The sequence below is a fragment of the Topomyia yanbarensis genome, chromosome 1 (genome assembly GCF_030247195.1).
Source record: "Topomyia yanbarensis strain Yona2022 chromosome 1, ASM3024719v1, whole genome shotgun sequence".
Lineage (NCBI taxonomy): Eukaryota > Metazoa > Arthropoda > Insecta > Diptera > Culicidae > Topomyia > Topomyia yanbarensis.
This window is the reverse complement of record NC_080670.1, coordinates 81,459,650-81,581,545: the sequence shown is the minus strand read 5'-3', so window position 1 is coordinate 81,581,545 and position 121,896 is coordinate 81,459,650. Positions and strand designations below refer to the sequence as shown.

Here is a 121,896-nt window from a genome sequence, read left to right as displayed (position 1 = left end):
AATTAAAGCTCTGCAAATGCTTCATATAAAAAATTAAGAAGCACAGTCGTGCAGCAAATCAACGAAAACTGTCACGTTAACAATATCATCCCCGTATATACAGGCAAGGGTTCTAGGGAGACGTGCTTACACGAACTATCTCCACACGTCCCTGACATCGTGATTAACAAATTTATGTCATGATACGGAGAAGTGGCTTCCATAAGAGTTGTAACTTCGCATTTTTCCCGGGTTTTTGTGATGAGAATGCTCCCGTAAAAACCAACTTTTTCATACGTAACCAATTTATGCGGATCAACCGAAAATGGGACATTTCATCAGACAACAATCACGCCCAGTGTCTCCAAGCCAACAACCGGCACCACCAGCAAAGAAGCGAACGTAGAAGAGGACGGATGCATTTGTCCGTGCGCACTATTGCTTTCTTCGAAAATACTTTGAATTGGTTTCTCAATATTTTGTAGTGTATTTCGTCGATTGAAGCAATAAAACTCGTTTTTTAAACTTGTACACAAAGTAGACAACTCACTTAAGAACGTTTGTTTTAACAAATGTGAACTATCAAATAAAGTTTTCATTTTTTGCGCTTTCCTCATATAACAATTTAATAAGGTTCCAAAGAAATCACTATTGCTTTTTTATTGGTCTTCTATGATTACCGGATGTGTTCGCTTACCTTTCGGGTAAAAACACGGGCCCCCAAATACGACCCGGGCCCCAGGGCAATTGCCCTGGCTGCCTCCCCCTCTAATCGGGCCTGAACAGCACATTCAAACACAGTAGCAGCAGCATACTATACTGTACCATGCGGTGTGCAGGACTTTTTTATTCAGTTGGTGCGGCAAGGTGAGACATTTTTATTACCTTTTTTATTTCGAAAGGATCAGTACCGTGTTTAGTACATTGTAATGTAATACCCTATTCTTCTTTAAAAAGCTCGAGTTCACTCATTTACGGATATTTTTTTATTATGATTTTTTTCAGATCGAACACCAACAACATAATATCATGGTAATCACCCAGCAAGAAAACGCAGTGATAATGGGCCAACAGAAAACACAACATCAAGATGCTCGGAAAGGACTTTCTCTTTCGGTATGTATTTACCAGTAGCATCCCTCCTCCAAACATTCCTTTGTATATCTAAATGTCCTTATCAATTCACAGAACAAACATAATGGCACGTCATCTTCAATCGGCTAACCGTTTGGAATAAGCGCTCATCATCGGTTTCATGGCAGGGAAGTGAGCAGGCAAAAGAAGGCATCGTTTTTTCCGCAAGGTCGCTCTGGTCAAAATTTCAGCGAATTGCAAGGAATAAACCACCCGAGGGACAGTACCCGTGCTGATTCAGGACGATTTCCCATACTTTGTACCTTGCTATTGAATTTTAATACCCGATCGAAACGATGGCAAGCGCTGCCGATAACTGGGTCAAAAAGACGACGGATCAAGAAATTTCTGCACTCGGTAAGTGTTTTTTTTTTGTTATAACCTATTTTTGAAGCGATCATTGGGATGGGATTTGAATTTTTCTTTTCAATACAAATAGGTTAGCGAACTGATTACATATCATCAAGGATAAGGATTCAGAGCCGGCGGCTGGCAGTCCAGAGAAAGAGAATGCGGAAAAACCTAGTCCACCGGCAGTAGAACCAAAGCTGCACCTGATGTTTGGAGTTCGGTAGCTACAGAAGTTCTGACTCTAGCAGCTCCTGAAGAAAAACAAGCTGCAAGAGAAAATGGAGAAACACCTTCCTCCGCGGAAGATGCAGAGGCATTCAAGTAAGTCGAAATCTGCAGAAAATTTTGATTAGGACATAAGGAACATTGACAGCCTCTCTTTGTTTACTTTCTCTTTCGATTATGACGTCACTATAACACTTTGCACTAATTTTCCAGTACATAGCCGATGGTTTTTACTAAAATATTAGGCAAAGAGTTGAGTACTAAATATTGAAACGACCGAGTAACAAACAGAAGAGAAAGACCCCAAAGAGAATCTCATTGTTGCTTACGTCTTATTCTAAATTTTCTCCCGAAATATTTAGTATCAGCTTTAAAATTATCCGTGACTAATCTTTTAGCCCGGCGGATGCAAGTTTGCTAATGAAAGATGTTCACTAAGGTCTAGTAGAATCAAAGCTGGATCTGAAGGTGCAGCGAAAGGATTCTTCTTCGCCGGTTGGTTGGTTAAAACTTTCGAAGTTTTGCACGTGAAGCCGGGATTACTTCAGGGAGTCTATACGATGGGTTTCAACGCCCTTCCAAGATTCAGGAGATGGCTCTGTTGGCCGGTCCGCCACGGAATATAATCGCCCAGAGTCAGTCGGGAACAGGAAAAAACCGCTGCCTTTGTGCTGGCAATGCACAGTTGAGTCCATCAGTTAAAAAACTATCTGCAGGTGATTTGCCTTTCCCCCACGTATGAGCTGGCAATTCAGAAGGGGGAAGTAGCTGCCAAAATGGCAAAGTTTTGTCCGGAAATCAAACTTCTATACGCCGTTCGTGGTGAGGAGACCGTCAAAGGGGCGAAGCTGACTAATCATATCATCATCGGAACACCCGGCAAGCTAATTGACTGGGGTATAAAGTTCAGGACGTACGACCTAGTTTTTCCTTTTTGTACTGGACGAGGCGGGTGTTATGGTCGGTGTTCTTCTTGGCCACGTACGAGCGCGAGGTAATGGACTTTGCCGAGTACATCGTACCCAATCCGATCGTCATTCGGCAGGCGCGGGAGCAAGAATCACTCGATAACATCAAACAGTACTACGTCAAGTTCCGCAACCAGGACGAGAAATTGTGTGATTACCGTCGGACAAGCGATCATTTTCTGTCATATGATGTATAGGACAGTTGTAAACGTCCAAGTGAACTTATTTTCAGAACTGTTAATCGATCGAAACAGGTACGAAAAACGACCGGTTGGTTGACCTGCAGGATGTCCCAGGATGGTCACTCGGTAGCGGTACTGTCCGGTAATCTAACGGTGGAGCAACGGTTGGAACGAACGTTTTGTCCAGGGGTAAGTTCCACCACTTGATTCTGGCTACAGCACCAGGTTACGGAGAGATTCTTTCGTCTTAGGTATCGACGTCGAACAGGTGACCATTGTCGTCAACTTCGACCTGCCGATGGATTAGCAGGGACGAGCCGATTGCGAAACGTATCTACATCGAATTAGACGCACCGGTAGATTCGGTAAGTGTGACTCATTCTTGTGATCCTATAGATTGTATTTCTTCCCACTTCTTTAACAGAACGGAATCACCATCAACCTAGTGGGCAGTGATCGAAACATGATGATTTGCAGATCAATCAAAAAACACTTCCGGAAAAAGATTCAGTTGCGCGGAGAACTCGGACGAAATTGAAAAGATCGCACCGTAAAGTGTTTTCGACCAGCTACTGGTCATACTTGTTTTGATTCTGAATTTATAATTTTATATTTTTTTAATTTACAAATGTAACCAACAGGGTATCGCAAGCTAATAAATTTACAATTACAATTACAATCTACCCAGTTCTATCCAAACATTTGAAAAGGGCCTAACCACAAAATGTAACAAATTGAAATTTCATGTTTTCCATCAACAAATATCTACCCGAGCACGTACATAACGCAACATTTGATTATGAAGAATTTTGATAGCGATTTTACAACAATTTATAAAAGGGCCTAATTGATTTTTATGACCGAACTGATTATGAAAAGACCTAACTAATTGAAAAGTGCCTAACTAGCAATACACTCGTTTTAAATGGATTATAACGTATTATTGGATTATGTCTGATTGTAAAAGGCTTATAACATCTTTTCCATAATTTACATACAGGGTCAATTTGACCATCAAATTAGAATTCAGTTAATTCGTCTAACTTTCGGTGTAATATCAGACTTGAACAGCATTTTTTGTGTGAGGTATTCTGCCGCTAGAAGCAAAACTGTCCCATGTTCTATGGGAATCCCTATACACATGGGACAATTATGCTTCTGGCGGTAGTAATACAAGTAGTAGCAATATGCGCAATTCCTTAGTGTTTCATGCAATAAGAATTACCACGAATTACTTATGGCAATAAATTTCAATTACGATTCTCACAATTGTTATACCAAAAATAGGTTTGTATCCGTACTGATTATTGGTAGCATTCCTTGAGACTTCCGGAACCTTTAGTAGTAGCCATTGTTATCATAATCGATTTTTAACGTAGTTTAAAGCCTAGGGTTTGGTTCGACCTGAAACCGGTTGAGTCGGAGTCGGTTGTTATATTTGCGTTATATTTCCGGATTCCGAAACGTGTTTCGAAAGGTAGTTTCCCCGAGACTTGTGAAAGCGGTAAAGGCGGCCAAGGCAATCAGATTTGCTTCTTAATGGTCAAACGCCGATTTAGACTTACGATTCGGACAATTACAATAGATTTGGTTTGAGCGAATTTCGATCATTTCTCTGGGTCTTCTAGAACCGGTAGAAGCAGCCAATTTAGATAGAAATTGGCCAGCCAATGATTTAAATTTCCGATTGCAGGAATTGTGCTGTCTAAATTGGTCAGACTGAACTTCCCCGAGACATCCGGAACCGTCACAAATAAGCATTATGATTAATCATTCTCGAAATATGATTCACGCTGAGTACGTCACTTCCCTGAGAGCTTCATGAATGGCAAATAGGTTTACAATTGTTACCGATTTCATACACATCCGTGATGAATTAATAAAATACATCATTTAAAACATTTAAATGACAACAGAAATATAAAAAAGAAATAAACAAACAACAGCTGATGTCGTTTTCCAGTTATCAAAAGCGACATCTAACAGCAAACACACAGACTAGTTTTCGCGAGCAAATGTCAAAATTCCGCACGGAAGAAGGAAAAATATTTCGCGACCTCATTTCGCAAGAGGTGCATACTAAGCTTAACGAATTTGATTCGCTAGTTGGACCGACTGACAAATGTCAAAAACTCTCCAAAGGAGATGTTGGCAGTGTAAATGCATCTGTTCTTATCTCTAAATATTGTCAGATTGATTGTCAAAGTAAATTTGGCAAGAGATTTTGACGTTCAGATGCTTTTTAGTTGGACAATGGTCCAAATAGCGGAGGTCCAACCAAAAAGCGGTCCAGTTAAAAAGTGTCCAACCAGCGAATCAGGACTGTACACCACAACACAATATTATCCCTCGAAAATATGATGAACCACCGGATGAAATGAGATGGTGATGATGTAACAGGTGTGATCTGTGTCCTGCCATGCGTACCTATTAGCAATTAAATCCAGCGTTTTTGAACTAAGCGCTGCAGAGTATGTGATAAACCATTATCGTTGTGATCTTCTTTTTACTACTGGTCCTGAATTAAAAACTTTGCGCGAGAAAAATACACGCATTTTCTTTCTTCTCGAATCTTAGTTTCCACAGTCCCCACAATCATCACCATTTGTTCGCAGCGATTTTCGATTTTCGTTGGACACTATCATTAGCTTTCGTATTGGCCTCCACATATACAAATTTTTGGGCTTTTACAAGCTTCAAAGCCAATGAAATTTCGCTTCTTGCTAGCATCCCATCAATCGGATCCTGGGACACATCATGCCCAGCTTGACATAATGCTACATCTTCCAGTTCAATCCAAGCTGCTTAGATGCACTAATTTTTACTTCCACGCAGAAAACATACAGCATAATCAAAACTGTGGGTAATTGAATACAAACAAATACTGTTCATTGTATCAAACGACAAAATAATTGGTGTGAATCGAGGTTTGAAAGTATATTTTCATTAAAGTTACAATAAACTTTTAATTTCAATAATTGTTTTAATTTCTGTAAACTTTAAAAAAATGTTATTGATCTCAATCAAATAATTTATTGTCTCACAACCGATAGTTTTATTTATTGAGCTCAATCCATAATTTTATTTAAAATAAAAATCTTTCACGAGTCGAATCAAAATTCACGCAGAACACTTCTGCATAACATTTATCGCGAGATCCTATTTTTTACATTTTCCTTTGTTTTGCCTCCTTTCTGCGAATAGCAACGTCGGTTGGAAGAAGTTACCAAATATAGACACTCGCTGTAAACCGAAACGATAAGTTTCCATTTCCCAACCTGTTTGCCAACCGCCGGTGCGGTGTCGTGTTATGATGACGGTTAGTAAATAGCTTATACCCACGCCCGGTGCTGATAGTCTAAACAGTTCTATTGAAGCAGGGTACCTTTTAATGAAATCGTAGCCTTATCCACAATACGAAAAACAGCGGGGTTTCTAGAAAAAACACGGAAGGTAACTACGGCCCCACGATTGCTGTCACTAAAAACATTTTAACCCATTATGTCCTAGCGTATGAAATTTCATACGCAAAAACAACACATTTCTGGATCATACTTGTTATACAATAAAGCCGTTTTCAAACTTCTGGTCTTCTGTGAATGTTAACTAATACCCTATAGTTTATAATGTGTATGCTCAATAATCATTTTTTATTAAATTCCATTGTGTTTTCGAATGTCAAAGTTGGATAATTTTTTTTTTTTTTTATCCCTTTATGGGCAGCTAGGGCCGAGGGTGGTGGCTAGCGGGTTTCATACATCCTTGACCTGACGGACAAAGCTATGGTGCCTTGAACACAGGCAACGCAGATCCAAGGCCATCATTGAAATGATAAGTTCTGCGTTTGAAATGTACTTCCCCCGGTTGCCAGACAAATACCTGTAATTATTACTTGTTGCTTTGTATGTATGAATCTAATGTTCAGTCCTGGGTGGTGTATGCGTGGAAGGTGTGGTTTTTAGCGTTCGAGTCCAGGAGTGCATATCTGTCTGGGTTAGCGGGGGCGTTTACCAATTGTGCAACAGTGCGATCGCCAAAGGCTCGAGCACCTGAATGCTAGCGCGTCTCCAACCCCGCGCGCACAGATTCGATCTTAGATTCGTGTGGCCACACGAATCTAAAATCGAATCCACGCACGCAAAGTCAGAGACACGCCAGCACTCAAACGCTCGAGCCCCCGGCGACCACACCACCACACAACTAGTAAACGCATATTCACGTGTATTCTTGAACGATCGCGCGCGGACCGTGAATATGATAATTAATTTTTAGTGTATGGTAGAGGAACGTGTTGTCTGGCGAATATGAGCATCATTCTTGATTGGTCCAACTGAAGGCATGAGTCGAGAGTAGAGAATTCCGAACGTAGCCGGTCTATGATCGCGCGAGTGGTGGGTTAATGCTTGCGACCGCGGTTGTAAAGTTATAGGTGCTGAAAAGTTCACTTAAGTAAGGGGGTGTTTTAATGTTGGCGAAATTGCGAGCGTAGGTGTGTGTGGATGATTGAAATTGTAATGTAAGTTCGCGTTTTGACCAGGTTTGTGTTATCGCGAAAGTTAGGGGCGTTTGTGCGTTTTGGATGTGAGTGTATATGAGAGAATATGCACTTGATTGTGTTAGTGAGTATGAGTATGAACCTAACTTAAGATATAGTAATAAAAGGAAAAATAACATGCCGAATGTTTCTTTTTTAGGTCACTAACCGTGCAATGCAGAATGCCCAAAAACTCTGAACTAGGCCTCGTCGAGTCCAATCTGTCCGTCTCGTCCTGTCGTGTCTGGGGTTTCCAGGTTACATGCATTCACCAGATGAGACTAGCTTATGTCAGTTTACTTGTGCACTGGTTTCGTGGAATCGAGGCGATCATCGAAATGATAGATCCTACGAGTGAATGCACTTGGCCCAGTCACCTGTCAAGCATTTGTGTATTTGTTTGTGTTGAGGTATATGTGGAGCCTGTAAATAATATTTTAATACCAATATTATTGTATTTGTTAAAATAAGAAACGTGTACTACTTGCAGTTTGTTGATCGTTCCTACTTATCTGATTCCATCGAGTATGAGAATACATCTCCATTGTTCTAAAACCTGGCGACGTCTGATGGCAGAGAAGAATCATTGTTGGCAGCAATGTTGCTCTTCTTGGATGTATGAGCTCGAAAAGGTCATCACAAGAATATAACGCATGAGACCGAAAATAAATAAAAATAAAATAAAAAGAAGAGTTAGTATTGTTATTGAGTATTAATAATGCGCCGATTTTTTTCGAGAGTTGTCTTACTGGAGCTGTAGAGCTAATTGATTCAATTAAGGCATGGACCTAGACTTCTGGAATCGAGGATAGAGACTTCAGGACGTGAACGACTCATAAATGCGCGAGAGCGGGGGACTGTAGGTTCACGCTTAAGACTGCATTTGAGTGATTACAAGTGCTGAGACGTTCATATTATCACCGAGATGTTATAATGTCTGGAAGAGCGCGAGTATAGGTTGCGTGGATGGTCGCGAAGGGCTCAAGCATTTTTATATTTGTTTGTCGCGTGTATGTGACTTTGTGTGTATACATTCGATTTTTATGTAGTTTAGTGAATATGAGCATTATATTTTTGATTGGTCGACCTGACGGCATTGGACTTATGCTACTAGGGCCTAGAATAGGGGATTCCGGACGAAACCGATGCATGATCGCGCGAAAACGGGCATTTGGAGGTTCACTCTCGAGACCGGGATTGTTAATTTAAAAGTGCTAAACCATTCACTTAGTCACCGGGGTGTTATACTTTTTACGAGATCGTGAGTGTGGTCGCGCGTGGATGATCGCGAAGGACTCGAGCGTTTGTATGTGGACGTTTTTGTCGCGTGTGCTAGTATGTAACTTCGCGTGGACACATTATTTTTGTAAGCGTGTGGCCATTCGCATGTTCGCGTATTCTTCAATGACCGCGCGTGGACGTCTTATCTAGTTTTTATTTCTATTGGTCCAACTAACGGCATGAATTTGGGCTGCTAGGATCAAGGGCGGAGACTTCCGGACGTGACCGATTCATGATTACGCGAGCTTAGGTTCTTAGGTTCCAACGTTCACCTAATCAATCGGGATGTTTGAATATTGGCGAGAACGCGGGCGTTCGTATTTGTGACCAGGTTTGTGTTATCGTGTAGGCCACGTTTGTACATTTCGAATGAGAGATTGATAGTGTATATGAGAGAATAAGAAATTTGCTTGCAGAGAGAATTGGGCCCTAAACCCACATTGTATATTATTTGACCATGGCAGTGGATAATAAAGGTCGCCAAGTTAAGTACTAAAATTGATCACAATGTAGCTTAACTAAAAAGAAAATATTCGTATCCCAAGTTTCTGTGATATAATCACTGTAATACTGCTTTGGTGGAAAAGCCCCCGGACCACATCAAGGTACAGTATCATGCCGAGGGAATAATCATTTTTTATTAAATTCCATTGTGTTTTCGAATGTCAAAGTTGGATAAAATTCAAACCAAAATGTGAACAATACATATTATTAATTTTCTCTTCTAAATCACTAATTCTTGTTTCGGATTGTGAACGAATGGCCATAAGAGATGTGAAAGATGTGGCTCAGTGCGAAAAAATGGAAGAAATTGGTGAAACAATTGCAAACATTCTGCTGGTAGTTCAACGTATGACATTTCATACGCTAGGCTGAACCGATATCTTTTTTCCCAAGGCAAAATTATTTCCTCTTTAGGATTAGGAGGAGATTTACAACTTTCACGCTGATTTTAAAGTTGAATCAGTACATTCAAGGCTAACAAATGCTTAATACGTAGCAAATCATACCTGGTTCTACCCGGAATATTTTTTATGTAAATTCTCGTAAGAAAATGTTCTTTTTCTTAAAATAATTACTAAGTTTGAGGGAAAGATGGTTTGATGCAACGAACCAATCATGAGACGAAACGGCACGAGAGAGGAGAGTAGTGTTAAAATCATTCAAAAAAGCTGCTAAATGAATGATCTCGCAAGGTTGAAGATATTATTCGATTTTATGCTGAGTATAAAGATTTTAGCCGAATTTTCTCTGTAATGATTTTTTGATACCCTATCAGCCCAGCGTATGAAATTTCATACGTTAGTTTTTTTCGCAACGAAACGGTCCAAAGTGGTTATTTTATTTTTCCCATACTTAATTCGACATAATATGAGAGCTCACGAAGTATTTTATAAATTACCAAAAGTTTTAACATAGCTGGGTTATAATGGGTTAAAAGTCCTTCCCTCAATTGCCCATTCTCCAATCGCTCGGTCGACTCCTTACCGTCTGGGATCTAGATGGAATTGTAGAAGTCCCACAATGGATTGGCTCATAAAAATACACTGAAATCCGGAGACACACCTCAAAAAGTAATCGCAATATGTAACGAAACCCTGAACACGAAGTACAAGGAACGCAAGGTAATTTACGCAGACGGATTCAAATGCGAAACGGCCGTAGGGATAGGCATTATATGTAACAACATGGGGACTTGCCATAAATTATCTAGCACCTACTCCATCTGTCTGCTAAATGCTGAGGCGGCAGCCATTCATGGATATTCGTATTTCGAGGAGAGAGCAGCAAATCTCCCGGCTACAGACCAGGCACACGATGCTGACCCACAAGGGCCTATATCAGGGAAGCATTCGCACAAATTGCCACATATGTAACGTACCACTCACTGTTGAGCACCTCATCACCAGATGTCCTGAATACAGTGAGCTTAGAGAACTACTTCAGATCGGGGAACCCGTAAAGGAAGAACAGCTGATTTGTTCTCTAAAAGATGCACAACTGTACATCCAAATCTAAAATAGCATAACAAAATTAGAATTACTGAAATGTAGCTTACCATTCAATAGTGACGAATGAACTTGGTTTAAAATTACTCCCTAATAAACACAATAATCAATCAATCAATAAAATAAAAATATTAAAATCTGATATACTTTGATTAACCCTATTGAAGGTAGTTTTCCTTTTACCATTACAAAAATCACAACTCCTTGCTACGGTGTTAACAGAGAAGATTCTATTTTATCACCCACACGTTAAAGTTAAATTGAAATCCCACAGCAAAACTTACCATTAATTCGGTCCACATGTGGAGATATTCAATAGTTGCATCGTAGAATTGGCACAGTGGTTTTAAATGATCTCCTAAGTTACTCAGCCTCGAAATCTTTTCTTCCATTTTACTCAACTGAAGCTTGTTCTGTGGCAGCTTCAGCTGTTTTCCAAATTCTCTGAAACTGTGCATCATCATGGTTTCCACAGTAACCAGTTCAACCCTCAACAGATACAAAATCATTGCGTAGGTCAGCCTAAACTGAGATTCTAATCTCATTGGTTTACCTAGGATCATATTCCTCAACTCACTTTCTTCTGGTATACCCATTTTGCATAATATTATAACTGTACCGTTTTGGTCCAATCCACGGCGTCCAGCACGACCAGCCATTTGGGTGTATTCAGCTGGGCGCAACATACGGGACGTTTGCCCATCAAATTTTGTTGTCGAATCGAAAACTACCGTCCTAGCAGGCATATTAACACCCACTGCAAATGTTTCTGTCGCAAACAATATTTTGACTAAACCACGAGCGAATAGCATTTCGACAATTTCTTTCAAAATTGGTAGTATGCCGCTGTGATGAATACCAATTCCTCGCTGCAGACAATTCTGGACCTGGATAACCTGGGGAAGAATTCGATCCGGAGGTTTTAGCTTCTGCAAACATTGCTGGAAAAACGATGTGATGAAGTATTTTTCTCGTGCAGTTGTAAGGTCGCATGGCATCAGTGCATTAGCATTATTATCACAGCGATTACGGGAGAGCGTGAATGCCACCACTGGTAATTTATCATTTTTCTGTAGATGATCAATCAGTCCTACCCAGAGAGTTTGCTCTTGCTTTTGATTAAACATGACTTGGCGTCCGCTATTTTTATTATTTTTGGAAAGTTTCAGAGAAGTAGCTTCTTTCGCTTTTCTGTAGCCTTCCATCAAGAAAATGTTTTGTTCGTCTACAATTAGGAAAATGTCATCCTTGGACTTGCCTCCACAACCTGTTTAAATGTGATAATAGATTAGTATGTTATTACATTCATCACACGTACCATACCGGTGTAAAGATAATGTTTAAGAGGCACCGGTCTTTTTGGAGAACTGACGACGTACACGCGCTTCTTTTTAGTCTTACCAACCCAATTAGCAAACTCAAGCGTGTTAGGTACTGTTGCGCTTAACATCACTATACAGACATGGTCTGGTAATAATATGAGAACTTCCTCCCACACGTGGCCACGATCGGCGTCCGTTATATAATGAACCTCATCGAAAATGACATACTCTAAATCACGTGTTATGTCGCTACCACAATACAGCATCGACCGGAGAATCTCCGTTGTCATAATCAAACAAGATGCAGTAGGATCGATTTGGATATCACCAGTAATGAGACCAACGTCCTCGAAAGTGGTTTTGAAATCTCGATATTTTTGGTTCGATAACGCTTTTATCGGCGACGTATATATAGTTTTGGTCATATGTTTTTTAGATAATGCGATAGCATATTCCGCAACAACCGTTTTACCCGCTGATGTATGAGCTGCTACAAAGACGTGATTATGCTCTTCCAATTTAATAATTGCTTGTTTCTGAAATATGTCTAATTCAAAGCGGTATTTATGTGCCATATCAGTAATCTTATTGTAGAAATCGGATACCGGACTAGATACATCTAAAAGTTCGGCCCATTCTACCGATGTAACCGAATGTGTATTAACATTCGCAATATGTAGCACTTGTTTTGCTTGAGCTGCTGTTTCCAGCAAGGAATCGTCTATAGTTTCATCGAAGGTAGCAGTTTTTAGGGTCGAATAATCTATTTTTGTTTCGCCATAATCTGAATTCCACATGGTAAAACTTTCAAGGTCATTTTCAATTACCGATAGCAGGTCTATAATGTCACTTTTGGAGCTCTTCAGTTCTTCAAAGCTCAATCCATTGGTAAACCCTGGAGGACAAGTTTTCATGTTTTCTTCAAAAACCGTGTTGTTAATGCTTATCATTTGAAAAGTTTTCTCTGGTTCATCGAAACCACCAGGCCAAAATGGAATGTTTGATGCTGATGCCCCAGTAGAGCTTTCACTCGGACATGGTTCTCTTTGTAAAGACATCGAGTTTCGTGCATTACAACCAGCATTCACAGTATGAACTTCAACGAAATCGATTATATCTCCAGTTTCCTGATTTCGTTCCGGAACTACGCGCGTGCTTAGCGGTGCTAATAGTATGTCATATAACGATTCGATTGATGGCAGTCGTGGACAAAAATGGGGTAAAAGCTCATTTAAAGGAATTGCTGGCTCCAGAACAAACTGCCGAAGCACATCGTCGGTATCCTTAACGATAGACGGCGGCCTTTTCCACCAGGAATACTGAAAGATCCAATGTTTAATACTTTGAGCTGGGTTAGTATTCTTCGCTTACATCAATAGATACCATTACAGAACGTACTACAGACACTTTATACACAGACTGCTCTGAAATTTTATTTGCTCTAATCCACAGTTTATAAAGAACAGTTGCGCAAAGGCTGAAGCAAATCTACCTATCGAACACTCAAAATGTCTACCTATCGAACACGAAGAATAACAATGCTCGAATGCGTGGGGAGTATCGTTATTATGTGATCATAATTATAAGAAAAAATTCAATGATGTAATATTAACATTATTTCAAACCAGGAATATTTCGCTTAAAGATATAATTATTAAAAAAAATATATGCACTGATATTTAAATTTCGTACTATTTAAAACACCGGAACAGCTCTGGGTAGTGTTAATAATGTTCCACTGACAGTGGAAATATGAAAGTATTCCTCATAGTTAAAGTGCAACTAAAATTTTGACAAATTTGTGTATGCATTCCACTTATGTACTTATTCAAATTTATCTTACGCTGCAAATTCGACTGTTTTTGTCACTCCCCAATCAGACGGCAAGCGGCAAAAATCAATACATTTCGTTCTTAGTAGCGGATCAGTTGGAAACCAGAAAAGCTTAAATTCTTTATACGATGTTATCGTACTAATTTTCACAAAATAAAACTAAACACTTAATTTTAAATTTTAAAATGCGCAAAATTAACTTCTAACTGAAGCGTTCGGATGAAGTCATTTGAAATTTAACTAAAAATAAAAGGTTGCCAAAATTTAAAAAAGATCAATGATTGATCCAATGTTGCCAATCCTCTTTACGCAACTCTACCCAGTTAAGCTCAGCCGGAAATGAACCGGAATTCCGGCTGGATCCAGTTCGCATTCCGGCTCCAGTGACACAACCGATTCTAGTTAGAATCGGTTGTGTCACTGGAGCCGGAATGCGAACTGGAACCAGCCGGAATTCCAGTTCATTTCCGGCTGAACTTTACTGGGTACCATTAAAAACTCTGCTCTAATCAAGTAAAGCTAGTACACCCAGTAAAGTTCAGCCGGAAATGAACTGGAATTCTGGCTGGTTCCAGTTCGTATTCCGGCTCCAGTGCAACAACCGATTCTAACTAGAATCGGTTGTGTCACTGGAGCCGGAATACGAACTGGAACCAGCCAGAATTCCGGTTCATTTCCGGCTGAGCTTTACTGGGCACTGTTTGTCATAACGTGAAATCAAGCATGGTTTTTGAAAACACCGTAACTAACAAATGTAAACAAACTGAGATTATCACTCCCCCGCATTCTACGCATCTTAATGTACATGCTGACAAACATTCGTTTCATTATTCGGTAATGCAGCTGAAAAATGCGCAATCGAAATAATGACGAACAAACAACTGACACGTCAACTGTGCATAAATACAGTTTCGTCATGTTAGTTACGTTAGGTTTGGTACTGCTGTAACACTTACGTTATTTTAATTTAATCGGTTTTTGTAACTAAATCATTAAAATTTACTACAATCTTTCTACTAAAATGCTCAATATAGGTAATGTTTCCATAAGGGGAACAAGAGCACGCAGTTCCTTAATTCTAGCCAATATTTTAGAGAAAAAGAATACAAGTAATGTTATTCTAAGCACCACTAATGCACATTCAGCACATTTTTATTTTTGATTATCTAAATCTATCCTACAGTAGATCAAATCTAAATACTTGTGACAATGCGAGCAAAAATGAGACACTAAAATCGACTAATTGAAAAATGTCGAAAGTGTAAGAGTGATGCTCAGAATAACGTAACCTTTATTTGTCTTCAACACACTGCTCAAAAGTGACAAACTACAAATGTTGGTTGTCCTCATTGGCATACTGCCTCGGCGGAACAGTTAAGTTATAGAATTGATTAAAAAATGATAAGATTAGTCACCACAATTGACGAAACTGAAATAACGTAAGTGCAACAAAGATACCAAACGGGGGTAGGCGTAGCGTATTGGTAAATCGATTGCCTTGTACGCAACGCACCTGGGATCGAGTCCTGACCCCGCACATAGGGTTAGAAATTTTTCATAAGAGATTTTTCTAACCCGAAGAGGCGAATGACCTTATGGTTAAAACCTCTATAATCGAAATAAAAAAAAAAAAAGATACCAAACCAACGAAAGTAAAACGACGAAACTGTGAGCGTGATACAAATAACATCGTAACTTTAATTTTTCTTTAATCCGCTCTTTTAAATGTCTTGATCGCGAATGTTCGTTCCATTCGCGTACGGCGTATTTTGCTGTCCTAAATCTAAGAGAAGAGACGACAACAGGCTTCTTGCTCTTCTTAATTTTATCTACCAGGCCCTGTCGTAATTCCAAAGACAACAAGCATCCATCGTTGCCAAATTCCATTTGCAAGTTTTTCACAATTGCTGAAAATAATTGTACCTCAAATATCAAGCTCTGTCAAAAATTCACAATACTAGCTGCATTTAAAAATTGAATTTTATGTTTATTCGTGTCTCTCTTAACTTTACACGTAGTTATACCCAGTAAAGTTCAGCCGGAAATGAACTGGAATTCTGGCTGGTTCCAGTTCGTATTCCGGCTCCAGTGCAACAACCGATTCTAACTAGAATCGGTTGTGTCACTGGAGCCGGAATACGAACTGGAACCAGCCAGAATTCCGGTTCATTTCCGGCTGAGCTTAACTGGGTATCGTCATTCAGGGTATTTATTCAATTTGCATAAAATGTTCATGGGTATGAAAAGTAGCCAAAATAAATTCAGCAGCACTGTTTTTCATCCCGTTTGAAAATATTATGAACGCTCTTGGCTGGCAAAACGACCAATCAGAAGCTGGTTCAATATTGAGGTTAGGATTGGATCAAATTGGCTACGCGATTGTCTTCTCTTCTCTTAGTCCTAAATGAGCAAAGCATGTTTGTCAGACTTCTCCATCGACAAGTTTGCCAAACTTCTCCATCGACAAGTTTGACAAACTTCTCTATCAACAAGTTTGACAAACTGCAGCGTTGCGAGATGGATCAACTATGGTCTTAGCCTGTCAGAAAGACAAATCCAATGAAAAAAAAACTGCAGCGTTACGCTGTTTGAAGTTTTGACAAACTGGTCAGTACACTGTTTGACAAATCGACAAATAATCGCCTTGACAAACACGAATAAAAAGTTTGGCAAACTGTGTTTGATCAAATATTTGAAGAGCCAGTACACAGCAGTTCAAATTTATTTCACGAAAGTTGTCAAATATTTCACGTTATGACAAATAGTGCACTGGTAGCTTTACGCTCTATCAAGCAGCGTTGCCAATGTTCCAGATTTATCTGGAATCTTCCAGATTTTTCCCAACTGAACAGACATTCGTTCAAGCCAGACATTTTACCAGATTTTTTAAATTTTGCCAGATTTTTCCAGATATTCTGAATTCTACGTTTCAACCCAGCGGGGATACCATTATGCCAGATTTTTTTAAAGTTTCTAGCAAAAAGTCAAATCTCTTATTCTATCAGATTTTTTAAACTATAGAAGTAGTATCACACAAATTTTGGAAATCTGGGTCTTATTCGATAAATTCACTTCTATGGAGATCAAAATGTATACCAAATTTCGATGACTTTGAGGTCACTGTCAAGTGACAGATTTTGCCAGACATTTTTAGTTGAACTGCCAGATTTTCTTCGAAAATAGTGGCAACCCTGCTATCAAGTCACCATTTGCCAATTTTATTACATCCTTAATTTCCTCTTCACTTAATACCAATGGACTGTAGGGAAACACAAAGCCGGTTCCGTATTTTCATGATCACTGTTACACCAAATTTTCCTGTATGATTTCCAATTTGACTTCAAACGAATTCTCCGACATTTTGTCACTGAAATCCGCTACAAGAAATCGATGATGACTTTTATGTTTTCCGAGGTGTTAAATTACACTCTGCATCAAGAAGCTTTTATCACAGAGAACAGACATCCATGATCGAACAAAAATATTTAAAAAACGTGTGTAAACATTTGAATTAATATACGAAAAACACTAGCGCCTCCACACCAACCTATCCCAACTATCCGTCAAATCGATTCCGGAACCGGTTCGAAATCCTGGATGGATTCAGCATGGAATCTAGCTCAAAGAAAACAACCGATTCCGACTCTATCGGTTGACGTATTTGAGCTGGAATTCATCCTGGAAGTCCGAATCGGTTCCGGACTAGTTTGACTGGGTAGAGGAATAACTGCTGTCAATTCTGTCGCACTCAGCCACAAAAAAACATGACGACAGTAGCGCACCTGGTTTAGATATCCAAACTACCTTCGAAACCGTTAGAGATTTTACACAAGTTGAATGCTGAAGATGGACGTCTGTTCTCTGTGCTTTTATTCTCAGGTGGTACGATTATCTAAAACGCCGATCAGCCATGCTGGTTTTAAAAACGACAGCTAACAATATTGTTTACTAGTTACTACCCACTGAGACGTCCAAAAAATTGTTTCAAAACCGTTCAACACAGGTCCAACGATGGACGTTCGTTGAACGGTTATTTGGACGATGTCCAAATTGGTCCAACGAACGTCCCTCATTGGACGATTTTGAAACCAACCGTTCTTAGAGGGTAGTGATGAAAAAATCATCTCGATATATGATTGCTTGGATTTCAGTTTGCACACAAAGTTGTTTGCTGTCAGTTTTCACCCCCGCAGCCGGTTGCACGCTTACCACGCTTCGCACCTAGTTACTGTCAAAGAGGAATCAACATAGAACTCTAAACACCTTGTTCTGCATAATCACGAACAAAGGAGGACGATACAGTTGCTTTGACAATTCCAGTTTTTTTTATAAAAATAAAACAAATTTTCTGAAAAATCATTTGGCATCCCTGCGCTAACACAAATATTTCGACTAGAACATTTCAAATGGGCCGATAAACAAAACGTAAACAATTCCGGTTAATACTTCAAATGGACACTAACAAAGCTTTATACATACCTTAAACAAGCCGATTCTGAAGCCTGGCTGTTGGCGAAATAATTGATTATCGAAAAGGCACATAAGCAAAATAACTTGTTTTGCTTATTTTCCTTTTCACTTCCCCTCAAAAATTAACGGTTCATATACACCAAAAAACAAAACGGAAAAAAATTGTTTATGGGCCCTTTTCTTAATGAAAAAGACTATACTTGAAAAGGGAACAAAAACATCGCAACACCAAGAAAGGGATCAAAATAAACGTCACATAATCAGTTGCTGTAAACAAAAGGGCTCACCCGCACGCACTATAAGCTAACGTCTCGCCGAAAAGGGATTATGGGAGAGGGCACAAAACCAGTGCGATGTTTCAAAATGGACCAAAACATTTATCTGCAAAAATCGTTCAAAATACATTTTTTTTAATAAATCTGGTATATTATTCGGAAAAAATGGTTAATTTAACACGACATTGAGTTGTTTGGTCCTTAAATCAAGCTCCTGTTAATAAATGGGAATATAAAGTACGAGGTAATTTTTCAGACGCCATTTTCTCAACATGAGCATATCTATCTATCTATCTATCTATCTATATATATAAAAGTCAAAGTTTGTATGTATATTATTTATAGACTCCCAAGCGGCTTAACCGATTTCCGTAAAAATTTGCACACAGTAGGTATTTGGTATGGGGCGTGTTTGTGTGCTATTAGTTGGAGATTATCTGCCCGCCAGATGGCGCTTTGGAACAAATTGTGTTTTCCTCCTATTTCGCAGAGTGTCGCAGCAACGCGCGATGGGTATTAGCTAGTTGTATATAATGCCTTATGAAATGTTGACGTCGATTTCATGTGTTTGCACTCTTGAAAATTCATGAAGTTCAAACAGCACAAAATTTTTTTCACATGGCGATTTATTTGACGTACATGCCAGTTTGACTACATTTGACCAGAGTGTATGTAAAGAGAGTGAAGACAACTGCCATGATTGACCGTCAGTGATATTCCAAACGACCTGTCAAAATACATGAATTTGACTCGTTTGGAATGACACTGACAAATTATAATTGTTCCAATTTTGACAGTGTCGTCACTCTCCTTATATGCACTCAGCATTTGACAAACAGTGTACTGATCCATCAAACTTGTTTTATTATTGCGCACTTCCCACCAACCTGGACTCCGCACTTTGAAAGTGCGAGTGATCTCAAAACTGCCCAGTTAAACTCATTCCGGAACCGGTTCGGATTTCTGAATGGAGTCATTATGGATTCCAAATCAAATGCAACAACCGATTCCGACTCAGAATCGGTTGTTGTATTTGATTTGGAATCCATAATGACTCCATTCAGGATTCCGAATCAAATTCCGAATGGTTGGACCGGGTGCGAGCTGTCAAAAAACATGTATTTCAAGTGATAGAGATGGTACTTTCATAGACAGACCAGTCGAACTAACTGGTCTATGAGAAGAATTTAATGGAAGAATGGTAAGTGCGCAGTGCGGTTAGAATCCAGTTTTTTGTGCCACAAGCAATATGTTTGTCAAACAATATTAGGCGTACACAGAAAACTTCCATTACCTAGCAGTACACGCTCATTCATAAAAACTCAAACTTGAGTGTCCAGCCACTCAATTTCATAAAAAGTGCACGTAGTCAAAAAATGAGTTTGCTTCGTTTACTCAGTTTTGAGTTTGGGATGAAAATGTCAACTTTGAGTAGATTTTACTCAAAAAGCAAATGCAAAAAATAATCAATTCGTATTTTTAATATAGCAACAAAAAATCTCACCGCCACTTCAAATATCATTTACCTGAACCTCCAGGCGCTAACGATGCCTGGAAATTTAATCCGAGAATGTTTCTACTCCTATTTCATGTAAATCAGCGCCTCGTTGTAATGGCAGAAACTACAAAAAACAGGAAAGGGTAATTGATTTGAATAGAAGCAAAATTCAGATAAACTTACCTTTTAACTTTGTGAATGATCCGAATCAACTCTACAACTGCTATGTAAGCGACTTGGTCTTTTATCCAAGTTTTAATTAACGTCGAAGTTCATTAACTTTTTCTTGTCCATAAGTGCTTTTTTCACTCGAAATTTCGAAAATTGGATGGTTACTCACTAGTTGAGTTAATTTTACTCAAATAAAAACTCATTTTTTGACATATTGCTCCCATTTTTGAAATAGAGTGTTGTGTACTCAAATTTTGAGTAGTTTTGAATGAGCGTGTAGGTAATTTTAAATCTGTGCATCCTACTTCCTCCAACAAAAAACGAAAGAGAGGGAGTCCAAATTTACCCAAAAATAATGAGATATTCCCCAAAGCCGACTAAACTTCATCCCATTAATTTTCCCTCTCGCATGTTTTCCGGCAGTGTAATAAGGACACTCAAAAAAATTATCACTTATCAATCACATGCAAAAACATATAAATATTTTCCATAATACTTTTCACGTAAATATTACATTTTACACACATAGAAAATTGTGTTGTCAATCTAATTAAAATCAGTGTCCACTGCATGTATATGTCAAGTGAAGTTCATTTATTTTTCATCGGAATGTCACATACTTTCTAGATAAATCCATATAAATTTTTATGTGAATTTCACGTGATTATTAGTTGCATTTAAAATAACATTCATATGCATTTCTTATGTGATCAAAAAGAGTGGAAGACGGACAATGAATATGTAGGCATTGAATTTTATTGTAATGCATATTATATTTACATGATTTGCTTAATCGAATAATTATCTCCCAATATGTATAGCGGTTTCTTCTACCAAACATCCTTTGAGTTGATAGTGTTAAGAAAATCAGCAAACTTTGTTACAGTTTTCGTTGGTTCATATAATGCTTAGTTTGTTTCCATTTTCGCATTCTGAAAAGTGATTTCATTTTATAAGTATTGCTCTTCTTGTATATAATCGATTGAATTTACGTTTAAATACCTGCAATAAACTGTACGAGTATCTCCGGTCGTAATTAATTCGCCTTGTGCTTTTTAGTACGTGAAACCATATTGAAATTGTAAACTTTTTTCACATCGTATATTCATGTAATATTCATGTTCTTTGCACATAACACTTAAGTATGTGACAATCATATAGAATGTATGTATGGTATACCTGAAAGGCATTGGTATGGTATTTGAAATTCATAAATGTAGGTATGAATTTTAATTGCTGCACATGAATCTAATGTGATTGGTAATTTTTAATTTTTAATATTTACGTGCTTTTTCACTTAAAAATTATATGATTTTTTGGCTCAGTGGACAGCAAATTAAAATTACCTACTGCCCCGCTTGGAAGAAAAACGGGCAGCCAGCAAAAATCCGTCAGGATTCCGGCAGCTGTCAAAATTATCAAAATGGCGCTGCCAGAATTCAGCTATACCCCGCTTGGAAGAAAAACGGGCAGCCAGCAAAAATCCGTCAGGATTCCGGCAGCTGTCAAAATTATCAAAATGGCGCTGCCAGAATTCAGCTATACTCCTTCCAGTTATGGCAGGCAGATTCGCCTCACCGGTTCGGTTTTGTTTATTGTTGTTTCATTTTCGCCATATTTAAATTTTTCCAAGAAGGATAGTTTTGGCAGATGAAAAAATAGGAAGAAACAAAGATTTTGGTTTCAAACAAGGTAAGTAATATGGATTTCATGTCTCCAGACATGTTTTTATTATAAATTTACATAAAAAAAAATTAAGAAAAAATACAAGCAAAACCTGAAGCGATCTAAAACCGGTCCTGCCAGTGCGTGCCTGGCAGAAATCCGGCAGAAAAAACCGTTAATTACCGTAAGGCGAAAAATTCTGCCAGAAACGGTTGTTGCATTTGAGCCGGCCGGCTGGGCAGCGCTCTGCCAGCCAGACCCCCAGAAATTCTGCCAGAGTTTTTATTTCGCTGCCGGCTATCTGGGGGAAATCCTGCCAGGCACGTCCGAGCGGGTGGTAGGTAATGGATTTTAAGCGTGTAACGTCCGGTAACGCATCAATTCAAATCAATAATTCGTCAAAAGGGCGAAACTGTTTTTTGTAAACAAACTTGTTTCGCTCATTAGTCTGCTGCAGAGTGGAATTTCATGAAAAATATGCGTTAATGTAAATTTTTACCGTTCGTAGAAGTAATTTCAATTGTTTTCTGCTTTGAAATTATAGTGAATTAAGAGAAATCATCAAAATAAAAGTTTGTTTACAAATCTTATTCGCCCTTTTGCAAATTTAATATGGAAATATTTGATGAAAAAAGTTTAACAGTTGATCTCGTGTACTGGTCTTGTCAAATTTGTTTGTCTACGTACAAGGCAATCGATTTACCAATACGCTACGCCTACCCCCGTTTGGTATCTTTGTTGCACTTACGTTATTTCAGTTTCGTCAATTGTGCTGACTAATCCTATCATTTTTTAATCAATTCTATAACTTAACTGTTCCGCCGAGGCAGTATGCCAATGAGGACAACCAACATTTGTAGTTTGTCACTTTTGAGCAGTGTGTTGAAGACAAATAAAGGTTACGTTATTCTGAGCATCACTCTTACACTTTCGACATTTTTCAATTAGTCGATTTTAGTGTCTAATTTTTGCTCGCATTGTCACAAGTATTTAGATTTGATCTACTGTAGGATAGATTTAGATAATCAAAAATAAAAATGTGCTGAATGTGCATTAGTGGTGCTTAGAATAACATTACTTGTATTCTTTTTCTCTAAAATATTGGCTAGAATTAAGGAACTGCGTGCTCTTGTTCCCCTTATGGAAACATTACCTATATTGAGCATTTTAGTAGAAAGATTGTAGTAAATTTTAATGATTTAGTTACAAAAACCGATTAAATTAAAATAACGTAAGTGTTACAGCAGTACCAAACCTAACGTAACTAACATGACGAAACTGTATTTATGCACTGTTGACGTGTCAGTTGTTTGTTCGTCATTATTTCGATTGCGCATTTTTCAGCTGCATTACCGAATAATGAAACGAATGTTTGTCAGCATGTACATTAAGATGCGTAGAATGCGGGGGAGTGATAATCTCAGTTTGTTTACATTTGTTAGTGACGGTGTTTTCAAAAACCATGCTTGATTTGTATTGACAGAATTTGTTGTCAAAACGAAAAAAAGTTAAGGATTAAAACTCGGCGCTATTTTGCACTCAACCAAAATATCACTTACATTTCGTATGCAAAGACATGTAAATATTTTCCATAATACTTTTCACATGAATGTTATTATTTTCACACATAATCTGTTCTCTCTTCCGCCCTATAAAAACTAGTATTGATTACAGATATATCTTACGTGAAGTTCAGTTACTTGCTATCGGAATGCCACATATTTTCTATTTGAAACTTATATACCTTTTATATGATTTTCAGATGATTGTTAACTGAATGTATAATAGCAATCATGTTACGTGAAGTGGGTTTATCTGATATTCATGTGATTGTTAGTTGCTTGTATAATAGTATTCAAATGTTTTGTTAGGTAATGTAGCTTGGTTGAATAAATGTGCGGATAATCCTAGTAAAGTCCAGCTGGAAATTGAGCCGGTACTCTGACTGGCTCTAGTTAATAACCGATTCCAGTTACAAAACAATCACTGGAACCAGCTACTAACTAGAGCCAGCCAGAACTTTGGCACATTTTCCGGCTGGACTTACAGGTCTGTGTTGATCATTGATTTGTAATGCATTCTATACCATCTTGGAATCTTCAATCTGGAGCAGTTATAGCGGATATATATGTATTTCTAACGTCTTCACGTTTAATTAGAAAAATCACAAGTCCAGGAGCAATGTATTCGCCGCCGTACTGTTCCTTGACGCCATGTTGAATGTGTATGATTTTTTTCACATTATATATTCCCGTAATAATAATGTGTTTTACACATAAACCTAGAAGAATGTGAAGACACATAACATGTATGTGGGCCACGCTTGAAAGTTATTCATTTTGTATTTGAAATTCATCGGTGACTGTATAAGTTTTATTTGATGCATATGAATTTGATGTGCATAATCGTTTTTAAAATTTAGGTGTTTTTTCACATGAAACGTATGTGATTTTTTGGCTCAGTGTGATATTGTTGGTATTTCAGGAGGAACATGTGAAAAGGGCATAAGTCAAAATGTCATGTTTTGAGATAATCGCTGTTGAATATTAGAAAGACATTTTTAAATCCTATTTAAAAAAAAGATCATTGTTTTTGTCATTAAATCGCTCAGGCTGATTCCAAAATCCAAGCCACACCTATTCGTATATGTCTAACGCGAAAATTTGATTATTTTGTCACGGAAATCGCAAAATAATGCGATGTGCCCATTTCATATTGATGTCCACGATATGCCGTTTACTGGCGCCCCTGCTCAATTGACAGCTGTCGATATGTCTCGTTCGCATGTCTCTTATTGGAATTAGATTTACGTTATGCCCAATGTTTTTAGTATAATACGCTTGTCAGCAATCAGTCAAATCGCATAGATAAACAGTATTTTTAGTAATAAAATAAACGAGTTAATGGTGATAATGTGTATTCATTAAATTATTGTGGAAAATATGTGGAAATCTATTTATTTAAAAATTATCTTCCTCTTCCGGTGGATCTAAGTCGTCCTCAAAATGATTCGGTTGTTGATTTTTTTTCTTCCTGCTACGTTTTGGAGCTACCAGGTTCTTCAGCAATGTTTGATAGTATTGCTTGTTGCTGATAAATGGCATCAGATTTTTTAAATCAGTTAACTTTTCCTGCGCCAATGATATTGGTTCATTATCAATAGGATCGGGTACCGGTAACGAAAGGTTCTTGTTCAGTATCACCTCCATATTACCCATAGCAAAAACTTTATATTCGTCGGATTGTACATCTGTTTTGTAAAACACATGCCCTGGTGCAGAACTTCAATATTCGAATAGAAAAATTTGTTTGAACTTCAAAGGGTCGCCATTAATGTTATGCTGTGGTCGGCGGTAACGTTGTTAAAGCGTTTTTAATTCCAGGAACTGTGACTGTTGGAGTTCTACTACGTCGAAGGGAACTTTCCGCTTGACTTGTGAGATGAAAATTGCCCAATCTCTAGGAGTTTCGATGTCCATCGTATTCTTTTTCTTTGCTCTCTCTATCGCGGCATGAACGGAATCGACTTCCATGTGTGAGTGGCCAGAAACCATAAATTTGTGACGAATGATCATCGCGACCTGAACGGTGGAATTGTTCAATCAGGAATGTGAATGCCATACAGACTACAAAATTATGGTTTTGACCACTACACCTATCGGAATAAAAATTTATCTCCCTTGTTGGAGGATCAACTTTCTCTTCCAGTTCTTTTTCAAAAAAAAAAGTTGAATATCGTAAATAAGGCAAGAACCTATCTCCTGCGATCCTCTGCGTGCAATGGATTCATTCCAAAGGTACACGCAGCGAAATTTCAAACGCTTAAACCAACAAAATTCATTTTTGATTTAAATCACCACTATATCATTGATTCAAAACCCATTGACTGTTGAGTATACATTGTTTTATTATTGAACTAACATTATTATTTTTACTTCAACCAAATTTCATTTTATGCTGGTCTTGCATAGTAGCAAATAAGCGTGTATTGTGCATATTTGGTGTGTATCATTTTTTTCCTCAGCATACATGTAAGTATAAGAAAACAAACTTAAAACGGCGGTATCTATTAGATTTTTTTGCTAAATGTGAACTTTTTGTTTCGACAGGCTTTGCTGCCCAGTCACAACATACTGGACAATAGTGTTACAACCTTATTGACGTCAAGGATACTCTCTGGGTAAGTGCCAATATTTAAAAAAAGTATATTTAAGGTAACATTATCTTTCTAACTTTCAGGACATTGCTAGAATTATGAAAAAAAAAATTTACTGGCCAAAGAACCATATATGTAATAAAAAATATATGAACCAAACATTTTTTTTTAATTTTCATTGAAAACAAAGCAAACATTTCAATAATAATCGTCTACTATATAATTTGTTGCTTCAACAACAGTATGTTGTTGAATTAATCGTACTCACGACGTTTGATCAATAAGATAGTGTCGATCGTTTCAACAATCATTTTGTTGATTCAACCGGTAGTGTGATTCAAATATAGAAACGTCAAAACCAAAATTTATTGTATAAATAACAATATTATGAATTGAATCAATTCTTGAATATTATTAGCCGTGAGATAATAATAATTATTATTGAGTTTGAACCAGAATATTGTTATGTCTACAATATATTTTTCTGTGTGTAGCATGTTGCCTTATTTTTCCCACGAGATTTGGTAAATAAAGTAAGGTTTAGAGTGTACAGCTGGCGGGAATAAAATGCCTGTCCACACAATAAGAAAGGTGTGGGGAGGCACTTCTGCAGGTCGAACGAGATTGTTCGGATTGAGTGATCCGATTTGGCCGCTGCCACGTCTGTCTGTTTGCAGTTGTACATGAACTTTGCTCTGTCTTGATGCGCTTCCTTTGCAGACTGCACTTCCAGTTGTTTGGATGCATTCTCGGCAGTTTTGAATAATACCGTGAACTTGTCGCACTCTCCGCAAGTATCGCTCTTTGGTTTCCGAAAACTTAGGTTAAACTTGTTGAAAATAATCCTGTACGTGGGGCCCTATTCTCACCGTCACCTCACCTAGTTGGGTGAGGTGAGAGCGAAAAAAGCGATCACCACAGTCACCTAGGTGACTATAGTCACCCAAAGTGACAGAAGTCACCTGGCAGAGCGATTCCCAGAGTCATTTTGAGTGACGACGGTCACCGTGAGAAGGAAAAAAAGTGACTAAATTCTCACCTAAAAAAATTAGGTGACTAGAACCAAGAAGTGTTGCGTTTATTTTTAGATTTTTTTTAGAATTTTCGGTTAACTTTTTCTTTTGGCCAATGGCAGCTGGGAAGTTTTTGAATGGCGAAAATTGACGATTGGCGCCATTTTGAAATCCAAGATGGCGGCTTTCGGTTACCATAAAACACTTAAAACCACCATCAATATGGGTGTCATTTGAAAGGTATTGATTAGTAAAATGCAAAAATTGACGATTAACGCCATTTTGAAATCCAAGATGGCGGCTTCCGGTTACCATAAAACATTTAAAACCACCATCACTATGGGTGTCATTTGAAAGGTATTGACGATTAGCGCCATTTTGAAATCCAAGATGGCGGCTTTCGGTTACCATAAAACACTTAAAACCACCATCAATATTGGTGTCATTTGAAAGGTATTGATTAGTAAAATGCAAAAATTGACGATTAACGCCATTTTGAAATCCAAGATGGCGGCTTCCGGTTACCATAAAACACTCAAAACCACCATCAATATGGGTGTCATTTGAAAGGTATTGATTAGTAAAATGCAAAAATTGACGATTAACGCTATTTTGAAATCCAAGATGGCGGCTTCCGGTTACCATAAAACATTTAAAACCACCATCACTATGGGTGTCATTTGAAAGGTATTGATTAGTAGAATGCAAAAATTGACGTCGAAAATCACCATCGCATACAGGTTCGCATGCGTGAGTGACCATTGTATCCAAGTTTGCATACAAGTCCCGTATAGCGATTGTTGGCCGATCGAAGTGCCAGCCAGTGGCAAGTTGCTACTTGCTGTAGTCATTTCAAAGCGACAGTTTTATTTCTTACACAAGTTGAAAATTTTACTTGTATGTCAGTTCTCAGTGCTTGAAATAATTCTTAAGGATTTTTCACTCATTGTTAAGATCAATATACCCGTTGACATTACCTCATCGAGTAGTTGTGAAATGGATAAAAAGTATCCATTGTTAGAAACAAAAAATACGCATTTTTTGACAGCTCGAATAACTTCCGAAAATGGGCAATTTGTATACATCGGTGAGGCGGCGGTGCATACACCTCTACAGTAAACGGCAAGTTCCCAGTCACTAGATTTCTGTCAGTCTTGGTTCGGCTGCCCTGCCAGATTTCTGCGCGTATCTTGACGGGTTAGTTGAGCTAAGGCGAATTCGGGTTCGCTCGCGTTTTCTAGCAAATTTTGACATGAACCGAGCAAAACCCTGGCATAACTCGGACATAAACTGTGCAAAGATCCTGGCAATTCCTACCTGGTAGAATTTAGCACGAATCGAGCAAAACATCTGACAAAGATGTGGCAGGAAGCGTACAGAGATCTTGGTCGTACATTCCTGGCTGGATTCTGGATAAAAGTGAGCATCATCGGTTGGTTTAACCGCTTCTGCCAGAAACGGTTGTTGCATTTGAGCGAATTCTTTGCCAGAACTCTCGCACAAATCGCGCAAAATGCTCGCAGAAACTCTGCCAGCAACAATTTCGCTTTGCTCAACTTTTGCTAACTTTCTGCTTGCCATGGTGACTGGGTTATGGCGGGTAGCCAAGAACAAAGTTTCAATAGCCTACCGATCGCCAGCATCTAGTTTAATCCACCGAGCCGCCATTTTGTTTTCTGGGTATGGCAAACAAACAGGGATGCCAGCGTTGTTTCACAGATTTTCAATATTCTGCACAGATTTCTAAAATTGCACAGTTTTAGGTTTTAATGCGCAGATTCCCAGTTTTCTGTTTAAATGCACAGACTAGCACAGATTTCTCAATTTTTGATCTCGTGCTCAATTTTTGAGTAGCGCGATAAACAAAAAAAGGTCGCCACTACATGTTTTGAGACAAATTTGTATGTTTTCCTTAAGGTTCAACTGAGAAAGCCTAGAAAAGCGGCCATTTTGGAAAATGCAAAAAGGATTTTTTTTCCATACTGTTGGAAAAATCTTCATGAAAATCAATCAGTAATAGTCCATCAATACCCCGAATACATTCATTCATTTTCATGAAGATTTTCCCAACGGTGAGGGAAAAAACTGCCTTTTTCGTTTTCCCAGATGGCTGATTGTCGAGGCGTTCTCAGTTGAACTTAAACGCAGATTTGTACAGATTTTTGCACAGGCTGCGCACAGATTTCACAAAATATTACCTGGCATCCCTGTAAACAAAAGATTCATTCGTTATTCAGAGATTCAGCGTCTCATTCAATTAGCGTGTCTGTGTAGAAAAATAGAACATTTAGCATCCACTTGTATTTTTTGGTAGTTTCTTTGCAAAAAATGAAAGTCACAACGCGAAAACAGTTTGATAAACTCGTCTTTTACATGCAAAAAAACAAACAAGTTGCCGAAGGCGCAAAATTTGCTTCTTCTAAACAAAATTACAAAGATACATGGGATAAAATAGCGTCGAAACTAAACAGCCTGGGTCCGCCAATAAGAAGCACGAAGGAATGGCAAAAGGTAAATAATTGTCTGCTGATGCAAATGTCACAAATGTTCCTCGAATTAACAAAATAAATTATATAGTGATTCCCAATATAATGTATTTGATAAAGATTCAACTGAGAAAGCTACGAAAAGCGGCCATCTTGGAAAACGGAAAAAGTTTTTTCTCACACCATTGGAAAAACAAATTCATGAAAATTGATCAGTAATACTCTAGCAGTGCCCCGCATACATTGGTTCATTTTCATGAAGAATTTCTCAACGGTGCGAGAAAAAACTGCTTTTTTCGTTTTCCAAGATGGCCGCTTATTGAGGCGTTCTCAAGAATTATTCTCAAGATACATGAGGAACATGAACAGCGTGTGATACTACTAGCAGCTGATTGATTTTATTGCTATTTGCTATAATGTTGAATAAACAAATTCAAGATGTGTGAATCTAATTTTAGGTTTGGACAGATTTGAAGTTGGGTACAAAAAAGAAACTGGCCCATAATAAAAAAGAAGCCCGTGCCACAGGTGGTGGTCCCAATAAAATGCTCCACCTTTCACCCCTGGAATAATCTGTTTCGGAGATGCTATCGTTAAGGCGAACTGTAGACCACACAGGTAACGTTAAAACTTAGAATCGGAAGCTCAACGCTTGGTAACGTGAACACCGTCGACGGTGTGCTTCTGAGACAAAAATACTTTACATTGTACCTATCCCAAGAGATAAAACCTCCACTTTCTATTTGTAAATCTTTTTCTACTATGTTCAAAATTATGAAAAGGCATTGCTTGATACTAATAGCAGCATAATATTTTTCTCTTCATAGGTCCAGTCTTTGGAATGCCAGAAATAGACGAAGAAAAGAAATCCGATGAAGAAAACGAAGAAACCGAGCCGGTTGAGCCTTTGCAGAACGAATCTGATATTGACGATTATTTGGAGCAAAATTACCCGACAGACTTTGAAAATCCAGTTGACGAGATAGAGGCAGTTGAAAATGTAGTTGACGAGGCCGAATTACTTAGAGATAAACATTGTAAGCGCAAAACACAAAAGCGTACTACAGACGATTATCGAAAAAATCTTTTGAATGAACAAACTATGTATTTAAAAGAAATCGTAGAAAATGTTAAAGATTGCGCACGCTATGCCAGAAAGTCGAATTACATAAAAGAAAAGATGCTAAAGCTAGAAGAAAGAAAATTGAAACTGAAGGAAGACAATTACAAAGAAATGCAAAGATCTAAAATCCAAGAATTGGAAATTAAGCTTAAGCTCGTGGAATTGAAACGCCAAAAACTTGAATTCGAAACGAATACTAACTGATTTTTTTAATTTTTTTTTGTTATACTTATATTTATTATTTTTTTATATATGAATGAAATGAAATTAAACGCCATTTAGAAATGTTAAATCATTTTCATGTATTTGTATCACCCCGTCAGTTCAATCTTTCGAAACTATTTGACTCTTACATAAATGAGTTCAGTAGGTCATCTCTAATTCGGTTAGCGTTTCTATCATCATCATTGTAAGTAGATGGGATCTCTGATGAGTTATCTGTTTCAATGTCAACTGCCTCGTCCAAGTTAATATTAAACTTGATTCGTAAGTTGTGTAATGCACATACAACATTTACAATCTGAGAAGCTTTTTCTGGTCCATAGTGCAGCTCTCGTGCACCCAATGTGCATCTAAAAGTTGCCTTTAAAACACCGATTGATCTCTCTACAGTAATCCGAGTCCGAGAGTGTTTTTCGTTGAATCTAAGTTTTTCAATTTCATCGTTTGCTCCGGTCCGATATGGTGTTATCAGAAATGGTTTAAGAGGGTACCCCGCATCACCTGCTGAAATTTTTTTTATTAGTATGCTTGATTAATTTTATTCAGTTTATATTTACCTAGCAACCAGGTATTTCTTTCACCCCGTTCGTATCTAGTGTTTAGGTAACTACTTAATGAACTGGCATTAAACACAAACGAATCGTGAGATGACCCTGGATGATTAGCATCAACGTAGCGAATCATTAATGTATGATCGCATACCTGAAAAACAAATAAGATTATTTTTTTAACTTCACAACAAATTAAACTATCATATTAGAGTACACTGTACACCATTCTGAAAAAAGTGATAAAAGTGTACATGTGCATCTAATCGTCTGAGTGCCTAGAGTGCACTTGTTCCTTGGGTTAGATGATGCGACGTGTACTTGCACTTTTACCACCCTTTTAAGAAGTGTGCACACTTAGGCCGATGACAAGCTGAAGTGAAAAGCGAAGCGCTTGCGGACGCGTCTGAACACCTTACATATGGGATTTTCGATTGATGTGCACCGGTGTAGTGGAGTGCACTAGTTTTGCACTTTCTAGCAGAAGTGTCAATGGAACACCATGTTTTCTGCATTTCTGCTAGAAAGTGCAAAAATGGTGCAGTTCCAGTGCACTCCACTACACCGGTGTCAATCAATCGAAAATCCCAATAGTGTTTTGCCGCGTTCGCCAACGCTTCACCCCGTACGCGTTCTACATGCGCACTCCATAGAGATAGTTAAAACGCATTCGCTTCGCTTAGCGCTACCGCATTGCAAAGCACACCTTCGGCCTTAGTCCAAATTGGTGTCAAACGCGCAATAATGAAATTAGAAACAGATGTTCCCCGTCAAATCAGCCGGATTCCCTACCGGTTTCTGCCGGAATTTCAGCATAATTACCACAGCCTTACGGTTGTTTCATTTGAGCCGAAATTTCTGCGAAAACCAGTCAATTCCGATTACAATTTTGGTTTGAGCTTATTTACCAACATCACATTAATGCTATAGAATCCTTTCCTGTTATAAAACAGGTGTTTGTCCTTTGAAGGTGCTACAATTTTGATATGGGTGCCGTCAATGCACCCAATCACACCGGGAAACCCAGTTTTTTGGAAGAATGCATGTTTTATACTGCTCTTCTCGCTATCTCCTGATGGAAATTTGATGACTTGTGGACAAACAACTGATTCAAATATATCCAGTACCTCACTTAGCCCCTTTGAAACGGTTGGTTGCGCCATTCCAACAAACAAATCGTTGCCAGCTCCTCTCTGATATCCCCCTTCTGCAAAAAATCTAAGGGCAACGGATAGTTTAAAAATTGGTAGAATGGCTTGTGACCCAACTGGTGGATTGATCTTAGCTTCCAATATGTTTAGCAGGTACAAAAATAGGTCTTTGGACACACGGAAGTACTGTACAAAGCTGTGAATGAGAAGTTATATATTTTATATGTTAGACATATACAATGATTGTGTGAAGTTGGAGTACTTACGTTTCATCTGGCAAATCCAATGGATTGGATGCATCGCGAATCCTTCTTCTTCGAATAGCTAAATCACTAGCCTTCTCTTCTTCGCAATCGCTAAACCAAGCTTCGATGGAACTCATTTTCAATCGTTTTGTTGATTCTGGAGCACTTTCCTTTTGTAAATACTGCTACGCAGATGATTAATACAAAACGTCTGTCTTCAATAAGACGTAAAAGTTGTACGGGCAGATTGAGCTGGAATGTTGGAAAGATCTTGACCTTCTTGAAACTAGCAAAATGGAAATTATGCAGCAATGATTAGGCGGACAATGAGACGTTTCTGATTATTTATGTTTTTGTGTACTCATGATGTTTCTCGGGTGCGTTTGACATCCGACAAAATCGTTGATTCGGTTCAACATCAAACGAGGTTGATCAGCAAAAGACGCTATTCGGGGGAGTTCTTCTGCTTGCGCGTAGAAGGATCCACCAGTACATTGTCAAATAACTTCTCATCGAATGACTAACAGGGTGATGAGCCCATTATGGCTGTTTCTATTATCACGCTACCCATTTGAAGCCGTTGGTTAGAGCAGTGTCTGTCATCTTTGTTTAATGCATTGGGTCAAATGGTAGCGCAACAATAGGGGCACTCGATTCGTGTTTTCGTTGCGCTCAAACACGATAATTTCACTGTTTTCAGCGCATGTATGTTATTATCTTGGTACTTAACAACGAAGCAAAGCTGTTGATGCCAATTTGTACGCATTCCATTGTTTGTAGGCCGAGTAATTAATGAATCAGTGAGGCGCCCTCCTTAGTATGGTGAAAATAGGCACTTCACCCTACCTGGTATTGACTAGATAACAAATTTGCTGCTTTTTTAAATTAAAAAAGCTAATTTTTTATTGATCTCTTCTGGCGTTTCACGGTCAAATCACGAGATCAACTCACGTGGAACACCATTTGATTGTAGTATATAAGTTTAGGAATACCGTCGATTATGATGATTGGAGACATTTTGGATTCCTGGATGGTTACTCTGATTTGCGATTCAAATCATTTTGAATCAAATATTGCGACATCCGGTTAATACAATACGATTATAATGGGTAATTGTTTACTTTATGTACTTCTTTCTTTGTACACGGAAAACATGTTTTTCTTGTATGCTAGTTTAGTGTTGTAGTTTCATCAAATTCATCAAAGGGCTTAAAAATTAGTTGTATCTACTAACCTTACTCGTAGGGTTATTGTGCTACCTAAAACAAGCTTTTGGGCGAAGCTAGCTTAAACTAAGGATAGCCCCTATGTTTGAGTATACCGGGCAAACGAGTGGATCACAGGTTTGCTTGCGTTTACGATGACGAGTACGCGGCCACCTCGTCTTGCGGATCCTCAGCAGCTTTGTGCCTCTTCGGATGCTTGGACTCGGCTATGTGGCGTTACATCAACTTCCTCCAGAACCTCACTTTCTGCAGCACAATATCACTGCAAGTTGGGTTAGTCGGTACAACTTATTTATGAAGTTCATGAATAAACTTTAGAAATGTCGTCCTTCCACCTTCTTTTTATGACTTTAGAATACAAATGTAGCATATTCACGAAAGAAAAATATGTTTTCCACTTACAGGGGAAAAAGTACCTAAAGTAAATAATTACCCGATAATGTACAATTAAATGTGGGTCACATAGACGGTTAAAAATGTCGTTCGAAGGCCCTTTGAAAATCTGTGCATTTTGATGGATAATACTTAGACAGGTAAAGCAGCCGCGGAAGCATAACCTAGACAAACAAATTTTGAAAACTCACACTTGAGATCGATGTGACTTGATGAGCAGCAAATCGTGTAAGGGCGGGTCCCTTCAAGTCCTGTAACCGTCGATCAGCCAGCTAGCTTGTCCACCGAACCCAAACTATTTGCTATAACATTCCTGTTCTGACAAGTGTTAAATGAAAAATGAATAGATCATGAAAATCAAGGCCTACCTTGATCGTTAAATATTGAAACTAGGGGCAGATCACTTGTGATGCATTTTGAAAATCAGCGAAATTAAATGCATTTCTTTCCATCAAAATAGAAATTCAAAATGTATTTTTCGTTGCGTGCAATGAATTTTGCGTTGCGTGTTAGCCGTCAAAACCCTACAAAAAACTAGCCCTATATTCAACACAACGTCGAACAAAGTGGATCAGCGTAGGACGATTGTTAAACAAACTTTTGTGCGAGGGAGTGCAAAGTTGATGAAAAAATGGAAATTAAATGCATTTTTTCTAATTTGATGCAAATTTGTTATACATTCCTAGAGTGATCTGCCCCTAGGATTGAAACCATTTAACTAGAGCATGAAATTTGACGTATTTCTATTGTGAATGCCATGTTTTCTTCTTCCTCCGCCACAATTTTTACCTGAAATACGTATTTGACTTAGTCACTTACCATAAAACACTTTTAAGTGTTTTATGGTAACCGGAAGCCGCCATCTTGGATTTCAAAATGGCGCCAATCGTCAATTTTCGCATTCTACTAATCAATACCTTTCAAATGACACCCATATTGATGGTGGTTTTAAGTGTTTTTTGGTTCCCGGAAGCCGCCATCTTGGATTTCAAAATGGCGTCAATCGTAAATTTTCGCATTCTACTAATCAATACCTTTCAAATGACACCCATATTGATGGTGGTTTTAAGTATTTTTTGGTTCCCGGAAGCCGCCATCTTGGATTTCAAAATGGCACCAATCGTCAACTTTCGCATTCTACCAATCAATACCTTTCAAATGACACCCATATTGATGGTGGTTTTAAGTGTTTTATGGTTCCCGGAAGCCGCCATCTTGGATTTCAAAATGGCGCCAATCGTCAATTTTCGCATTCTACTAATCAATACCTTTAAAATGACACCCATATTGATGGTGGTTTTAAGTGTTTTTTGGTTCCCGGAAGCCGCCATCTTGGATTTCAAAATGGCGCCAATCGTCAATTTTCGCATTCTACCAATCAATACCTTTCAAATGACACCCATATTGATGGCGGTTTTAAGTATTTTATGGTTCCCGGAAGCCGCCATCTTGGATTTCAAAATGGCGCCAATCGTCAATTTTCGCATTCTACTAATCAATACCTTTCAAATGACACCCATATTGATAGCGGTTTTAAGTGTTTTATGGTAATCGGAAGCCGCCATCTTGGATTTCAAAATGGCGCCATCTTGGATTTCAAAATGCCAACCAATCAATCAATCGATACAATGCACTTTCGAAATATCCGGGTCAGTGATTGAGTGATCCTAGCAGTCATTTTACAATTTCCGTGAGGTGACTTAAAAATTGCGATTTTGAGTCACCTGGGTGACGACGGTCACCCAACAGTCACCTCACCTAAAGTGAGTCTTGGAATACCTCTTCGTGGGTGAGGTGACTGGTAAGTGAGGTGACGGTGACTCAAGTGAGGTGAGGTGAGGTGACGGTGAGAATAGAGCCCGTGTTGTAATGGACGGATTCTACTTGTTCAGTTCTACACTTCTTTTTGTAGAGATCGTACATCGTTACAATACTCAAATCGCTCGATAGGTATAATTTTGACGATTTTTCTCTGCTATAATGCGATGTGTAGGCTGGAAAAGACAGAATGTGTCTTTCGATATTCTGAAGAGCTTCTTGGCTAACCGGATTCCTGTTGCTGTTATCAGATCGTCTATCATCATCGCACACACCAAGTCCTTCGATCTTTTTACCCGCCAATACACGTACCTTTTTATTCGTTGTGTCGAACGTGGCCAAGTACATCACTTTACAGACGTGAACTCTTCCACCTACAACAGGTAGATAATATTTATGCGAAAAAGCTCTTCTAGAGTTAACTACCTAAAAGAATCTTCATTAATATAACGATGATATTGCTATATGTAATATATACTCGATGATAAGCCACTGGCTCTATTTCAATGTGGTTGCCGAGAAACTGGTTCTGTGCGGAGGACGATAACTTCAGGAGATTTCTCAGAAGTTCACGTCGGAGTTCATCGTTGTATTTTAAATAACACTGTAGATGTGGACATTTACAAGGAGGTCGTATGTTTCGAGCAGGTACATGCTTTCCGTTCACGCGATTGTACGGTAATCCTTTCTCCTTTCGATATTTTCTCGTCGCAGATTCACGGCAGCCTTTGTCACGCTTTAGCTTCTCTTCGTTCTCTACTAGTTCTTCAAACCCTAATTCATCTTGGAATAAATAAACGTTGGCCCTATTAGTTTGATATTTTGAGAGCAATGGCTTTGTTGTTACCAGCAAGATCATTCAATCCTTCAACCTTCTGTTTAACGTCGTCTTCAGCATCCGCCTTTCGTTTTCTTTGTCGCACTACTAAAATGATTATTTCCCATTTTACTTATTATAAAACTATAACAAAACAAATTTTACCTTTTAATATTTCATCATCAGAATCTTCTGCTTCCTCGATATCTTCTACTACTGTTTGATTATGATATGGCTCAAAATATTCGTAGATGGAAAAACTATTTAGAAGCGTAGCATCCCCCGTAGCCTCGTCGGGTATGTTTTCTTGTCCAGAGCCGAGCGGTAGCCAATCCGATGCAGATGAACGTTCAGAAGACTGAAGGTGATTCTCAGCCCCTGGTAAATCGGGAAACGCCGTCTCATCACTCGGGCATTGTCGATAGAAATCGTCGTTTTGATTGTTTTCTCCCACCGTTTGATTCTGTTGCGATATTGGATTTCTGTTTTGAAGTACCAAGTTAATTGCTGCAAGATTGGTTGGTGTCCCAACAAACAATTATGCTGGATAACGGCTTGTCCAGTTCTTGTTCAGCTTATTCCCTCGTAATAAAGGCTTGTTCAGCTTTCGTTGTTTGTTGGGGTTCCTTTTTCGGTGTTAACCTTTATCGGTTTGTGCATTACTAAATCAACAGGAGCACAAGACAAGGTATTGGAAACATTACGGTCAACTGATAGATCTAGCGGTTCATCCTGAAACACTGATTACGACAAATCTAATGCATTCGTCCTTGGATCAGTGAAATGTTTCCTCGGAGTGGACGTAACAATATTAGCGAATGACACGTTGGGATTGGTCGAAATGAATGAGCAGTTCCCGTCTCTTAATTCAGCCCAAGAAACTTCTTCGTATCCCACTGTTGGCGTTGGAATTATAACCCCAAGATTAACAGTGGATCTGTCGTAACTGTTACCAAAAGTAGATGGACATGTTATATTGCTGCTGGTACTGTAACTGTCGATTCTGTCTATTATTCCTTTACTCGAACCGCAGTTTGTTCTACTCTGCCCCGAAGAGTCGAAGCCGGTTTTACGGCAATCATTTTCAGTTGCGATGTCATGACTGTCTGTGATACAATTTGCCGCTTCTAGCAGTTTGAACAAGTTCTACCCAACGAATACACACAGAAAAATATATTGTAGACATAACAATATTCTGGTTCAAACTCAATAATAATTATTATTATCTCACGGCTAATAATATTCAAGAATTGATTCAATTCATAATATTGTTATTTATACAATAAATTTTGGTTTTGACGTTTCTATATTTGAATCACACTACCGGTTGAATCAACAAAATGATTGTTGAAACGATCGACACTATCTTATTGATCGAACGTCGTGAGCACGATTAATTCAACAACATACTGTTGTTGAAGCAACAAATTATATAGTAGACGATTATTATTGAAATGTTTGCTTTGTTTTCAATGAAAATTAAAAAAAAAATGTTTGGTTCATATATTTTTTATTACATATATGGTTCTTTGGCCAGTAAATTTTTTTTTTCATAATTCTAGCAATGTCCTGAAAGTTAGAAAGATAATGTTACCTTAAATATACTTTTTTTAAATATTGGCACTTACCCAGAGAGTATCCTTGACGTCAATAAGGTTGTAACACTATTGTCCAGTATGTTGTGACTGGGCAGCAAAGCCTGTCGAAACAAAAAGTTCACATTTAGCAAAAAAATCTAATAGATACCGCCGTTTTAAGTTTGTTTTCTTATACTTACATGTATGCTGAGGAAAAAAATGATACACACCAAATATGCACAATACACGCTTATTTGCTACTATGCAAGACCAGCATAAAATGAAATTTGGTTGAAGTAAAAATAATAATGTTAGTTCAATAATAAAACAATGTATACTCAACAGTCAATGGGTTTTGAATCAATGATATAGTGGTGATTTAAATCAAAAATGAATTTTGTTGGTTTAAGCGTTTGAAATTTCGCTGCGTGTAATACTTACTCAACAAAAGATCAATAGCAAAGTTCATGATTCAGTCCGTTTATGAACGTCGATTCGCTACAAGTGACAATTTTAAATGAAAAAGTGATAATCCAAAATATTGCGGCTAAGGGCTCATCAACAGAATTCGCTTTGAGCTGATGTTATGTCCTCCCTTTCAATAATGGCCTATCATCACTTCACTACCATATTGGTATTGGTACTCTTGTGCCCTTTGCAAAATCATGAAATTTTAAGAGTTATTGTCGGTTTTTTTAATATTGAATAGACCTTTCTTGTCCGACCTAATCCCTATTTTTCTTATTTTTGATCGAAAGATATCATATTTTTAAGACCATTCACGGTAAAATGAGATTTTTAGGACCTTCCCTGATTTTTTAATGATTTTTTGAAAATTGAAAATTGCAAGAATGTTGAGTAATATTTTCACCAAATCAAGAATGGTGAGACTCGAAATACCTGTTTCGGCAGCACTGTTTTGCAAATTTCAGTTTGCTTTATCGGCAACACTGCAAATGAAGTGGTGAATCGCGATGCTAAGTTCATTACTTTACGGTGACGTCACAAATGAACTCGAGAGTGTATCTTTGACAGATTGCTATAGAACATTGCATGAAAATGTATAACCTCACATTTCTGACAGTTCAGAGAGTTTGTTTACATGGACTCAGAAAATTTTTGATTTCACCCAGAACAAAGCTTGGTTCGAATTGCTTTTATATTCTAAGACCATGTAAACAAGCTCGCTAAACTGTCAATCTTGCAATGTCCCATTACTATTATAAGGTCTTGAAAAAATTATTTAAATCTGTAAAACTAACTCGATGCGGCAATGCCCCCAAGAAAACATTCCATCGCACCATCTATATTTACGTAAGTGGAAAATTCGAGTTATACATATTTCGGCGTAAACCTAATGGGTTAGGTGCCATCATTGCAGGTGCCCAGTAAGGGTAATGTAACACTACGAATCAGTAGTAGCCGATTACATCGAGGAAGCACTCATCCAGCAAAAACTATCCAACGGATTCGTTCCGGAAAGCGTTGGATCGCGTTCTGATTGAAAGATTCCACGTTTTGGTAGTTGCACCCTAGTACCGAATTACGATTCCAACACGGTATTCCCACCGGTATCATAATCGAATTTGGTACCAGATTGTAAATCTTTGAAAAATAACTTAGGACTCGAGGTTTTGCTTACGTGACACGGCGACCAACTTAACATGCTGAACTACATGCTCTGGCTATAGTGTTCGACATTTTGAAATTCGCGCTATGCGATAAGCACGAGTTTGATAAGGGACGTTTTAACAAACTGCTTCAACGGCTCAAATTAGTGAAACAAGATGAAACCAAGAAAAAGTTTTTAATTTTATGTAATTGAATAATTTCATAATCCCACAGAAATCTATTGGTTTCAATATTAATCCGGTAAAGGAATCTTCCTTTCAACAAAGAATCACACCAAATTCCCAAGGAAGATATTAACTAAGACATTGAAACGTAACCGTATAGCTTCTAATCTAATTTTGCTCAGTATTAACATTAGTCTGTATATTTCATCCATGGAACTATAAAAAATCGACTAATTCATCAACGCGGCGCTGCTGACGGAATCAGACTGTTTAATTCAAAGATAGGGATGTGATGTAGAGGGTACAGCATTTTTCAAGAACTTTTTTTTTAAATTGCTCCATGCAAATGCACCGTATGCGACAAAGATTTTATCCACAACATTTTAGCCTATCTGCAAACGTTCATACGGGTGACTATCGTCACTAGTGTCAAGTGTTTCTTTGCTAACGATTTAGATATTTTCAGACGGAATATACTAGTAGCCTATCATAGACAGGAATATATCAAGCAGAATGATGGGAAACAGGCAGAATTTGTTATATCAACCATAATTTCACCAGGACTTCGGGAATTCGAGATATGGAGCAGCGTTTCTCCCGAAGAAATAACTTTTTCGGATCTATTTGTGATATCTGCTCAAATGTATTCACTAGAAGCGGGTGCAGCAAATGTATTTAGAAATAGAAATGTACCGTGAGCGGCGACAAAATCCCTCAACGCTACCCCACCGATCACATGCGGATAAATAGGATAAGCGATCGTTTAAATGCGCCTGGGCCAAAAATTTGCACAGACAGCGATATGCTCCTATATATACGACTAGTGAACCTAAATGTGATGAGATTAGATTGAATATTTTTCTACGAAAGTTATCTTCGACTAACCAGGCTTTCCAGTCACGAGAAGGGACCGCGTCAGCATCACATGCGATGAATATGCATAACTGACGGTCATGGTGTTGAGCGGCTGACCCTGAAATCTATCCCAGACCCGTATTCGTTCGTCCAGTCCGACCGATATTGCGTAACTCGGGGAACAGGCAAGTGCGACGATTGAGTCGTCATGGGCTTCAATTTTGTACATACAGGCACCTATAGATAATCAATTAATTTAATTATGTAGATTTGGGCCATACCGTAAATTTGGCTGACATACCCCGTATCAAGTCCCACACACATAGCACACCATCCTGGTAACCAGATGCGCCCATATCGGCCTGCCACTGGCCTATGAAAATACATGTGATAGGACCGCAATGGCCGTTTAGGGTGAACTGCAATAGGTGGCTATCGAGCCGGAACTATTATAAGGTCTTGAAAAAAATATTTAAATCTGTAAAACTAACTCGATGCGGTAATGCCCCCAAGAAAACATTCCATCGCACCATCTATATTTACGTGAGTGGAAAATTCGAGTTATACATATTTCGACGTAAACCTATCGCTATCGAGCCGGAACACTTTAACAGTGTGGCCCTGGCTGCCAGTCATGACTGTACCGCCCGCCACTTCCAAACATGTCGACGGTGACCCTGCTGTGAAACTCCATGATACTCCTCGGATACGTGATGTTGAGCTGGCAACGCTGTGGACGGATTTGAGCCGGCGGATAGCGGAAATAAACTAATGCTTCCTGCCGAACCGGTGCGTTCGTGGGCTAAAAAAGAATAAGAATTAAGGCACTTGATGAAATACTCATTACAGACTGAAAATTAAATGACTTAGAATATGCAGTATTTAAAAGAAGTAAAATCTTTCTGTTCTGCGCCCTAGGTGAGCTAAAAAAATTGCTTGAAACATAGAACTTACTTCGCCCACATGCAGACGTAAATCCCCAATCGATCTGACAACCTTGCGTGTACGTTTCCAGTCTCAGAAAATCGATTCTTCCACTCAACCGTGCGACTATCACTTTGTCACCGGCGAGCTTTATGTTAGTTACCCCATTGTTGTGGGTGTTTTCGGCTTCATATATACCCTGCAATGAAACGTCCGTCAATAGTTGTAATAAAAAACAAATGACTCCTAACAATTTACCATAAAGTTACCAGTCGTTCCCTTCCAGAACTCCAACCGCCTGAGAACATTCGCTAGCGCTCATCTGCTCCCGGGGTGGGATGAAGCCGTATGATTGGACTTACTCTCCACCGCTGCTACATCATAGCCCTTGGTCGAATTATTCCACAAAAACCGAATTTGCAGATCCGCACAAATACAAACCTTTTAGGCATACACGATTATCATTTGTGAAATGTTTCTCACACTGGACGGTAACACGAAACCATTCTGGGTTAATATTTTCCTGCATCTCATTCTGATGATTGTGCCTGGTGAAGTTAAACTGTAGTTTTTTCTTCAGCTTGAAAGCAAAACTGGTCGGCGAACTCTCAGGAAACGGGAGACAGCTGATGTTTTTGGATTCCTTGGCAGGATGAAATACATCACGGCTCACAGAAAGTATATGTAAGCCGTGGAAATACATTATCAGATAGGTAGAGAAAACAGGAAAAAACAAAAAAGATGTCATCGATGTTTGAAGAGCACTTTTCACTTTAAAGCAGCGTTGTCAGATGGTTTTGTATAATAGGTTTGTTCTAGTACACAGAAGCTGCTCCGGAGCAAACAGAAGCAAAAAAAACTTGCTTTTTACTCCAGTTTGCTAACGGAAGAAGAAAAAAGCGAACATAGGAACGATTTTCTCTCTGTTTGCTTCGGAGTACTTCCACTTTCTACTGGTACTGGAACAAATCTAATATCGGTATAGTTCTAAATAAAAATAAGGTATACATCGGTGTGAAGATGTATGCTAACCAAAAGTTACCTGCAACTGCAAATTATTGGTTTTAAATTATAAATCATTCTAATGTTATGTAATCAAATCTACTGAGCTCAATCGATTTCAGAATCGGTTGTTGAGCTTCATTTGAAGTTTTGATAGTAACCTGGCAGATTGCTGAATCAATTTCCGGATGATTTGATGTGGAAAGGTGAATACATTTTCTAAAAAGGCCCATACGTAATATTAATTGATCTTATTGCGCACTTCCCACCAACCTGGACTCCGCACTTTCGAAGTGCGAGTGATCAAACTGCTACTGAAAACTGCGAGCTGTCAAATCACATGTATTTCAAGTGATAGAGATGGTATTTTCATGGACAGACCAGTCGAGCTAACCAGTCTATGAGAAGAATTCAATAGAAGAATAGTAAGTGCGCAGTGTGGTTAGAATCCAGTTTTTACTGCCACAAGCAATATTATATGAAAATCGTTATTTTTTGGTAAGAAAAAAAAATCGGTATTTTTAGTAACTTTATTGGTATTGAAATTAAAAATCGGTTTAAATATCGATAAATCGGTATATTCTGCAACACTGTTTTGGGGTTCATCTACGTCAAAACAAAGTTTTTGACAAATTCGAATGAACTCTTGGAGTTCATACCCAGTAAACGAAACGGCGAATAGCCAGATTAAAATAGATGCCGGCGAGCGGTAGGCTACTGGAACTTTGTTATAGGCTACCCGCCGTAACTTTATTTCATATTCCCCACTGGAAGTTCATCCAAATGGTGTAAAAGTATGGAGAATCAAGGTAAAATAGGACAGGGGAATACAGAGTAAAATGGGCAGTTCGAAGAATTTTTGATTTTTTCAATAGTTAGAGATACCAAATTAACGTGACAGTATTCAGAATCGATCCAGCGATGAAAACGGAAGCTGTTCTGCATATAAAATTTTTTGACGAGAAAGGTCTATTATGAAAAAAAAATTACTGGCCAAAGAACCATATATGTAATAAAAAATATATGAACCAAACATTTTTTTTTTAAATTTTCATTGAAAACAAAGCAAACATTTCAATAATAATCGTCTACTATATTATTTGTTGCTTCAACAACAGTATGTTGTTGAATTAATCGTGCTCACGACGTTCGATCAATAAGATAGTGTCGATCGTTTCAACAATCATTTTGTTGATTCAACCGATAGTGTGATTCAAATATAGAAACGTCAAAACCAAAATTTATTGTATAAATAACAATATTATGAATTGAATCAATTCTTGAATATTATTAGCCGTGAGATAATAATAATTATTATTGAGTTTGAACCAGAATATTCTTATATCTACAATATATTTTTCTGTGTGTAGCTTGCTTATTTTGTCTCCATTGGCAGGACAATCAATCTCGGGACAAATTGGGAATTTTCCTTAGCACGCCATTTGATTGCACGTTCTCTGGTGGTAATAAATTAGTTTCGATAAAGTCTTGAATAACGTAGATTGTCAACTGTTCGTCTTTTCCATTTAAAATTACTTCACCCTTTGTGTGTTCATACGCTGCTTGTGTAATCAAGCGCTGTGCTTCCCATGCAATCGTTACTTGAATTCCACTGTTCACAAGGGCAATTGCCGTGTAACAATCAAATGGATCCGGGAAGAAGATCCCCTTAGCTGGAATCTGTAGTAGTCTGTGTAGTACTGAGAACAAATTCGACTACCACCACCTCGCATTCCTTGTTGATTAACAAAACGTATTTGAAGAACACGATTTTCAGATATTCTCCGAGCTTCTGACTGCACGGAATTTCTCGATTTATGTTCCAGCGCTTCATATGAAATGACACTGCGAGTGCGGAATTCACCGATACAACCAAACCTGTCGATAGAAAACAAAACACGAATAAAAATGCTTTCTGCTGAGACAATGAATCATTCTTCTGTCGAAAAGAGACATTGTTTTTAGAAAATATTTAAAAGAAAATCACTAAAAACCCACATTGGAAACCAACAATCGCAAAAAACCATGCAAATTTGAATCTTTGAAGGAGTCAACTCCTCGTATGAGTGTCAAACTGGTACCCAGGTGTTTTGAAATGGTTGGAGGGAAGCTAATGATTCTCCGTATCACACATTTCACACAAAATATTCGAATTAGCTACCCCCATATCATCATCGCTATGAAAACTGATAGTACTGATAACAATTAACTAATTTCTCCAGATATTTCAGCTGTTGATAGCGCTTCAGTTTGTCCATTAAATAGTCGATCCCAGAAATGATATATTATTACAGTTTCCGTAAATTTGTTCCCGTTCTGCCAACGGCCAGCAAGAAGAAGCTTGTTCAAGCCGTCATAGTTCCTTTCGTGGCCTACTGTGATGTCGTGTATTATCCGGGTCTATCAGTAGCACAAAAAGAACAGCTTAACCGTCGCTTCAAAGCGTCCGTTCGGTTCGGTTTGTTTACAACTTGCGTCAAAGAGAATCTACCGACACGGTGCGTAGTTCAATACTTGTACATGAAATCGATACAAACTATCAACACCGAATCCTCTGTTTTATGTAATTGTAATTTATTTAGCATTAACGATATCCTGGTGGTTGTACCATTTGACAGGCCAGGACAAGGATACTCGGGAAATCAACCAGAATATATCCAACAACATCTCCAAAGAGGCCAACTAAACCGTACGAGAAAGTTCATCACCACTTCGGAGACGTTAAACTAAACTGCTTATTTCTTGTTACAACTAGTTTTCAAAATGTATATATCGCAAACGTAGTTTCTTTGACCTGACAAATGGAACAACCACCAGGGTATCGTTAATGCTAAATAAATTACAATTACTGTTTTGTAGAATAGCAGACAGGCTGTTCCAAATTCTGCGTCGTTCAAAATCGGTAGGCATCATAGATTGAATCAATCAGTTTGTCTTCACATCTCGCCCTGAGCAGAAGCAAAAAATCGTCCCGCGCAAGTGAAACAGTCAATTCTACCTAAAAATCCATCGGTGCCTATCACACAAGCAGTCCATATAACAATAGCCTATACCTACTGTGCGATATAGTCAGCGTTGCCAATGTTCCAGATTTATCTGGAATCTTCCAGATTTTTCCTAACTGAACAGACATTTGTTCAAGCCAGACATTTTTCCAGATTTTTTAAATTTTGCCAGATGTTTCCAGATATTCTGAATTCTACGTTAAACCCCAGAAGGAATGCCATTATGACAGATTTATCTGGCACAGCTAGAGTTTTTTAAGCCTTTAGCAGAAAGGTAAACCTCTCATTCTACCAGATTTATAAACTATAGAGATTGTTACACACAATTTTTGGAAATCTGGGTCATATTTTCCAAAACAAAAATCGATCAATGTTCTATGAAGACCAAAATGTATGCCAAATTTCGATGACTTTGTGCTCGCTGTCAAGTGACAGATTTTTCCAGACATTTTTATTTGAACTGCCAGATTTTCTTTGAAAAATAGTGGCAACCCTGGATATAGTGATGAGTGACGGTGCCCAGCAAAAAGCAACCCAGATGCGGCCGAACTGTGTTGCTCACTCTTAGGGGGATGCCAGAGTGAACGCGATTCGCGACGCGACGCGATGCGAAGCGATTTTTGACAGATCGCGCGACGACGCGCGACCGAGCTCCGTTCATTTGTTTCCTGCAAAATAATACAGTACATGCCAGAGTGGAAGCGACGCGATGCGATGCACTAAGCGATTTTTTGCGCGACGCGCGACCAACCAGTACGTGCACAGGTTTTTCGCGCGAAAAGATGCTGACAAATTCAAAATTTGATTTTAGTTTGGTGGCAGAGGATGTTTATGTCGATGTCGAAGCACACATTGGAGCTGTCTTCCAAAGGTGTGCACTGTGGGACCAACAACCCCGCCATTAACGGCACCGGATTCTTGTGAACCAATGTTTGAAATATGTTTTGGATTAATGGTAAGTAAAATCGATGGACAATTTTTAAATTGTTATTAATGGGTACTGTGAGTGACCGACATTTTCTCAAATGTTATACTTGCTCTGAACTCTATATATTTTTAAATTTCAGACGATGTTGCAAAGAATAGGTGTAAAAAGTTGCGTGACACTTTTGGTCGCGAACTATGCAAGCTGCCGGTGTTCAGATCCGAGGATGCTGGTGACCAAAGCGTTTCCTCTAGCTGACCGCATTTCGAAAGTCTACTTTTTACGGCAACAAATGTAGTCCAGGTAAGCAATTGGCAATCTCAAGCCTCAATTTTCCAACAGCGAGGTATTTGAGGACGTCAAGGCATTGGAAGGATTTTTTGAAATCCTACCAAGTCAACTAGAAACAATGGAGGTAGCTGATACCTTCATTGGGCGATCATCAAGTGCTCCTGTCTCGCTTCCCACCAAACGATATAAAAAGAATAACGAAAAGAACGCTCAAGCAGAATATCTTTTAGAGCTTGATCAAAGAAAGCTAGAACTGCTTGATATAAAACTTTCTTTGATAGCCCGCTACCCCATGTAAAGAAATCCCCTAGAGAAGCTTCGGCTTCGAATTGTGCTGCAACAGACAGGATTATGTGTGGGCTTTTGAACGTTTTATAAGAAATCTTCACTCTTCATAATAGCATCTATACATCCTTCCCTATCAATGATAACATTGTGACAAATACAGAAAGCTTTGGTAGTATCTTAGGCCGTTCCTTTCGATTGGTTTCCATAGCAGTCTCCATTTAGCATTTATTGCCCCGACAGCACACTCGATCGATTTCCTTGCACTTGAAAGACTAGAATTAAAATATTCTTCTGAAATAGTGATATCTCGTTGAGCATATAGTCGCAAAACATGTTTTAACAACGGCTGAGCTTCATCATGGATATGTTTGTTTCCGGGGAGATTATTTTCTGATGGAATGCCTAGTTGTCCCGATTCAATCAAGTACTACAAAAAAAAACTTTTTGTAGTTGTAGAACATTGTCCTAGAGTGTGGCGGATATTTCACTCGAATGTGCTTTCCATCAATGCTGCCACAAAAATGGGGGAAGCTCCACAAAGTCCAGTAATCTTGCGCACGTTGTGTAAATAAATGTTGGGTTAGCTGTGGCATATGAATTGGCTGAAGCTTTATCCATAATGCAAGACAGGTCTCCTTAATGATTTTAGCGACCGTAGATCTTCCAATACGAAACGTGTAGGATGGTGCATTGAACGACAAACCCGTTGCCAGAAGCCTAGAAATATTGCACTGTATTGGTTCTTAAATAAAACTATTTAATAATTCAATCTAAAAACAGCTTATAAATTTTGCTAATATGCCACGATATATCGTAGGGATTGTAGAATTAATGTGTGGTATTCTACAAATTCAACATTATTTTTTAAGGGGTGATTGCTTCCAGATATTCTGAATTCTACGTTAAACCCCAGAAGGAATGCCATTATGACAGATTTATCTGGCACAGCTAGAGTTTTTTAAGCCTTTAGCAGAAAGGTAAACCTCTCATTCTACCAGATTTATAAACTATAGAGATTGTTACACACAATTTTTGGAAATCTGGGTCATATTTTCCAAAACAAAAATCGATCAATGTTCTATGAAGACCAAAATGTATGCCAAATTTCGATGACTTTGTGCTCGCTGTCAAGTGACAGATTTTTCCAGACATTTTTATTTGAACTGCCAGATTTTCTTTGAAAAATAGTGGCAACCCTGGATATAGTGATGAGTGACGGTGCCCAGCAAAAAGCAACCCAGATGCGGCCGAACTGTGTTGCTCACTCTTAGGGGGATGCCAGAGTGAACGCGATTCGCGACGCGACGCGATGCGAAGCGATTTTTGACAGATCGCGCGACGACGCGCGACCGAGCTCCGTTCATTTGTTTCCTGCAAAATAATACAGTACATGCCAGAGTGGAAGCGACGCGATGCGATGCACTAAGCGATTTTTTGCGCGACGCGCGACCAACCAGTACGTGCACAGGTTTTTCGCGCGAAAAGATGCTGACAAATTCAAAATTTGATTTTAGTTTGGTGGCAGAGGATGTTTATGTCGATGTCGAAGCACACATTGGAGCTGTCTTCCAAAGGTGTGCACTGTGGGACCAACAACCCCGCCATTAACGGCACCGGATTCTTGTGAACCAATGTTTGAAATATGTTTTGGATTAATGGTAAGTAAAATCGATGGACAATTTTTAAATTGTTATTAATGGGTACTGTGAGTGACCGACATTTTCTCAAATGTTATACTTGCTCTGAACTCTATATATTTTTAAATTTCAGACGATGTTGCAAAGAATAGGTGTAAAAAGTTGCGTGACACTTTTGGTCGCGAACTATGCAAGCTGCCGGTGTTCAGATCCGAGGATGCTGGTGACCAAAGCGTTTCCTCTAGCTGACCGCATTTCGAAAGTCTACTTTTTACGGCAACAAATGTAGTCCAGGTAAGCAATTGGCAATCTCAAGCCTCAATTTTCCAACAGCGAGGTATTTGAGGACGTCAAGGCATTGGAAGGATTTTTTGAAATCCTACCAAGTCAACTAGAAACAATGGAGGTAGCTGATACCTTCATTGGGCGATCATCAAGTGCTCCTGTCTCGCTTCCCACCAAACGATATAAAAAGAATAACGAAAAGAACGCTCAAGCAGAATATCTTTTAGAGCTTGATCAAAGAAAGCTAGAACTGCTTGATATAAAACTTTCTTTGATAGCCCGCTACCCCATGTAAAGAAATCCCCTAGAGAAGCTTCGGCTTCGAATTGTGCTGCAACAGACAGGATTATGTGTGGGCTTTTGAACGTTTTATAAGAAATCTTCACTCTTCATAATAGCATCTATACATCCTTCCCTATCAATGATAACATTGTGACAAATACAGAAAGCTTTGGTAGTATCTTAGGCCGTTCCTTTCGATTGGTTTCCATAGCAGTCTCCATTTAGCATTTATTGCCCCGACAGCACACTCGATCGATTTCCTTGCACTTGAAAGACTAGAATTAAAATATTCTTCTGAAATAGTGATATCTCGTTGAGCATATAGTCGCAAAACATGTTTTAACAACGGCTGAGCTTCATCATGGATATGTTTGTTTCCGGGGAGATTATTTTCTGATGGAATGCCTAGTTGTCCCGATTCAATCAAGTACTACAAAAAAAAACTTTTTGTAGTTGTAGAACATTGTCCTAGAGTGTGGCGGATATTTCACTCGAATGTGCTTTCCATCAATGCTGCCACAAAAATGGGGGAAGCTCCACAAAGTCCAGTAATCTTGCGCACGTTGTGTAAATAAATGTTGGGTTAGCTGTGGCATATGAATTGGCTGAAGCTTTATCCATAATGCAAGACAGGTCTCCTTAATGATTTTAGCGACCGTAGATCTTCCAATACGAAACGTGTAGGATGGTGCATTGAACGACAAACCCGTTGCCAGAAGCCTAGAAATATTGCACTGTATTGGTTCTTAAATAAAACTATTTAATAATTCAATCTAAAAACAGCTTATAAATTTTGCTAATATGCCACGATATATCGTAGGGATTGTAGAATTAATGTGTGGTATTCTACAAATTCAACATTATTTTTTAAGGGGTGATTGCTTTGCAATTCGTGAAGACATACTACGACGGGGAAGGGAGAGGTCTAGCATTACCTTAGCGTGATTATAAGTTTCTCTCGTGGTTCTATGGGAGTTTTAATAACGTTGGTCCACTCTTTAGTGAGAACAACTTCAATATGGCTTAAAATGTAATCAAACGTTTCGATGCTCACACGGGTATAGTTGCGATTTTTTTTTTAAATAATTTAGCAAATCTTGGTGCAGGGTGAGATACGTCTTCTCTTTTCCTATTGATCGGATGAATTCCAAAATCTTTATGGTTTCTGAAAAAGAAATCGCGTACGCATTCGGACATGAAATATTTTTCGCCTGAACTCATTTTCACAGAAACTTTTTAGCTCGCAATCCGTTCGACACTTCAACGCAATTTTTGTTTACGTATAACGCATATGACCATCGCTTCCAGTCGCGTTCACTCTGGCTATCATGTCGTGTTGGAAATCGCACGCCGTTCGCAGAATTGCAAAGCAATCACCCCTTAAAAAATAATGTTGAATTTGTAGAATACCACACATTAATTCTACAATCCCTACGATATATCGTGGCATATTAGCAAAATTTATAAGCTGTTTTTAGATTGAATTATTAAATAGTTTTATTTAAGAACCAATACAGTGCAATATTTCTAGGCTTCTGGCAACGGGTTTGTCGTTCAATGCACCATCCTACACGTTTCATATTGAATATTAAAGATCTACGGTCGCTAAAATCATTAAGGAGACCTGTCTTGCATTATGGATAAAGCTTCAGCCAATTCATATGCCACAGCTAACCCAACATTTATTTACACAACGTGCGCAAGATTACTGGACTTTGTGGAGCTTCCCCCATTGTTGTGGCAGCATTGATGGAAAGCACATTCGAGTGAAATATCCGCCACACTCTAGGACAATGTTCTACAACTACAAAAAGTTTTTTTTGGTAGTACTTGATTGAATCGGGACAACTAGGCATTCCATCAGAAAATAATCTCCCCGGAAACAAACATATCCATGATGAAGCTCAGCCGTTGTTAAAACGTGTTTTGCGACTATATGCTCAACGAGATATCACTATTTCAGAAGAATATTTTAATTCTAGTCTTTCAAGTGCAAGGAAATCGATCGAGTGTGCTGTCGGGGCAATAAATGCTAAATGGAGACTGCTATGGAAACCAATCGAAAGGAACGGCCTAAGATACTACCAAAGCTTTCTGTATTTGTCACAATGTTATCATTGATAGGGAAGGATGTATAGATGCTATTATGAAGAGTGAAGATTTCTTATAAAACGTTCAAAAGCCCACACATAATCCTGTCTGTTGCAGCACAATTCGAAGCCGAAGCTTCTCTGGGGGATTTCTTTACATGGGGTAGCGGGCTATCAAAGAAAGTTTTATATCAAGCAGTTCTAGCTTCCTTTGATCAAGCTCTAAAAGATATTCTGCTTGAGCGTTCTTTTCGTTATTCTTTTTATATCGTTTGGTGGGAAGCGAGACAGGAGCACTTGATAATCGCCCAATGAAGGTATCAGCTACCTCCATTGTTTCTAGTTGACTTGGTAGGATTTCAAAAAATCCTTCCAATGCCTTGACGTCCTCAAATACCTCGCTGTTGGAAAATTGAGGCTTGAGATTGCCAATTGCTTACCTGGACTACATTTGTTGCCGTAAAAAGTAGACTTTCGAAATGCGGTCAGCTAGAGGAAACGCTTTGGTCACCAGCATCCTCGGATCTGAACACCGGCAGCTTGCATAGTTCGCGACCAAAAGTGTCACGCAACTTTTTACACCTATTCTTTGCAACATCGTCTGAAATTTAAAAATATATAGAGTTCAGAGCAAGTATAACATTTGAGAAAATGTCGGTCACTCACAGTACCCATTAATAACAATTTAAAAATTGTCCATCGATTTTACTTACCATTAATCCAAAACATATTTCAAACATTGGTTCACAAGAATCCGGTGCCGTTAATGGCGGGGTTGTTGGTCCCACAGTGCACACCTTTGGAAGACAGCTCCAATGTGTGCTTCGACATCGACATAAACATCCTCTGCCACCAAACTAAAATCAAATTTTGAATTTGTCAGCATCTTTTCGCGCGAAAAACCTGTGCACGTACTGGTTGGTCGCGCGTCGCGCAAAAAATCGCTTAGTGCATCGCATCGCGTCGCTTCCACTCTGGCATGTACTGTATTATTTTGCAGGAAACAAATGAACGGAGCTCGGTCGCGCGTCGTCGCGCGATCTGTCAAAAATCGCTTCGCATCGCGTCGCGTCGCGAATCGCGTTCACTCTGGCATCCCCCAAAGAGAATAGGGAAAGAGGCGAATAGTGTGAAGCTGAAAATACCTTATTGAGCAGACCAATCGTGCAATGTAAATAAACATTACTCATGCCTGAGTTGGAGGAGATAAGTATTGTACATCTATCAAAAAAGAAATATGAATTTTCGTCAGAATTTAGTTCAATCATGATTTTAAGGTGCATTTTAGAGTATATGTATTAGTAAAAACAAGCTTTAGAATTATTTCATCTCTTTGTTTCAAAATGCACATCATTTGATAAACAAATCCAACGATCGACATACGGTTTCTTTTCAAAATATAATAGGAGTCATTTAAAGTGCTGTCTGTGGAAGCGTTTGCCAAAATTCTAGTGTTGAAATCATCATAAAGGGAGTGTTGCCGTTTTGACTGATTTTCGCTCTTCGTCTCTTTCCCTATTCTCTTTGGCATCCCCCTTTGATTACTTTTTTCTGAGGCGACCGAGGAACCAGCTGAAAATGAAACCAAAACAATAAGAATTTCAAAACATAAAAGTGAAGAACACAATTAAATTTTTCCGATTATTTATTAACTTTATGCTACAGTTGGACACAATTCGGTGTTGTTCCTGATTACGGAAAGCAGTTACCAAGGCTGCTACAGGAGACTGAAACCCGGTTGAAACATTACTTGTGGCACTTGATCGACTTAGCAGACTGATTGATTATTACTCCGGTTTGATGCCTATTACGACAACTACGATTTGATTAGGCTGACTGTTTAGCTATCTGCATCGCCTGAGTAGGTGCTGGAAAACCAACAGAGATAAATGTTCATGAGCACCGACTGTGACAGGCATAATTGCTGCCTGGACACGCTCCGGGTCGTAAGGACGAGTGAACATGTCCAATGGTGGGATTCTCTGCCTGTTTATCATGCTACCGACGGGACCTTAGCGAAGGGTGAAAAAAATTAGAACTAATTATTGGCTCGGAGCGAAAAAATAAATAATGAAAATACAAAGTAGCAGGTAGACAATGTAACAACACACTTTGAAAGGACTATAATGAGCATTGAACTCACCTGCATTGCCGAACAAATATCCACGGAAGGTGATGCAGGTTACTTGGTGGCATACATTCAACCGATGACTTCGCAGCTGCTGTTTGGAAAGAACTATTGGATTGTCGGCGGTAATTATGTAATAGCCAGTGATCCTTGATACTGAACCACAGGCCTGCTGACCTTCCGAATTGTTCCAGCTGGAAGCCAGCCTTCGAGAAACGAATTGTCTTTTCCATGTTCCAAGTTCCCGTGCGTATTAAAAACATTTTCCTGATCAGCGGATTTCTCCTAACCTCCGGATACTACTGTCTGGCAGCACTTTGATTTGTACAGCCAACGATTACCTTCATACTCTTTGGATAGTGCGAGCAAATACTATGTATTTGGTACGAAATTGGTGATAAACTCCTGAAATTTTAACATTCACAATCAGATAGAAATTTCGACTAAAATCGAAGTATCGTACAGAATCCAAGCGTCTGCGGTACCGTTTTTCTATTCGTACTCGTACTCCTTCAGCAGACATACGCTGTCACAGATGAAATTGTCGGTATACGGGTGTGCCCGTGGATTATCTAAGGAATCTTCGAGACCAGGCAGAGATACTTTGCATCGCACAAATAAATCTCAACTATCAAAATTCAATCGACGAAAAAGCAGTTATTCTCGTTTCTCAACACGAACAGGGAACCAGCAGCCATTAGTACCTACAGGATGAGATTTTCCAAAGGTTATTGTCTTCCCTTTGGGTTTGTTGTCATCGATTATGGACAGTTCTATATTTGTTATCAGTTCATCGCTGTATTGATGAGCAACCAAGCGTGTCAAGATCAGAACCGATGAAGCAGGACCTGGATGGACTAAAAAGGGTCCAGCGTATTCCGATCCAAGGCAGCATAAGCATGTTGGCAAACATAATCGTGTTGCCTTGTACTTCCTCTTCCGAAAACATAAGTGCTCCCAGTGATCCGGCGGAGGAACCGATGATCTGAACCAATCCGGTATGTTTTTGCTAAACGTTGCATGCAGGCAATAAATCAGTATGTATCGAATATCTAGCTGGTGATCCGAACTGAGTAGTTTCTTTCCATTCCTCCTCACGTTTGATGCTCTCGGCGGTGCTCTGTGTGGACGAAAACTTCTCTCGAACTCGTAAACATTAGAGCATGTTGATCTGGGGGTGGGAGAAAAAATTAAACACTTGTTGGTGGAATCAACATAAAAAAACAAGATTAAGCATGGTCTGCAGACAAAAAGCATATTCGTCAGTGGAATTATTTTTAGCCAAACATTTGAAAAGAGCCTAATTGCAAAATGTTAACAAATTAAATTTTCATGTTTCCCATTAAAAATACCTAACCAAACACGTGCATAACGCAATAATTATTTATATTATGATGAATTTTGATAACGATTTTATCACGAATTAAAAAAAGGGCCAAATTGATTTTTATGACTGAACTGATTATAAAAGGGCATAACTAGCAACACAGAATTATTGTATTATAACCTAGGGGCATATTATTCTAAGAATGTAAAACAAATTTGCATCAAATAAAAAAAAAGCATTTAATTTCCATTTTTGCAACAACTTTGCACTCCCTCACAGAAAAGTTTGTTCAACAAACGTCCTACGCTGATCCACTTTGTTCGACGTGTTGCCGAATGTAGGGCAAGTTTTTTGTAGGGGTTCGATGTCTTGCACACAAAGCAAAATACATTACACGCAACGCAAAATACATTATGAATTTCTATTTTGATGGACAGAAATGCATTTAATTTCGCTTTAGTTTTAAAAATGCATCACAAGTGATCAGCCCCCAGATTATAACTGATTGTAAAAGGCTTAGGAAAACAGCTCAACAACCAACTCGATGAATTAATCGAACTAGAACTACTTTAAGCCCAACTTTTCCATAGTTTACATACATGGCCAATGGTTTTACGATGTTCAATGGGGCCAAATTAGATTTCACTTAATGCTTCTAACTTTCGGTGTAATATCAGACCTGAAAAGCATTTTCTTGTATTAGGTATACAACTAGAAGCAATTTGCGCAATCAAACGCAATAAAATAGTTTCAATTTTCTAAGGCTGTTCGCAACGCTTATTATTTTGTTCTATATGGGCTGTTCTATTTTACATCACCGACTAAAACAGATCGATCGCAATGCTGAGATGCAGTTCTATTTTTCGAGCACTTTTTAGATCAGATTTAAAACAACTCGCCTAATAGACTAATAGTCGTTACAGTTGAAACCTGGAAAATCTAACAAGCGACAATCGTTTTTTCTCTTGTTTAGTACCAATCCATGATGTCGGAAGATGTGCGCTGTATAGCGCATCGTTGTACGAATATAGCGCACTACTTCCGACGTGATTCCATTGTTTAGAACCAGAGAAAATACGATTTTCGCTGGTTGGATTTTCCAGTTTTCAATTGTAACCAGAATATTGTTTTAAATTTTGCACAATTTGAAACAAGAGTTGAACACTGTTTCAAATATTTTTCATTAGTATGTGTGACAATTGACAGCAGAAAACGCAATATGTGTCACACAAGTGATAAAGAATAACAAAACCGAATAAACTATATTTAGAACAGGTGGCCAGATCATCGCATTGGGAAACCCGTGTTCTAGATGTATTTTGACAGATCCAAATTATCCGACGTTTTGAAACAAATTTACATCACAGCATTGCGATAGGATAAATAGGATTAAAATGAATTATTTGACTACAAATTCTTTTGCAAATTTCTCAATGTTTACGTTTTGCAGATAGGCTCTTTTCAAAAGTTTGGTTGGATATCAGTCGCTGAGGGCGAAGGCCTTAGTAGAAAGGTACGCAAAGAGTGTGCAGAGAGTGAAGCCAAAAAAAGTGTACCTATCGAACAAAATTAGAATCCAGCTTTAGCTAAGTATGCACCTCTTGCGAAATGAAATTTCCTATACAAAACCTATGCATAAAAAACGTCGCGAAATGCTCGCGAAAAAAATTTTAATTTCCATTTCGTAAGCGGTACGCAGCTCTCGCGAAAACGATACCGAAATTTCCAATTAGCCGAGACACGGTTCGACAAACGATAAGTTTCATATTACTTCCGCGAGATTGCGCTGCTTTCTATGCGCTGTCACTACGGAAAGCTTTTTCCTTGCGAAATAATGATCAGTGGTATTATTCCGCTCGGAGGCTTGCGAAATTTTGACAGAATGCGATAAAAAAATACAAAAAAAACAAGATTTGTGAATTTTTTGTATTTTTTCATCACAAGCTGTCAACATGTATAGAATTTGCTTTTGCGATGCAATCGGTCGAAACGATGGCAAGTGCTGCTGATAACTGAGTCAAAAAGGCAGAGGATCAGGAAATTTATGCTCTCGTAAGTGCCTAACCTGTTTTTGGAGCGATCATTGTTTCATAGGATTTGTATTTTTCTTTTCAATACAAAAGGTAGCGATCCGAGTATCACCAAGGATAAGAAACCGGAGCCGGCGGTTGGCATTCCGGAAAAAGAGGATGCGGAAAAACCTAGTCCATCGGCAGTAGAACCAGCGACGGTTACTCCCGTAGAAACGGCTGCACCTGCAGTTTTGAGTTCGTTAATTATGGAAATTCTGACTGGCTGCTCCTGAAGAAAGACAAGCTGCTAGTGGAAATAGAAAAACAGCTTCCTACACGGAAGATGCAGATGCATTCAAGTAAGTCGAAATCGAGAAATTTTTTATTAGGACATAATTAACATTGAGAGATTATCTTTGTTTACTTTCTCTTTCGTTAATTACGACGTCACTATAACATTGTACAAATTTTCCAGTACATATCGAAAGCCGATGCTTTTTACTAGAATATTATGCAAAGAGTTGAGTACTAAATACTAAAACGACCGAGTAATTAACAGAAAAAGACCCCAAAGAAAATCTCATTGTAGCTTACGTCCTATCCTAAATTTTCTCCAGAAATATCTAGTATCAGCTTTAAAATATCCATGATTCATCTTTTAGCCCGGAGGATGCAAAAAAACTTTCGAAGCTTTGCACATGAAGCCGGAACTGCTTCAGGGAGTCTATGCTATGGATTCCAACGCCCCTTCCAAGATTCAGGAAACGGCTCTACCTACTCTGTTGGCCGACCCGCCCAGCACATGATCGCCCAGTCAGTCAGAAACAAGAAAAACCGCTGCTTTCGCGCTGACAATGCTCAGTCGAGTCGATCCGTTAAAAAAACTATCCGCAGGTGATTTGCCTTTCCCTTACGTATGAACTGGCAAATCAGAAGGGGGTAGCAGCTGCCAAAATTACAAAGTTATGTCCGCAAATCAAATTTAGTTACCTCATCCGCGGCGAGGAGATTGTCAAAGGGGCGAAGCTGATTAATCATATCATCATCGAAACACCCGGTAAGCTGATGGACTGGAATATAAAATTCAGGCGTTCGACCTTGAGAAATTGCCGTTTGTGTACTAAACGAAGCGGGCGTTATGATCGCTGTTCTTGGCCACGTACGAGCGGGAGGTAATGGAGTTCGCCGAGTACATCTTACCCGATCCGATCGTGATTCAGCTAGCGCGGGAGCAAGAATCACTAGATAACATCAAACAGCACTACAATAAGTACCGCAACCAGGACGAGAAATATCAAGCAATTTCGATCATCTTTGGCGTGATTACCATCGGATATGCGATCATTTTCTGTCGTGTGAGTATAGGACAGTTGTGATTGGCATTGTTAATCGATGGAAACAGACACGCAAAACGGCCGATAGGATGGTCATTCGGTAGCGGTACTGTCCGGTGATTTAACGGTGGAGCAATGGTTTGCCGGTCTGAATCGATTCCGAGCCGGACTAAAGAAGGTATTGATTACAACGAACGTTTTGTCTTGGGGTAAGTTCCACCACTTGATTCTGTCTGCAGCACCAGGTTACGGAGAGATTTTTTCGCTCTAGGTATCGATGTCGAACAGGTGACCATTGTAAAGTTCATCCTGTCGATGGATCAGTAGAGACGAGCCGATTGCGAAACGTATCTGCATCGAATTGGACACACCGGTAAATTCTGTAAGTGCGACTCATTCTTGTGATTCTATAGATTGTATTTCTTCCCTCTTCTTTAACAGGCATCGCCATCAACCTGGTGGGCAGTGATCGAAGCATGATGATTTGCAGATCATTCGAAAAACACTTCCAGAAAAAGATTCAGCTGCTAGACGCGGAGAACTCGGACGTTATTGAAAAGATCGGATCGTAGTGTTTTCGACCAGCTACTGGTGAAAGGCGCTGGAGCTTTTTTTGTTCATTATTGTTCCGATTGTGAATCTATAACTTTATTTAGCTCTATCAGTTGATTTCCTTAGGATTTAATTCAAGGATCGGTAACGCGAGGATTGTGAAGTGCATGTTTAATTGTTATAACTTGGAGTTAAGTGAACCACAGATAACAGACGTTTAAGCTCGATTTGAATCGTGTATAAAAACCCGCTGCTGAAATTCCGAATAAATTAGACGTCTGAAACACGTTTGGCAAACGTTTGCAGATGACGCAGTGATCAATACAATGCAGTTAGAGTGCAGCTGTTAAACACGTGTAGCAAACAGTTGCGCAGATGGCAATAGTGAAACACGGATTTCCAACGTTTATCAATTTGAAAGTTTACACAGGTTTTTGAAGAAATTTTGTTCTAGCCTAAACGTCTGTTATCTGTGGGTAAACTCTTGAAGAAAACGACTTTGTTTTTTTATTTTGTCGTTGGACGGCCAGTAGAGTAAAGTGGCAAGAATTTTTCCAAAACACCTTGAAGAAGAAGATGAAAAATATTTTGTTCAATACCATGTAAATAAATATTTCAAGAAGGTAGAACAGACAGCTATAAAACAGCAAAAAATCTAAAAGAAATTATATATGCTTCGAAGCGATTTTCATCGTTGGCGCCGTTTCCGTCGTCGTCATCCTCAGCAAGTTGTTCCTTCTTAACATCGAGTTCCACCAATTGCGATAGATCGTCCTGTGTCATCTCCTTTTGATAGCCCAAGAACGAATCACTCTTATCCTGTTCCTGCTCATGCTCCTTTCCACGATCCTCGAGTGTAACGAAACGACCGGCGATGACAACAAACACTTTACACTTGGTGCACTTCCATGCAATTCGCCCTCGCTGATCAACCGATCCGATGGGTACCGGTAGCAACTGTGCACGACAAACAGCTGACCCCGCTTGCCCGGAATCAGTTTGTAAGCAATCTGTTCGGCTTGTTTTTGCGTCCAACATCTAACCTTCAATGATGGTTTTATTTTCGCAGTCGTCCTGCGTGAAAAAATTCAACCCTAATTATTTTTCTCACGTGTAAATTTAAAACGACTTACCCCTCAGGCGCATGGTTATGTGCCCATTTGCTATTTATTTAGTTATTCATTTACTAATTTGTATATTTTTACATTTGTTCTTTCATTGTTGTGGGTGAATGGAGAACAGTGAGTCTAGCTATGTAAGGAATGCAAACTAGGCTCGATGGAACCTTGCCAGTCCTGGATATCACACACATTTGGAGCAACATCAGATGTTTTTCAAGCCGTTCTCAACTCCTATATGGCAGTTTTCACGCCGCCACCCGCGTAACGGCTTGGTAAGGCGAAACTGGTGTCGAAGGGGGTCAATTAAGCTTATCTGACGTATTCTTGATGGTCACATCATTAGCGTTCCTGCCTTAGAATCGACAGATAGCCTTAGTTGATTATAGGATTAGGGTATATTTATAAATTTTTGTTTAACGTCTTTTTTTTGCTTCAGATAGTTGATATTCGAGCTTGTAGAACCATTTGGGCGTACCATATATGAGCTCCGACGGAAATTGAGGATGAAATAGATCTCTTCTATGAGACAGTCGTCCGACGGTGTCGAAATGCCGTAAGAGATGAGCAGCGATAAACTAGTTATTCAAGATGGGAATGAGACACTTAATTACCACCATTGAAATGAAATCTGTAAGTAGCACTAACAAACATCTAATTTCAGGAACTGCACGAGATGCTGGGCCTGTGACCTTCGACTGGTATGGTCCATTCTCATTGGTTGTCGATTCTTTTGACCTTGAGTATGAGGCTTGTTCAGGGAAGGAGTGCATGAATGGCACCTAAGGGATACTTAATTATTCAGGACTTGTTCTTATGATTATTTAACTCGATCAAGCACACCGGCTCTCAGAAATGATAAGCAGCCCTTTCGGGTCGGTGTGGTCTGTTCGAGTCGAACCAGGTGGATATTCGGTTCGAGCATACTTTATTGGGACTAGTGGACAAATATTTCTTGTCCTTTATGGGCAGAGATTCTTTTTGTGAAACCCTAAAATACCTTATCTCGTCTAGCTACTCAGCATAATGATAATAGAAAAAATTGAGGATTTGCCTGGTCCATAATGTAATGAATACGTATACGTATATTGACTAGAACAGGGATAATCGAATTCTGTTATAAGATAGAGATGAAATAGCACAGTTGTAGGAAAAAGTATTCGCGAATAAGGACTAATACTGCTAGTATATTTACCGATTCAAATAATAGTCGATTGATCCGCTTCGGACCTAGGAGACAAAAAGGAGATTAGGAAGAGACAGAATCGGATTCAATGTGAAATTTGCCAATATGACGTAGACCCCAAGGCGATGGTGAGATAATTTTCCATAGGATTACAGAGACTAGATGACGCGACGTTAACCGCTTTCAACTTGTGTCTGTATGAATCTAAGTTTGTATGTATGGATGTGTATAGGAGCAATGTATCCCTGAGCAACATGGAAGGACAGCCTCTGAGCCGCCAAAAGGGTCATGGGAAACCGGGTGCGCGGTCATAGGTGTAACCATAAAGCACTGCACACACTGTCAAGTGCAACGGTAGGTGTACGCAGTTAATGCACATAGGTTGCAGAAACTGGTTGTTGAGACAGCCTGTGCAATCGCATCCTGATAAATAATAAATAACAATAATTTATGTGTTCCTTCATTATTTTTTTTATTTCTGGGAAAAATTTTCATTATGTCGTAACTAACAATGATATTCATTTTGTTTCCTTGATGCGAATATGTAATATAATATATTCTGGTTGCAGTTGAAAATCGAAATAGTGAACTTGGATGTTCAGCAAAAACAGAATTTGAAACAAATACGCGAAATCAATAATTCGTGTATATTTTATAGTTAATATTTAATATTCAATATTTCACATTCTTTGTACCATGTTGGAACAGTGTATCAATTCATTTCAACATAGGACTATTTTCAACAGCTACGTGAGGTATTACAAATGTTAAACGAGCCGACAAGTTAATTCTAGAGATAAAGTCGATTGAGCAATGCAATTAGTGTTGTAGCACTTGTAGATTGTTGTAGTTAATCAAAAAGCGAGATAAAATTCATAAAGTAGATTGCTGAATGCTTAAACGATATTCAAATAGAATTAAATTATTTTATGTTTCATCCCGTCTGCTATGCCGGAATAAAATAAGGGTAATGAGCAAAAAGAAACCTATTTGATATTGGTATTTTGCACCACAGATAAGCGTCTGCTTGTGTCTGAGTGTATATGGAATCTGAATAAAACTGAAGCATTGCAACCGAATTATTTGGGAGCATTCGGTTGCGCATTCTGCATGATAAAAAGATTCATCTTCTGCAGTCATATTTGCAAAGTCCGACATCGCAACATCAGTGAAATATGCAAGAGCTCCGGCAATGCTTCTGTATTTGGTTGACTATCTATCGGATCCTCCTTCTAATGTCACACGTTAATAAAATTCGTAAACACGTCATTACTCTTCTAGTGATCTTCAAAGCTTATAGGTATAGATATTCCTGAGTTTTTACGAGTTACCAACAGTTACACGGGGGTAATTAACTTGGTCATCAGCGACAAATGAAGAAAAAAGATTCATTTTTTTCTTTTACTTTCGTCGCTGTAACGTGACAGGCTAAGGCCAGGGATGGCCCATCTCGCCAAAAGATTCATTCAAAACATTCGGAAATGATAGCAAAAACATGGAGAAGAAATAAACAAACAACAGCTGATAGCGCTTTTCAGCTGTCTAAAGCGACATCTAACGGCAAACGCATAGACTAGTTTTCGCGAGCAAATGTCAAAATTCCGCACGGAAGAAGGAAAAATATTTCGCGACCTCATTTCGCAAGAGGTGCATACTAAGCTTTTGCTGTAAAGATGTAGAGTTTTTGTCTTCACTCTTTGCGCAACTATTCTCTATAAACTGTGGCTGAGGGTTGCTGTGATGACACCAGGAGGGTGTCACTCCTGTCATCCGCTATTGAGATATACAGACTTTGACAGTAGTCAACATATGTGGGCCTAGCCGGCTCTAGGCCCATGTCGCCCGTGCAATAGCATTGGGTTGTTTTGATTTCAACAAAGGCAGATGTTGGCTAGGACAAAATGGCTGCCTAGCAGGAGCCTGGATGACACTGCATATGCTTGTTCATCAGTTGTTGAATATGTGCCAGTCGAATTATTTATCTATTAATTAAATATTAATTAATTAATAATATATCTATTACCTTATCACACATTACAATTAGTCCAAGCCCGATTGTTGGTTGCAAGTACAACCGGGACCGTACACTCAAATCTGGGATCACCAGCACTGACGCAAGTGCATGTGCTTCCAACAACTCCCGATTCGCTTCATTCCTCATGCCTTAGATTTTTTTTTGACGAACAGAACTCGCAGGATGTGATTTCTTCAAGTCCGTGTTAGGAAATTGAATGTGCAGAGCCAAAAAATAATTGGAGAGTCAAAACTTCGCAAACCTTAGCAACACACTTCCAAGTTGGTACGATAATTTGTTTCTGTTAACTAATCAACAGCAGTGTTATTTCGTGCACATACTGGAATCCACCAGAATTTACCAGCTGATAGACGTTTCACAGTTTTACCCGCTACGGGTAGCTTTTGAATCAGCTATTTTATTTAACCCATTATGTCCTAGCGTATGAAATTTCATGCGCAAAAACAACACATTTCTGGATCATACTTGTTATACAATAAAGCCGTTTTCAAACTTCTGGTCTTCTGTGAATGTTAACTAATACCCTATAGTTTATAATGTGTATGCTCAATAATCATTTTTTATTAAATTCCATTGTGTTTTCGAATGTCAAAGTTGGATAAAATTCAAACCAAAATGTGAACAATACATATTATTAATTTTCTCTTCTAAATCACTAATTCTTGTTTCGGATTGTGAACGAATGGCCATAAGAGATGTGAAAGATGAGGCTCAGTGCGAAAAAATGGAAGAAATTGGTGAAACAATTGCAAACATTCTGCTGGTAGTTCAACGTATGAAATTTCATACGCTAGGCTGAACCGATATCTTTTTTCCCAAGGCAAAATTATTTCCTCTTTAGGATTAGGAGGAGATTTACAACTTTCACGCTGATTTTAAAGTTGAATCAGTACATTCAAGGCTAACAAATGCTTAATACGTAGCAAATCATACCTGGTTCTACCCGGAATATTTTTTATGTAAATTCTCGTAAGAAAATGTTCTTTTTCTTTTTCTCTGTAATGATTTTTTGATACCCTATCAGCCCAGCGTATGAAATTTCATACGTTAGTTTTTTTCGCAACGAAACGGTCCAAAGTGGTTATTTTATTTTTCCCATACTTAATTCGACATAATATGAGAGCTCACGAAGTATTTTATAAATTACCAAAAGTTTTAACATAGCTGGGTTATAATGGGTTAACGACCTACATCTGGGAACGAATCAGGCAAGCTCGGAGCACTGAAGCACATTGGCAAATTGTTGATACAGAGTGTAACATCATTGGAACCATTTTGATGGCCGTATCCCAATATCCACGAGTAGATCTACAATTAGAATCGCTATTATCATCAGTGCACATTCTCTCAAAGCAGAAAAATACCTTCTTAGATAAAATCCACCGCATAGCGTAAGGCGCACTCGACCTGTGACTGATGTTTGTATTTCAATTGAAAATAAATATCTTGTCTTGTCCGTAAATATTGGGAACTTTCATTGCACACCAATGATTTTTGCAGTTCGCTTGTAAATCCCAACATCAACCTTCATGTCAACATCGAATAGACAATTGTTTTCTTGTTCAATCCCATATTCCATCGAATCTCAACGTTCTCCTGTGTCTGGTTTTCTTTGGAATGCATATCACAATCTGCTTCGAGCTTCTCCGAAAATATGTTGGAATCGAAAATATGTTGAGACTGATGGTGAAAATAAGGTCATTGAACTGGCGACGATTCCTTCTCAATGAGTTTGTTTTTCCAATATTGAAATATTGCATCCACGGTACAAGCTTGCTGATATGCGCCGCCAAAACCTGACGTGCTCGTAGATCCTCTCGATCGATGGAAACCTTCACCGTCCAGAATAAGGAGCATCTGTCGACACTGTTCTTGTTCTCCTTGATGTCGTTCTGTGCTGCACATGGTTATCTGTTAGCTAGGAGTAAGATAATTAGAGTCCATGACTATACTGCCGTGATACGCATAACAGTCCCATTTGCTATGGATTTCCTATGCAGGTGGGACTGTTATGCTTATCACAGCAGTATAGTCTGTATAAGGCGTTTGATTACCTGCAAAGCTGACAGCAACACAACCGAATTTACCTTGGTAGGGATGAAACCAAAGATAAACACATACCACACTAGTAGCACTCTAAGCGGCTCATCGCCAAAAGAAACTATCGCCGTGCAAGGTATCTCCGCCCGGACCGAGGTGATTCTGCAGCCGTTTTGCACATCACTAGTATGCTTGGCCCTTGAATATCACAGAAGGGACATGGGTGCGAAAGAAGTTTCTGATTTTTCACTATTACATCGCCTTCGTGCTACAGCATACTGATGCCAACAATCTCCGATGAATTCGAGTCTAGTCGACGTTCGAATTTGTTAGTGAGCTGCAAATTATAATTGAAACATTGTAAATCTAGTCAAATATTTGAAAAGGGCCAAACTGCAAAATGTTAACAAATCGAATTTTTATATTTTCCGTTTATTGCTTGTGGCAGTAAAAACTGGATTCTAACCACACTGCGCACTTACTATTCTTCTATTGAATTCTTCTCATAGACTGGTTAGCTCGACTGGTCTGTCCATGAAAATACCATCTCTATCACTTGAAATACATGTGATTTGACAGCTCGCAGTTTTCAGTAGCAGTTTGATCACTCGCACTTCGAAAGTGCGGAGTCCAGGTTGGTGGGAAGTGCGCAATAAATCTATCTAACCGAACACGTAAATAACACAATAATTGATTATTAAAATATTTGATAACAATTTTATGACAAATCATAAAAGAGCTTTATTGATTTTAATATTTATAAAAAGTTATGTTGCAATATTATTGAAAATTGCTAAAACTTATCAATTTAGACTGTCTTTGGCGGTTGTATACCATTCCCCCGAAAGCCATTTCCCAGAAAGCCATTCCCCAGAATTCCCTTCCCCAGAATGTACCATACCCCAGAAAGACATTTCCCAGAATGTACCAATCCCTAGAAAACCATTATCCAGAATGCCCCATTCTCCAGAAAGTCATTCCCCAGAATGCCCCATTCCCCAGAAAACTTATGGTTTTTATTCATTATTTGTGGTTAGGTCAAAGGTTTGCGCATACCTAATTAAAGGAACTTATGCGGTGTTAAGCTGCTGAGGATGTGCCGTCGAGAGCGGCGGCCTCTCGCAAGCAAACCTGTTATCCTCTCGTATAACCGGTTTACTCGAACATAGGACTTGGATCCTTCTTTCAAACATGAGCAGTTCTTTGAATTTGTACGCCAAGTAACTCTTGCACGCAAACTTGTAATCTTTTCGTCTGCCCGGTTTATTCAAACATATATGTTGATTCCTTCTTTGGAGCTTTGGTTAAATCCATATTAAAATCGAAATGAATGCATATTTTGACAAATGGTTTCGTGGGTTTTTAGAGCATTTATCTTTCTTTTGTATTGGGAATGTTTCGTACGCAAATGTACGATCCACCCGATTGCTCGGTTTACTCAAACAGGTAGCACTAAATACATTCGAAAGTATTTTCATACCTTACGCCAAATGGTACTTTTACCACAGAGTTAGACATAATACTCGACAACAATTATTCGTCAATGTTAGCGATCATTTTGAATTAAATATATTATTAGTCGGGACTGTTATCGCATTTGCGATTATGGCGCTACTGACATATGTGCAAGTATACGGGGGATATACCAATTGTTCCTGGGCCTGAGGGTTGAGTAATTTGTAAATGAGTGGTTGTAAGCGTGTATAAAAGGTGTAGCTGGTGTTTTGGTCGAACTGGTGCAACGATATTTTTGCGAGGAGCCGCCGCTTTCGACGGCTTATCCGTACCAGCATCATGCATTGACTTAGGTAATGTACAAAGTTTTGGTTTCGCCACATAACCTTACTTACATAACACTGTTTCATTCTTTTAGATCCTAGAAAGGGGGCTACCGCTTTCTATGGTTTCTGTTGAATGGCACTGAAAAACACACCTGTACTGAATTTTGCAATTTGTCCTATATTGTTATTGTCTAATGCTGCTACCAGTGCACTTTTCGAGGGGAGCAATATGGGCAACATACTGAAAAAATATTTTGATTTTCATCAAAAAAATTTCCCACTTCAAAAAAAATGTCTGGGAAATGGGTATAACTGTGGAATGAACTTATGAGCATTGGTTCATTCTGGATATGGTTTTCTGGAAAATAGTTCTTTCTGGGGAAAACACTTCGGTATCTTAGTTTCTGCGGAATGGTTTTTCGGGAAAGTCAGCTATTCTTTATTTAAATTCGGAATAAATAATGTCATCCTAACTTCCGGTTTCAACACAATGCAAATCATTTCAAATGTGACCGAATCGAAGAATGTCGTTCGATGGAAGTGGGTACGAGTCTAGGGGCAGATCACTCTAGCAATGTATAACAAATTCGCATCAAATTAGAAAAATGCATTTGATTTCCATTTTTGCATCAACTTTGCACTCCCTCGCAGAAAAGTTTGTTCAACAAACGTCCTACGCTGATACAAGTTGTTCGACGTTTTTTGGAATGTAAGGCTAGTTTTTTCGTAGGGTTTTGACGTCTTGCACGCAACGCAAAAGACATTGTACGCAAAGCAAAATACATTATGAATTTCTATTTTGATGGAAATAAATGCATTTAATTTCGCTGATTTTTAAAAATGCATCACAAGTGATTTGCCTCTTGCAACGATTAGTACGTTTGAAAAGATCAAATCAATAAAAAAAAGTTAAACTTTTCTGGGGAATGACTTTCTGGGAGATGGTGTATTCTGGGGTATGGAATTCTGGGGAATGGTAAATTCTGGGAAATGACTTTCTGGGGAATAGTATATTCTGGGGGATGATATTCTGGGGAGTGGAATTCTGGGGAATGGCCTTCTGGGGAATGATTTTCGGGGGAATAGTATACAATCGTCTTTGGCTACATTTTCCACGCAATTGGACTATTGTAAATATTGTAGGAGAATTGTATTGAGTATTGGAAGATAAAATTTGAGCAGCTTCTAGCACTGCGAGAGAAGCACCTATCTTTATGAAAAAAGGCTTTTCGTGTTTCTGGACCCCACCGTTTTCGAGGAAAAATAGTTTTAAAACCCTACATGCACGAGAAAAAAGTTGGGCATGAAAGGGTTAAAGCCAAATTTACATCTTTCCGATCCGATTCAGTACCGTGCACAGACACCAATATTCTTTCATATATTTTATACGTGACGTTCACACTTGTCCACCCGGTTCCTGTGCCGGACAATTGTAAATGCTCGCAATAAGGAGGAAAAAATATTGATGTCCGTGCACGGTACTGAACCGTCACTGAAACGGATCGGATAGGTGTAAATAGTGCTTAAATCATACTTGAATTTTGAATATTATAGTCCCTGGTGACGATATTTGGACGATAATGTCCGGGACATTTTAACGCACAAAGCTGCGTCAGAATAAACGAAAATAAATGTGCGTCTTAAAGTCCGAAGACATGCTAGAGCCACAACGTTCGGTGATCGTACTGCGAACAGAACATTATGACTCGCCAGCCTGCGTCGTAAGATCCGGACGTGCGTCATAAGGTGAGATTTATTTTCGGATCCTATGAGCACCTCTTGTGCGTCACAATGTCCCGGACAATACTACGCACTATCGTTTCGAATCTTTGGTCACAGTCGATATGTGGGATACTGTGTCGCAATAAAAGCTTAATATTATGACGCATAAGAACTGCGCCCGAGTGTCCCCGGGACTTTATAACGCAAACCAGCTGTCGGAAGCGCAAGCAAACCTGTGATCATTTTGTTTGTCCGGTATACTCACAATAGAAACTAAGATTACTTTAAGTCCGACTGAACGGCAGCGACTGATTATCGCTTCCAGAACCTGGTTCCGTATCACATTGAGAATTTATTTTGACCACCAGAGGATGTCCTTCTACAACTGTGGACAAAATAACGTTTTCAGCAAATGGAAACTACTCTCCAAGCCTATTTATTTACTTACCTTAAATTCTGAACCAAAAAATAAAAATGTTCATTCGCCGCAAAATTTTGTAAAAAAATAACAAACTGCAGGGAACACACGAGAATGATGGAACAGTGTTGGATAAAAAATTAATCATTTTCTAACTAAAACCAAAATAATCAGAGCAATGATTAAATTTCAATCAGAAGAGTAATCATTGTAAAGACTAAACCTAGTTTAGTTTCAGAATGATTAAAATCTAGTCATTTCTAGATTACTTTTATTTAAGAGTGCTGTTGATTTTTCAAAATGCCCCGTAAGACCAGCCATTCGGGAAGTGGAACAGTTATTAAAAGTGCAGATGGAGCTCAATCTGGCTGAAGTGAAAACCCTACAAATGCATCATATCAAACATTGCGTGCTGATTTCGTTCAACAACATTAACCAAGCTGAGTCATTCGCCTCGCGAAACAACATGTAGCACACCGCCGAATGCGGCAATGTTAAATATAGCATTCCCGTATACATCGAGAACGGCGCTGTAGAAGTTCGGGCCCATGATTTGGCTACGCGTACTCCTGACGGCGCGATTAAAAAATGCTTGCAAAAATACGGAGAAGTAGACTCCGTTACACATGATACATGGAGGAATTTTTTCCCGGGCATCCCTAACGGTGTTCGTGTGGTGAGAATGTGTGTGACCAAGCCAATTCCCTCATACTTAAGCTTCACAGTGTTAGGAAGGGACGATGCTCTCATTCAACAGACATCACTAGTCACGTACCCAGGGCAAATTCCTACGTGCCAGTTCTGCACGAAGAAGCTGCACCTCGGAAAACCTTGCGTAGAAACTGTTAAGGAAAGGAACTGTTAAGGAACCAATCCATATAAAATCAGCCCAGAACCATCTTATGCTAAACCACTAACAGCTTAAAAACCAACATCTCCGGATCAAGCACCAACAACCAGCAACAACAACGAAACGAATGCCGAAAAATACGAACATACAATAACGACCGATAAGAGTAAGACACAAACTGGAACATCTGACCGCGAGCAGCAGGAAAGTACTACGGATGAGGACATGGACATGAACGACAACGCGAAAGAAGACAAACGGATCGAACCTCAAATTGCAGTGGACAACACTGGCAATATTTCGCCACCTAGAAAAAGGATCTCAACACGCAGCAGAAAGCTGCGTCTGAACGAGACAAAAAACTTGACTTAGTTTTGTTTTTTTATTTATTGTAAAAAACGAACAATCGGCCTTGTCGAGCTACCGCATTTGGGCCTAAATAAATTTAATAATTATTAAAAAAAATAGATTGAATCAGCCAAAAGTTACTATTCAGCAGTCGCACATGTCACGAAATAGACAAAAGATTATTTAAAAAATCTTTTATTGGATCACTTTACGACAAGAAGTCTATTATTAAAATTCGATAAATTTTATCGAATTACGATATTTTGACTTAAGTATGTTTACAAATAACAACTGATCTGTTGCCAGAAGCGACATCTGACAGTAAACAAACATAAACGGGTCTGTCACAATTTCGCGAACAAATGTCAAAATTCCGCACGGAAAAAGGAAAAATATTGCTTGTGGCACTAAAAACTGGATTCTAACCGCACTGCGCACTTATCATTCTTCCATTAAATTCTTCTCATAGACCGGTTAGTTCGACTGGTCTGTCTATGAAAGTACCATCTCTATCACTTGAAATACATGTTTTTTGACAGCTCGCAGTTTTGAGATCACTCGCACTTTAAAGGTGCGGAGTCCAGGTTGGTGGGAAGTGCGCAATATTTCGCAAGTTCATTTCGCAAGAGGTGCATACTAAGCTTTTGTCGGAGATGGGAACCCTGTAAAAAAAAATGCGGACGAACATGGTCAGGCGATTTAAAAAGTTTGACGTTTGACTCAACTCGCCTGTGCTAATTGCCCCTAAGAACAAATGCAATTTGCGAATGCGAGTTAAAGGCAATATCAATACTTAGACAAATTTTCTGGCGGCTGAAATGGACTTGGTTGTTTTTTGCGTTTTTCAAACATGGCGGTTCATGTTTGGCTTAAAAGCCGTGTGGTGTCCGGCGGGCTGAAATCTTTTTGCACTATTTCAACCAAGAATAGAACCTCTGGGAACTGCTCCCATGTCGTAAGAGGCGACTAACAACATGCTAGGAGTTCCTAGGCCGAGGTTTTGTTCCGTACCGAAGACTTAATCTGGGCGGACCTTAAGGTTTTCCATATTACCCTCTTTCCAGTCTGTATTTAGTGAATCACTGACATATACCTTTTCTGATTCGCCTTTCTTGATTGTGTACCAACGTTTTAAGTTTCTTCTGGCGGTTGTATATTAGCCGTAAATGACGAAATCTAATTCTACACTAAGTAACAGAATATATTAATATACCGGCACTTCCACGCCAAGGTTTAACTTCCAAAGCTTTGGCTTAAAAACCGTTTTTAAAAAATGGAAACTTTCATGCAGGAAATTTATTGAATTGGCCTAAGATGGAGCTGTCGAATTTCACAAAAAGCTTTTTATGTTGCAAGTGATCTGTAGTTGTGTTAAATTAGGTATTTTCCTATTATATTTGGAACCGTCTACCGACAAATCTACATTTACGAATACCTCCAAAAGTGACTTCTTGAGGTCTCATGAAGGCCTGACACTAGCTTTATGATACTTTTGCTTTACTAAACAGTAATAAAAATCTCAACATTCAAGAACTTCACTTTGTCAGAAAATGTAGGGCCATCGGAAGCTAAAACTTCGTAAAATCGCACTCCTGGTCCTTTTTTCAGTGCAGTACTCTACGTCACTCGTTCAAATTTGCACCGCTCTTATGGTAGTCGGTATTTGCTAGTATTACTGTTCTCCCATCCATTCTGGTACAGTCGTGATTCGCTGGTTGGGCCACAGCCTTGTCCAACTAACGAATTTGATTCGCTAGTTGGACCGACGGACAAATGTCAAAAACTCTCCAGAGGAGATGGTGGTAGTGTAAATGCATATGTTCACATCTCTAAATACTGTCAGATTGATTGTCAAAGTAAATTTGACATGAGATTTTGACGTTCAGATGCTTTTTAGTTGGACAATGGTCCAACTAGCGGAGGTCCAACTAAAAAGCGGTCCAGTTAAAAAATGTCCGACCAGCGAATCACGACTGTAGTCAAACGGTGGGATAGCAAAATTCTTACAAGTTTCCTATCTCATGCCTCCACGCGATTCTGGGTCTATTGATGACATTTGGTCCTTGGACCGCAGAATGAGAGGGTGCGAACAGAATGAGAGGGTGCGAACAGATCTAGTCGAGAAAACATTGCCGTAAAAATGAATAGTTGATCGGAAATTAGCCCCAATACGACTGATCTGACTAGTGTCTGTGAACACGGCTCAATGCGTATTGAGGGTTCGCCGCGTCTGTTTTTATGAACCTAATTTAATGCTCCGTTATTGCTAATAGGCCCGTGCATCAGATTGGCGATCCTTTGTATTTCCCTTCAGTGTTCGGTATTGTCGCTCGTATACTTGTGTTCCACAAACAATCCGATATGGAAAATAAGAAATACTTTCCTTGATTTATAACATCTCGCGCTATTTTTGCCAGTATAATATGCTGTCACTTGGTAGTTTTCAAGCCAATAAATATATCGTAGAGAAGAAGTAGCGAGTTCTGTCCAAATACTGTTGCAATAAATAGTGATCCGGCCCATTACGCAGATAAGATTGGCTTTTCCAGGCAATACTCCCACGATCGGCTGTGTGGAGTTCAAGTTGTTTTTGTTTAGGGAACATGGTGTGCTCTCGGTAGCCGGCTGCCCAGAGTTTGGAAATAACCAAAAACTAAACAAGATCATCTCTTTTTCGAGTGATCGTGCACTCGAAGACTAGCTGGACAACTACCTAATGGAATATGCTTTACAGGTCGCATCGTTTGCTTGGAGCGAATCCTAGACCTGGTACCCTTCCAAACCACCAACTCCGCGACACCTATGGAAGAGTCTGATGAATCGTCGTCCTTCCGTTAAGTAGGTGGAGCATCAACACTTCCTGTCTACCTTATCCTTTATCCTTCCCCGTGAACGATGGAGATGGGGGCGGCCGGCAATGATGGCTATCATGCTGTTGAGGTTTTAATATGGGTCGGATTGGTATGAATTCCTACTTACCACTTCCTAAGCAACTCTTATTAGATAATCAGCAGTCAAACATGATGAAGTCAGTGTGCAATCCGCCAAAATCATCGTCACAACGCAACGCAACGCAACGCATGGCGGTTCATGTTTGGCTTAAGTTTAAAATTTGTTTTTTTTTAAACAATTGGCGTGTTCCCGCTTGTATTTTGTTTGTTTAGTGCACTTAATTTAGCCATCGAATGTGGAAAATTGTGGAATCGTGTGTAAGTATAGCGGAACAAGATCTCTGAGTTTAAATGAAAGTCAGATTGTGGTAAGTTTTGGTGCGCAATACGAATTTCACCATCGATTCTTCCTATAGTCTGGTGGTGATTAAGCACTATTTAGACTCCCGGCGAAAATGAACGTGAACATGTATTGAATACCTTCCATTGTTCACGGCGGAGGACGCCGTGAACAGTTTCATCAGCGAACTACGATCTCACGCTCAACTGGCAGTTTACAGTTTGTCAGAATGCAATTTGGTATTCGAAGGTGAACGTTCACCGTGAACAGCGATGACACTTATATTCACCACGCCGCATCAATTCCGTCCTTCAGCCCGTTTACACTCCTGGTGAACAAGTGAAATATCCACTGCGAACATATTTCACCGTGGAATATTTAAAATGATCGGGGAATACGAATATAATTACATTGGTTCAATTATATCGAATAATTGTGCATGGATTCGCTAAGTATATTAATGAACTATCGTTTAGTTTCATTTTCATCAATTTCTATGCACTAATAAGTGAGATATTGGAAAAAACAATTTGGTTCGCATCGAGTTCACGTTCATTTTCACCGAGGGTGTAAATAGGCCTTTACCTAGTGTACCGATAAATTTATGTGAGTAAATAGTGAATCCGAAAATAATTATTATTTTTAATTTTCATATCAGGCAATTAAGGGCGATTAAATGGCGCGTTCCCTGAGCGATTTAGGGACGATTTAAGGGCGGGTAGAGCGGCAAAAAAATGACAGCGGCTAATCGCCCAAATGTTGCATATAAAATAGCCCCCTAATTGCCACCAAATTGCTGGCAAATTGTAGGGCAATTAGCGCACCCGAGTTGGCAAATAGCCCCCGCTAGCCAACAACTTGCCCTTTTTGACTGGGAAGTATAATACTCATTAATGGGTACTTTATTTTAACCGTGTATATGAAGACATTTGAAAAAAAGATGCCAGATTTTCAGACATGTCTGCGAATTCGCAGACATTTAATTTCAGCTTCAGATTTTTTCGATGACGCAGATATTTGCAGATCTTTTAATTTGGTTGCAGATATTTACAGTTTTTTTAGTTTGGTTTCAGATATTTACAGATTTTTGAAAATAAAGGCTATTGGTTACACTAGTTTCAAATTACAACTTCTCGACAAACATATGATTACGGCCTAAAAGCCAACTGTCAAAATCCACTTTGAATGGAAATTCCAGACAAACCGTTACTAGTCGAAAACAGTTCACAACCGTTTATGAAGGAGAAAACTTTTCTCTTTCATTTACTACCAACATCTGTGATTGGCGTGTAACGGTTTGTCCGGAATTTCCATTCAAAGTGGATTTTGACAGTTGGCTTTTAGGCCGTAATCATATGTTTGTCGAGACTTTATCTATAGACTTATCCAGCTGCGTTAGTATTGTGCCGTTTTGACGTTTAAATTGGGAGGAAAACAAATCATTTGCACTGCGAATTGTGAGGAAAACAAACCGCTTGTGGGCTTAAGGGGAGGGCGGTAGTATAAAAATGCGAGATCTCGGTGTGCGTATTTTAAACGTCAGATATCTCAATTTAGGCATTTTTGGTACTTCCCAGACTTTAAAAATATTATTTGCAGACATTTGAAAAAAGTATCTGGCATCTCTGATATACCCGATCAGGGATGCCAGATTTGCAGACAAGTCTGCAAATTCGCAGACTTTTAATTTAAGCAGCAGATTTTTTCGATGACGCAGATATTTGCAGATTTTCTAGTTTGGTTGCAGATATTTGCAGATTTTTTAGTTTTGTTGCAGATATTTGCAGATTTTTGAATATAAAGGCTTTTGGTTACACTAGCTTTCCTGACATTTTTTGTTCTTCCCAGACTTTTAAAATTATTATTGCAGACATTTGAAAAAAGTACCTGGCATCTCTGTACCCGATGCCTGGGTATATCAATTGAACGAAGGCAGAGAGTCTCTGACGAAGGTCTTCACTTCATTGTTCATCGAATCTTTGCGCTGTTAACGTTGTTGAGTGTCGCTCTCCGTTAATTTAGTTTGAATATTCTCAAAAACTTGTGAATTTCCGAATAATAGAGATTTATTCAGTGTTCCAATACAATTTTGTTCTACATTCGTTTAATTAATAAAACTACATCTTAAAATGACGGACGTCGAAATGAAGCCTGCAGGTAAAACAAGTAAAAGAACTCCCATACCCATTTAATGCATATTGCATTGCAGAAAAAGTAACCGGTGAAACAGAGGCGGAAGCTCCAAAAACTGATAACGGTAAGTATCGTTTTTATCGTGTTTAACTAGGTTTTTCTCCGGCCACGCCGGCAGACTGCAATGGCGGTTTGTCCCCAGGGCGAAGCGCTAGAGGTTTGCCTACTGTGGAAGAAAACAAAATGGCGTCCGATCGATATGATGCACGATACGGCATCTTTTCTGGCGTAGGTTGAAGCCAAATTTACACCTTTCCGATCCGATTCAGTGACGGCTTAGTACTGGGTACGGACGCCAATATTCTTACAAATCAAATTCTAGCATTCACACTTGTCCGGCACGGCACCGTCCCGGACAAGTTTGAATGGTCGCATTTGATTGTATGAAAGAATATTGGCATCCGTGCACGGAACTGAAACGGATCGGATAGGTGTAAATAGTGCTTGAACTTTGGACTTTTGGATACTTCATTAATATGAATATTGTCAGTAATTGTTTCGAATCGGTATTTTTTTTAAGAATGAGTTAAGGCTCAAGTTACTTTCTTTGAGCATGTGTTAGAATTGAACGCTTGGTAGTATGCGTAGGGAAAATTGTGTAAAGCTTTGCCGCCGATTTATCCTATAAGGGCCCCTTACACGAGGTGCTAGTAATGTCATTACTGAGCAGTAATGTCACTTCTAATGATCGTGTAAGGTGAGTAGTGACGGAATTCCCATAAGGGCCCCTTACACGAGGCGCTAGTAATGTCATTACTGAGCAGTAATGTCACTTTTAATGATCGTGTAAGGTGAGTAATGACGGAATTCCCATACAATTCTAGTAATGACACTACTTAGTAATGACACTTTTATTGCGCGTGTAAGGGCCCCTATAAAGCATTCATTAAACTCTAAAAGAAGAAAATCAGTCGATTTATTAGAGTATCAGTATACTGCCGTTATAAGCATATTTGTCCCATGTTCTATGGGATTCCCTATATACATGGGACAATTATGCTTTGAACGGCAGTATACAAATCATGCAAAATAGACCAGAATAATTTTCAACAAATATTGAGGTTCAAAGAACTTTCGGTTAGCGTCTACACGAATTGAACGCTTGATAGTATGCGTTGGACAAAATGCGTTCAACTTTGTCACCGGTTTATCCATATAAAGCATTTATTAACTTCTAAAAGAAGAAAATCAGTCGATTTATTAGATTATCAGGATTCAAATCATAAAAAAAAGTTGGTGGAAAAACAATTGACCGGTTGGAATGGTGCTTTTGAAAAAGTGGCTGTGGTTTTTTCACTACGCAGTTGTGTGCCCCGGGACAGTGGTGGTGTGACGAAAAATCATACCTGCAACATATAACTCTAAACGGTAGACGCTATGCATTTTCGGCAGCGGTGGCCGTGGCGGATTTTTCGGGTACCAGCACGGTGTCAGAATGATTTGCAAAGTGGGTAGGTGGGGTGCTTGGATTTAATTCAATACGGCAGGATGCGACTTATGTGTGCTGCTTGAGAGTGCAGCGTTGAAAAAAAAAATTCATTTTTATGCATGCGTGTGCGTTATAACTTGTTAATCCCTGTTTACGGCGCTTTGTAGTTTTTTCTGTAGTTATTGCACTGTTCAGCAGCGTAGTATTTTATATAGGACAGTACACTCAGGTTTTTTGCGCGGATTTTGAAATTCACGCGGTTTTCATTTACGCGTTTTTTGAAATTTACGCGGTTTTCATTTACGCGGCCTGTATCCCCCGCGTAAAAAAACCTGTAATTGCATCGGAAACAATCACATTCCCTGCAGAACTTTTTGTTTTCTAATTTCAAACACTTTTGTTTCGTAGTGTACAAAACGGAAAATTTTACAACAGAACTTACCGTCCCAGCAGCAGTTTAAGCGGGTGTTCTTTTTCGATTAAAATTTAAGCCATGTCTTAAGCGTTACTGGACTTAAAATTGTTTTCCCAGTTTATCCGGTCAGAGTATCTGTCCTTCCCTATGTATTTGAAACACAATTCTAATGGCGTTTTAAAGTATACAACAAATAGAACGGTTGGGTATACTAATTTAAATTTTAAAATAAATCTGTTTTAAATTATGAAGCAAACCGCTGTGCAGGAGATATAATTATGTTAGTCCTATTACCTGTATAATTTAGCCGTACCATGTCTTAGGATGAATTTGTTTTTTTTTTTTTTTTCAATTCGTTTATTTGATAAGGCAGGTTTGCGTTAGCTTAAAGGTGCCAATTTTGTTTTGTTTTACATTTTAAATTACTTAAAACTAGGGGCTTACATATTGATTTTTGAAATTAAACTAAGGCTAATTTATAGCTATACATATACACAAGGGGGTAGTATTATTTTCGTAAGATTAGAGGGGTCATTTAGTTTTTATGGCAATATGGTTTGACATTTTTAGCAATGAGATTATTGGAGCAAATAATGTTTAACTAAGGGGGAAAATTTTTACGACTATCTTAAAAGTAGAAATAATTAGAGGGCGTGATTAAATTTTGTAAAGATTCGGAGACATTAATTAGAGTTATTTTATGTGGTAGTAGAGTTGGGCATTTTCAACGAGATCATATAATATAATAGTTAAAACTAGAAAAGGCAAGAAGAGCTAAATGCTTCATGAAGATTTTTTTGGGGGGTTGGGGGGGAAGGGGTGTTACTTCTGTGTATAAGAGTCAGGGGAAGTAGGGTGGACAAACATGGCAGGGGGAGAACATTATTTCAGTTTCAGACTTCGGGAGATCAACGGATGGATTACAGAATCAGGGTGCTCTTCATCAGGAAGAATCATGTACTGGGACGCCGGGTGGTCGTTCTCGAGATGGCAGGGGTTTCTCCAGACGATTTCGTAGTGCGGCTCAGATGTTGATCGGCTACATTTCGAGTTGTGCGTGTGATGTTCGTGCTTTAGGTCCCGTGTTTGTTGGCTCATTCGACAGGGATGTTTTGTGTCGCCTTGGAGTCGCATCAAACCATCGTGGGTGTATGGTACAGGTGGAAGAGAGCGCTTCTGAGAATGATAAGGAAAAAGGGGCAGTTAAAGTTGGATATTGATGGTTTTTATGAAGGTGTATATAAGGGACATATAGAGGACATCGCGGCTTGCCAACACATCTCGAACCGGGACGTTGGGTGGTCTTCCTCGGGCCCGGAGGGTGTCCATAAGCCGAGACCTGGCGGAACTGCACTCGGTGCACGCCCAGACTATGTGCTCTATATCGTGATAACCGTCGCCACAAGCGCAGATACCACTCTCCACGAGCCCAATACGTCGGAGATGTGCATCCAGCGTGTAATGGTTCGCCATGAGTCGGGACATCACACGAATGAAGTCACGACCCACATCCATCCCCTTGAACCAAGGTTTCGTCGATACCTTAGGGACTATCGAATGTAGCCACCTTCCTAGCTCCCCATTGCTCCACGAGGTTTGCCAACTTTCGAGGGTTCTCTGATGAGTAATACTGAAAAATTCGTGGAAGCAAATTGGTCTTTCAAAAACGTCACCTTCAATGGCACCCACCTTAGCTAAGGAGTCCGCCTTCTCATTGCCCGGAATGGAGCAATGAGAAGGGACCCACACCAAGGTAATCTGGAAAGATTTGTCAGATAAAGCACTCAGTAGCTCCCGTATTTTCCCCAAAAAATACGAGGAATGCTTTCCATGTTTCATCGAGCGAATAGCGTCAATAGAACTCAGACTATCCGAGACGATGAAGTAATGGTCTGCGGGTAATGTGTCAATGACTCCAAGGGTATACTGAATAGCAGCTAGTTCTGCGGCGTAAACTGAAGCAGGGTCACTGAGTTTGTAGGAGGCGGTGAACTTTTGATTGAAAATACCGAAGCCAGTGGACCCTTCGAGGTTTGATCCGTCAGTATAAAACATCTTAGAACAGTCGACTTCTCGGAATTTATTATAAAAAATATTTGGAACCACTTGTGGGCGTATATGGTCCGGAATTCCAATAATCTCATCTTTCATGGATGTGTCGAAGAAAACAGTAGATTCAGAAGTATTTATGAAATGCACACGGTTGGGATTGTAAGAAGAAGGATTAATATTTTGCGCCATGTAGTCAAAGTACAGGGACATAAAACGGGTCTGAGAATTGAGCTCAACAAGCCTTTCGAAATTTTCAATCACCAACGGGTTCAAGATATCGCATCGAATGAGCAATCGATATGAGAGTTCCCAAAATCGATTTTTCAGCGGGAGAACGCCCGACAGGACTTCGAGACTCATCGTATGGGTCGACTGCATGCACCCTAAGGCGATACGCAAACAACGATACTAAATTCTTTCGAGTTTGATGAAATGTATGTTCGCGGCGGATCGAAAGCAGAAGCATCCGTATTCCAGTACCGACAGTATCGTTGTTTGATACAACCTAATAAGGTCTCCTGGGTGGGCACCCCACCACGTTCCGGTTATTGTACGAAGAAAGTTGATCCTTTGCTGGCATTTCTGTTTCAGATACCGAATATGGCATCCCCAAGTACCTTTCGAGTCGAACCAGACCCCTAGATATTTTACTGTGAAGACCTGAGCTATAGTTTGACCCATTAATAGAAGCTGTAGTTGTGCTGGTTCACGCTTCCTAGAAAATACAACTAGCTCAGTTTTCTCCGTGGAGAATTCGATACCCAGCTTAATAGCTCATGCAGACAAATTGTCCAAGGTATTCTGTAATGGTCCTTGTAGATCGACAGCTTTGGGTCCCGTAACAGACACCACGCCATCGTCTGCAAGTTGTCTTAACGTGCAGGAATTGTCAAGACATTCATCAATGTCGTTGACGTAGAAATTGTATAACAGGGGGCTTAGACATGAGCCCTGGGGAAGGCCCATGTAGCTAAATCGTGATGTCGATAAGTCACCATGCGAAAAATGCATGTGCTTTTCCGACAACAAGTTTAGTAAAAAGTTGTTTAAAGTCGCTGAAAGACCATGCTGGTGCAGCTTCTCTGAAAGAATGTTGATAGAAACTGAATCAAAAGCCCCCTTTATATCTAGGAACACTGATGCCATCTGCTCTTTACTAGCATAGACCATTTGAATTTCGGTTGAGAGCAACGCAAGACAATCATTCGTCCCTTTGCCTTTGCGAAAGCCAAATTGTGTATCTGACAGTAAGCCATTTGCTTCGACCCAATTGTCGAGGCGGGATAGGATCATTTTCTCGAACAACTTTCGGATACAAGATAGCATTGCGATCGGTCGATACGAATTGTGGTCGGAGGCTGGTTTTCCTGGTTTTTGGATGGCGATGACCTTCACTTGCCTCCAATCGTGTGGGACAATGTTAGCCTCAAGAAACTTATTAAATAAGTTCAACAAGCGTCTCTTGGCAGAGTCTGGCAGATTCTTCAACAAGTTGAATTTGATTCTGTCTGGCCCTGGAGCTTTATTGTTACACGACAAGAGAGCAAGTGAGAACTCCACCATCGAAAAAGGTGTTTCGTTCGCGTTATCGTGACGGGACGCGGCGCGGTAGATCTTCTGTGCCGGGGCGGAATCCGGACAAACCTTCTTGGCGAAATCGAATATCCAACGGTTTGAATATTCCACGCTCTCATTAGTACTGTTTCGATTTCGCATACGTCGGGCTGTTCCCCAAAAAGTGCTCATCGATGTTTCTCTCGTTAATCCGTCGACGAACCGGCGCCAATAACCGCGTTTTTTGGCTTTCATCAAACTCTTCATTCGCTTGTCTAACGTCGCGTACTGTCGAAAACTAGCGGGTAACCCGTCGTTCCGGAAGGTCTTAAACGCGGCGGCCTTCTCTGCGTACACGTCTGAGCACTCTTTATCCCACCAGGAATTGGGAGAACGTTTTTGTATGTTCGCGCCGGGTACTGGCTTAGTCTGAGCTTGATTCGCGCTGTCGAGAATCAAGCCAGCCAAAAAGCTGTACTCTTCCTCCGGAGGAAGTTCTTGAGTAGATTCGATGTTGTCGGATATCGCGGCAGCATAGCTCTTCCAATCGATATTTCGTGTGAGGTCATACGAAATATTGATTGTTTCCAATGGCCTTGAGCCGTTATTGATTGAGACTATGATCGGCAGATGGTCGCTACCGTGGGGATCAGGGATTACCTTCCACGCGCATTCTAACTTTAGCGAGGTCGAGCAAAGGGATAAATCTAATGCGCTTGGGCGCGCTGGTGGGGGAGGAATCCGTGTCATTTCACCCGTGTTTAGAATTGTCATGTTGAAGTTGTCGCAAATATTGTGAATTAAAGAGGAACGGTTATCATCATAAAGGCAACCCCATTCCGTACCGTGAGAGTTAAAGTCGCCTAAAACTAGTCGCGGTGCAGGCAGGGATTCTATGATGTCATGTAGCCGGCGATGCCCAATCGCGGTGTTGGGGGGAATATATATGGAAGCTATGCAAAGATCTTTGCCTTTGGTTGTTACTTGACAAGCGACAACTTCAATACCTGTTATCGAGGGAAGGTTAATTCTGTAGAAGGAATAGCGCTTTTTGATCCCCAAAAGCACTCCTCCATAGGGGGTGTCTCGATCCAGGCGAATAATATTAAAGTCGTGGAAGTTGAGATCTATGTCGGAAGCAGAGTTAAAAAAAATCGAAGCTCTTTTTTGACGGCTGAAAACGAACCTGTTACGACTCGCGGTGAATAGAAAAAATATTCATTCAACTATCCATCTTATTCATTCAGTTGAATATCGTACAATATATTCATTACACTAATTAACTAGTAAAATGTTTTCAAATGCCGATAAAGCATATGAAACAACAATCATCATCGCTTACATTGTGCCAGGGCCTACTTTGATGCGTTTGATTCATTGCTGCGCGGTCGCTTCGTGTAATAATCCGAGCCGAATGAAAATATGCATGGATGAATGGGCGGTTTGTTCGTTTGCCGTTTTCAGCTGCGTCACTGAATATTGAAAATGAATGCGGCTGAATGTGATCAATTTTCATTCAATGAAATTGAATATTTTTAACGCTGGTCGGAAGTTAACCAAGTTTCACATAATGCAAATGCATCGCAACTCAAATTATTTATTAAAATTTTGAAGGAATCGATTTTCGGGATGATACTTCTGCAATTCCACTGTAGAACAGTGATCAAATCCGTGACCTCGTTCGATGAGTTAGCCATCGAGGGATACAATCGCTGAAAGGAGGGGCCATTTAGCAGTCAACTGCTTCAAAAATGTTCTTACTGTAGGGAGAAAAGCTAACATAAGACTTTTAATAGGATCAGTTATATTGAAAGTTTTTATTATCCAGTCCACAATGTCCGAGAGTTTGATAATTCCAGTGCCGCGATTATTCTCGAACTGAAACAGAGGAACACTTGGGATTTTTGATGTTCCGGGAAGTGCTGGGAACTCCTTCTCTGAGTTTAATCCTCCGAGACCAGGAGCTAATTGCTTCGGTTTGGTTGCAACACTTCCAATAGATGTGACTTTCTGAGTCCCGTCAAGGGATACCTTCTGGCCTTTACAACGAACTTTAGGAGAGGAAATGTTCCTCCTCTTCCTATAACTTCTAGGCGCCCTAGTAGATGTTCCCTCTTGTGGGTCATCAGCCTCGCCCTCGTTAGGAGGCAAGTGAGCATAGATGTTTGTTGAGGTTGGTGGTGTAGCTTTCTTTAGCATTTCTGCAAAAGAACGTTCGGATCGTCCAGCAAGGGAACGTTTTAGTTTATCCCCGCGTAGTTTGTACGCGGGACATGCCGAGATATCATGCAGATTCTCTGCACAGTAAGGACACTTCTCAGCATTCTTACTGCACGAATCATCTAGATGATTCTCCCCGCATTTTCCACAGCGGGCCTTATTGCTACAATGGGTGGCTGTGTGACCCAATTGTTTACACTTTGTGCAATTCATGACCCGCGGCACAAACAGACGCACAGGCAGACGAACCTTGTGCAAGAGGACGTAATTTGGCAAAGCGGTACCAGCGAAGGTCAACCGATAAGAGTTTGATTGGGGGTACGTTTTTGAACCATCCCCCGCAACTACTACTGAGTGCAAACGCTTGCACTCGAGTATTTTCACTGGCTGAAGTAAGCGGTCTCTGAAACGGCCAACCCCGTACTGCAGCAGATCCTCGCATGTCAAACTGTCATCGGTGACAACGCCTTCAGACTGTACTTTCACAGCTGGAATATACACGTGATAGTCCTTCGTAAAGTGCTCGCAGCAAGCAATATCGTTTGCCTGCTTTGAGTTAGTCAGCACGACCCTCAGCCTGTCTGAGCGGACCTTTTTTATTTCGATCACAGCCGAGAACCGTTCCGTTAGGTCTTTTGAAATCTGTAATAGATTCAGCGATTTTGTTTTGGGCCGAAAGAAGACCACAAAGGGACCGGTCGAGAGCTCTGGATATTGTTTGGGTCGGGGGAGAGCCTTAGGAGTCGACTCGATCTCCATTTGGCCATCCGGGGAGGAAGCCATCGACACCGTCAACGCACGGGGTCAGCACCCGCGCAGACGGGAAAAGCCGTAAATGTATCAAAAAGGTAGATTTCACTTATCTGTATACTCGTTTCCCACGACGCACCAGTCCAGCTTAAATAGCTGGTTATTGTTCAATCCTCGCTTTACGAACAAAAGGTTGAGGAATGTGGCCTAACGGTTAACACACGCACAAAAGAAAATAAAAGTCCAAACCGAAGAGGCAGAGAATGGCAAAATAACCTTGAACGCGGATTACTGCACTGTTCTTTTTCCAACAGACCGAAAACAAAACACTTCTATCTCGATCGAGCGATGCGTAGAGACTGAGGATGAATTTGTGTACTTTAGAAGATGCTTCTTTTTATTGGAATAGTTATTAGGGTGGTTCTAATTTATCTAAAATACGAAAATAAACTTTTTACTGATGAAAGATAGAGCTCCACAGTCTTTCACAAAGTTGTAAAGTAACTTATTTTGAATAAATTTGTTGAACATATTAAAGCTCTATCTCTTTTAGTTTTTGTTATACAAGAAATTTAAAAAAAAAGATTAGGGTGTTCCTGAAAAAAACGTTTTTTTTAGTATAACTTTCGTATCTTTTTTGTTTTTTGTTAACACAACCTTTGAACAGCTTATTGAAAACTTCAAGCCGAGTATTTTTCTCCAAGACACCGAAGGTCTAACTTTTTTCTTTAAAAAGTTATGGACACTTTTCGTTAAAAAAATAGCCTATTTCAAGGCTCAATATCGCTGATGCGGGCACCTAAAATTGAATTCTGTTTCCACCACATGAAAGACCATACTTATTAGTATATTTGAGCAAAAATTGGCGAATACGATATTTTTTTAAAATTTGCAATTTAGATTTAAAGTTTGTAGTTTTGCAGGTTCAACGCATTAAAGCATTTACACACATATCGTTGTATTATGAAAAAAGCCACTTTCAAATATCATTCTCTCATCGCAGCAAGCTTTGCATAAGTGAAACGACTGTCAAAAAAGGTTTCTGATTTTATTCGTTTTAAATAAAACTAGTAAATATGGATATTAGTCGAAGAGAGTTGGCGAATTTGCTTATTGCTGGTAAAAAGACAGATGAACTGCTTAAGTTCATTACAAGTAGTAATCCAAATGTAAAATTGAGACTTGTTAGTGCTCGGAAGAAAATAAAAATCTTCATGTTGGAATTTAGAAGGTTGTGGATTCGGAGTAAGCGCACGCAAATTCGGTTTGAGCTGGAAAATTTTGTGTGGCTTGAAGGAAAGCTAAGATTCGAAGTCGAAGGTAAAGGTAAAGGCCGAAAGAGGAAACCATTTTCCGAAATATGTCGCAGAGCCAAAATAAAAAGATTAGGAAAGTTGCGCGATAAGTCAGACAGAGGGCCCGCTTGGGTATGGTGTTCTCCGAACGATCAATTGTTGCGCTTCAGTATCCACTTTGTGCTGCTGGTTATACTTTTGCTATTTGTTATCTTATCCCCTAAGTGGGCAATGAGTGACATTCTCAACATCACTAGTTGGTTGGGTTGAGAGAACATAGTGTACGCTTATCTGGGGTTTATCCACTTGCTTATAACAATGTAATTTATCAAATGATTTCAATTGTCCAACCACATCGATCAAGAAATACTTAACCTTAAGATTGTTTACTTAAGTTCATTAGTACATTATTGAAAATTTAAATGGAAAATGAAATTTCATGGAGAATCTGTATATTTCCGTTGGCGGGCGTGGGCTTCCTCATCACAGTTCTCAATATGGATCTTTTCTTTTGAATATATTTTCTGGACAGACCAGCCTATTTTTACTAGATGGATCAGCCAAAAATGCCAATCGCCTAGTGAGATACTTGATTAATTGTAATAATAGATTACCGTTAAATGACCTTCAATAAATTGTTTTAATGGGGAGGGTATATAGCAAATTGTAACATATGAAAATAGACGAGTGAGCAAGAACGTGAGTCGATATGTGTGATAGATAAAATTCATTTGCACGCTCTTGAAAAAAGCTACATTTTTAATGTCACTGTGGTCGTGTCCTGTACACAACCCTTTAAGGTTCAAGTTACCTTTTTTGAGCATGTGTTAGATTTGAACGCTGGTTAGTATGGGTAGGAAAAATTGTGTTCAGCTTTGCCACCAGATTATCCATTTAAACCTTTTCAAAACTCTAAAAGAAGAATATCAGTCGATTTATTAGATCACAACGATTCAAATCATACAAAATAGCCGCTGGAAAAACTATCGGTTTCGCTAAATGGTGCTTTTGAAAAAGTGACTGTGATTTTTTGTCACACTACCACACCGTGCTGGGGTACGCAACACAACTGCGCAATGAAAAAATCACAGCCTTTTTTCCAAAGCACCATTCAGCTAAGCCGATGGTTTTTCCAGCATGTATTTTGCATGAATTGAATCGTGATGATCTAATAAATCGACTGATATTCTTCTTTTAGAGTTTTGAAAAGGTTTAAATGGATAATCTGGTGGCAAAGCTGAACACAATTTTTCTTACGCACACTACCAAGCCTTGAGGTAACTTGAGCCTTATTTTTTTCCCGTTGAATGAGGTGTAGTGTAGTACATTATCAGGTAGTCATTCAAGTCCGTTTTCCAGCCTCTGCCAAGCACATTACTGATCTGCAGGCGCTTTAATAGCGATCGATTTTGACGCTCAACCAGTCCATTTTCTTGTGGCCAGTATTATGCAGAATGATTTAATGTTATGCCGCGAACTTTACAGAACTGTTAGTGTTTTTCCAATGAATTATTTTGCATTGTCCAACGTTATGATTCGAGGATACCCTAGTCGTGTGAAAATAATATTCAATCTTTCGACCGTTTCGCGTGACGTACTGCGATTCATAATTTCGACCTCATTGTATCGACTGAAGTAGTCTATTAGAACTAATAAATATTCTCCAGATGGAAGTGGACCCATGAAATCAATTGCAACTTCAATCCATGGTTTTGTAGGCAATTAACGTCTATTCATTGGAACTGGTTTGCTTGGGAGACCAATCAATTGGCATCCTTCACAATTCAACACGCACGTTTTCGCTTCTCGATCCATAGACGGCCACCATGCTCTATCCCTCAACCTTCTTTTCATCACCGTGTGTCTTTCGTGTGCAAGCTGTAGCATTCGCTGTTGAAGTTTCTTGGAAACCACGAGTTTATTTCCTCTTATCATGGTATCTCCAATGAATCCCAGTTCGTTTCTGAATGGTTCAAATTGTTTTACTACATTGTAAGACCAATTTCCTTGTCTCAAACTCTCTCTAACGGCAAGCATTTCCGGATCGTCACGAAATGCTACTTCAATTTCCTCGATATCTATTGCCACCGATTCTTGAATAGCTAATACAAAGAAACTATTATCTTTTTCAAAGTCCTCAGCCTGCTCGGGAATTACTAATTTAGTTAGTGAATCCGCAATATTGCTAGACCCCTTCCGATATTTGACGGTAAATTTAAATGATTGTAATCGTAAACCCCAGCGTTCGATTCGTGCGCATGGAGTAGATGTTGGTGCAAATATCACTTCCAACGGCTTATGATCCGTTTCAAGTTCGAACTGCCTCCCAATGAGGTAAATTGCAAATTTTTCGACGGCCCATACCAACGCTAATGCCTCTTTCTCTGTTTGGCAGTATCGCTTTTCGGTGGCAGTTAAGCTCTTGCTTGCTAGATATGATAATCATCATCGAGAACTGCACTAAAACTGCTTCAAGGGAAACAGGAGACGCGTCTGGAATAACTGTAGTACGCAAAGTATTGTCGAAGAAAGAAATGCGTTTCGCATCGGTGATTATTTGCTTTAATTTTTCAAAACAGTGTTGATGCTCTTCTGTCCAATTAAATTTTGTGTTGTTGCATATCAGCTGTCGCAAAGGTGCTGTAATCGTTCCCAGATCTGGAAGAAACTTCGCCACAATTTACAAGAGCCAGAAAACTTCTTACCTCTTCTGAAGTTCTGGGTTCACGAAATTTACGCAATGTTTCAATTTTTGTTATCCGAAAGGCGGATTCCTTCTGAAGAAATTGAATGACTAATGAATTCAATCTTCTGAGTTTTAAAGATACACTTATCCTGGTTCAGCAGGATGTTACGGCTTTTGAGAACTGCAAGGACTTTCTTTAAAGCCTCATCGTGCTCTTCCTCGTCATTTCCGAAAACCACAATATCGTCAATATAATTAATAGTGTTCTCACAACCAGCCGAAATCTGTTCCATAATCTTCTGGAACATTTCAGGAGCGCATGAAACACCAAACATCAGCCGTCTATATCTAAATAAACCTTTATGACAGATAAAGGTGGTAATGTAACAGGATGATTCTTCCAGCTCGACTTGATGAAACGCATCATCCAGTCGGCTAAAAAACGTAGATGATTTGAGGCGCGGCAAAAAATCTTCAAATGTTGGCATCATGTGATGTTCACGCTGGAATGGCTTGATTAGCTCGCCGCATGTCCACCAGGGCTTGGAAATCGAAGCACTGAATAGAGGCAGACATAGTTCATTCTCTCAAACACTCACGAGTGTATGCATGCTTACCGCTTCTCTCAAATCCACCCATCGTGTGTAGTCTGTATTCGGCTATATTTTACTTTCGTGAATGTGTATATATGATGAATATTTCTCGAGTACTTTTTCAAATGGACGTAAGTAACATTGAGAGCCTCTCTTTGTTTACTTTCTCTTTCGTTTATTACGACGTCATTACAACACTTTGTACTAATTTTCCAGTACATATCGAAAGCCGACGGTTTTTACTACAATATTATGCAAAGAGTAGAGTAGTAAATGTTGAAATGGCCGAGTAATGAACAGAAGAGAAAGACCTCAAAGAGAATCTCTCATTGTTACTTACGTCCATTTGAAAAAGTACTCGAGATTTATTCCTTTAGGGCCCCTTACACGAGGCGCTAGTAATGTCATTACTGAGCAGTAATGTCACTTTTAATGATCGTGTAAGGTGAGTAATGATGGATTTTTCATACAATTTTAGTAATGTCATTACTTAGTAATGACACTTTTATTGTACGTGTAAGGGGCCCTTTTGAAGCCATCTGCTGTGCAATGGTTCGCAGGCGCTATTAGGGCCCCTTACACGAGGCGCTAGTAATGTCATTACTGAGCAGTAATGTCACTTTTAATGATCGTGTAAGGTGAGTAATGACGGAATTCCCATACAATTCTAGTAATGACACTACTTAGTAATGACACTTTTATTGCGCGTGTAAGGGCCCCTATTGAGCCGTGAAGCAACATCATTCAGAGAATTTTTTGCCGGTAAGAGAGGCCTACTATACAGCTCAGATCTCTCCCATTTTCATGAGATTGCGTTAGTCTAGCAGAAAACATCCATCAGATTGTTATTCGAAAGGGCACATTTCGCAAGCGATTTTATCCCTGATTTTGAACCTGTATGTATAACTTTACTTGGGTAAAATCTGGTAATTTTAGGTCGCTGATTACAAATGAAGTCTCAATTGTTGTAGTTGTAGTAGGGGGAGGGGAGAGATAGGACTTAAAGTATGCTCGTCGAAAATAGAACTGCTTTTAAGACTTTCTGGCGATTCAGAGTGCTAGGATGTTCAGTAAATTTACATATTTTAATGCAACATTTATGTAATATGTTCATTAATTTTCATTGAAAACTATTTCAAATTGAGTAAGTGACCGTGAATCTCCGAGAGCGTTTTAAAAACAAAATTGTTTCATGGTGTACATAAACGGAACGTTATCTATTGAACCAATCGGACGGTTGACGGTGATATTGAAAATGTAACTTTTTTCAAGAGCGTTCAATTCGCGAATGAATTTTAATATATCAAATCCCGAATTTTCCACTTTAACTAATGAGCTTTGGTAAGCAATCTTCAGGTTAGATATATCTTATTCGTTTCGCTTTGTTTTTTTTAAACTGCTATGCCACGTCGTTCTATTTGTTGTTAATTTTAAAACAGGTTTAAATTGTGTTTTAAGTACATAGAGAGTATTAAGCACAGATACGTAGACCCGAGGGACTGAGGAAACACAAATTTGAATTCTACTGGAAAACTGAAGACATGGCGAGACACGAATTTTAAACTAACTACAACACCCGCAAAAACTGCTGCGGGGGGGAGAAAGTATTAGTTTTATAATTTTCAATTTGTCAAAATTATATGAGTCTAGAACTGAAACACTCCTGAACGTGCCCATACTGTGTTTTCAAATACATACATAGAAAAGCCTAGATACTCAGCCTAGATGAACTTGGGAAAAAGATTTGAGTCCAGTAAGACACGACGTGGCATGAATTTTAAACTGAAAATAACACCCTATCAAACCGCTACTGTGAAGAGTAAGTTTTAGTTTCAGAATTTTTAGTCAAAATTATGAATCTAGAACTGAACAGCTCCAGAACTTGTCCTTACCTCGTTACAGTAGGATTCCGTTTTTGGCAACAATATTTTTTTCAGTTGCCAAAACTGGAATCGTGCCAAAAATGGAACCTTACCTTAAAAGCTTTTATTTTCAATTTGAGACATCATAAATGTTACAAGAACATTAATTATATAAGAATATGTGAAATGGAATGAAATAATAGAAAAAATCAACAAATTAAACTTTATTCGCCATGCCCGCCCCCATGAAATATAGTAAATATGACTCCTATGATTGGAAATAAAGTCAAAAGATATCCATTATTACAACAAAACGATTATTGAGCATTTTTTAAAAGATCTACTATGAACAAAAATAATGTTGCCATAAACGGAACCGATTTGTTGCCAAAAACGGAGCTTTTTTGTTGCCAAAAATGGAGCATGCCAAAAACGGAATCTTACGGTACTTGACTCGAAGTTGTTTTCCCCAATTCAACGAATTTAAGTGTACGGGCTGAATACTCTGTGTATATTGGAAACACAGTTCTAAACGTGTTTCAGATGGGACAAAAAAGGGTAGCGTATACCAGTTTTAATGTTCACAACAAAACTGTTTGAGATAATAGCACTCTGCTGGAGATTAGATTGTTTCCGTTCCGGTTGCACTCAGGGATGCCATTATGACAGATTTATTTGGCCCATCCAGAGTTTTTGCAGTTTCTAGACAAAACGACAAACCTTTCATTATGCCAGATTTTTAAATTATAAAAGGTGTTACATCCAAATTTTAAAAATTGAGTTAGTTTTCTCAAATTTGACAAAAAACCGATTGATGCACCTTCTATGAAGACTAAAATGCATATGAAATTATTTACTTTTGGCTTTACTAGCATCTTTATAGATAAGCTTCGCAACTTTTTGAAGGCAAATCAAAACTAAAACTGTTCTAACATAACTAAATATCTCCACCCACCAAATCTAAAAAAGCTGAATCCGTATGTATTTGTTTTTGCATATTTTGTATATTTATGATAAAAAAGTGCTCAAAAGGATTTACTCGGATTTGACTTGGTTCGTCTGATAAAGTCCATTAAACGCCTTTTTATTAGGCTGACAAAGTCGGGAGCAAATTGGGGTTTGATAAAATTTGGTTTTCACTGTATTGGTAATTCATATAACGCATAACATATTTTCTCTAAATAATATAAATTCATTATTTAGAAAAAAAAATCTCGCCGATTCGTAGGGGAACCCGGGGCTATTCGGACATACCTAATCAAATCAAAAGGACTTTAGGTGGATAGATGTGTTTATTGGTTTATTGGTACATTTCGGAGCTATAAAAATTGATTTGTACCACTCCATGGCAGCGCTAGGCGACGATTTTCAAAATTCTATGTTTTTCCATCCTTTTACGATGTAGGATTAGTTCGGGCCTCCCTAGGAGGCAATTCAGACCATCATTTTTATTTATTTTTTGTAATGGAATCATGTTATGATATCTTTATTGGGGAAACTCCTTTAGAAGCAAAAAGAATGTGTTAAAAAATTGCTGCCGATTTGGGTATTGTGTATTATCTTTGCCGTGGCGTGGCGTGCGCCGACACGAGCCGCTGAAGCTTCATATGCTTATTTAGCATAAAAGTGGTAAGGGTTTTGAAAATATCTGCGTTTTCATCCAAAACAAAAATCATTCCATAAAATAGGAACCTTGAATTTTCTATAGCACTTATTATTTTTTCACTTTTATTTTTCACGATTTTGCCAATAATTTTTGTTTTGAGCATAGCAAAAAAATGAAGCACGTATCTCCTTACTAAAAAAAGTAGAATGTAAAAATTAATGTTTCAGAATGGCGCTTCCACGAATATTTACGATAGTCAAAAAATCTTACCATTTTTAGAGAAATCGAGAGGGACTGAACCACCCCCACCCCACGTTCTTAATGGCACCGCCACCGTGTTCCTAGATTCCGCAGTCCCGAAACCAACCAAGTCACACAAATATTATCAATTTTAGTTTTCAGTTAGAACTTGGATAATTTATTGAGATAAATGATTGGTTTTAATAAATTACGATCATACGCAAATGAAATTGAAAAAATCGCTCTCGTAACCTTCAATGAAGTAGCCAATTCCTAACATGCTCATTAGAAGCCCAATTAGTACGTTTTAAGATTGTGTGTAACGTATTGAATTCCTAATATATGGAATACATGCGTAATTGAAGAGAAATTTGGACCTAAAAAATAAATTAAAAAATATGTACGTCATATCGAGGAAAAATGTACGTTGTATCGAGTGACGCTATATCCAGGGTACGTAGTATCGAAGATTACCTGTATAAACTATCTTGCAATGGTTGTTGTAAATCTATGGCTTTTGGTGGTCCTGTAACAGAAACCATGCCATCACCTGCAAGTTGCCTTAGGGTGTATGGGCTGACAATGTAATTATCAATGTCATTCACATAAAAATTATAAAGAAGGGGGCTTAAACAAGTACCTTGTGGAAGGCCTATGTAACTTATTCTGAATGTTGCCAAATCGCCATATGAAAAATGCATGTGCTTTTCTGACAATAAGTTCTATAAATAATTATTTAATATTGGTGAAAGACCGCATTGATGTAGTTTCTCCGAGAGAACATCAATGGAAACGCAGTCGAATGCTCCTTTTATGTCTAAGAACGCAGACGCCCTTTTGTTCCTGGGGAGCTTGGGTTGCTTATCTATCCTTCTGGCCATCATATCGTATAGTAGATACACTTAATATGTGTATCTACAAAAACGATATGATACCTGGTGCAGAAAGTGCACTAATTACCTGGCAATCTTTCATTTGACTGTCTGCTCAAGAAATCATTTTTCGTACCCAACATGTGACGCCAGTGGAGAAAATCGCGAGGATGGTGGAAGAGCAGTGGGTACAAGGTCAAGTGCTTCCCTGATGGTATAAAATTGATAAGCAAAGGAAAAGTAAGGGTTATGTTCGGAGTCTGGAAGGAGAGTATTTTGCATTTTTGTCTTTTTTTGTCTTCGTTTGTTTCTCTTGCTACAATGTATGCAACTCGGTGCAGGAGAACGTGACGGCCAAGGAAACGGAAAGCCAATAGTCCAAACAGATCAGGAATAGGAAAGAGGACTACGAACAAGGAAACAAACAACAGATGAGAAATCGTTTACTTATTTATTATAACTACGATACTAATCACAATTATTTTGCTTTTTTGGTCTCGTTTCAGTAAACCAAAATCTCTCTACTATCTTCATTTTCTGTCTCCTATATGTAATGTATCTGAAACTTGTGGGACTGGTTAACAGCCGGCGCCTGCTTGTGGAGGAAACTGGTGTGCTATAGGGACTAGCACATCCGAACAGTTGAGCTTTGTAGGTCCTCATCTTGATAGAGTCTAAATTTCGCAGCCTGCGCTGCCTTTGCACCAACGCTCGCTTGGAGTCAAAATCTGCCAAGTGCGCAATCCATTTTCCGTCGGTTTAGCCAAATACAAATATGTATTTGTATTTGGTTGAGCATTTACGGTAATTTTTTTATGGATTCGCATTGGTAAATAATATAATTTGAACAGTTTTTCGAAATTCGAATTATTTTCAGAGTTATGGCTATTTACTTTTTTTTAACATAAGTTTGGATTTTATTTAACTTCTCCCTCCCCTAGGTTGACGGGTTTGACGGTATTCCAAACATCTTCAAGCATATTTCAGCGTCAGTTTTAAAGAAGCTCTGGCAGACTCTGCTTTAAGATGGATATTGCATTACGCCTCGATAGTGGTACATTGAGGAGATAGAGAGGGCTTATGGGCCTTTTTTATGTTTTGTGTTTTTTCATACTCTGCACCAGCCCAAAGTAACAGTTAACTAAGAGTCTGTGCACACTGGCGTGGCCGTTTGGCGGGTCGCCGCGGATTGAGTTTTTCTGTGGGCTGTGTTTGCAGACATTGTTCAACAGCTTAACGGCAGTCTTTGTGAGCACGGCTCGCAGTGGAAGTCATTGTGTGTCGATTTATCGGTCGACCTCGTCAACGTGCACAGGCGCATTAAAAAAATAACAGTTGAACCCTATTAGTTGTGTTGTATCGTGTTTTAATAATTGTAGTTTTTGGTACTAGTGTACAATTGTTGTGTGCTAGTCGTGTGGTCAGGGAATGGATGCAGAACTGTCTTATATGATAGAATAGTGGGTAATCCTTCTTGGGATCACTTTTTACCGGTGTCCAATTCGTGCATTCGATTCGATTCATTCGGATTGGATAAATGAAGGTACGATTAATTTACCGACGCACGTCAATCAACCATTTCCGGTCAGCATAGCATGAGAAACCTCTAACGGAATGCAATTGTCGTTTTCTGGCATTTAGACGGTTCCAAGTAGTTTTATTGCATGTTACATGTGTATTGTTCAATTAATACTCAATAACAATACTAACTCTTCTCCGTGGGCTTGGCGGGGGTATTCCGATGTTCGTTTTCCAATTAGGTAGATACTTATAACCAACGCGCACAAGAACAGCAACAACACCGGCATCGAAATGGCGTTCACGAGTGGCATTCACGCGAAAGCGATTCCTTCAATTATTGCGAATTTCATTCTCATGATTCTTGGCTCCGAAAATTCGTGCGAGTGTGGACTCACAGCCTACACGAAAATGGTCTGAGGAGAATGGCATATGAATGAACCTGTGCTGTGAGTTAGTTTATTCTCTGTCTCCCGTCGCTCTCACTCTCTCGAGCTTGATTTCGGCTCTCGTTTTCAATCTGTGCGATGTTTCTTTCAAGTATTGCCTTCCGATAAATCTAGCACCGAAAGCCATTCGGCAGATGAGTTCAATTCGCTTTCAGGCGAACGAAAATTATACAACCTTGTTTGTGGGTACCCGGGTACCCACGTCGGCCTGTTACGTGGTAAAAAAAAGATGGCTGGGTAATGTCTGCGACATAACCGGAGAGATGTAGAATACATAAGGAACACGTTCTTCAAATATGTTGATACTCATTGGAATTTTCGGACAAAAGATGATTTGGGCGAGGAATATTTCAAATTATTCTTTACAAAAATGATGGTGGTTCTGAAAAGGACCGTTTTTGTCGGCGTTGTTGGTTTGGGGGGGGGGGGGGGGGGGGGGGGGAGATGGCTAACGATGAAATAAATTTTTAGCATGATTCTTGAAAATCAATTTTTCTTTATTCGTGTAAATTATACATACTTACAAATCTAATAGAAGATTCCTGGTCATACTTCTGAATCATTAGTGCGAACATTGTGTAATTTCGTTAAGTACAATGAAAGTTAAAAAAATTCCAAAGTCGACCTTCTGTTCCTTCCGAAATATTTATTTATTTATTTATTTATTTACATTTGGTCGGCCACCAGCTCTACGAGGGCTATACTGCCTATAATCGCAAGTCAGTCCCATGTGGATAGGGAACCCCATACAACATGGGACTGACTTACGATTATGGGCCGTTGGTTTATAATATTACTACATAATTACATGATATATACACAAAATAAATTTAAATATAGCGAGTATAACAATTTAGATAATATACAAGGAGGCATTTAGACATATTTTACATAAAGAGCTCTAGGCAGATTATTAATATGTTTGGTTCAAATTAGTTTATATAAATCAGTTTGTTTGACGAAACTTAACACATTTCTGATATTGACTAAGTCATCCTTGAGCGTATCTGTACCTTGAATGAAAAATTTGTTTCTCATAGCAGAATATTTGGAGAAATGTTCGAATATATGCTTAATAGATATGATTTGTTTACAAGAATCACAAATTGGAGGGTTTTCTTTAGACATTAAGTGCGAGTGGGTGTAATGAGTATGGCCTAGTCGTAATCTTGTTAGAACCACCGCATCTTTTTTCCCAAGGAGATTAACACACTGCCAATGAGAAGTTGATTCACGTATTTGCCGGTATTTGTTGTTCTCAGTAGTAATCCAGATATTTTCCCAAGACTGGGCAACTTTTATTTTTGCATAGTTTTTAAAGTCTCTCGCCAATAGTTCACCTTGTGGTGTTGACTCAAGTAACGCATCTTTAGCCACTTGGTCTACAATTTCATTACCAGCAATGCCTATGTGACTTGAAACAAAGTAGAATTTAATTATCTTAAGTTTCTGTTGGCCTATATAAATTTTTTCAAAAATGTTTTGTATTAACGGATGGTTTGAGAAAGGATCAGAGAGTGCTAGTAGAGCACTTAAGGAGTCAGATATTATGATGTATTTGTCAAAGCTGCTACTTAAAATTTGGTCTATTGCCTGTTGGATTGCTGATAATTCAGCATTGTAAATTGAACAGTTGTCCGGAAGTCTTAAGCTCCTCATTTTTTTTTGCACTTTCTTGTTGTTTATAGGCAATTGTAGTATTGATTTCCTCATTGGATGGATCGGGTTTCGGAGGATTCTGGACATTTCGAGTAAGATATGCTTATCTCTTCTAGCGTTTAAAGGGAGGGAATCGGTGTCAACTAAGATGCTCATTACCGGAGAGGAGCGAAATGCTCCGCTTGCTAAACGTAGGCCCTGGTGGTGGACGGATTCCAGAGTTTTTAGAAATCTATACGATGCTGATGAGTATACACAGTCCCCATACTCCAAACGTGATAGTATAAGGGTATAATGTAACTTAATCAATGTTTTTCGGTCAGAGCCCCACTTGTTGTTCGATAGTGTTTTGATGATATTCATAGCTTTTAGAGATCTTTTCTTTGCTTGCTCGATATGAGTCCGCCACGACAATCTTTTATCAAAAATCATGCCGAGGAACCGCACTTCTTCCACTCCTGGATATTTTCGTCGTTTACTTTAAATAAAAAGGTTGTGCTATGCTTCTTTCTTCTACAGAAGTGCATGCAAGAGGTTTTAGCTATTGACATTCTAAATCCGTGGTCGGATAGCCACTTATGCATTTTGTTGATTGACAATTGAATTCGTTTCTTAATTGAGTTTAGGAAGTTTGATGACATGTATAGTACAATATCATCGGCGTAAAGCAAAATTTTACATTTAGGATCAATTTGCTTAGTGATGTCATCAATTGCTAGGAGGAAAAGTGTTACACTGAGAACGGCACCTTGGGGGATCCCATTCTCTAATTCGTGTGTAGATGAAAGTGTATTTCCTTGTAGAACCCGGAATTAACGATTTTCAATGAAATTCTTTATAAAACTAAGCATGTAGCCATCTATTTCGATCGATTTCAATTTGTTTAAAATTTGGCGGCGCCACGTTAGGTCATACGCTTTCTCTAAATCGAAGAATATTGCATAGGTGTGTTGTCTTAGGAAAGCCTCTTGAATATCAGACTCAAAGATAAAGTGTCAATCGTAGAGCGACCGCGGCGAAAGCCGAATTGATAGTTGGATAGAATGTTGTTAGTTTCAATGTACCAGATCAACCTTTTGTTTATTATTCGTTCAAGGAGCTTACAAAGGCAGCTTGTTAGGGATATTGGACGATAACTGGATGCTATAGAAGGGTCTTTGCCAGGTTTTACGATAGGGATCAATATAGCAAGGCGCCATTCGGCGGGAAAAACTTGTTATATCCATATACGGTCGTAGAATTGCAGTAAATAGGTTTTAGCATCTTGAGACAAGTGCTTAAGCATTTCATAATGGATCATGTCTATTCCTGGTGAAGAGCCTTTAGTCGAATTAAGGGCTGCTTGGAACTCAAGTGAGGTGAATGATTTATTATAGGTTTTACAGTTATTTGTGATTATTAGTGGAGTTTTTTCAGTCATTGCTTTATGTCGTCGGAACGATGAAGTGTAATTTTCGGATGAAGATACATTGGAGAAGTGTTCTGCCATTAGCTCTATGATATCGAGCGGGTTCGAGGTAATCGAATTTTTTTGTTTTAAGGATGAAATGACATTTGTTTGATGTCTCCCACTAATACTCCGGATTTGTTTCCAAATTCGAGATTGCGGAACATTTGAGTTGATTGAGGTTACCATTTTTGACATTAAAAATGTCTTACTCCACTATCTGGGGCTAGGTGTCATTCTAAAATCTAAACTATCTCCCATGTAACGAAACTATGTAAGGTTTGCACGCTTATAACTCCGATATTACTAGATGGATTTTAATCATTCATACACCAACCGATTCAGAAACACCTAACTTAAATATTGGTAATAATTTAATATCTCCCCAATAAAAGTAGACTTTTGGAAATTGGTAAAATTAAAAAGTTCACAAAAAACGGGAAAAATACCATTCGTGAGGCAGATTTCTCAGACACAGCCGTCAAAAGAGGGCAGCTTAGTTGCTCAATGAAACACGAAAAGTCATAAATAGAAGCAACGCATGTCCGTTTAAATCAGTTGTTGCTCTTATCCCACACGAGCAACGTCGTCTCCGGGCGATGCAATAAGCGCTATCGATTTTCGGTAACGTTGGCATTTGCACACACTCGCACCTAAGTGACTAAACCATATACGGTTAGTTTATAAATAGAGGTGACGCGTACCCGTTTGAATCAGTTTTTGTTCTTATGTCGAACGGGTAAGATCATGGCTGCAGCGTCTGGGCACTACACTATGCATTTTCGGCAGCGGTGACCGTGTGCGGATTTGTCGGGTACCAGCATGGTGTCACAGAATGATTTGCAAAGTGGGTGGGCGGGGTGGTTTGGATTTAATTCAATACGGTGTGTGCTGCTTAAGAGTGTTGCGTTTGAAAAAAATATATTTATTTTTATGTATGCGTGTGCGTTGTAACTTGTTAATCCATGTTTACGGCGCTTTGTAGCTGCGTAGGGTAAAGAGCCAATTGGTTTTCATGTTTCATATTTCGGTTATATGTTTTTTATCAGTAAGGCATCTGACAACGTGCTTCTGTAGTTATTGCACTGTTCAGCAGCGTAGTATTTTATATAGGAGAGTACACTCAGGTTTTTTACGCGGATTTTGAAATTTACGCGGTTTTCATTAACGCGTTTTTTTTTAAATTTACGCGGTTTTCATTTACACGGCCTGTATCCCCTGCGTGAAAAATCTGAGTGTAATTGCATCGGAAACAATCACATTCCCAGCAGAACTTTTTGTTTTCTAATTTCAAACACTTTTGTTTCGTACTGCACACAACGGAAAATTTTTAAACAGAACTTACCGTCCCAGCAGCAGTTGAAGCGGGTGTTCTTTTTCGATTCAAATTCAAGCCATGTCTTAAGCGTTACTGGACTTAAAATTGTTTTCCCAGTTTAACCAGTCAGAATATCTGTCCTACCCTATGTATTTAAAACACAGTTCTAATTGCGTTTTAAGGTATACAACAAATACAGTTGGGTATACTAATTTAAATTTTAAAATAAATCTGTTTTAAATTATGAAACAAACCGCTGTACTGAAAATATAATTATGTCAGTCCTATTACCACATAAAACACCTATATAACATAAAACGCGGCAGAATTGGTTTAATAATACAATGTTTACACTACAGAGTTATAACACGTTTTAATAATTAGCAACAAGAAAAATGTCACCAAGATAGCATAAAAACCCGTTTTAACTGGTAGTGCGAACGTTGCATAAAAATGTAATTTATCAAATAATTTCATTTTTCCACCACTAATCGATCAAGAAATACTTACACTTAAGATTGTTTACTTAAGTTCATTAGTACATTATTGAAAATTTAAATGGAAAATGAAATTTCATATTTTATGGAGAATCTGTATATTTCCGTTGGCGGGCGTGGGTTTCCTCATCACAGCTCTCAATATGGAACTTTTCTTTTGAATATATTTTCTGGACAGACCAGCCTATTTTTACTAGATGGATCAGCCAAATAATGCCAATCACCTAGTGAGATACTTGATTAATTAATAGATTACCGTTAAAAGACCTTCAATAAATTATGTTTTAATGGGGAGGGTATATAGCAAATTGTAACATATGAAAACAGGCGAGTGAACAAGAACGTGTGTCGATATGTGTGATAGATAAAAAAGCTATATTTTTAATGTCACCGTGGTCGTGTCCTGTACACAACCCTTTAATTTTTCTCCATGATTGTTTGCTATGGTATCGTATTAGAGCCCTGGTTTTAGATTTAAGTATTTTGTAACGCTTTTCATTATCAGAGGTTGGGTGTTTTTTGAAAAAATTTAAACTATGATTTCTATTTTTCAATGCTTGTGATATGGAACTGTTCCACCATGGCACGGATTTGCGTCCGATTTTAGAAGAAGATTTTCTAATAGTTTGGTTTGCAGCATTGATTATCGTGCTAACAATGTGGGTATTTTGATCGTCGATTGATTTGTTAAAGAAAATTTCGTCAAATTGAACGAGATCAGAGAATTTTTCCCAGTCAGCTATCTTTAGAATCCAGTGAGGTCGTTTTTCATCTACTACGCGAGAATTAAGCGGAGTTATGAAAATAGGGTAGTGGTCGCTATTACAAACGTCGTCATGGACGTTCCACGAGAAAAAGGTGCTCATATAAGCTGAACAGATGACCAAATCAATACATGTTTCACTGCTGTTAGTTGGATTCAAACGTGTTCCTTTCCCGTTATTGAAAACATTGAGGTCGAAATTTGAAATTAATTTTGCTATCATTTTTCCTCGGGTTGAAGTGAATTTCGATCCCCAAATATAATGATGAGCATTAAAATCTCCGAGAATAGTGAACGGTTCGGGCAATTGTTTTATTAGATTAGCGAGGTCGTCAAAGAAAATGTTTTCATTTGGAGGAAGGTAAATGTTACATAAAGTGAATTTAAATGGATATAATAACTCTACAACTATAGCTTGCAATCGTGTATCCACTCGCACATTGCGTGAAACAAATTGAGATCTAACCAACGTCAATACACCACCGCGTGCTCTATCGTTTTCAGATACAAAATCGATACAAGATCGAAATTTTTAAAAGAAGCTTGGTTTCTATGCTTTAAATGTGATTCTTGTATGCAAATTATCATTGGCTTATATTGTGCATCCAAAAGTTTAATTTCTTGAGAACTATTAAAAAATCCATTGCAATTCCACTGCAATATTGAGTTTTTAGAATCCATTACTAGAGAGAGAAGCTCCATCAGCAGATACAATACTACTACCACTCAAGGATGATTGGGTATTTCTCATTCTCTTGATATCATTTTCATACTCGTTGAGATCACCCGTGTCTGGTGACAGGGGACGAGAAATCTTTGCTATTTGATAGTCCATACTAGTTGCTCTATTATTATCATCGACACCTGGACCAGAGTCCATTGTACTTGTCGATGCAGACTGAGTGTCCATTTGTTGTAGTGGTTAGAGGGGATTTAAAGATGGAACTACTGGCATGTCATCTGTACATTTAAGATTTGAGTTCTTTTCCTGGATGTTGCTGACTACTTCACTGTATGTGCTGGTGTGATTGGGGAATCTGATTTTGTACAACTGACGAGCTTCCCTGACACTCACGTTTTCGGTTACCTTAATTCTCGTGATCTCCTGTTCGGTTTCAAAAACCTTGCATTTAAGGGACCATGATGCATGTTCTGAAGATCCACAGTTTCGACACAGTGTTCCTCCTGAGCAATGATCGGATGTGTGACCTACCTTACAACAGTTACTACATACCTCTTCTTTTGAACAAAACTTGGATGAATGACCGAAGTACTGGCACTTGTAGCATCTCAGCGGTCGGGGAATAAAAAGACGAACACTCAGCACGAGATATCCGACTTTCACGCTTTCAGGGATCCCATTGGACTTAAATGTGAGAATATAGCTGTTTGTAGATATTAATATACCGTCCTTCTTCCGCTTCATGACTTCTACATTGCATACTCCTTGTTCTTGCAGTTCTTCCAGGATTTCCTCTTCTGTTGCGTATTTTAGATCAGCACACGTGACAATCCCTTTTGTTTGATTTAATTTGATGTTTTCTTCGACTGTAATCTCCATTTCGAACATCATCTTGCAGCGAAGAAGTTGGTTGGCCTGGTTTATATTTTTGGTTTTTACTAGCAGCGTTCCGTCCCTTAGTTTGATGGTATTTAGTGGTTCTCCGCAGATGGTTTTGATCCCTTTATGAATGATGATTGGACTGACCTTTTCGAAAGATCCATCCACGCGTTTGAGGATTATGAACTTTGGACCTTCACGGTGACCCTCAAGCTTTGGAAGTAAATCATTTGGTTTTTTCTTCCGTCCTTCCTTTGGAGGAGCCATTTTGTTTCAACCAATCCTCTTCGGTAAAGTTGGTAATATACACAATACCACCGAAAAAAAAATGCAATAGTCTTTTGTGATTACGAGAAAAGACGATAAAACTGTCGACTATTTTGAAGAGCACACTTTATAGACGTCTTACTCGAACGAGAGATAAAATGCGAATGTTCCGAAATATTGAAATGGGATGTCTATATTGAACCGTTAGTCGTAGTCACAATAAAAAATTCTAATTAGGAATTCTTTTCCATTGTCAACTATTTCTCTTTTTTTCGAATCTACAGCATTCTTTGAAAATATTGTTGAAATGTTATTGATGAAAAACTGAAAATGCGTTTGGCAACACTGTTCACTAAATGGATGGTGGGAAGACGCACATTCGTTTTGATTATGCTAGTATTAGTCGCAGAAAGGAATGAAAAGGCACATGACCCGAAAACGAGCAAGCGAGACAGCGATAGTAGTGCGTATTCGCTCTACTAAACTAAAAATTTGTCGGTCGGTTTTTGTCATCATACTGTGGCCAGCGTTGCCAATGTTCCAGATTTATCTGGAATCTTCCAGATTTTTCCTAACTGAACAGACATTTGTTCAAGCCAGACATTTTTCCAGATTTTTTTAAATTTTGCCAGATTTTTCCAGATATTCTGAATTCTACGTTAAACCCCAGAAGGAATGCCATTATGACAGATTTATCTGGCACAGCTAGAGTTTTTTAAGCCTTTAGCAGAAAGGTAAACCTCTCATTCTACCAGATTTATAAACTATAGAGATTGTTACACACAATTTTTGGAAATCTGGGTCATATTTTCCAAAACAAAAATCGATCAATGTTCTATGAAGACCAAAATGTATGCCAAATTTCGATGACTTTGTGCTCGCTGTCAAGTGACAGATTTTTCCAGACATTTTTATTTGAACTGCCAGATTTTCTTTGAAAAATAGTGGCAACCCTGCGTGTGGCCATCGTTGTGAGTACTACCAGCCAGCAGAACAGCAGGAATTTTTGCGCCATGGCCCGTACCAAACAGAACGTCCACAAGCAGTCAGCAAGGAAGACCATCCGCAAACGTACCCCCAACCCCTGGTGGCGTTGAGAAGCCAAGTGCTACGAAACAGGAACTGTCGCTCTGTGAGAAATTCACCGCTATCGGATGTGAACGGAGCTACTATACCGCAAGCTGCCCTTCCAACGTATGGTCCGTGAAATCGATGTAGAAATTTTTTTTCCCATTTTTTGTGGTTTTTGCTGAATGACAGGGTGGCCATTTACACTGCTTTTTTGCAATATCAGATTTTTTACTCTAATATTTATCATAATTTGAATAGGTTTACACTGTTCAAGCTAGAAACATGAGAAAAAGCATTAACGAAAAATTTGTACTAATAACTCTTTACCCGATTTTGTTAGTCCTGAAAAGGACTGTTTTGGCAACATTTGGGACGCGCGAATTTACTTCTTGCTGCGGTGATCTGTGAAGCAGCATTGATAGATGCGCGGTGGTCTTTTTTCGCTGCAGTCTTCTTATCGCCAGTCGGTTTCTTATCCTCGACCTTCAACGATCCGGAAGCGCTAGTACTCGTGGTCTGTGATTTTTTCCTTTTCGGCACCGGCATTAAAATCCTTCCTGCCTGAGAAACGAAGCCAGCCTGGCGATGTCACACATGTAGTTAGCGGCGGGTGTATTTTTGGCTCATTTGCGCTTTCCAAGCTGCTAGTTTTCTGCAGCCGCTGCATTTTCAAGCTACTCCTGTCTTGCTTCGATTTTTTTTTCTACCACTGCTGTCGGCACTTCGGCAGCAGGTAAACGAATGACGAAAAACAGGCCTTGTGTCTTATAATCGTTGCATTGTTTAACGTCGTAAAAAAGGCGTGGCTAACGATGAAATGAATTGTTAGCATGAGCAAGTCGCATAGTACTGGCCAATGGAAGAACAGATAATTGATTCCTGAAAATCATTTTTTCTTTATTCATGTAAATATTACATACTTACAAATCTAATAGAAGATTCCTGGTCATATTTCTGAATCATTAGTGCGAACATTGCGTAATTTGGTTAAGTACAATGAAAGTTACAAACTTTCCAAATTCGACCGTCTGTTCCTTCCGAAATACACTCAAGTTTTTTTTACGCGGTTTTTTTTGCGCGGTATTTTTTTACGCGGATTTTGAAATTTACGCGGTTTTCATTTACGCGGATTTTGAAATTTACGCGGTTTTCATTTACGCGGTTTTTTAAATTTACGCGGTTTTCATTTACGCGGATTTTGGAATTTACGCGGTATCCATCAATGAGGTTCCCTTTATCGCGGATTCTTAAATTTAAGTGGTCTTCATTTACGCGGATTTTGAAATTTTCGCGGTTTTCATTTACGCGGATTTTGAAATTTACGCGGTTTTCATTTACGCGGATTTTGAAATTTACGCGGTTTTCATTTACACGGATTTTGAAATTTTCGCGGTTTTCATTTACGCGGATTTTGAAATTTACGCGGTTTTCATTTACGCGGCTCGTATCCCCCGCGTAAAAAAACCTGAGTGTATTGAAATGCGGTGTCTATATTGAACCGTTAGTCGTAGTCACAATAAAAAAATTCTTATTGGGATTTGGGAATACTTTTCCATTGTCAACTATTTCTCTTTTTTTTCGAATCTGCAGCATTCTTTGAAAATATTGTTGAATGTTATTGATGAAAAAATTGAAAATGCGTTTGACAACACTGCTGACTAAATGGATGATGGGAAGACGCACATTCGTTTTGATTATGCTAGTATTAGTAGCAGAAAGGATTAAAAAGGCACATGGGCCTAAAACGAGCAAGCGAGAGAGCGATAGTAGTGCGTATTCGCTCTACTAAACTAAAAAATTGTCGGTCGGTTTTTGTCATCATTCGTGTGGCCATCGTTGGAAGTACTACCAGCCAGCAGAACAGCAGGAATTTTTGCGCTATGGCCCGTAGCAAACAGAACCGCAAGCAGTTTGCAAGGCAGGCCATCCGCAAACGTACCCCAACCCACGGCTCACAGTATATGTAAGCCGTGCCCCAACCCTTAGTGGCATTGAGAAGCCAAGTGCTACGAAATAGGAACTGTCGCTACTACAAAGCTACTATTCCGCAAGCTGCCCTTCCAACGTATGGTCCGTGAAATCGATGTAAAAAAATATTTTTTCCAATTTTTTGTGGTTTTTGTTGAATGACAGGGTGGCCATTTACACTGCTTTTTGCAATATCAGATCTTTTCGATTTTTTCTCTAGTCTTTATCACAATTTGAATAGGTTTACACTGATCAAGCTAGAAACATGAGAAAAAGCATTAACGGAAAACTTTCACTAATAACTTTTCACCCGATTTTGTTAGTCCTGAAAAGGACTGTTTTGGATACATTTGGGACGCGCGAATTTACTTCTTGCTGGCGGTGATCGTCGGGCAGCATTCTTGATAGGTGCGCGGTGGTCTTTTTTCGCTGCAGGCTTCTTATCGCCTGTCGGTTTCTTATCCTCGACCGTCACCTTCAACGATCTGGAAGCGCTAGTACTCGTGGTCTGTGATTTTTTTTCGTTTTTGGCACCCGCATTAAAATCCTTCCTGCCTGAGAAACGAAGCCAGCCTGGTGATGTCACACATGTAGTTAGCGGCGGGTGTATTTTTGGCTCGTCTGCGCTTTCCAAGCTGCTAGCTTTCTGCTGCCGCTGCATTTTCAAGCTGCTCGTGTTTTGCTTCGATTTTTTTGCTACCACTGCTGTCGGCACTTCGGCAGCAGGTAAACGAATGACGAAAAATTCAAACAGGCCTTGTGTCTTATAATCGTTGGATTGTGGATGAAATGAATTGTTAGCATGGTTAAGTCGCCAATGACAGAATTTTTCTTTATCATGTAAATATTACATACTTACAAATCTAATAGAAGATTCCTGGTCATATTTCTGAATCATTAGTGCGAACATTGTGTAATTTGGTTAAGTTCAATGAAAGTTACAAGCTTTCAAAACTCGACCTTCTGTTCTGTTTCTTTCGAAATATTGAAATGGGGTGCCTATATTGAACCGTTAGGCGTAGTCACAATAATAGTTGAAGGAAAAGGTTTTCAATTTTAACTCATTCGAGATGTTTGATAGCGCTGAAAAGGGCTAATTTGTTTGTCAAAGTAAATGTTCCAGGTGGGAGATTTTTGTTCCAATTGGTCCTGATTACTAGCATGGAGCTGCACAAATTAATACACGAAGATGAATCCTAATAATGACCTTCTCTCCCGGTGTTGACATAAGTCTTCGAACGTTTGACAAGAGTTGCTGCAACCGAATGAAATCACAATTCTTTCTGAGATTTGCGGCACGGTGCATGAAATTAGCGGGTACTAATCACCAATGAGCTTCGGTCAGATGATTGAAAATCGGTTCTTTCGTGTGTCTGTGAGTGTATGCTATCTTCCAACCATCGGAAATGAAAATGATAGCCTCTGCAAGTAGTAATGACCGAAACGGATTCATCTACCAGCCTTGTACAGCTCACACATATTTTCTTCTGTATTGTACAGTCCTCCGTTCACCCCAAGCAGCCAAATACGAATGATAATAGAAACAAATCTGTAACGGACTTATATTTAAAACTTTTCATCATTCAAGTGTTCGGTTGGTGCACCATATAGACGGCTCTGATCGAGATGCTCTAAAAATTTTCACCATTTCCGAGTAGTTTTCGAAAGATTTTTCAAAACATTTTGTTGTTATTAGTGCATGTTATACATACTTCAAATTTTAATACTGCATAGTGGAACATATTTTCAACAAACTGGCCTAACAATCAAATCTTTCTGTTAAGTATGATGGAAGTTATTAACGTTCAAAATCTGACGCGGCGCCACAGCCGATATTTTGAAAGGGGACCCCTATATTGAAAGCTTAAATGTATTCTACATTAAAAATTCAAGAGCCCCTCCTCACTGCTACCTTACTATATCAACAATATTATTAGCTTGCTAATATCAACAATATTATTAAGCTTGACTAAGTGAAGTTCTAAGATGTCACAAAGCTTCAATTTCCAGCTATGGATAATAGCTATGGAGAACATCTTCAAACCCAACTCAATACAGTAGGCCTGGCCGTTTTAATATTTGCGTCATACTATAATATGCACTATGTGGCACCCCTATCCCATTTGTATTGAACTGGCAGAAGTCAACATCTCAGCGGGCACACAAATTATGGGCCCCACTGACAGTTCAAATTGTTCTGCTTGTTTTGTTCGAAGCTCGATTTTCACTAGTCAGATATCGTACGGAATTACTCATGAAATGTGTTGCTTTGGACATGTCGGTGAATAACAAAAACTTCACACCAGGTGCACCAACAAATTAAACGAACTCAACTATCTGTTGAGAGTAGAATGGTAGGAGAATGTCGAACAGTCTAGAAGAATTCCCTCTCAGACCTCTACGACCAACTTACCAGAACACCAAAGTGAAGATGAGCAACGAAGCGAAGGGAAACGTATTCTAGTGAAAACTCACTCTAAATACTCTCCCACAACCGTGTGATATTATGTTCACGCAATAGACACTAGATCACTGTTAAAACACTATTAACTCAAGATAGTTGTTGATAACAATATTGGTTTCTTCTCACTGTCCTGACTACTGAGCGCTCTGTTGCACTAGCGATTGTTCGTCTGCCCTACTCACTACATATGATTGAGTGTGTATATAGCGATACGCTGCATGTATAATACTGTAATGGAAATTGCCTTGTTCATATAATTTCAACACTTCCCCTCAATTTTCATTCCTAACATTTCAATCATGTTTGAAAACTTTGTTTTTGTAAGTGTAAAGTAAATACATCTGCTACTTGATTTTCTGAAGGCACGTATTTTAAAATTATTTTCTTCATTTGAATTTGTTCACGTAGAAACATATACTTCACGTCAATATGCTTAGTTCTCTGGTGGTCACGGGGCTCTTCTGCAATTTTTATGCACGGTATGTTATCCTCAAATATTGGGAATGGTGCTGCGAAAGTACCAATCTCACAATATTTTCGACAGCCTTCCTAATTCCTTCCTTCGATGCTGCACAAAGAGAAACCAGCTCTGCCTCCGTCGATGATAAGCAGACGAGTTGTTGCCGTTTCGTTCCCCATGATACCAGGTTTCCAAATGCCATAAATGCGCTTCCAGATATCGAGCGCCTATCTTCCTCGTCATTGGCGAAATCCGCGTCAGCGTATCCCAAAAGTGTCTCCTTGTCCTTCATCCTTCGATAGATCAAGCATAGAACTACGAGTGCTTTGTAAATATCTCAGAATCGGCTTAAGTCCATTCCAATGGGAATCATCCGGGTTATTCTGAAATCGACTAAACAGACTGACCGCAAACGTAATGTCGGGTCTACTCATTAATGTTAAATATTGTAAACAACCCAGCAAGACCTTGAAAGGTGCGCTGGTCTGTTGTACTATGTTTTTCTTCCATTTCATACTAGGATCCACTGGAGTGGAGACCGATTGTTACGGTATGTCCCGCTGATCCCTTCCAACTCCACGGTCGACCACCTGTCGGTGGACAATTTTGATGTAGTGAGGACCATTTGAAATGGAAGGATAGGAAAAGGGAAGAAGGACCGTTTGAAATGGAAGGATAGAAAAAGGAAAAAAAGGATCGTTTGAAATGGTAGGATAGAAAAACATAGACGTCACGTAGAGATGAGAGAAAGGTATAAGAAAAAAGAATAGATAGAAATTGTTGGAAGTTTAGGTAAATAGAACGTTGAATTCGTGAAGATATAAGCAAACATTTATTTCCGTAAGTAGATCCTATGGCAGCACGAATTTACATGAGTACAATTTCTGAATTAAAACCTAAACAGGTGCCGGAAGGCCAAGAAACGCACTCAACCGTTCGAATTGTGCACGATTGAGGTTAGGTGATACGTGACTTGCGTATTACCCTGTAATCTAGCCGTAATTGTTGGGAATTAACGAGATACAATAATTGACCGATGTAAGTAAGCTTGAATATTACTCTAAGCATAATATTAAATTACATTAGCTTTTAGCTGATACCGTTAGGAATACATTCCTTAGGGTGTTGCTGAAAAGCCTCTTATTTAATCCACCCAACAATCTAAAAGATCGTCCAAGATAACCACGAAGCAATGCCGAATTGTACAGGAAGTGCCCCCACCGTGGAAACACTGTAACCAGTGTAATGAACCTGACACGGATCGGATGGTAAGCTGTTGTCACTGCGATTCGTGGTGGCATTTTACCTGTGTGGGTGTGAACGACAGCATTGATGCGACAGACCGACCGTTTACATGCCCAAACTGTCAGAGACCGTCGGCACAGATTCCAGTGATTGATGCTCCCGGAAGCAAGGCTAACAGCAAAGCAGGAACGAGCACTTCAACCTGTAGTGCTGAAGCAATAAGGGCTCGCCTACAGCTCGAGAGACTTGAGGCCCAGAAGGCTTTGGCGATGAAGCGTATAGAGTTGAAGCGCCGGGAGCACGAGCGGAAGATGGAGCAAGAGAAGCAGAAAACGGAAGCAGAGTTTGAGCGGAGGCAATTGCAGCTAGAGCAGGCGGTAATGAACGAGTCATTCCGTTTGAGAGAGGTGATTGACCTAGGTGGGGAAGGCGATGAAGACAACCGGAGTGTCGCCTCAGTGCAGAGTTCCTTCAGCAAGGTACAGCAGTGGAAGGCCGCCCATTCGACGTTGGTTGTCCCGACGGAGAAGGCTCCAGCTATTGGTACGAGTAACGCGACGACCGCAACTGGAATACAAGCTAGGCAGGACGGCATGCAGCAACCAACTAGCATTAACGAGGGTATTCTAGAAGCAGCGTTGACAGGTATTTCGTTAGGGCAGTCAGGGTTTGAGCCAACGTTAGGGGTATTATCGGTCGAGCCGAAAGCACAACAGCGCCAATAGTTGGTAGAGGTCAGGCTAACATTTTCTCGGTTACCTCCGCGCTCGCCAGGCCTAGCAAAGGCATCGCAAATGTAATCCCCAAGCAGCATGCTTTCCAAAACTGTTCCTTTCCTCTCACCCAGCCTCCTCCAGCAGGCAATTCGTTTGTCATTCCGCGAATTGGTAATCCGAATTTTGCAATCGCCGCGCAATCGACCGCAGTGAATAGAGATAGTGCAGGCCCGATTAGAGGTCCAGTGACAGTGGAAGAATTACTGGGAGGAGAGTATTCCCAGTCGTACGCCGGCCAACCGTTACCGTCTGTGATCCCCATTGAGCAAAGGTTTTCGAGAAGGCAGACGGTGCCACCAGGAATCCAATTGGGACCGCAGGAGCAACCACGGTTTGCGGAGTTCCAGGCTGGTGCGCAGCAACCTCCGTTGCAAGACGAGCAGGCGTATTGGGGACCGACACCGCGACAATTGGCGGCAAGACACGTGATGAACAAGGAGTTGCCAATCTTTTCTGGTAATCCGGAGGACTGGCCGCTTTTCATTAGCTCGTACGTTAACTCTACTCAGACGTGCGGGTTTTCGAACGAGGAAAATTTGGCGAGGTTGCAACGGTGTTTGAAGGGGCACGCACTTGAATCGGTGCGGAGTCGACTGTTGCTACCGGCGAGCGTCCCAAATGTTTTAGCTACGCTGGAGATACTTTATGGTAGACCGGAATTGTTGATCCATGCGTTGTTGCAGAGGATCCGAGGGGTGCCTGCGCCAAATCAGGAAAGACTAGACACGCTAATCGGTTTCGGTATGGCGGTGCAGAATTTTTGTGATCATCTGGAAGCCGGGAGGCATGAAGCGCATCTCAACAATCCGATGCTACTGTTCGAGTTGGTAGAGAAGCTTCCAGTACATATGAAACTGGACTGGTCGCTATACAAGCAGCGCTGCGGGGAAGTGAACCTGCGTTCTTTCTCGCAGTATATGCAGACGCTCGTGCGAGCGGCATCCGACGTGACCGTGAACTACGATCCTAGGCCGCAACCTGTACAGCAGCAGCGAATAGTGAAGGAATAGAACGGAAAGGACAAAAACTTCTGCGGAACTCACTCAATGGAGGATTCTTCTTTGATGGCGACGAACAAAGAAGCATCTGGCGTTACGATGCGCCCATCAAGCCCAGCGTGTTTCATTTGCAAAAACCAGGGGCATCGGGTAATAGACTGCTCAGAGTTCGACAAGAAAACGGTCGATGAACGCTGGGAAACAATACAGAAACTCGGCTTGTGTCGGCTCTGTCTTGGAGCACACGGAAGGCGCCCCTGCAAGAATCGCAAGCAATGCGATATCGACGGATGTCAACGGCGTCGCCACCCTTTGCTGCACTCCAAACGGGACACAAATGAAGCCCAGCAGGCCAGGGAAACCGGAAAAACGCCAGGAAATGGCTGTAAGAAGTTTGGGAACGACGGAAATTCGGCGAAGAATGGGTCCAAGCAAGAATCGAGTGAAGCTAAGACAAGTAGTTCCAAAGCTGTCACCAACCATCATTCCGCTGGGAAGACTACGCTTTTTCGTATTATTCCAGTGACTTTGTATGGGAACAATCGATCTGTGTCCGTGTATGCTTTCTTGGACGACGGCTCGGAGAGAACGCTGATTGACGAAGAGTTGGTAAAGGACCTTGGGGTTGTAGGAGATCCACAACCATTGTGCTTGCAGTGGACGGCGAACGTGAAGAGGTCAGAAACTAATTCTCAACGGGTCGCATTGGAAATAGCAGGACGGTCAGGGGCATCCAAACATTCTTTGTCGGACGTGCGCACCGTAAGCAAGCTGGACTTACCACGACAATCCTTGCGGTACGCGGAACTCGCAGAAACCTTTCCGTACCTAAAGGGCCTACCGATCGATGATTACGATCAAGCGGTACCGCGCATCCTCATCGGAAACGACAACGCTCACGTTACATCGACACTCAAGCTACGAGATGGCCGACCGGGAGAGCCGATAGCAGCAAAATCACGTTTGGGATGGACGGTTTACGGATCCAACCAGGACAAGTCAGGGGATATCGTTCATAGTTTCCACATATGCGAGTGCCAGGAGGCCGAGCAGACCCTACATGAGCTCGTGGAGAAGTTTTTCTCAGTCGAGAGTCTGGGTATAATGGAAGTCGCCCATCCTGAGTCCGCGGAAACTCAACGAGCAAATCGGATCCTGATGGAAACTACTAAGCGGGTCGGACAGCGATTCGAAACTGGGCTTCTCTGGAAGTACGATAGCTTCGAGTTCCCGGACAGCTACCAGATGGCGGTTCGGCGATTGCAGTGTTTGGAAAGGCGTATGCAGAGGGATTTACTCATCGGCGAAAGTGAGAGGAGACAGCTTTCTGAGTATCAAGCGAAAGGGTACATACACAAAGCGACCCGGAAGGAGCTCGATGATTCAGATCCACGGCGTACGTGGTACTTACCTTTAGGAGTGGTCATCAATCCCAAGAAGCCGTCCAAGGTTCGTATCTTCTGCGATGCAGCGGCCAAAGTGGATGGAGTCGCACTCAACACGATGCTGTTGAAAGGGCCGGATCTGCTAAATACGTTGCTCAATGTTCTATGCGAATTCCGGGAGAAACAGGTCGCTCTGTGCGCGGATCTGAAGGAGATGTTTCACCAGATTCGGATTCGACGAGAAGATCGACATGCGCAACGACTGCTTTGGCGAGATGATCCTACACAAGCCCCCGATGTGTATTTGATGGACGTCGCAACGTTTGGTGCAACGTGTTCACCGTGTTCGGCACAATTCGTGAAGAATTTGAACGCTAAGGAGCATTCAAGACAGTATTCAGTTGCAGCCGACGCAATTATCCGGAAGCACTACGTGGATGACTACTTGGACAGCGCTGACGACGTTGACGAAGCGGTGAAGCTGGCACATGAAGTCAAACTGGTCCACTCTCGGTGGATTCCATCTGCGGAACTGGCTTTCAAATTCCACCGAGGTTCTCGCACGGGTCGGGGAGAGAGACCCAGTCACAGAAAAGCTGGACAAGAACAGTTCAACCGAACACGTGCTCGGGATGTACTGGAAGCCGGTCGACGATGTCTTCACGTTTACAACGACGCTAGCGGTGGGTGCGGAGCATCCAACTAAGCGCCAGGCACTGCGAGTAGTGATTAGCCCATTCGATCCGGCAGGATTGTTGTGTTTTTTCCTCATACACGGCAAGGTACTAATCCAGGAGCTGTGGAGGGCGAAGACGACATGGGATCAACTAATTCCGGAGGAGTTACTTGGGAAGTGGATGCGGTGGACGAGTTTGTTCAAACATCTGGACCAGATTAGCATTCCGCGTTGCTACTTTCCGCAACGTTCGGTGAAAGATATCTTGTCGCTGCAACTGCATATCTACGTGGATGCTAGCGAAGAAGCTTATGCGTGTGTCGCTTACTTTCGGGCGGTATTTCCGGATGGGATTTCTGGTGCGTTAGTCGGTGGGAAATCCAAGGTGGCTCCACTGAAGGCACACTCCATCCCACGGTTGGAGTTGATGGCAGCGGTAATCGGAGTACGCTTGATGAAGACCATCCTCACTGGGCACTCGCTCGTAGTCGAGAAGGCATTGTTATGGTGTAACTCTAAGACGGTGCTGGCTTGGATAAATTCAGATCATCGAAGATATCGCCAGTTCGTAGCTTGCCGAGTAGGTGAGATTTTGTCCAAGTCGGAGGCGAAGCAATGGCGTTGGATATCATCGAGAAAGAACGTCGCCGACGATGCGACAAAGTGGGGAAAAGGGCCGTGTTTGTCCTCAGGCGGCCGTTGGTTCCGTGGTGACAACGATTTATATTTGCCAGAAGATCAATGGACCATAGATGCAGATTCAGTCGGCGCGACGACCGATGAAGAGCTGAGGTCGTGTTTGGTGCACAAGGAGGTTATCGTACCGCCACAACTTGTGAGGTGGGAGCGATTCTCGAAACTGACGCATTTGTATCGATCGGTAGCACATGTTCATCGCTACGTACAAAATCTACGGCGAACGGTAAAACGAGAGACTCGACTGGACGGACCACTCACTCAAGAGGAATTAGCAACAGCCGAAACCACAATCTTTCGTTGGGTGCAGTGTGAGCAGTATCCGGACGAGGTGGCGACTTTGTCAGTAATGCGGGACAAGCAGCCAAGACAACAGGCGCGGCTGGAGAAAACCAGCAAAATATACAAACTGTCTCCGTACTTGGACGAAGCAGGTGTTATTCGTTCTGATGGAAGGATATCTGCTGCGACCGTCGCCGCGTTTGACACTAAGTTTCCAGTAATATTGCCGAAAGCCCATCCAGTGACTAGACTGCTGGTTGAATGGTACCACCAACGATTTCTTCACGCCAATGGCGAGACTGTCGTGAACGAAGTGAGACAGCGTTTCCACATATCGCAGCTGCGCCCGTTCGTGCGTAAGGTGGCTAATGAGTGCGCCTTGTGTAAAGTCAAGAAGCCAAGTCTGGCGACACCCCGAATGGCTCCACTCCCGGCGGCCAGGTTGCAGGCGTACGTACGTCCATTTTCCTACGTAGGCGTCGACTATTTCGGGCCGATCGGCATGCGGGTGAACCGAAGTATTGCAAAACGATGGGTAGCTCTGTTCACGTGTATGACCACACGAGCAATCCATCTCGAAGTCGCTCACACACTTTCAACGGAATCTTGCAAGATGGCGATCAGGCGTTTCATCGGACGCAGAGGAGCACCTGTGGAGATCCGCAGCGACAGGGGCACAAATTTCGTGGGATCGAGCAACGAACTTAAGCAGGAGATGGGCAAAATCGAGCGCCAGCTTGCCGAAACGTTCACCAACGCGAACACGAAATGGGTGTTTAACCCACCTGGATCACCTCACATGGGTGGCGCCTGGGAGCGTCTAGTGCGGTCGGTGAAAACCGCTCTTGCTGCAATGGAGTCTTCTCGAACGCCGAACGAAGAAACGCTGGCAACGTTTCTAGTGGAAGCTGAGAGTGTGGTCAATTCGAGACCGCTAACATATATTCCTCTGGAGACGGCGCAACAGGAGGCTCTAACACCGAGCCACTTTCTTCTAATGAGCTCGAGCGGCGTAACGCAGACTCCGAAGACGCTTACGGATCCAAGACAAGCCTGTAGGAACGACTGGAATCTATGCCGTACAATGGTAGATCAGTTTTGGCGCCGGTGGGTGCGGGAATATCTTCCTACCATCGCACGTCGTACCAAGTGGTTTGAGGAGACGAAACAGATCGATGTAGGAGATTCGGTGATCATCGTGGAGGAGAAGATACGCAATGGATGGATTCGAGGATGTGTAGCCAAGGTCGTGGTGGGCCGAGATGGGCGAGTTCGCGATGCCGTGGTGCAGACTCCCGACGGAATGGTGCATCGACCTGTAGCAAAGCTGGCGCGGATCGACATAGAAAAGGTGGGGCTTCAGCCGGCAACAGCAGAAGGTAAAGCTGAACCGGAGATAGCTAACCAGCCTTACGGGTCGGGGAGTGTTACGGTATGTCCCGCTGACCCCTTCCAACTCCACGGTCGACCACCTGTCGGTGGACAATTTTGATGTAGTGAGGACCATTTGAAATGGAAGGATAGGAAAAGGGAAGAAGGACCGTTTGAAATGGAAGGATAGAAAAAGGAAAAAAAGAATCGTTTGAAATGGTAGGATAGAAAAACATAGACGTCACGTAGAGATGAGAGAAAGGTATAAGAAAAAAGAATAGAAATTGTTGGAAGTTTAAGTAAATAGAACGTTGAATTCGTGAAGATATAAGCAAACATTTATTTCCGTAAGTAGATCCTATGGCAGCACGAATTTACATGAGTACAATTTCTGAATTAAAACCTAAACAGGTGCCGGAAGGCCAAGAAACGCACTCAACCGTTCGAATTGTGCACGATTGAGGTTAGGTGATATGTACGTGACTTGCGTATTGCCCTGTAATCTAGCCGTAATTGTTGGGAATTAACGAGATGCAATAATTGACCGATGTAAGTAAGCTTGAATATTACTCTAAGCATAATATTAATAAATTACATCAGCTTTTAGCTGATACCGTTTGGAATACATTCCTTAGGGTGTTGCTGAAAAGCCTCTTATTTAATCCACCCAACACCGATTTACAATCAGTCATCCCGAATTTATTTAGGATCTTCGAAATATATCTCTCTTGAGACAAGATCATCCAGCCCGATTCAAAATTACGTCGGATATCTAGGCCAAGAAAGTTATGAACTTCCCCTAAATCCTTCATTTTGAATCGTTTGGAAAGATTGTGTTTTAACCATTTTATCATCTTTACATCTTTACCAAAAATAAGTACGTCATCAACATATATTATGATAAACAAACCATGATTTTACAAATGTAAAGACAAGTATCGGACTCAAGCCTTGTAAAACCCAACTGAGTAATAATTTCATTCAACCTCAAATTCCACGTTCTACTGGATTGTTTAAGCCCATAGATACTCTTGTTTAATTTACACATCTTTATATTTCCATCCATATCAGGAGGTAATCTCATAAAGACATCTTCTGTTAATGACCCATTAAGAAAAGCCGTCTTAACGTCCATTTGATGAATTAATAAATTATTTCTAACAGCCATTGAAAGCATTGTTCGTATTGTACACATTTTGGCCACTGGAGCAAAGGTTTCGCCATAGTCCAATCCTGGGCGTTGCGAACAGCCCTTTGCAACAAGCCTAGCTTTATACCTATTAGACTCATCGTCCTTTATTGTGAATATCCACATGGAATTGATAGGTCGCCTTCCTTTTGGAATGACACTCACCAAGGTCCATGTCTGATTTTCCAATAAAGAAGCCATTTCTTCATCGATAGCAGCTTTCCATTTTGGCCAATCATCACGTTTCATTAAAGTTTCAATATTTTGTGGAATTTCTCCTTCAATATTTGCAACAAAGAAACTGCTTTCAAAATTAATAGCATAGTCCCGATGCCAAACAGGTGCTCGTCGGGATCTTTGATTTCGACGTAACACTTCAGATTCCATTTCATTCACAGAATCATTTTCGAAACTATCTTCAAATTCATCTTCAGATTCGTCCTCCGCTTCTAAGAAAACCTCATCTTCTTCATCATTATTTACCTCTTCATTTAGATTCTCAGACACCTCTAGCGATTTCGTTAAATCTTGCTCAAGCATCTCATCACTTCTCTCTATGCTTTTATTCGCATTTACGTTTTCGTTCGAACTCTCATTTTTCTTATCGAAATAAAACTTTCCTTCATCAAAAATAACGTCTCTTGAAACGATAACTTTATTCCTATTATCATCCCACAAACGAAAACCATTTGGACTGTAGCCGACCATAGCCAAAATCTTGCTCTTTTCATCCAGCTTGCTACGATGCACCTTGTTTACATGCGCATAGGCAATACAACCGAACACTCTCAATTTACTAACATCTGGCTTGCATTTAAACCACATTTCATAAGGCGTTTTGCATTTTAGTAATGCGTTTGTGGGGCTTCGGTTTGTCAAATAAGCAGAGACATAAACCGCCTCTCCCCACAAGGCATACGGCATACTACTTTCATGTAGTATAGTTATAGCTTTTTCCATCAGAGTGCGATTCATACGCTCGCTCACTCCGTTTTGTTGAGGAGTATATGGTGCGGTAGGTATCATTTGGATCCCTTTGCCACTGCAAAAGGCCATGAATTCTTTACCAAAGTACTCGCCACCATTATCCGATCTTAACATGGAAATTCTCGAATTAAATTGAGCAGTAACCATTGCTTCATACTCCACAAACTTCTGAAACACATCACTCTTATTTCTGATTAAGTAAATTATCACGAAATGAGTGAAATCATCAATAAAAGAGACATAATAACTAAACCCATCATATGTCTTTTCTGTCATTTGCCCACAAACGTCGCTATGGATCAATTCTAATGGCCTCTTTGAACGACCCTTCCCGTCTTTATTAAACGCTTCTCGTGATTGCTTACCTATTATGCAACTTTCGCATACAATAGGATCGAGCACCTCACTTTTAAGTTTAATATCGAGCCCTTTCACCATATTATTCTGCACTAGCTTTTTCAAATTTGTTTCTCCCAAGTGAGCAAACCGTTGATGCCAAACATGCATATTCCTTGCAACTTTACCCAAATTCGCACAATCATTCGTTTGCCTCAAACATTCATCCATTTTTACATCGAGCACGTAAAGTCCATTTAATTTTCTGCCTTTTGCAATCACCTGATCGTTTTCATCCAAAATTTGAACTTTCCCGTTATAGAATATAACTTTCTTACCTGCCTCCTCAATTTTAGAAACAGAAATAAGGTTACAGTGCAACTCAGGAATAAAATATGCTTTGTAAAGGTTCAATCGGAATCTTTTATTACCAATGTCGCTACGTACAACTGCATTACCCATTTGATTACATCTCACTGTATCACCATTAGCCATTGAAATCGTCTGCTCATTTCCTGTCATTTCCCACAAATGGTTAAAATATCTCATTTCACGAAGCATATGCGCACTCGCGCCGGAATCAATATAAAAAGGCAATGTTACACACTTAATTTAAATTACTGGGTACAGTAAATTTTTACTGGGTTTTTGAACAGCAAACCGTTCGGTAATCAATTCAGTAAAACAATTCGGTTACCGAACTCTCCGCAATCCGTTCTATCCAAACGTCAAAAAATACTGGTCAGTCAGTAGTTTCCTCGATTTGACAGATGATTTGCTGTACCTGTTTTGTAAGTTTTTGACGAGGTTCGGTAATGTTGGTACAATTTTGCCGAACAATCAGTCAGTTTTTTACTGGATAATGTTTATGTACCGAAAAAACAGAAGTGCTGATAAATTCAGTGAAAAATATTGCGGGTTTCAGCAAATTATTCGAAAAATTACTGAAAATCGTTAAAAAATGAAAACTTTACCGCAATTTTTTAAATCATTTGCTGCCAGCTCCGTAAAAATATTACTTTACTGTGGTAGTCGTCAAAAGAAATTACCGAACAACTTTTGGCTGGCTTAGTGTGTACAGGTAACTCATTAAATGACGTATCCTGAACCCTTTTGTCCCTAAGCTTATCCTCCTCAATTTGCTTCACGCGAACCATATTTATGCGTTCTAGAGGAATCCTCACTTTAAAACCGTTCAGGCGATCTACCTCTGTTACCCTATCATTTGCTCCAGCACCAACTTGAGCCATCAATGCCACATTTGAAATGGCATCGGCAAGATTGTTGATTGATTTCTTCTCCTTGCGAAATTTCTTCTTGAACTGGAAACAATTTCGACGCTTGTGGCCAGCTTTGCCACATTCGAAGCAAGTAATCTGCGTTTTCTGATCAGGAACATTGCGCTTCGTATTCTGGTTCTGCCAGACCTTCTGTCCAATAAAAGCTGTCTGGGACGACAACCCGGTTTATTTTGGTATAGCCTCATCAGCATCCAAAAAAATACGTCTAATTTGTTCCAGTGTCTCTAGATCCTGCTTACGTATCACCGACAACGCGCCCAGCAAATGCTTGAACTGCTCAGGGATGGCAACAAGGAGTGTACGGATTCGCTCCATGTGATCCACTGCCTCTCCCATGCTCTCAAGCTGACGCACAATATCGTGATGAGCAGCAAACAGATCTCTTAAAGTCTGGAATCGTTGGTTGCTCAATAAATACAATTTTGATCGTAACCCGATCATGGCAATCGCCCCCCGCGGTTGGTAAACTTCCTGCAGCTTTTCCATGGCCTGCTTCACTGATCTGCATTGAAGCACGTGACTCATTGAGTCGTCATTCAGCGCCATCCACAACTCGTTTAAGGCCGCATCTTTCTGCTTGATGCGCAAATCAAGCTTCTTCTTACGAGCGTTCTCATCTGCTGCCGTGGCGCCAGCCACCGGTTCCACAAAATCTTCCTCCGCAATCGTTCTTTCCAACGTGTGCAATAAACCATCCTGTCTAAGATGTTGCTCCATCCGAACCTTCCAGAAGGGAAACGACTTCTCTTCACCACTGAACAACGGTGCCAACGAACGACGAGTTTTATTCTCCATAATGCAATTCTGGGCCCATAACCTGTTGAGAGTAGAATGGTAGGAGAATGTCGAACAGTCTAGAAGAATTCCCTCTCAGACCTCTACGACCAACTTACCAGAACACCGAAGTGAAGATGAGCAACGAAGCGAAGGGAAACGTATTCTAGTGAAAACTCACTCTAAATACTCTCCCACAACCGTGTGATATTATGTTCACGCAATAGACACTAGATCACTGTTAAAACACTTTGTATTAACTCAGAATAGTTGTTGATAACAATATTGGTTTCTTCTCACTGTCCTGACTACTGAGCGCTCTGTTGCACTAGCGATTGTTCGTCTGCCCTACTCACTACATATGATTGAGTGTGTATATAGCGATACGCTGTATGTATAATACTGTAATGGAAATTGCCTTGTTCATATAATTTCAACACTATCACCAAATTGTGTCGAATGAAATTGATTCTGTTTATTGTGGATCGATAATATGCTTCAAATATTAATGTTGATAAGAAAAACACTTAAGAATAA

The 121,896-nt window shown here is 39.7% G+C and overlaps 3 protein-coding genes and 5 long non-coding RNA genes across 11 annotated transcripts in view; 5 read left to right on the top strand and 3 right to left on the bottom strand.

Annotated features, from left to right (window-relative positions):
- The first annotated feature begins 760 nt into the window (after nt 1-760).
- On the top strand, nt 761-4,075 carry LOC131693895 (uncharacterized). 3 transcript variants are annotated; one of them, XR_009306353.1, is made up of 5 exons: nt 761-846; nt 985-1,095; nt 1,168-1,470; nt 1,553-1,785; nt 2,088-4,075. It is a non-coding gene; the product is annotated as an uncharacterized LOC131693895 (long non-coding RNA). The 3 variants fall into 3 exon arrangements; XR_009306351.1 differs by having other exon boundaries at nt 780-1,095; nt 2,088-3,204; nt 3,264-4,075; XR_009306352.1 differs by having other exon boundaries at nt 781-1,095; nt 2,088-3,028; nt 3,091-4,075.
- Nucleotides 4,076-29,402: 25,327 nt separating this feature from the next.
- LOC131693925 (uncharacterized) lies at nt 29,403-30,561 on the top strand. Its single transcript, XR_009306365.1, has 3 exons — nt 29,403-29,577; nt 30,011-30,170; nt 30,380-30,561. It is a non-coding gene; the product is annotated as an uncharacterized LOC131693925 (long non-coding RNA).
- Nucleotides 30,562-30,996: 435 nt separating this feature from the next.
- Nucleotides 30,997-32,989, bottom strand: LOC131693863 (putative nuclease HARBI1). The gene is made up of 4 exons (XM_058982090.1): nt 32,863-32,989; nt 32,354-32,792; nt 31,455-31,599; nt 30,997-31,398 (listed from the first exon to the last, which is right to left on the bottom strand). Exons 1-4 carry the CDS (start codon nt 32,976-32,978, stop codon nt 31,025-31,027), a joined length of 1,074 nt encoding a protein of 357 aa, XP_058838073.1. The 5' UTR covers nt 32,979-32,989; the 3' UTR covers nt 30,997-31,024.
- Nucleotides 32,990-41,358: 8,369 nt separating this feature from the next.
- LOC131693910 (uncharacterized) lies at nt 41,359-43,146 on the bottom strand. Its single transcript, XR_009306362.1, has 3 exons — nt 42,506-43,146; nt 41,625-42,446; nt 41,359-41,560 (listed from the first exon to the last, which is right to left on the bottom strand). It is a non-coding gene; the product is annotated as an uncharacterized LOC131693910 (long non-coding RNA).
- Nucleotides 43,147-57,296: 14,150 nt separating this feature from the next.
- LOC131693901 (uncharacterized) lies at nt 57,297-59,976 on the top strand. 2 transcript variants are annotated; one of them, XR_009306359.1, is made up of 5 exons: nt 57,297-57,559; nt 57,631-57,878; nt 58,182-59,062; nt 59,125-59,235; nt 59,295-59,976. It is a non-coding gene; the product is annotated as an uncharacterized LOC131693901 (long non-coding RNA). The 2 variants fall into 2 exon arrangements; XR_009306354.1 differs by having other exon boundaries at nt 57,299-57,878.
- Nucleotides 59,977-64,263: 4,287 nt separating this feature from the next.
- Nucleotides 64,264-66,431, bottom strand: LOC131693888 (uncharacterized). The gene is made up of 3 exons (XR_009306350.1): nt 65,799-66,431; nt 65,109-65,662; nt 64,264-65,052 (listed from the first exon to the last, which is right to left on the bottom strand). It is a non-coding gene; the product is annotated as an uncharacterized LOC131693888 (long non-coding RNA).
- A 9,637-nt stretch (nt 66,432-76,068) lies between these two features.
- LOC131693832 (uncharacterized) overlaps nt 76,069-121,896 on the top strand; it is a 56,496-nt gene continuing 10,668 nt past the window's right edge. The window contains exons 1-2 of the mRNA XM_058982031.1: nt 76,069-76,291; nt 76,344-76,391. Of these exons, the coding sequence (XP_058838014.1) occupies nt 76,264-76,291; nt 76,344-76,391 (76 nt within the window). The 5' untranslated portion in view covers nt 76,069-76,263. The remainder of the gene's footprint in view (nt 76,292-76,343; nt 76,392-121,896) is intronic.
- Nucleotides 114,132-118,861, top strand: LOC131693839 (uncharacterized). The gene is made up of 2 exons (XM_058982043.1): nt 114,132-117,119; nt 117,184-118,861. The coding sequence occupies exon 1, from the start codon at nt 114,236-114,238 to the stop codon at nt 116,891-116,893; it is 2,658 nt and encodes an 885-aa protein (XP_058838026.1). The 5' UTR covers nt 114,132-114,235; the 3' UTR covers nt 116,894-117,119; nt 117,184-118,861.

Bases quoted from the DNA above. Each gene is read 5' to 3' on its own strand.
- LOC131693863 (XM_058982090.1), bottom strand. From the start codon at position 32,978: ATGAGTTCCATCGAAGCTTGGTTTAGCGATTGCGAAGAAGAGAAGGCT. The intron at 31,600-32,353 runs GTAAATAAGCTC...TTTGTTTTTCAG, and splicing joins ATAGCATTAATGTGATGTTG to GTATGCGATCATACATTAAT. The intron at 31,399-31,454 runs GTAAATATAAAC...AAATTTCAGCAG, and splicing joins AAGAAATACCTGGTTGCTAG to GTGATGCGGGGTACCCTCTT.
- LOC131693839 (XM_058982043.1), top strand. From the start codon at position 114,236: ATGAAGTCAAACTGGTCCACTCTCGGTGGATTCCATCTGCGGAACTGG.